The 144,179-nt window shown below is 43.9% G+C and overlaps 1 protein-coding gene across 4 annotated transcripts; it reads right to left on the minus strand.

Moving 5' to 3' along the window:
- Positions 1-23,798: 23,798 nt before the first annotated feature.
- CJD1 (Chloroplast J-like domain 1) lies at positions 23,799-93,641 on the minus strand. Of its 4 annotated transcripts, none has more exons than XM_087664909.1 (10): positions 93,406-93,638; positions 92,294-92,390; positions 91,819-91,923; positions 62,779-62,856; positions 57,558-57,613; positions 56,842-56,908; positions 55,003-55,128; positions 24,783-24,875; positions 24,630-24,701; positions 23,809-24,408 (listed from the first exon to the last, which is right to left on the minus strand). In XM_087664909.1, the coding sequence occupies exons 1-10, from the start codon at positions 93,507-93,509 to the stop codon at positions 24,346-24,348; spliced, it is 861 nt and encodes a 286-aa protein (XP_087521035.1). In that variant the 5' UTR covers positions 93,510-93,638; the 3' UTR covers positions 23,809-24,345. The 4 variants fall into 4 exon arrangements, with proteins under 4 accessions (XP_087521037.1, XP_087521038.1, XP_087521035.1 ...); XM_087664910.1 differs by having other exon boundaries at positions 23,817-24,408; positions 56,842-56,899; positions 93,406-93,634; XM_087664911.1 differs by lacking the exon at positions 55,003-55,128 and having other exon boundaries at positions 23,799-24,408; positions 93,406-93,641.
- Between the last annotated feature and the right edge of the window lie 50,538 nt (positions 93,642-144,179).

A 144,179-nucleotide genomic window follows, 5' to 3' on the forward strand; every position in this document is an offset into this window, starting at 1 on the left:
GGAAACTTTAGAGGCAGGGGGAGAGCTGGATGGTAGAACAGAGGCTCTAGAAATTCTGCTATTGTTTGCAATTATTGTGGCAAAACAGGACATATTGCAGCCAATTGTTATGCTAAGAAGGATGATATTCGCAGTGGTAAATTGCAGCAAGGAAACTATGCATTGTCTTCACGACAGAATGAAGACAAAAATGAGCATATGTTTGTTATGTAGCATATGATGAATGCAGTTACAGGAAAGGCGACACATGATGATGTATGGTATGTCGATTCAGGTGCATCTAATCATATGACCAGTCATATTGAATGGTTTGGAGAGATGCAAGACTTACAAAACCTAGGTTATGTGCAAAGGGCGATGATTCATGCCACCCAATTTCACACATTGGAAAGGTTCATGCAAGACTTTAATGATAAGTACAAGTTGGTCACGAAAGGAAGTAGAGTTGGCTGAATGTTCACTTTAGATGCTGGAATTCCTGCAATGGATGCTGCTATGTATGCTAAAGAAAAAGGAGTAGTTGCAGATATTGAAATATGGCATAAACATATTGGACATGCAAATGTGCAAAGGCTGAAATTAATGCAGTCCAGAGGATTGGTTACAAGGTTGCCTTCATTTAGAGTTGCAGAATTGCATAAAGTCTGTGAAGTATGCTAGTTTGGTAAGCAGGTAAGACAACCCTTTTCGCATGACAGAGAAGTGAGTAGAAAAATACTTAATGTAGTGTATATAGATGTTTGGGGGCCTACACAGACTGTATCTCTTGGTGGTAGCAAATACTTTGTCACATTTATTGATGATTGTTCAAGGAAGTTATGGGTATACTTCATGAGGGAAAAGAGTGATGTGTTTGAGCACTTCAAATCTTTTAAGGCAGCTGTTGAAACAGAAACAGACTTAAAAGTGAAGTTCTTGAGATCAGATGGAGGGGGAGAGTACCTCTCTAATGAGTTCAATGGCTTCTTGAGGACTCATGGGATAAAGAGGCAATTTACTTGCAGGTATACCCCACAGCAAAATGGTGTTGCAGAAAGAAAAAATAGGCATATTGCAGAAGTTGCATGGGCATTAATGGTTGAAAAGAATATGCCCAAACATTTTTGGTCTGAGGCTGTCCATACTGTTGTCTACATTATCAACAGAATTCCCACAGCCGGAGTTCATGAGATGACTCTTGAATAGTGTTTTACTAGCAAGAAGCCCAATGTATCGCACTTAAAGGTATTTGGATGTGTTGCATATGTTCATGTGCCAGACGAGCTACGGAAGAAGCCTGATCCAAAGGCTGAAAAATGTATTTTTATTGGGTACTCTTTAGAGCAAAAAGGGTATCATTGTTATAACCCTGTCACAGGTGAGTTCAGAGTGAGCACGGATGTTATCTTCGATGAGATGGGCAGATGGTATGCACCTGCTGGTGATGTATTAGATGATGATAATGATTAGGACAGCTATGTGTAGAAAGATAAACAAGAATCACGGAGTCTTAGTGGACCAGAAACATCATCTGGTACTACACCTACAGTGAGCCCTTGGTCTGGGAGACTAAGGAGTAGCCCCACATCTTCAGGTGGATCTATAAGTGTTGCAGGGAAGGACAAAGGAAAGAAGAAAGTGATGGATGGTAATGATGCATCTACCAGCCATTTGGGATTTGATGGAGATTCTAGTGGTTTGGAGAGTTTGGATGATGAGCTTGGCATTCCTTCAATCAGGACACCAGGTGCACAAAGAGCTCATAGTAATGTAAAGGCTCCATTGAGTGATCCGGTGGTACGCAGATCTAGCAGAGTTAGATACCCTATTAAAAGATTTGGTTTTGAAGGTTATGCAGCTCATCATTATGCTTATATGGTGAAACTAGTTGAGGATGTTGAGCCCACTTATTTTGAGGATGCTGTTGGTCATGCTCATTGGGATGCAGCGATGGATGAGGAGATGGCTGCATTAGAAGCCAATAAGACTTGGGATTTGGTATCCTTACCTAAGATAGCTGACATTTTCACAAAGGCATTGGGTGCAGAGAAGCTTCGAAAGTTTCGAAGCTTACTTGGAGTTGCAGAGATAGAATTGAGCTTGAGGGGGAGTGTTGAGATGGCAAGCTCAACACATGCGGACATTGATGATGAACCGCCTTGCTAGATGAGTCCACACGTCTACACTTAGCACATTGGTGGTCATTATGATACTCACATGGCCACTGAATTATCACATATTATATTTATTTTGTTACACCTACCTATAGCTAGCAAAGATATAACGCTAGTCAATTAGTGTAATCGGTTATGCACTGTTTGACTTAGAATGCCACTTTCCTTTATGTTGTATCTTATCTATACTTTGTGTATATTGTATAGTGTGTGGAAGAAGAAGAAGAAACTAGCAAGAAAACGTTTTGGCCTCCATCTCTCTTCTTGTATTCTTGAGTGAGATTTCTATTGTGTATACAATGTGTGTTTGCCGCAGCAACTCAAGCACATCCCCCCATCATGCGATTCTTGACATACCATACACATTGTCAAGTGTATGCAAAATGTGAACATTATCTATAAGCTTCACACTATCTACAATTGGATTGGATCGTAATGGCTGTAATCTTCCATTTGCATGACATGATGGCACATCAAGAATACCAGTCTCAACTGCTGTATCAAATGTGCCAAGACAAATGCGTGCACCTTGCCTTGGGAAGTCTCTTGAATCTCTGCTACAAATTTTCCCCATGGTAATTCAAACAAGATGCCATCCAAGCTAATTAGAAGAGAATTGCAGACTTTCATTTCTCAAGCCAAATGCATGCTCCTTGGCTTGGGGAGTCTCTCGAATCTCTGTTGCACATTTGCCCCATGGTCAGATCCCCCTGCACCAAATACTCAGCTCCCCCCTACATAATACTCAGATCCCCCCTATACTAGCTATAGAAGAGTACTCAGCTCCTCTAAATGGGTCTGCTATACCAGCCATATTGCTATTACTTGACTTCTCCCCAATCAGTTTGACTGCCATACGCATTGTCAAGTGTATGCAGAATGTGAACATTATTTGTAAGCTTCACACTATCTACAACTAGATTGGATTATAATTGCTGCAATCTGCCATCTGCATGATATGATAGCACAAGAAGAATACCAATCTCAATTGATGTATCAAATGTGCCAAGCCAAATGCGTGCACGTTGCCTCAGGGAGTATCTTGAATCTCTGTTGCAAATTTTCCCCATGGTCTTTCACCCCTCTGTAGTGCTCGGTGACCTTGGGAGTGGTGTTAGAACTTGAAAGATATTCACGCAAGCAAACAAGTTGTAAGGGAACTTGATCCATGCAGGAGCTGATGCATATCTGAATGCCATATTGATGGCAACCTCGATTGTCTAGATGTGGGGCCAAACCAAAGTCTATTAGAACCACCTACTCCTCCTAATCCTGATCCCGACTAATTTGATGACAATCACTGATGCAGATTAATAATAGTTGGTGGACATAGAAGTAGTACAATCATTGATCCTTGCTCCATCTTCATGCATAGGTAGCGTAGTACATGCAGATGATGCCACTAATCTTGGTAAGTACATCATCCTCAAATAGATGATCTTTTCAACTTATGTCGGCCCGATCATTTTCTCCCATTAATATGTACTCATAGTTTGGCAGCTTAGCTACTTCGACTTCTTCTATGTACTCATCTTCTTCTTCATGTTTAGAAGGAAAAAAAGTGGGTATGCCCACTATGGCCACCACAAAGAAGGATGGCAATTGGTTAGAAGTAGAGTTTTCATAAGGCCTCTTGCCTTTCATGATTTGGGGAACCTTAATGTAGATTTCTCCAGGTTTGTTGTGAAGGAGTGACACCGGTCTATTTTCACAACTACATTCCGCATAACTATTCCACATGACCCTACTTTAATAGGAAATGGATGCTTTGCAAATGCTAAGGACATGGCTAGCATAGGCCCTGCATCCCATAGACCTGCACCGTGTAATAACAGTAAGCAAATTCAGGCATTGATCATATTAAGTCAAGCAAGAAGGGTTGTAAACTCTATTGTTGTGTCATCACACCTCTAACTTGACCTAAGATCACAAAAAAATGAAGCACTTGACCTCAATTTCACATAGCCTCTACATGTGTTTTGGGATTCTATCCATGACATGAAAAATCACATTGTGATCCATTCTATATCATGAGTGCAACTGATCAAAAGACTGAAATTCAGTCTCCTTTCTGTGAGCACACATTTGACATTGTCACTTCGACTCGGATACATGCCATTTCTTATGCCACGTTATCGAAGTGAGGTAGATTAGTGCATCTCTTGCCTCGGAATCATATTTTGTTCTCTCAAGCTATATCTTTGAGCAAACTTGCTTAGAACATCTTATCAATGTATGAATGATATATATAGATAAGCTGCAAGGCAAGCTCCAACTATGTCTACCAACAATATCTTCACTCAATCTAGGCTTTTGAACATTCAAGAGAAAGATCAGCTCTGACAAGCAAGGTAGCTAGTAGAGTCTTATATAGATACCCCTCTTTTGCACATCATTATGATTACCTCAGCCCCATTCACACCTTGCAAGCTGGGCAAGGCATGCATGAAGAATATGTTTCTTCACACACAGTAGGGAAAGGCATCAAAATTGTTCATGTCAAGTACAGACCTTCCCAATGATTGCATGGGGGCCTCTGGCCTTGAATGCATCTTGAAGATCTTTGCCAAGGGGGGCAGCCCATGACATGAGCATTCTGATGATGGAAATGTCATATTTTTCCACCAAGGGGTGCTTGGACAGTGCCAGCACTATGGGAAGAACCAAGGGGACCACTGTCACCTTATGCCTCTGGATGACCTCTAGCAAGGCGCCTATCTCAAACTTGGGCATGATGGCAATGGAGGCCCCCACCCTCAGAGAGCACAACAACACAGAATTGAGGGAGAAATGTGAAACATGGGCAACACACAGAGGATGACATCATCAAACTTGAAGATGTAGAGCTGGTTGGGATTCTCTCCAAATCCACCTAACTGGGCCACACTGGAAACCAGCCCCTTGTGGGTGAGCATGACACACTTGGGGAGGCTTATAGCACTACCTGCTCCTTGATTTGTGATTGGAGCCTGCTAAACATGTCACTCCCATCACAAAACTCCATCAAGAGATCAAGCACAATTAGTTGCTTTTCAAGTCGAAGCTACTAGTAGATGGACATCGCTCCTGGTAAACCCCATCACATGTTTAGCAAAAGAGATCCTTGTAACATAATGAGTGCATGGGGGACTCTGGCCTTGAATGCATCTTCAAGATCTTTGCCAAGGGGGGCAGCCAGTGACATGAGCATTCTGATGCTAAAGAGGTCATATTTTTCCACCAAGGGGTGCTTGGACAGTGCCATCACTATGGGAGGAACCAAGGGGGCCACTATCACCTTATGCTTCTAGATTACCTCTAGCAAGGCGCCTATCTCAAACTTGGGCATGATGGCAATGGACGCCCCACCCTCAGAGAGCACAACAGCACAGAATTGAGGGAGTAAATGTGAAACATGGGCAACACACAGAGGATGACATCATCATACTTGAAGACGTAGAGTTGGTTAGGATTCTCTTCTAGGATTCTCTCCATCCACCTACTAGGCCACACTGGAAACCAGCACCTTATGGGTGAGCATGATGCACTTGGGGAGGCCTATAGCAGTACCTACTCCATTTGTGATTGGATACTCCTGAACAGGTCACCCCATCACAAAACTCCATCAAGAGATCATGCAAATTAGTTGCTTTTCAAGTCAAAGCTACTGGTAGATGGTGATCGTTGCTAGTAAACCCCATCACATGTCTCACAGAAGAGATCCTTGTAACATAATGATTGCATGGGGGACTCTGGCCTTGAATGCATCTTTAAGATCTTTGCCAAGGGGGGCAACCCCTAACATGAGCATTCTGATGCTGGAGAGCTCATATTTTTCCACCAAGGGGTGCTTGGACAGTGCCAACACTATGGGAGGAACCAAGGGGGCACAGTCACTTTATGCTTCTGGATGACCTCCAGCAAGGTGCCTATCTCAAAATTATAGTACCTGCTTGTTCATTTGCGATTGGAGCCTATTGAATAGGTCGCCCCCATCACGAAACTCCATCAAGAGATCATGAAAATTAACTGATTTTCAAGTCAAATATGCTGGTAGATGGGGATCGCTACTGGTAAACCCCATCACATGCCTTGTAGAGAGGAGGAGGAGGATAGTCTATCAGAGCTGCATGCAGCTAGTGATCTCAGTTTCCTTCCACTTAAATCGTACGCATGGGGCCCGCCTTTAATCTTGCTAGATAATTGTACCTAGTTGTCTTATTAGCATATTAGTTATTATGCTCTATAAGAGAAATATTACATATAAGAAAGAAAGAAGATGATTGAAGGTTGCCAATATATCAATGGGAGACTAACTTTACAACATTCATGATGTGAAGATGTTATTAGTCCAATGGAGATTGGCTTACACATATGCAAGTATGCACTACAAAAGGCTTTTTATTAACATATCAATCTTCACATGAGAGCTTGATGTAGTGGCACCAACTCTCTCATTTGATATTCTTGACAAACATTACATACTAGTGGAAGACCCTTTTAATATCGGTAAATATCCACATGAATTTTCGATCTCATGATCACCAGAATCCAAGCTTGGTCTAGTATATTAGATTGTACGCATAAAGATGAAACTTGATGTTTTTAAATCTTAAGTACAAAGATAGTGTATCAGCAATGCAACTACAATAGTTTTAAAAAACCTTATAATATTGTGGAGATAAGAGAAATAATGTATAAATTACTCAAATTTGATGGAATGCATCAAGAAAAATATAAAGATATTAGCAAAGGTAGTTGTCTCATTCTATGCATCAAGAAAATTTTGGTTAGATAACTAGTAGTAGTTAATTGCTAATATTTATTACCTTATGTGATGGGAATGTTTGGCATCTAGAGATGTGCCTAGAACAAAAAATAATTGAGCTTCAAGCTCTTTGGGATGAGAACCAAATATCAATTAGTGCACAAGAGAAGATGCTCCAATTATTGTTTGGAGACATGGGCAATCTAGGGGCTAGGACTCAAAGAGTTGAAGACTGCAAGCCAAGTTTAAGTAAGCTATTAGTACAACTACCTATACATGGGATGGAAAACTTGATGGAGTGAGAGTCTTGACATCTTGGGAGCAACTTGACTCTATGTATCATGGTCTTGGCATGGTCCAACCTGAGCGCTATAGGTTTTGCATTGGAAGTAAAAACAATGATCATGAAATTGAACTTCTTACACCTAGTAAAGAATATTCTTATGCTAAAGATGTAGTCTTGTGTTCTTGCAAACAAAATATGTGAAAAATAATACTAAAGCGTGATTGTATTGATTTTTGTGAAAAGTGTAATAAATGTAATAAACCAAGGAGAGAAATGTTAGCTATTGATTATTTACCTCTAAAGAAACAATTAGAGCTTTTAGTGCGATCCAAGACACTTTGTCATGATTTCCTAAGCATGTGGCATCATAAAACAAGATGGTTAGGGAAAGATATCCATATGCAACCAGAATTCATAAACGAGTTTTGGGATGGAACAAAGTGTCATGACTATCAAGATTTTTGGAATATTGGAATCCTGATGTTGAGTACGAGATGGTTGTGCAACAACCATACATGTGGGAAAGTATATACAACTTTTTCAATTTCTTATTTTTCAATAGTTCTAGAACAAGGTTTTGACCAGGAGATGCAAGAGTATAATTTTGTTTGTAAAAAATATCGACATCTCAACAAATGTAAAAATAAAATGTGTAGAGGTGAACCTCGGAACTTGACACTTCTTTTACATTGGGATGGCTTCCAAGCCTCTCGTACCACTCAAAAGGACTATGGTGTGGTTGAAATTAAGGTCCTTAATGGTGGGAAGGGTTCCATATTAGGCATTATTCCTATTTTATTCATACATTTTTGTTGCTCTAAACTTATTTGTAATACTTCTAATGGTGGTAAGGGTTCTAGAAGGGTTCCATATTAGGCATTATTACTGTTTTATCCATACCTTTTATTCAAAAGGTCTGTGGTATGGTTGAAATTAAGGTCCTTAATGGTGGGAATGGTTCCATATTAGGCATTATTCCTATTTTATTCATACCTCTTTGTTGCTCTAAACTTATTCGCAATACTCCTAATGTATTTCAAACTTTTTTAAGACCACTTATTAGTGAGCTACAAGACCTTTACATAAATGGTATGCAAGTGTCATACAACTACCCTATAGAAAAGATTTTTGAAAATCCAATGGGACAATCAAACTTTTGTATTGTTAAATCGATGCTAGTGATAGTTATAAGGGATCATCCCGCACAATGCAAAATAGGATTCTTCAAAGATGGTGGGCGATTCTTTTGTCATAGAGACAAAGCCCAGGCGACTCTTGATACTAGTAATCCTTCATTCCAAGGATGTTACCTTTACAATGGTAGTCGATATCAAGCGAGATATCGTCCAACCCAACTGTCCACAAGTGAAATGATTGATGCCTTATCAAGTTCAAAGAGGGCATCCACACAAGCCAAAAAGGATGGAAAACTAAAGCTTACAGGATTAGCTGGAGAGTCTATTCTATGGAAACTATATGATTTGTATGGTTTTAACTTGTCAATAGACTTGGTATATGATGCGATGCATGTGTTATCTCTAAATATATTTCAAAAATACATATGAGTACTCATGAGAGCCATGTCCAATGAAAAGAAAAAGATGTTAGATTTTTGTTGTGAAAAGGCTTATAAGCTCTCCTGACCCTCTATTCGTCATGGACAGTGGCCTCATAATCCAAGTAAGTACTATGAAAGCTTTAAGGCCGAAGAGAACCAAAAGTTCATCCAATGGTGCTTACCATATATTTTAGGTATAGTTGATGAGATACCAAAGTCAATTTGTGACCTAGGTTTTTTTATCATAGATATTGCACATGCCTTCTATAGTTATAGTCAATGTATTGGTTGGTCAAAAGAATGTTTAGGTGTTGTGCGTACGTTGTTCTTTGCTTGGAGAGTTTGAAAGGAAGAAGCCTTTGGTGCTACTTATTCTCCCTTAGAACACGTTGCAGGAAATGGAGAACTACGAGATGACATATTGAGACATGGATGACATGACGTCTATCGGTGTTGTGAATGGTAGCATTATATATAGCGGTAAAGACTAATAATCGCTTTAATGAAATATAGTATGTAAATTATTATAAGAGGGCATTCTTCACTTCAATATTTAAGTTATTAGAAATGGAAGTAGATGGGCTTTTGCCACATGAAAGAATGCTTATCCAAGTATATGCATGTCTTGTTTTACTTGATGGTTATGCTTTCACTGATTACCAGACACCGTGCTGTTATTCATTTCATGAGAATGGCATTGTGGCAGTTTCTTCAATTGAGAAGGAAAAGGAGATATGGAAACTTTTTGAAAGAGATGATTCCCAATATTCTTGTAACATAATGATGCGTGAAAAAGGCATTTTAATCACAAAAAAGAGAAGAAATTGTAGGCCGCTTTCATCAAAAGAACAAAAATATGTTTCCCAATGTCTTGGTCTCCAAGAGGATGCACTAGTAGGACATCTAGTTACCACATATATAGAAGAATTCTTTATAATGGAGAAAATACAAGATCACAGATGACGTCATGGAAAAAACTAACACTTTTTATAGAACGTTAGAAAGTATAGGTCATTGGAAAGCAAGACTCACTAATTTTTTTTCCATTCAATGGCATGGAGTTTAGTGGAGAATATTACAAGCAATGCATAACTGTAAAAGAAAATGAAGAATGCTTACTTATAGATCCAATCATGGGAATGAGTATACTACAAACTCAACGACTTTCATTTACATGGGATTGCATAAGACCATTGAGTTCTTTATTGCATAAGTTTGTTCATTTACCTTTACATAATAGACTTGTTGCATATGAGGTAAAATATCTAATTCAAAGAACAAGATTATTATAAATAGGGGTAGTTGGTTGTATACCTCCTTTGTTAGAAAAATATGATATTGTGTTGGCAAGAAAACATGATGATGACATGGATGGGGAGTACATTCATTCAATGATAAGAGAGGTAAATTATAAAGAAAAAATGTGCAAATTTTCATGATTGAAGTGTGATCATATTAGAGGTACATGGAGAATTGATATTGATGAAGATATTTGGAGGGATTGGAACTTGTGTAGCATGGTAATGTCAAACTTTGAAGTTACAAAGATAAGGAGAGTAACATTATCAATTGGAGAGTCTATAGATGTTTCAATAGTGTGGAGATCACGTGATGTAACTTGACTGCTTGAGAGAGAGAGAGAGAGAGAGAGAGAGAGAGAGAGTGTGTGTGTGTGTGTGTGTGTGTGTGTGTGTTTTGCATTCTTAGAGATCCAAATGGGTGCTAGTAGCATTGGTCATAATGGACTCATTATATAATCACCACCCCATTGTGTATATCATAATGTTTTATCTATGGGTGTTTGTATCTTAGGACAATACCTCATGGATATAGCTCATGTTGTGTCTCATGTATAGGTAGTTGGACCTTTGTGTGTGTGTGTGTGTGTGTGTGTGTGTGTGTGTGTGTGTGTGTGTGTGTGTGTGTGTGTGTGTGTGTGTGTGTGTGTGTGTGTGTGTGTGTGTGTGTGTGATTATTGTTATTTCTTTTTATAAAGAATGAGAAAATTTATTGCTTGAAGATATTAACATATGGATATAATCTCTTGTTTGAGGAATACTAGCATAGAAAGTTTTAAATTTGATTTTAGCGTGTATCTTGTTTGATTTTCGCTTGTCTCATGGTTTGTATAGTTGTATATTGTAATGTTGTATGGTGTTTTTCTTTAAAACTTGAAAGCCCATTGAATTTTTAAAAAAAATTGTTGTATCCTTTTTATATGATTGAATGATTTTTTATTGGTTGAATATTAACATAAATTTTTTATTTGATTTTAGCTTGTCTCATGGCCTCCCCAAGTCAACAAACTCTAGATTCAATGGTGCAAACTATCATCACTCTGCAAAAAAAAAAATGAGGAACTAAAATCAAAGAATGATAGTTCTAAACAAACAGTGAGCATAAGCAAAGCAATTTTAATACAAAGTAAAAGAGTCCAGTTGCCACCTCAAAAGCAAATCAAGAGTATACAAATAGGGGATGTATCTCTCATGAAGACTCCTACATATGACCAGATTTTCAAACCACCTAAAAGGATTAGTTGACAAGACCAAGATGAGTTTGGAAAACCAGTTTTACTAAAATACTATTGAGATACACAAAATGTTAGGTATTGTGCTAATCACAGAAAAGTGTATGATTGGATCAAGAGCCATGAGATTGGCAAGGATTTGCGATTTCATAATAATAAAGATGATAAACATTGAATTTTAGAGATCATAGATCAAAACTATGATCAAATTTTACCCCTTGAGTTTCCTGGTGCTACTTACCTTTGGAAAAAGGAGGATGTATATCTGTACTATCTTTCTATTGCTCAAAATATCAGAAAGAAACTCAAGAGGAAAAGATCATCTTTGGTGGATATATCTTTGGTAAGTATATTTATTTATCAAAATTTTCTCAGCATAGATTATATGCATATGAAATTGGTACTGGCACAACTATGTTTTTTTAATCGTAGCTTCGAGCAAGTAGATATGCAACAAAAACTGGTAAGATTTGCAATTTTCATCTTGACAAGTGTTATTTTTTCTATTTTATAATTGTTGTTATCTTTATTTTTATTATAATCATTTCACGTTAAGTTTCTTAAATATATTAAATTACCTTCATTATATTTTCTCTGAAATTTTAGGATACAAGTGACAAGGTGTATTATCCACAACTTATGGTGGAAGATCAATGTATCTTTTCCGAGAGCAGTACAACACATGTATGTACACCGGTCACTCATTATTTGAAATTTTTAGTTTTTGATGTTATGTATCTTTTCCGAAGATGGCATGTAGCAGCAGGAGGCCTGCAACAGGCATGTCAGCAAGGGAGAAGGAGACGAGGGCGAGAGAGATGCTGGGGCGGATCTGGAATTATAGGTAGCTTTGGAGGCCGCCCATGATTAGGGCCACATCTGCTTTGTAAGCAGGGTAGCAGGATTTCTCCCACTGCATCCACTCCTCATTGGGGATGGCCTCCTGATGTTGGCGTCCACAATGCCGGAGCTGTCGCCGCCCCCTGCATACTAATCATGGTGAGCTAGCCACCTCTAGAACCCTCCTATGGCGCAGCAATGGTGCAAGAAAGATTCCCACAGTAGCTTGGAGTACATGCACTCTCTAGGCTAGAAGTCAAGAGGTTCTTAGCCTTCATGATTTGGATAAGCTTATTGATAACATGGTAGCTAATTGGATTGCACATAGTGTCATCCACCCCAATGAGGATTCGTCAATGCTTCTTCACCAACATGTGGAGAAGTTTTCCTTGCAAAATTGCCCAAAATGGAAACACTTACCATTATTGGTAGTGTCCTTCCCACAATTGAAGGTCAACATAGGCAAAGCTTCCCCCTTCACCAAAAACCTATGGTAGCATGATTTAAAGTACAAGAACAAACTTTAGTTTAAGATAAATGGAACCTTAACCTTCCATGGTGGGCAACTTTTGACCCAGTCTAGTCCAATTTTCCACTGTGGAAACAACCCACCTCGTCTCTATTGGGAGAGGCTTGGAAACCTTACAAGAAAGGGACTCAAGTTTGGGAGTGCCTCTAGGATTTCCAAGCCAAAAAGGTAGCTCATCCTAATCAAATTTGCCATGAATACAAACCCAAAAGAGAAAACTTGCAAATCATCCAAGAACAAGTCGATCTGTGCACAGCCCAAACACTTCTAAAGTCATCCAACTCAAACATGTTTTTAACAATACATTATTCAAGTGGGACAATTGGAAATCCATGCTACCCCTCCCTGATATTCCACCCCCACTCATAAACTAGTAAATAAAATGAACCAATAATGGCACATCAATTGGGAATCGAACCCAATGGGAATTCACATTCACCAACATTTGGTCCCCACATATACGTGTAAAACAATATACCTTATTGTGGCTTATCCTTCACTAAGGGATTTGAACTAGGGATAAGGCTGCTAAAATTGGGAAGGGTGATGGGAAGTGTCCCATGTGTATTCTGAATCACTAACATTTGTCGTTACAATCCAAGTTTAATGAAGAAACATTGAACTTCCTACAAGTAGTTGTAAAACCATATCACCCTCAACCTATATCTTGGAAAGAACTTCTTTTAGGAGAGTCCAATGGACTCCTCACTCTCCTTTGGTCTTTCATAACAGCCCATGTCCTTTGGGCCATTTGGTGCTAATGAAACAATGTTACTTTTAATGTAATGTTTCACTCGATATTTAAAGTACAAAATCAAATTTTATAATGCAGCTACATGCCAAACACCAAGGGCTAGTTATCCAATTCAAGAACTAGGTCAAGAGAAGAAAGATGTTGCAAAACACACTTGATACAGAGGCGAAGGCTAGACAAGATGCTCTTAATGAAGAACTTGAACTTGGTACCATCTTGGACAAGATTAGAGATGTGGCCTGATGCTACTAAGGTTGTGTGATGCATCTTCCATACCAATTATCTAGGCCCTATCTGCATACAACTCTTTTTGGATAACTTGGGTCTTTCTAGACAAACACTTTTCGAAAATGTACTTGTCTCTTAACTGGCCAGTGTATACATGTATTATGGCCATATGTTTTACCTATCATTATATATGTAAGAAGTACCTCTCTGCTTCAAGGGTCCCATGTTAACCTCTAGAACTTCAACCCATGCAATCTCTACTACTCCTTTCTCGACTTACCTTAAAGCCACCTTTTGGGTATTCAATGTGTTGTAAATTTTTGCTTTGACTTTAATACAACTTTCAAGCCTTTCTCAAAAAACGATTTGAGGGTTAGAGTTGGACCACACTTGGAAGTAGATTTTTCTTGCTGATGTCCACATAATCAAGTATCATCCACATAGATCAATGATTTTGACCATGTCGACTTGATTCTGAAAACTTGTAGGAGTTAATGAAGTACCTTCAAAAATAGAGGTACTCCCATTAAACTAGCTGAAGTTTTGTCCACATGGCATCATATGAATGGACAATAAATTCTCTTTCATATCTTGCTATAGTCTCTCCCTCCCCCTTCGAGTCATCATCTCTCCTACTCAATGCATTCTCTCTCCTTACTCAGAAGTGACGTCCACAAGTCATTGACTTGTGCATGGAAGCTGAACTAACTTTAGCTAGAACCCTCACATAGAAGTTGATGACTTAGGTGGGTCCTAACTCTTACAATGCTCTAAAGTGAATTAAGTCTAGCAAAACCAGAATCAAATGACCCTAGCTCCACAATGCATTTTACCTTGAAAAAAAGATAGAGGTGAATTTAGATACCTCAAATCTTGGTGTTATTAACGAGTGGATGGATGATTTCAATTGAAATCCAAGATGCACATTAATAGAAAATTTAAAATCCACATGTGGACAAGAGTTATAGCTTATGGCATACATACTCAATAGGCCAAAAAGTGACATAGAACTAGATTGGCATGGGGAGGATTTTCATATATTTGGGATATCCTCTGCACACATGTACACTGTAAGTGGCGACAACCCACCATCACTATCATTTTATTCTTTATTCTTACTACGACAATAGAATAAGGAAAGCCAAATCACGCATTGTGATTATTGAAGTTCCCACATATGGCCTTAGTCTCTCTTCTTGCTACAACCTCCATAGATCTTGCTTTTTACTTACACTTGTCCTCTCACTCCTACTCATTCTTTCCACCTCTCTACTCATCCTTTTCACTGCTCAACTGGTATCATAGCTAGAATTTAGTTCATCAACATTCATTTCAACACGAGAAGAGAGCTTCACTTGCAACTTCCATGGAAGCTCCACTTCAATCCACTTCCATCTTGGCCTATTTGGGCTCCATAGCAACTAGCCTATCCCTTCGGATAGCTCATGCTATTGGCGCCTATTTGGGAAGCATCTGTCCCCTGACATCACACCTTACCTTCAGCCATTGCTTGGCTCATGGCACTTGGAAAAATCTTTGGTACTTGTTCTAGATAACTTGGCTTGGTTTTGAGCATCATTTGAAGTGATCAAGGTCATTGATTCATAGTTCAAGGATACTATTGTTTAATGTTTGGGATAGTATACATGTAATTTTTTTAATGCTCCAATGATACGTATGTAAAGAGATTTTGATGGCTAGATGATGTATTAAATCTCAAATAAAATGCCAAAGTACTCCCACCACTAGAAGTAAAGCAGAATAGCCAGTGAGCAAGCCAAGCTCAATGCATAAGGCTCAAAGCATATGGTAACCCAAGATTCATCAAGTGTACATGTAGAAGCATATAAATCCAACAGGTTACCAAGCTCGTAAGTGGAAAATCACTGAAGCAACCGTTGAAGCAAATAACCACTACAAAGTGTATATAACTAAGCTCAAGATCAAAGCTCAAGGAGAGCATGACCCATATATGTAATCAGTGGTGGCAAGCATCCACATAACTAATAGACATCCCTATGCATTGATTACATAGACGTTCATTGTGTATGCTTGTTGCCTATAGGATATAATAGTAAGAATTTCCAAATGTTGAGCTAAACAAGCTGTAATTGATCCAAGAAGCTCTCTTACCTTGTAGACCTTGATAATTGTACATTAATTCTACTTTGATTTTATACCTAGTACTTACTCCTATTAGGTGGGTTATCAATGGTGGATACATGCTATATTTATGTAAGCTTCACTATTCATATACAGTGAGTTTGGTTGTAGTTTGTTTGATCTCGCTATTAGTTGAGAGGCACAGTCATTTTACGCACATGGCTACCCTGTTGATTGGAATGCATCTATGTACGTGACATACTTCGATTCTTTCTCAGTGCTTGCTACCTAGAGGTTTATACTCATTCTTCTACATTGCTAGTTGCATTTTTAGCCCAATTGCTAGTCCCGACTTCCTTGGAAGTGGGAGCTTTGTATTTGAGTCTTTTTCCTACAGTTGCATACTCTTTTACTACAATATTATGAACCTCAATTTTGACTCATTTCGATGAGAGCTAACACTTGGTTTGAGCACATTACTGCATTGAGTGTATTCGAGAAGTGAGATTCTTGAGCGAGATTTTTTTAGCAACTTCCATTTCTATTCCACATAGTTCACTTGTTTCTCCTTTTCTTCTCAGCATCATATATCACACACACACCAATGATGCTCCATTGACACTACCATGTATACTACCACTTCCTCCACTGCTTGTTCTCCACTACAACTAACATCTACACCACCATCACCACCACTATTGCCACTACCACCACATCTTACTCACCCCCTCCTCATATCAACACCACAATCAACAATGCTACCAGCAGTTAGTCTCTTTTTCCCCCCTATTAACTACCTCAAGAATCAATTTACCTCTCTCTCTCTCTCTCTCTCTCTCTCTCTCTCTCTCTCTCTCTCTCTCTCTCTCTCTCTCTCTCTCTCTCTCTCTCTCTCTCTCTCTCTCTCTCTCTCTCTCTCTCTCTCTCTCTCTCTCTCTCTCTCTCTCTCTCTCTCTCTCTCTCTCTCTCATATATTGGGAATACATACACATATAATTATGCATTCATCTCTCTCTTTCTCTTACTCTCTCTCATCCTCATTTGATTACGCTTATGTATGGATTGAAGTTATGCATCGATTTACCCTAACCCTTACAATTGTTTCATTTTCTCTATAAATGCAACTTCTTATTGCCTCATTATATATATTAATTATTTCTTCCAAGAATGTACCATTTAACACTTGAAACTTTTAATAATAAAATACTTTGATATACTAATATACTTTGTGTTATACTGTATGAACTTATTATAAAAATATATACCAAGTCTACAACTACATTTACAAGATGGTGAACCGTTGTGCACAAAACAAATATACATATCCATTTTAAACATCAAATATCAATTCAGGTCAATCGTTGGAGGGTGCAATAGGTAATCACTAACAAACTTCCAAACTCCCCCGTGAAATTTTGCTAGCTTTGTCACATAGAGAAGCATATGTTCCAAGAGGATGGTATCCATGGGATTTCTAACAAACTTCCAAACTCCCCCATGAAATTTTGCTAGCTTTGTCACATAGAGAAGCATATGTTCCAAGAGGATGGTATCCATGGGATTTCTCTAAAATGTAAGTGGGTATATAAAGAAGATAGATAGATTCATTTGCATCTTCTCTATGCTATCATCCACAAACAATGTTAATCCTACGGCTAAAACGTGGTCGATCAATATCATCAAAACATTTTAGAAAATGTGGCTTCGTTTGACTCCTTCCGAAAGAAGTAGTTACGAGAACTATTTTGTACCTGCATTGACTATACTAGAATACAAATTATGGTACTTGCTTTATTTGCTTTATACAATGACTTCTAATCAGTTGGAGTAACTCGCTCAAGTTCCCCTTATTCATCAAACTCCAAATGGCAATATCAAGCAATACAGATGTCCCCTTTAAAAACTTAGTGAGGCCTGGCCACAAAATCACCCAATATTTGCTACTTCGAAGGACTTGACTGTTGATTATCCCTTTTTGGTGCGCAGATCGAATGCTGGACGAGTGAGTAGTGAATGCCAGAAGGTCCCCAAGAATTAAAAAAACTCTACAAACCTTGTGCCTTTGCACTGATATCAGAGCAGAGTTGAGATCAAGAGCTTCCAATCGCTTGCCATCTCATGCGAAGACAAAGCTTTTGGAACGAATGGGCTCTACAAGTTGTCTGCGACGAACTGACAACACAGGTGTATTCCTGGAGGTGAAGAACCCCCTACTGTACCTTCTGATCGCAAAAGACCACGGGCAGGAGGCGAAGGACCGGCAGACATACTCCCACACAAAGCGTAAGTTTACATAGAGAAGAAAAAAGGAGTTTATAAAGTTTGAGTTTTATATAAGCTTGAGAAGCTTAAAAGAGGCACAAGCTCCTCAAACTTTACAATTCGTGGGTGGGAGTGTATTTTCAATGACGACGTCAATGGTGACATACTTTGACAATAGACGGATCAAAAACGATTACTTAAGCTTTAAAGCTTAAGTCAATTAAGCTATCCAATAAGGCTTAATCATCCAAGTCACAAATCTATAAGTCGCAAATCTACTTCCTCAAGTGGCTGTTCACATTATCTTTTACACCGAATTGGTTTTGAAGCTTCTTCAAATTCTATTCACACTCACAGTGTTGCTGAACCAAATCCAGCAAGAGCATTGTCATGCGCAGGCCTAAGAATATCATGTTTGTGCTTGAACAAGGCTGTCCCAATTGTCAAGATTGCAAAAGAAATTTCATGACGATAGCATAACGCCAGTCGCCTATGAAATTTTGAAGCGCCTAATCATATGCTGCTTCTTTCTATTTAAAAAAAGCCATAAAAAGCAAGCATTATAAACCCAAATTTGAGCTACACTCATCCTTCTAGCAAGATTTTGAGTGTGTGAGGTTATTTGAGATTTTTGTAGGATTTCGAATCATAACACAGATGATTTTATGGGCGAATGCAATTTTCCAGAGTCGACTATGAAACAAAAACTAGATCTAATCATGATGCGACTCCAAGAAAAGCGAAGAAAATGTCAATACTTGCAAGCACAATTGGTTGCACTTCAACAATCCGCTATATCAAGCAAGACAAAGCACAATCTAAAGATGCAATTCGACGTACTATTGATGCAACACTCAATGCACATGCTCTTAGGAAGGAGGCCGAGATAAGTAAAAGAAATTTTAAATTTTGCACTTTTAATGGGCAACGTGATGGCAAAATTGTTCATACTTTCATTAGTCCATTTGACAACTATTTTCATAAAGAGAGATATGCTGAAAAATATAAACTTAAATGTGTCACTAATCATTTAGTAAACAAAGTATCATTGTGGTGGGTTGTTGTCCGCAAGAGTGTTGATTGTTCCTCTACTTGGGAAGCCTTTCAAAAAGAAAAATTGCAAAATTTTCTTCCGCTTCAATTCCATGAGAAAGTCAAACAATGGAATCTCTTGCAACAAAGAGATCGTGAATCCATCCCGCAATACACTAAGTATTTCTGGAGTGCCTTGCTTTAACTTTGAATGCTTGAAGATATTCTTGAGACGACCCACAAGTGCAAGTACATGTCCGGTTTGCTTGGTCACTTCTATGCGAAAGTGAATATGTTCAAGCCAGACTTTGGAGGATGCAATTTCTTTAACGCATGATGTGGAGGATAAAATTCGTGCACGAGAAAAGAGACCGCAACAATTTTCGATTAATGGTAATTTTGGTACAAAGAAATTCAAGTCTAATTGCTGAAAGTTCAATCAAAATCGCTTTGTTCTTTCTTCTTTCCGTAAATCTTGGACTCAATCTCCTTCCTTACCATCAATTGCTAATTCAAACCCTAAGCCTTTCCTCCAGCCAAATCCCAATATATCCAAACTTCCTACCCTTACCAACAATGTCTCCAAAGCAAAGCTTATGATTTGCTATAAGTGTCATCAACCTGAAAGCAAACTATCAATCCAAAAAGCAAGTTGTTCAAATCAACTACTTGGGAGCAATTGATGATGAGGACCATGAAGATATATCAGACTTCACTGAAGATAATGATATCGGCGATGCTTCAATTACTTTACCATGTATGCCAAATCCTCATTCATTATTAACAATGAAATGTTTTATGTATGGTCACAAGAAAAGATTGTTTTGCATGATGATGGAAGCATGCATGATTTTATTTCCACAAAGTTGGTAAAAGAATTGAATTTATCTACTATTCCAACTCATTATCGCATAAAGGTTGCATTCTTAGGCATTAGATACAATGGTACATAAGAAGTGCATGATTTAGAGATTAAAATCGGTGATTATGTTGAGAGCAAAAATTTCTTGATTGTGCCTTTGCAAGCTAGTGATATTATTTTAGGAATACCTTGGCGTCACAAATATAACCCTGACATAGATTATTCCACATATTCCATGAAAATTCATTTTAACGAAAACCAAATCACATCGCATGGATTGCACACCCTTGATAATTTTCCACTGCTTAGTCACACACATGTTAAAAATGCATTGAGAAAATATAGTAAATCATATTTACTATGGATGAATAAAATTGAAGCTAAGAAAAATCATATGCATCCTAGGTATACACAATTTTTTTTATAGTTTAAATATTATTTTGTTCCTGCTTTACCACTTGGTTTACCACACTACATATTCTAAAGATCATAAAATAGAGTTAATTACTGGTTCTCAACCACCATGCAAAGCACCTTATAGACACAATTAGATTGAACAAAAAGAAATCCAAACGCAAGTTGAGGAACTATTGAATCAAGAATTCATTAAGTCCAATAGTTCTCATTTTGGTGCACGTTTCCTATTAGTTAAGAAAAAAAATAATACATATAAGATGAACATTGACTATCGTGCCCTAAACAAAATCACTATTAAGAATAGATATCTGATCCCTAGGGTAGACGACCTCATGGATAAACTACAAGGGATCACTGTTTTTAACAAGATAGATATCAAGTCTAGATATCATCAAGTACGCATGGATATATCTGACATTTTAAAAACTGCATTTCGAACTCAGTTTGATCATTATGAATTTCTTGTTATACCTTTTGGTTTGATCAATACACCAGCTACATTCAGTCGTATGATAAATCGTATATTTTTTAAGTATCAAAATTGTGTGATTATTTTCTTTGATGATATTTTGATTTTCAGTAAGGATGAAAATGAGCATTGTAAATATCTATCTTTAGTTTTCAAATTGTTGAAAGAGAATCAATTGTATACTAACCCAGACAAGAGTGAATTTTTTCAAACCCAGATTGAATACTTAAGTCACATTGTTTCTTCTTATGGTATTCACGTTAATCCTAAAAAGATAGAGGCAATTTTGAATTGGTGAATCTCTAAAAATGTGCACGAGTTATGTTCTTTCTTAGGCCTTGCCACCTTTTATAGAAAATTTATAAAAAATTATCATTGCTTACATTGTCTTTGACAAAATTGTTAAAGAAATGTATTGTGTATCATTGATCTGACAATCAACAAGTCTTTTGATTTGTTGAAACATACTTTAACGCATACACCTATTTTGCAATTACTTAATTTTAGTCGATCATTCTTTCTAGTAGTCACTGATGCTAGTGGATCAAGAATAAGAGTTGCCCTCATTCAAGATTCACATCACATAGTCTATTCTAGTTGCAAACTTAAACCTTCTGAGTTGAAGTATTCCACTTATGATAAAGAATTGTTAGCTGTAGTTCAAGCCTTACGTCAATAAAAACACTATCTAATGGAATCCGAATTTATGATTAAAATTGATTTCTTTTTCACCACTAGAACTAGCAGTAGATATTCTATGTATTGAATTAAGTTTAAAAATCATTCTGTTGAAGAGACCCAATGGATGCATACATGCAGCCTAAGTGTTTACCCCTCACTGTTGGCTCCACATTGAGCTAATGGAAGGCAATTGCTATCCCACCCCAAGGATATGATACCATGAGGTATATTTTACGATGAATTCCGTGAGGTTTTTTTTGTGAATTTCGTAAAACTATTTATTTGTCGCTACTCGTACACAAGGTGGATTCCTTGTGTGAAAAGTTGATGGGAACACATATCCTTTTCGATCGTCAGATTAATTTAATGTGCATGTGGATGATTCCACAACGGATGATTCCATATACATATTAAATTAATGGATGTTTACGAGTTTAATGTGCACACTCGAATTATTAAGATTAGAATAGAGTTCCAATCTATCTAATTATTTTGTAGCTGAAGACTGCTAAGTATTCACTTTTATTGGATTTTACTTAATTATTTTCTAACAATTATGAATACTCCAATTGATATATAAAGTAAGCGACAGTGGCATTGAGGCACCGGACGATAGCATGAATCTAAATGCCTAGAATTTCTATTTTTAATGGATGCACACCTTATCACTAAATAAGTAGCGCTAATATTTATTTAAGCACGCTTATTTATTAAAGCGTTTGACAAAATATTTATTCTCTTATTTGCACATAAACGCTCAGTTAAATATTTTATTATTTGATATTTCTATTTAGACACAGTCCGACTTTTAGACATCCAAACGCATTACTTTATATTTGAATAAACACAAACACAAAAGCAAAAGCATGCTATTTGTAAAGTGGGCTATTTTTTAGCTTGAAGATAAATAAATCTATAAATACATACATTGTGAAGCGTTCACAAAAAGGCATGGAAAAAGATTGCACCCTATTTGTCTCGTTTGGCTCACGTCGTGCAACTTTTGCTTTTTATTTGAAATTATGAAGGTTTGTAGAGTTCTTTGTTCTTGGAGACCCGACGTTCACTACGCACTCGTCCAGCATTCCATTTGTGCACCACTTTTACCTTGGATATCTATGTAAAAGCACCCTATTCACATCAAACACAATAAGCTTTCTCATTGTGGGAACCAGTTGTACATGAATAGTGAGAAAGATGAGCACGCATATGTATTGGTATGACAAAAAGAGATCATTGTTACAATTAAATATTATTGGAATTTATATAAACATATTACCTTAACTCTTAAAAATCTCCCCTCATTAACGGAGCGATACAAGCATATTAGCTATCTTTGAGAATCAAGTGCCATTGATACAAGGTCACCACGCCCCACATTGTAATTTAATATGGTGTCCCCTTCGTTTGTGTCCGTTTGCAAAACTCAACTTCACAAATCCCTACCATGTTGCATACCATTTACAACATGTGCTTTTCATACCAAGAGATTAGGAATTTACTAAAAGCCCAAAGAACAACTCGTCATTAGTTTAATAACAATGGATCTCATATCGACCTCTCATCGAGGCTCCTGTTCTACCTCACACCCACTAATCCATAGTGATGTCATCAGTCGTGAATTCCGAAGAAATACTTACCCCATAAGTGGCATATGAGTGCATGTGAGCTCAATCATGCTCTCTATCTTCCATTCATTATTCCATTCTACTCTCCACTTACTAAAGAGTAAGTTATACACTAGGTTTAGCTAACCAAGACTAACTTTGGTTAGGTCACACAGACCAACCCGACTTATTGAATGTCCAACACATGTACAGCTGGACACCGCTAAGACTGTCAAACCGTTAAGAGAAGCCATTTGGCTTCTCATAACACACGTGGGTACACCCTAAATCATCTAGTGCAATTTGTCAGGACAATGGAAGGGTTTGGTTGTTATATGGATGATTATTACCCGAAGACATGACCTACTACCACAATGTAGCCTATATGCACAAAAAAACCCTAGATTTGGGATTGCTGGACACTTCTGGACTGGAAAGTCTGCAAACAGGAGTATATTTACTAGAGCAAAATAAGTGTGGCCCCAATTCCAAGTAAGACCATAGCTACAATGCTCACACACTTAAAATAATCATATGGCCATACGAAGGGAAGAAAAGAACTATATCCATCTCGGTAAGGTTAAGGCCACACTATATAATGGAAGAACTATATTGATCTCAAAGCAATGTAAGTTGTAAGGAAACATGAATGTAACAAAGGCAAGAGAGTACAGTAATCTGCAGTTCATATTTTTAACAAAGCATATGAGAACACACACTGCTAAGCCAAGAAACAACAGCTCCACATCTAGAACATGTATATCATCATCATAATGACATCCTTAAACATGTCATCTACCCTTGCACACGATCACAGATGTCAACACACCTCTCTAGTTGTCAAAAGATTAAGATAGGTTGTGGGGGAATCCATATCATGTTATTGATATCTGCTGTTACAAAAACTTGAAATTGCTTCCGAGAATATTGTCACGTATTGCTGAACAAACAGGCAACATAAGAAATTCTTTTTCTTGTGACAATAGACATATAAGGTGAATGGGCCACCAGGTCATCTTGAGACTTACAAGAATAGTGTGTTTTTTTACTTACTAATGAACATGAACCCCAGACGTTTTGGGTTTCCAGCTTACCAGGATGAGCATAGCGTGCTCATTAACTAGCCTTAAATAGATAGATTCTACTCGTAAGCCTGAAAATTTGACTCTACATCATCTACAAAATTGTGTATGTCAAGAGCAATGGCCCACAGTACACAGATGATTCAACAAGCAACATCCTAATGAAGGCCTTCATTCACTGGCTTCCACAACTACATATTGAGCTCTACCGGTAGTATGATCCCATAAAAAATAGCAAGACTGCAGTCGCAACGGTAATCAGCAATTCCTGGACACACACAAAGAGAGGCTTTCTAAAACTCTTCCAAAACCTAGAAATAGGAAAATGTGCATCAATGTGATTGCAAGAATTGCATGGTAGAATTGACAATCTATCACAAGCTCAAGCACCTCACTGCAGAACTGCCTGAGCACAATACCATGCAACAAAAAAGATGACTTTCAACAAAAGCACCATGATCCATCACTCAGAGAATGAAGTTTGCTTACTTGACTGCTTATTAGCACACGGGGAATAAAAAAACCTGCGAGTTCTATTCCATTCAGAACTCCAGTGTAAACCTGCATTATTGCATGTTATCTCAGAGCATGAAGGGAAGTTAAAATTAGTAATCACTGAAAGATTCTTCGAAATCAACATACCAATGATGAAACCCCAACACAGCTGAACACCAAGGCAAGTGTTCGTAAGAGACGTTGCCCACTTTTTGTCCTTTTGCCTTGATCTTCTTCATCCTGTTAGCTGAAATCAGTTAATTGCAAATGCGATAGTTGTAAATTTGTAGGGCAGAGTGTTGAATACTATATTCCATTCTGTTTCTATATAATTCACCAAGTCATAGATAAATGGGAGGATAGTGTTAATTCATACTCATAGGTCTGCACTAGCACACTGATATTGACGCAAAACTATTACAAACTTGCTTCTTCCACCCCCACCCCCTGCCCCCGCACGGGCCCAAAACCCACCCCAAAAAAAATCGCAGGTGATTATCACATCAATGTTGGGTATTGAAGCGTGCAAGAGGGGAGCAACAGCTATGGAGGATGGAACTGCATGGAATTCAAATGTCACTGAAAGAATAAAAAATGAAGTGATAGTGATGGATGCCCACCACATGCAATGTACCAGTGTGCAGGTACTATCAGTGTAGTAGTACACGGGCAGCTAGGCACAAATGCCTTTACCCCCAACCACCCGCCACTTTAAGGCAAATGTGACCCTAGAGAGGAAAAAACGAGAAAAAAGCAACAAAGTACAAATATACATACGTACAACAGGATGAGGACAAACATCATCTCATCCAACGCCCATCAATTTCCTAAAGAAAAAAAAATGCTCCACGGAGAGACTTTCATGAGCAGATCTACAGGATTTTGGTCAGTTGAGATCTTGACAAGGTCAACAAACCTGTCCTCAACGACCTCTTGAATAAAATGGTAACACACCTCAATGTGTGTCAACTTCGTATGGAAGACCGGATTCTTAGCTAACTGGGTAGCACTCATAGAGAATATGCAACAAACGCAAACTATAGAGAGAGAAAACTTAGCAATAGCCATAAAAGATAAAATGCAAACAGTTTGACATGGGCAATAGGGTGCAGAGTATAGGCAACAGTGAGGATAACCCCGCAAAGGAGAGAGAAGACCAAATGCAAGCAGGCTGATGTGGGCAACAGCACTTAGAGGATGGCGACAACTCCAAAAGGCCCTGATGACAATAAACGTAGTTTGAATGATGACGCCAGTAGCTAATGGCACTCTAGTTGTCGCAGTAGACAACTTGTGGGAGCTTTCCCTCGACCGCCAAGACCCTCGGACCGCTTATTCTTTCAAGCGTTTCAAGCGAGCTCTAATGGCTATCTCTCACCTAGCCGACGCGCCGTCGATCCTACGAGTGTAGTGAGCTTACCTTGATACTCGATCGAGTACCCTCCTCTCTCTTGCACTCCGGTAGCTCCACGATCCTAGATGCTAGCGCAAGCATCCTCAAGCCTCCTCCATCTCCAAGCTCCATCCTCCATAGCCGCGCGCGCAAGAGAAGAGAAGGGAAGAGAAGAGAAGAAGAGGAGAGAAGATGGTGAAGAGCTTCACCCTCTTGATCCCTCACCCTCACACACACTCACTCCCTCACACTCTCACACTCCCTCTCTCAAGAGCACACACAAGCAAGAAGGAGAAAAGAAGAGAAGAAGAAGAGGACTCCTTTTGCCACACACCAAAGAATGAGCTTCTCATTCATTTTTCAACTTTATATACAAAACCCTAAATCCCTTACGGGCGGTCATCCTCTTTTCCTCTTTTACATGGCCGGCCGTAGCCTAGGCCCTCTTTCCCATTTCCCACCATTCTATTTTACCCTATTCCCACTAATGCATACACTTTGCACAGGAGCGAGCCTGGCACTCTTTTACACAGATTTGGGGGCGCTCCCATATTTTAATGGTGCGCCTTTTCCTCTTTTATTGCCGTGGCCCAATACCGAAGCCTCTTGAGGGTCGTGTCCGAATATTTCAATTTTTCAGGGATTGGTTGCCAGTCAAGGCGGCTTTTTTGCTCTTGCGCCTTTTTTGCTCTTTTTCCTTCTTCCCAGTTTCCGCTCCTCTGTGCTGCGGTAACGTGGTCGGAAACACGGTAACATTAGCCCCCTCCTAGCCAAGTGCCAGTCCCATGGCACTGCGGTGGGACAAGGGGGCACGTTAGCTCGGCTGGTAGGCGGAACCGGTAGGTGGGTGATTGGGGATGGTGACCCGGAGCGAGTCCGGCGTATGGTAAGCTCCATGGAGACACTTGGCATCTGTCACACGGCTGTAGTCGGTCGTCTTGTGAGTAGGAGAAGCGCTTGAAGCAATGCAATGATGGTGTTGGGGGAATTTATTCTGGTAAAAAACCCTTGAGCTCGGTTTGGCTTGAACCCCGTGGCTTTGATTGAAGATTTGTGCCCTGGATTTGAAGGTTCTCGGGCCGGTGGAATCAATAAGCTATCCATGGATCTTGAGGCGTACGGCATGGATCGTTGGACGATACAGTTCCAAGATCTATGCCAATGGCAGTCTCACCTTGAGCTGGTTCGATCATGGTGGCCATCAGCACCAGGCGGGTGGCTAGAGGCCAGCACGCTTTGGGTCCTTAAGGGGTGCCAGGGGTGACGGTCTTCCGCGGGTAGCCAACCCCTGAGAGTCGATATAACCTGCAAGAAAAGTTGTGCCCTCCCTAAGGGGTGTGCTGCTTGTCGTGTAGTGTGTTGTGCTCGTGGCGATGGAACTGGGAGATGGGTCTAACCTTGGGAAAGTCCTTGGTAACGTCCCACACTTGAGGACCCAGCTTGTGCTTCGTTGGTGGTGCGGTGCGAGCCTTAGGATGACAGGTCTGAAAGTCCTGCCCTTGATGTGCCCTAGGCGTGAAGTGGGGGAGGGGGCTAGGGAGATCCCTAGGTGCTCTTTTTTTTTTTTTTTTTTTAAGATGAGCCATAGGCCCAAGTATCTTAGTCGGAATGAGGAGGAGAAGGTGGGCGGAGAGACTTGCTCAAAAATTGGCGACTCTGCATGTAATTCTTTAGATTCATGCGGACATGTAGAGAGGTAGTGGAGAGGAAGGGGTGGTTGCATCTAGTGAACTGGCTGTCGTTCATGTCCTCTAGGAGGGCTAGGCAAAAAGAAGGGAGGAGGGTAGCCCTCATCATGAGACGAGCCATGGCACAATTATCTATAGCATTAAGGTCGAAGAATAGGGGAGGCAGGCCACGCTCTTGTGGAGTCGAGTCCTGCTTAAGGAGTAGCCTAAGTAGCCTAAGATAGTTACAGGTGGTTATGAAGGCGGGGTCAGGACATGAGGAAAAGTCCGCAAGGAAGCGCATCATAGATTCGTCTAGGCTTTCTGCAGTAAAAAGAAAGGCGTTGTCGAAGGATGCTACAGTGGAGTTATAAATGACGGGGAAGTCATAGCGCCCGTGGGGGGTGGCATCAAAATCTACGTCTACCCTTCGAGGGTACGCCATATAAGTAGGATCGTTCTGCTCGAACGGCAGGGTATTACAAAAAGCCATCCAGGCGAGCATGCTTATGTCGCATACTCGTCTCCTCCACGGGGGTTGGTCCCTATAGTTTTGTACAGTGTAGGGGATTTCAAAAACTTTATCGTGCCAGTAGTCGGCCGCTTCGGTGCCCCAAGAGGTTGGGGTCTTTTCCCGCTCTTCCAGCCATCTTTTCCCCAGCCGGCCACCGACCGCGATCACCTCGTCCATCACTTTGAGGAGCAGGACCCTCCGCAGACTGTTGGGTAGGAGGAAACTGAAGGAGAATGGCTCCTTTGCTAGTTCCTGCACCTCCCACACCACCAGTTCTGCATGGAATCCCGCCGGGAGTTCATCTGGGCACGGAGGGAGAGGCGCGGACGGTAGCACGGCTGGTTTGGCTCTCAACTTCTGTCTGGCCTCCTCCACCAGCTTTTTTCGCCTTTCTTTAGAGATGGCTTTTCTTTCTGCAGCTGGGTCTGCTTGTGGTGGATCTTGGACCTGTGGCGAGGGGGGTTGCGGGACCACATCTTCCCTGAAGCGATTCACATTGATTTCCAGCTCGGCTTCTTCCCCCTGCCATTCTGCGTGTACTGCTTCTTCCTCGAACCCGAGGGCATCTATTTCCTGGGGGGTTAGGCCGGCTCTCGTCAGGTATTTCCGTTGTTCCTCCAGACTCAGCCTCACCTCCGCCGGCAATGGTGGCATCTGTAGTCCAGCGTGTAGAGCTCTTCTCGCCATGCCAAGCTTCCTCTGTACTCCTTCCAGCGACTCTCCTTGTGCTGTGTGGGTGGCGTCCAAGATGGTGTCGAGGAAGATCTTCTGTTGAGCACTGAAGGCCACTTGGGTTGCCTCTGCCTTGCTCTCCGCAATGATTTTCTCTTTTTCTGTTAAAGCAAGGCGGCGCGCCAGTGTCTTCACCCTCCTCTCGTTATGCGCGACCCACTCCTCTGCCCTCTTGTTCATCACTTCCAGGCCTTCCCCTTGTCTCAAGGTCAACATCATGATTTTCTGTCCATAATCCTCTAGTTCCCTGACCAGCCTCTCTTGTTCTTGTCGTTCAGAGGTCAGCTGATCTGTTAGGCGCTTGAGCTCCTCCTCCTGCTCCTCCATGCCTCGTTGCCTTTCTTCGTCCCTAGCACTCGGCTCCTCCCTGAGTGCATCCACCTTAGCAGCTTTTGCAGCAAGCTCCTGGTACTGCCCTATGAGAAGCTTGTGCCCTCTTTGCATGTTTACTAACTCTTGCGTCTCATTCTCGAGTAGCTGCCTCCAATGTTTCTCCCTCTCATCCCTAGCCTTCAGCTCCTGTTTCAGCTTTGCGATTTCACGCTGCTGCAAGGCTACCATTCTTGTCTTGTACAACTGGAAGGCGGCCATGGTTTCCTTCTCGGCTGCCAACTCAGCCACGGCTGTTTTGCGTTCCTCCTTCGCTCTCTCCAACTGGGAGAGCAGCTCGGCGACGTATTCGTCGTAATTAGCCGGTGGCATCATCGTTGCGTGAATAGGCGAGGTGGAGACTTCGACTTTTTGCTTTTTGGGTTCCTGCCTGGACTCTGCATCTGCGGCTGGCCTTTTCTGTCCTCTGGCCGTAGTTTCCGTGCTCCGCCCTTGGCCCATTTCTTTGTTGATAAAATACTGCATCCACGCCACGAAATTCGACACATCTGCGCTAGTGGGGATGCTGGGGGTGACGGTGGTGAGTTCCGTGGGAGGTACCAAGAGGGTAGGGATCGGATGAAGCGGGGCCTTGCCTTTGCCTTCGGAGACTGGGGGTGGCACGAATTCTGGCACCTGTGTGCTGGATCCAGGCCCCTCCTCTCTGCATGGACTTAGGTTCCTTAGTTCGCCCGCTCGGCACTGTTGTTCGATGGACTGTCGTGTGGCCTCCGCCAGGTCCTCCTCCTCTTTCCTTCGCAGCTCCTCCTCTGCTTCCTCCGCTTTCCTCTTCCTTTCCTCCTGCCTTTTCTTTTGCTCCTCCTGCTTTTTCCCTTTTTGTTCTTTTTCCCTCATTTTCTCTGCTTCAGCTTCTTGTTTGGATGCCTCCTTGGCTTTCTGCAACTCCTCTCTTTCCCTCTGCTCCTCCTGCTTTTTCATCCTCTCTCTCTCTTTTGCTTCTTTCAGGGATTCCTTCTTTGCCCTTTCTAAGTCTTCCCTTTCTTTCTTCCTGCCTTCATCACCCTTTTTCTTCCCCTGCGCCGCCTTTTTCTTCGTTGCCCTGATTGCCCTCTTACTAGTTGGTCCTTCCCCTTCTTCTTCCGTTTCTGTTCTGTCGGTGGACCTATCTTTGTCCTGTCGAGGGGGCGACTTCTCCGGCGTTTCTCCTTCTCCCTCCTCCGGCTCTTGTGCTGCCTTTACTGCCTCCTGAATTAGTGCAATTAAGACTCCTCCGTAGCCGATCAAAGAGGCCTTGGAGGAGGCTTTCTTCCTTTCCGTCACCTTAGAAGCAGGAGAATCTCCTCCTGTTGGTGCACTTCCCAGGGCTAGTGCTTTGGCCGCTTGATCGATAGTCTTCCGCACGTAGCTATTCCAATCCACCTCATCTAGAGTGTGGGCTGCTACATTCTCCAGCATGGGCACGCTAATCCGATGCATTAAGGAGTTGTATCGTTGGCTGGAGAAGAGCATGTGCACCAACTTGGCCTGCAGCCTGGCGTCAATGTCGGGGATGTCCTGGATACTTATACCGTCGTTCGTAAGTACCTCTTCCTTCTTCATTTTTAGCAAGGCGTAAACATCCCTTTTTTGCCGCCTTTCTGTCCTAGGTGCCAATCCCAGAGCTTTTTCCACCAAGACTGGGTCCAATCGGACCGGTACCTTCTTTGCGCCCTCTCCTCGGCCTACTGTTACAATGCCCGCTTCCTAGTCCGAATTGTATGTCCTGAGGAATTCCACGCATTTGAAGTGATCAGGCTCCTGCGAGAATTTTTCAATATATTTTGTCAGGTTGCACTGTTCCACCACCCTTCTAGCTGCCTCCTCCTTCACCACCACGACTCCGATGTTGTGGATGGTTCGGAACTTCAGCTGGCCGAAGGCGCGGTTTTCCAATTGGATGCAATATAGCTCCCTTGGGCCTTTCCTCGTCAGTGAATGGGAGTCGATGGGCGCGGTCTTACTGCGACATTTTCTGCTCTTGCCATAATTCATAACTTCCGTTAGTGTTTTCCACATAGCACTTTGCTGTTTTTAAACTCTTAACTGAATTTTTGGAAGCCATTTTTCTCATACTAATGCTTATGTCTTTTACTACTTTTACTTTACCATACCCCCTTTTTATTCATTTCCTATCTAATTCCTTCCACCGTATTTTCCACTTTTCTTTTTACCGGGTTTCCCACGTACATACCCCCTTTTTATTCATTTCCTATCTAATTCCTTCCACCGTATTTCCCACTTTTCTTTTTACCGGGTTTCCCACGTACATACCACCTTTCTTCCGGCTGAGAGGAGAATCCTTCCTAGGATTGGGAGTTAAAGGGTGGCGTTGGTGCTGTTGGGGTAGGAATTTACGTGTGAAGAAGCCACGTGTAGAATCGTGGGTTGTATTCCAGTTGCGCATAACAATCGAGAGCAACCGGTTGGATAGAGACCTGGGAGATGTAGGTCAAGACATCATGAAAGAGATCCCCAGTATTAAGGCGGCTGGCGACATGTAATTTCTCTTTGGTGAGGAGTTGGTCAATATAGGGGTGGGCGAGCACATGGTCGTCCAATTGCTGATTGCGGGTGATGGCCAAAACCCTAAACGAGATGGGTGCCACATAAGTGGGGTCGTATTCAATGGTTTTAATTGCCCTGCGTTGCTCAGCATTGGTCATTATTCGGCAACCTTTTTTCTCCCATTGGATTCGCAGAGCAAACCACTGCTATAAGAACGTGGAGGGCGAGCTTGCCATCTGCATGAGCTCGTGCATCTCGTGTTCAGGAACAGAGCGGGGAGGCTTTCGATATGAAGTGACTAGGCGTCTAAGCTCCGCTTGCCCCTTTGAGATTTCACCGTTTGCTATGAGTTCTGCAGCGATCTTGGGGGATTTAGTAGTTATAAGTTCGTATTCCTCCCATGTGCATGGTAATGCATGAACCTCCGAAGCAAGGGTTCTGTCAAGGAGGCCTAGGTCTAGCCTCTCATAGCTTCTAGCGAATGTGGTGAAAGTGTCGTCCAACATCCTGATGCAGGTTATTAAGTCATCCCCAGAGGTCGCGGCAAGGTCGTTAGCCAAGGAGAGGAAAGATCGGACCGCGTATGAGGGTCTAAGACCTGCTGGTGGGGATGGTGCAACTGGACTGGACAGTGGTGACTCCTTCCTCGGTGTCACATGTTGGGCTTTGTACGCAGAAGCACATTGAGGTGCTGCAGGAAGCTCTGGGGGCCTGGGGGTTGGGCTGGGTTCTGAGTGAGCAGTCATAGGGCTTTTTAAGCCCTCTGGATTAAGCAGGTTTAAGGCTTGTGGCGTTTGCTTTGGTCGATAGATGAGTTGAGGCTTACTAGCCGTTGCTGGCAATGGCGTGCTGATTATGTGCTGGTTACCCCGTGTGCAAGCCTTCCTTTCTAGGGCGATATCACTTGTAGATGAGCTTTTTAGCCGGCCATTTTTAGCCACCCAAATCCAGGGGTTGCCCTCATAGTATCCCTGTGTCCGCAAGAGATCCTTACGAATCCATCGCAGCATGGTTGTTTGTCTATGGCAATAGCGTCTATACTGCCTCCTAGGCCGGAACGGCTGACGTTTCTGGCAGTTAGGGTTCCGTTTGGGTGGTGTACCCGAATGCGGTTCCTGCTGTTTTGGCACCCACATAAGTCTGGGCTCCTTGGCCTTGTGAGCATTCTTGGTGGATTTGGGCCTTGGGTCGAGTGCGTGGCACGAAGCCACAGGTTTCTCCCGTTTAGACTGGATCTGGGGCGTGGTCCTAGGGGTTTCTACCGGTGGCGTCGTGATGGTGGAGAAATCATGACAGCCCTTGCTGAAGGTCGTTACTATACGGGTGCTGCCGATGGCAAGATGAATGCAGTTTAGGTTGTAATCCACATTACAGTGCGTTAGCTTCTTGAAGGTGCGACCCAATAGTGACACATTACCGGCTTCTTTAGTGTTAGGCAACACATGGAAGAAGGCTGGTAAACTTTCAGTCTCGATGGAAACAAGTGCCTTGCACTTCCCCAGGAGTGAATAGGCAGCACCCCCAAACGGGGTGAGGTTGGCATTAGTGGGCTGTAACGTCAGTTGACCAATGCGTGTCCAATGGTCATGCGTCAAGATGTTGTAGTCGGCCCCTTCATCAATCAAGGCGTCGAAAGAATACACGGCACCTGCTGTGACTGTGATTCGTAGATACGCCGGTGCTACTGCTTCCTCATCCTGATCTGTAAGATCGGTTACAGTTGCCATTCGGACGTTCAACGAGGCTTCTAGCATGGGTGGCTCATGTAATGGATGGGAAGGAGGATAGTACTTCTTTACGCGGCTGCCATTAAAAAAGCCTACTCCTTCACCGTCAAGTGTCTCCAACTCAACATTCCCGGTTCTACTAATCATGCATACTCTAAAAGGGCCTAGTCCTCAGAACTTCATCTTCTGTTTGTGTCCTTTCACTGAGTATAGCAGAACAAGATCTCCTTGTTCGAAGTCTCGTTCTTGACATGCTTGTCAAACCACATCTTTCGTCGAGCCTTCTCGCAGATGAGCGCGTGGGTGGCTAGAAGACGAGTCTCTGACAGGCGTTCCAGCTCGGTCAGGCGTTGCTCCATGCTTCCTTCCCTTCCCATCGTTCTTGGAGTGCTATTCTCAGGCTAGGGACAAAGAATTCTACCGGTAGAATTGCTTCAGTCCCATAGGTCAGCCTAAAGGGGGTTTGACCGACGGCTGTTTTATAAGCTGTGCGGTAGGCCCACAAGGCTGCCATCAACTTATTGTCCCAGTCGCTTCTCGAGGCTGAGACCACCTTAGTCAGGATGTTAATAAGAATTTTGTTAGTCGATTCTGCCTGGCCATTAGCCTAAGGGTAGTATGGCGAGGATTTGCGATGGATGATAAGAAAGGTGGATAGGAGATGTGCTATCACTTCGTTGATGAAGTGTGTGCCTTGGTCGCTAACCAGTTCGATGGGGCAACCGAAGCGCGAGATCACTTGCTCCCATAAGAACTTGGCAGTCGTTCTAGCGTCGTTTTTTCGTGTTGCTCTTGCCTCTGCCCATTTCGTGAGGTAATCCGTGGCCACTACGATGTACTTGGCTTGCGAGTACTGCGTTGCGGGGCTTATTGGTCCTATGAAGTCAATTCCCCATTTTTCGAAGGGTTGGTGAGCTGGGGTTAACTCCATTTGATCCTTACGAATCGGAACTTTTGCCCGCTGGCACTCGTCACAATGCTTGACAAATCGCTTGGCGTCGCGGAAAAGTGTGGGCCACCATAGTTAGGACTGCAACACCTTCCGTGCTGTCGTGTCTCCGCTAAAGTGTCCACCTGCAATGCCGTTGTGCGCTTCTGAGAGCACATCATGCATCTCATGTTCACACACACACCTTCCCAGCAATCCGTCTTGCCCCAACCTATAGAGTTGGCCTGCAATCAGCTGGTAGGGCTGGAGCTTCAATATCAAGCGCCTAAGTCGTGCCTTTTCTATTGGTCGCTCAGGTAGTCCGTGCTCGAGCACTTGGACTATGTCATCTGCCCAGTACGGCGTCAGATCAGCCTTAAATAGGTCTCTCTCTCTGGACAAGTGGAATAAGTGGGCGTCAGGTAACTCGTCAATGATGCCTTGTCCAACTGCTTCTCCTGTGGGTATACGGGACATGTGATCAGCCATGTAATGCTGTTTTTCCTTTCGTACCACCACGGAGAAATCGAACTCTAGGAGCAGGAGGAGCCATCAAGCTATGCGTCCTGTAGCACAAGGTTTGTTTACCAAGTAGAGCAGGGCTTGATGGTCCACGAAGAAAATGAAAGGTGTGGCCAGTAGATAGTGCCGAAATCTCTTCATGGCAAACACCATGGCTAGTCCCTCCCTTTCTGTTGTTGAATAATTCATCTCCGTCTCAATGAGTTGCCTACTAGCGAAGCTCACCGGGTAGTCCAAGTTATGCTTACCCGGTTGGCACAACACTGCTCCTACGGCAAACTTAGAGGCGTCAATGTGTACGTGGAAGGTAGTAGTCCAGTCCGGGGCACGTAGAATCGGTGCAGTCGTTAGAGCCTTTTTCAATTGTTCGTACGCCCGTTGGCATGCTTCGGTCCACTCGAAGACGATTAGTAGCTTGTACAATGGCCTAGCGATCAGCGCGTAGTTCAGTACAAACCGCCGATAGTATCCTGTGTGACCTAAGAAGCATTGAACTCCCTTGTAATTACTTGGGGGTGGAAGGTCAACGATAACCCTGACCTTCGAGAAGTCCGTGGCAATGCCGTTCTTCGACACCACGTGTCCTAAGATGCATCTGTACTTCACCCAAAACTGACATTTCAAGGGTTTCAGGGAGAGGCGATATAAGCGACACCGTTCAAAGACCGTGCGGAGTTTGTCTAGATGTTCAATCCAGGTCGAATGGACACACAGGTCATCAACAAAGACCTCCAACTCCTTGCGAAGCATGTCCTTAAATATGGTGCACATAAGGCGTTGAAAGGTGGCGGGGGCATTGGTTAACCCAAAGGGCATGACTACGTACGCAAAGACGCCCCACTCAGTGGCAAAGGCGGTCTTGTGCCTGTCTGCAGGATGCACTTGCACCTGGTTGTACCCCGAGAAGCCATCCAGGAAACTGTAGGCTTCCTTACCTGCCACTCTCTCAAGCATGTGCTCGGTGTACGGCAAGGGGTAGTTGTCTCTCTTTGTAGAAGCGTTCACCTTCTTGTAATTGACGCACACTCGAATCTTGCCGTTTTTCTTCATCACAATGACTATGGGTGACACCCAGTCTGTGTGCTCAATTTTGTAAATGAATCCAGCTCTCATCAGCTTGTCGATTTCCTCCTTGACAGCATGAGCGTGCTTTGGATTCATGGGATACAGTCGCTGCTTGACCGGCGTTGCATCCGACGTCATGGGTATGTTGTGAGTCACAACACTCGGATCTACCCCTCGTAGCTCATCTAAGGACCAAGCAAATACGTCTATGTATTCCCGCAAAAGAGCGACAAGACTGAACTCTCCTTCAGTAGTCAAGTCCTCGGCAATGAACACCGGTTGGGGTACTTCCCCTTCCAGGGCTAGGTTTACCTCCTCGACCTTGGGTGGCCCTTCGATTGGTTCGCTTGTTTGCCCTTGGCGCTTGGCACCTAGCAGAACCACTACCCTATCCCCTTTTTTGAATTTAGTGAAGCGTTTAGGGAGGTCTTGCGGCTTTCTCTGTTCCTCTGATCGTGCATCCTTGGGACGCTTTGCCTCATCCTGCCGCAACTGTCTGCGCCTCAGGTGGACGGGTAAGTCCCCCTTGGTGCGTCTGGTCATGGGTGGCCTAGGGATTTCTGGGTCGCTATCAGAAGTAACTTCCGATTCAGAGTCAAACCCTCCATTTTCACTAGAAGAGGTAGTCTCCCCTGGTGGCCGCAATTCAGATGGCGATTCGGTTCTAAGCATTGATGTCGTTCCTGGTTGGGCTAGGCCGGCTTGCTCAAGGTCTACGGCTCCTATGCATTCCAACCAAGCACGATCACATTTCATACACATGACTCCTTGGTCCATTCTAAGGGCCTGTTTTTTCTGCAGCTTGGCGTCTGCCCGTATCTGCTCAATTTCTCGTCCTTCAATGTCGTACTCTATGGTATCCACTTCACCCTCGCTTTCATCACCGAAGGATTGGCAGTCTTTGTATTCATCATAGGAATTTTTATTGCTCGACTGCTCATCGTCTCCCAAGGCTTGCTCTGCCTCATCTCGCTGGTCGGGGACCAAGGCCCAGTTATACATGAGGTTCAGCTCGTGCACCCTAGTCCACTTCCACTCGGACTCCTCCAAGAGGTCCTGGAGCGGCTTGAAGTTGGCGGTTGAGTTGCCCGCTAGCCGGTCCGTTAAGTACACCAGTATTCCCTGGAGTTCCCTTTTGTTGGAAGGCACTTGGAAGGTAACAGGCTCAGGCCCTCCATGGGGGCTTGCTGCCATCATGTAGAGTGGCGTAGGAAGTGTTCCGTTTGTCCTGCCGACCGTTTTGATGGCTTGCTCGTATGCCTCCTAGTCAGAGAACGGCAGGTCAATCGTAGCGAGGACGTGCATCCAATCCCGCTCATCCTCTGGGTATGGAATATACTTGGTCAAGGACTCATAGGGCTGCCTGACCTGAGTGTTCCCTTTGAGCATAGCAGAGATGGCGTCCAGGTCGACCGGTGAGGTCCAAGTGTCCATTTCTATTCGTACGGCGTTAGTTCTATTGCCAAGGAAGATCAAGCCGTTACCCCAATCTTCGATGACCCTAGCGTTGCGCATCCAGGGTCGGCCTAATAGGACATCGTAGTCCACTCCCTTCATGACTATAAAGTCAACGGAGAACTGGACTCCTGCGATCTTCACTGGCCAATTTTTCAGAACCCCGAATGGTTTCACTCTCATACCGTTTGCTAGCGTGACGTTAAACCTAGCAGCTTCAACAGGCGGGTTTCCCGAAGTCTCCAGCACCGCGTGGCTAAGCACACTAACCCCGGCTCCCGTGTCTACGATTCCCTTCCTTGTTGCGTCACCCAAGGCTAGGACCGGCAGGACTGCGTGCATCTCAGAGCCTTACCAAAAGGCGTTGACGTGCAAAGATTTAGGTACAGAGTGCAGCGTGAGGCTGGGCAATTGTGTTTCTGCATCCTGGTCTTGAGGGTCTACCGTGACCTGCTCTTGTGAGCCCTCAACCCACTGCCTAAGGTCTTGCCATAGGGCAGGGTGTTGCTTAAGCAGATCTCCCAGGCCAAATGTTACAGGGGTGGTCACTAGTGTGGTCAGGAGATTGCTAAATACTCGTCCCTCCTTTAACCTAGACTGTCCAGGCCAATGGCCGCGGCTGATTTGTGGCTCTGTTGCGTCTAGGCTTGGTCTCAGTGGCACTGCTTGTGGCATAGTAGCCTCAGCCGACTTAGGTTGAGGCGGTGACATTGGCGTGCTTATACTGGAGAGATCATCGATCTCGTCTTCCGTGATGGGTTCAGCATCTTTGAGGTGTTGTTGAGCCTCCCTCACCCATTCCTTCACCTTTTCTATGGCCTCCAATTGGGGTGCGGGTATTCCCCTATCTTAGCGCTTCCCTTTTCGGCTGTCTTAGGGGCTGAAGTCTCTGCCTCCGCGTCTGAGACTTTCTTCCCAGTAGTTAAAGTCGTAGCACTCTCGGTCTTCAATGCGACCTTAGCGTCCGACCTCTTCTTTTTCCGCCTGCGGCTTTTCTTCCCTATTGAGGCTACGTCCAGGTTGCTAGGTCCTGGCAAAGAGATGCCGGCCTGCTTGGTTTGGGCTCGGGTCATAACTCGTAAGGGAATAGGTGTGGCCTCCCCATCGGGGTTTTCGACACCAAACAGCCCTAATGGGACGGATGGCAAATTAGCTACGCTAGAGGACGGCTTCCGCTTTGGGCAATCAACGAAAAGATGGGTGATTCCGCACTCTGCGCACCTTTGATCAGCCTTGTCCCTGTTTTGCTGCTCTCTTTCAGGGCAGCGTGATGAGACATGACCGGGGTGTCCGCAAGTCCAACAAGTGATTGGATCCTGTGGCTGCCCTCCTAGGCCTCTACCCCGTCCTCTTCCCAACGCCATCACCGGCACGGGTCGATAATCCATGAGGACCGCATTACCCTCGTCGTCATGCGAGACGTAAGGGTATATGTAGGTCTCTTCATCATTTGGCTCCTCCACGTAATGAACTGGAGCGTCACTTGGTGGGTGGGTCACATAAGGACTAGGCGGTCTAGGAATGCCAGTGGGATTTATGTCCATTCTAGGGACGGTGGGTTTCATATCGTTAGGCGCGGGTAGAGCCAATGGGGCTCCCCTTCCGAAGAATGGCTGCGGCCTGTTAGCTAGATAAGGCTGGCCGGAAACCTTCTTGGTAGTCTGCATTGTGCGGCATCGTGGCCGAACCTCCCACAGTTGGCGCAAGGTCTTGACCTTGGGTCTTGACACTCGGCCGGCAAGTGGTTTCCTCCACAGTACACGCACTGGATGTGCGGGCGCGTTGGTCGTCTCAGCATGTCCTGTATCTTGGCTAATTCCATCTTGACCTCCGCCAGGCCTTCGTCTGTCTCGGTGGCTTTCCCCTTATCTTGGGGTGATGGGTTCGACCGCTCACTAGAGGCTGGCGTTCTCTCTAAACTCCGCCGGTTGGTTTCTTCTAGATTTGAGCTCCTAGAGCTCCGCTCTTTCAGCTGGTCATCAACTCTGATGGCTTCCTCAAAAACCCTAGCCACCACGTCTCGCTGCAAGCTTGAGTTGCCTGCCAGTGTCTTATATAGCTCCTCATCTCGAATTCCGCTGATGAATACAGTCGATACTGCCCTGTCAGTCGATCGCTCGCCTAAGGGGATTCTTTTAAAGAGGCTTCTCACGTGGATCACATAGTCGCGGATGCCCTCCTTCTCCTTCTGTTTGACGTTCATCAAGCGTACTAGCAGGTTGTCGGAGTATCCGGGCTCGGCAAACCTCTTGACAAAGAGATCCTTGAGGTTGTTGAAGTTGGCTCGTTCTATGGCATCCAGGCTTGTATACCACGTCCTACCCTTATCGCTTAAGCAAAGTCCGAATGCTTGCGAACGTTGAGTCTGGTCGTTGAGGCCATTGGCTTCACAGACTTGCTCAAACTGCTCGACAAAGCTGTACGGATCGTCATGTGGCTGGTACTTGTCGAGTTGCTTGGCGACAATCGGTATTTTGGCCTGGCTCTTTGAGCCTTGGTTTGCCCCTAACCCTGCAAACAACGACGTCGCTAGTGCAGTGACACTCTGCTCTACTGCGGTGTTATCGAGCAGCCGTTTCATGAGAAGCTCGCTCAGCGTCAGGTCTCCCTCTAGTGCTCTTTCCTGGTCCGTTCGGTTCCGGCCAGCCAAGTTTAGCACTCATTGCACCTCATGCAGCTCCATGCTTTGCCTTAGGCTCCTGGCTTGTTGATCCCTATTATACCCGGCTATGCCTTGCGGGCTAGCCTTCTCTCCTCCTCTAGGTCTGCAATGATTGCATCTGCCGTTCTGCCACGGTGCTCGTACCGGGCATGCGCATCGTAACTGCTCACCATCTGCTGTATAGCATCTGGGAATGCGCTCACATCAAGCTCCTCGGTAAACCGATGGTCTGAACCTTCCTCCATCATGGTCGAATTCTTGCGCCTCGTTGCGCTGTCGATCAGGTTAACTAGTCGTGATAGGTCCTCGTTGTTGGCGCTCCTTGCTTGGTTCTCTTCTACGCTTTGCGTGTCTGTCTACGTCCTGGGTCCTCTCCTATTGGTGGATTCCTTGAGCAATTTATCTGAGTGAGTTCCCTTAATTACTGAATACAATTCTTAATTTACCGCCACTCGGTGAGTGTGTTGTTCCTCATGCACTTGTGCCCAATCAGGCTTTCAGTTTCCTTAAGTGTACTTCAAGTGCAAAATTCAATGTAAGTGTAGCAAGCAATTCCTCGGTGCCCCACTCACTCTCGCTCGTTTCTGGCCTGATAGGCTTGTAGGTCCATTTTCCGGCCGTTTAGTCAGAGTTTAGGGTTCCTTGTTTGTTTCCTTGTTCACTTCTGATCGATCAGGTCTTCGTGGTTCAGCGTCTTGCGTTCTAGTCCGTGGATCCCTCAATTGTCTACCGCCCACCGCTAAGCGGTTGTGTACTGCAATTTCTCTTATCTCGGGTGCCAGAATCAAGTTCTGAACGCCCGAAGGATTTCGACAAGTTGCGCTAATGCGCGTTTGCCGGTCGGGTCAAATTTCTGACAACTTTGACAAAAAGCTGCATTCGGACCAAGTGGTCCGAATTGCAGGGTCCGAGTGGGTCACTCGGACGGGCCGAATGGCATGGGGTCAAGGGCCGAATCTCCAATTCTGGCTCGGACGATTTTTACTCAGACGGGCCGAATGGCCGGTTTGACAGATTCAGACAGGCTAATTCGGACAGGTCGAACCACAGTTGGCCGAGGGTCGAATCCCAGGTATGGCCGAGTTCTGATTTTGGAATTTGGACGGGTCGCTCGAACGGGCCGAATGGCATAAGGCCGAATGTGCCACGTGGTCACAAAGTTCTGGCTCGGAAGGTCCGAGGAGGGTCTCTCGGACGGGTTGACTCGGACGGTCCGAGTGCCGACTAGGATTCCGGCCGAGTGGCCGAATGGCAAGGGACCGAAGGCCGATTCTGGGCCTTCGGTGCAGATATTATGTGAGTGCTCGTGCATACTTAGATATTACATAGTTAGAAGATCGCGGGCTAGTTTCTCATAACAATGCGTGGATGAAGCAAAGTTGTCAATGTGGAGAAGAAGTACATGTGAAGGTATATGAGACATCCTTTGCATTGTGACTGCATGACGTAGCGTAATTGAATACAGGGACACCGCACTTTTGGTAGCTGGAAGCTATTGGACTCGCTTGATGAGGACCCAGAAGCAATAGCTCGGACGGGCCGAAAACGGCGCGACGGAAACAACGCGATGCCTATCTTGCCCGATTCTTATGATTTACTCAACCATTACAAGCACAAACCTCCAGATACCATCTAGGGGGTTTGAGGGAGGGATTCATATACCTGAATGGATCGGTGAGTGCGTCAGTGCTGCGATCGAATCACACGGCCTGGGGCTTTCTAGCTCTCTCTATCTCTTTCTCTCACACTGAAATGACACAAATGAGTTCTCTTTTGGTCTCCCAGTTCTTATATGCCCCCCCAACTGTGGCGTTGACATCCCTGATCCCTCTCTTGTCGATCTTAGTCCTCACTAGTGAGCATTTTGCGCATTTGCATGACTTTTTCCCTGTTTTTACCCTATTTTGAAACAATGAACCCTACCCTTTTCCGATTCGATCTCCTAGCTCTAACCTACACTAAATGCAATAAAAATCGAAGGCAAAAAACTGGAATAGATTCTCTATGCTTTCCAATCATCAAACAACCAAAATATCCAAAATACTTACTTGTTCCGAAGATTAAAAGCACCCAACTTCCTACCTATCTCAAGCTCCGTTTCGGGGATGAATATCCTACTTCGATGCTCGATGTGAGGCGCGCAAGTGCTCAAGCTTGAATCCGTTGTCCCGGCAACGGAACCAAAATGTGGGAGCTTTCGCTCGACCGCCAAGACCCTCGGACCGCTTATTCTTTCAAGCGTTTCAAGCGAGCTCTAATGGCTATCTCTCACCTAGCCGACGCGCCGTCGATCCTACGAGTGTAGTGAGCTTACCTTGATGCTCGATCGAGTACCCTCCTCTCTCTTGCACTCCGGTAGCTCCACGATCCTAGATGCTAGCGCAAGCATCCTCAAGCCTCCTCCATCTCCAAGCTCCATCCTCCATAGCCGCGCGCGCAAGAGAAGAGAAGGGAAGAGAAGAGAAGAATAGGAGAGAAGATGGTGAAGAGCTTCACCCTCTTGATCCCTCACCCTCACACACACTCACTCCCTCACACTCTCACACTCCCTCTCTCAAGAGCACACACAAGCAAGAAGGAGAGAAGAAGAGAAGAAGAAGAGGACTCCTTTTGCCACACACCAAAGAATGAGCTTCTCATTTATTTTTCAACTTTATATACAAAACCCTAAATCCCTTACGGGCGGTCATCCTCTTTTCCTCTTTTACATGGCCGACCGTAGCCTAGGCCCTCTTTCCCATTTCCCACCATTCTATTTTACCCTATTCCCACTAATGCATACACTTTGCACAAGAGCGAGCCTGGCACTCTTTTACACAGATTTGGGGGCACTCCCATATTTTAATGGTGCGCCTTTTCCTCTTTTATTGCCGTGGCCCAACACCGAAGCCTCTTGAGGGTCGTGTCCGAATGTTTGAATTTTTCAAGGATTGGTTGCCAATCAAGGTGCCTTTTTTGCTCTTGCATCTTTTTTGCTCTTTTTCCTTCTTCCCAGTTTCCGCTCCTCTGTGCTGCGGTAACGTGGTCCGAAACACGGTAACACAACTATAGGTGCCTCACAAGAAAATTAAAGAATGGGCAACAAGTTCCTCAAAAAGATGGGTTCAATGGTACCATCAAAGAGAGCCCCATGCTCTACCTTGGTTGTGGAAGCCGCCACCGTCTCCTACTTATAGCAAGCCCAAGAGATGGGTCCCATGCCAAAGGTAAAGAGATAGCTACTATGGGAACGCTAGGTGCTAGGATCTCCCACCCAATCAAAATCAATGTATCCCTACAAGCATAAACCATGACCATAAGTGAGTCCATAATTATAAGTACACCTTAAATATTCTTAATATGCGAAGACAAGCAATCCAATGAGATACTAACTGCATTAAAATACTAACTAAGCAAACTAACTCAGTATGCAAGATGTAGCCTAGTATATATCAACCAAAGTAGTTTCCCTACAACAGAGCAATAGGTGTAAGCATCAAAAGGCTGACCCAAGGTATCCTTATGCAAATGGACAATGGGATCTAGAGGCATGGCCACTGGTCGTGTCTAATCGGTGCAATAATGTTTCACCACCTATAGGGCATACTTCTACTGTGATAGAAAGATGCTTTCCTCGGATCAAAAAATCTCCATCCCCAAGAAATAAGACAACAAGCCTAAGTCACTCATCTCAAATGTAGCGCGAAGCTTTGCCTTGATTTTTGCTATGGCCACAAAATCTAAGCCAGTGAGAAGTATGTCATCAATGTACAACAGGATAAAATTCACCCCCACGCTTATTGTATGCACATATAGATTTGGATCATAAGGGATAGAATAGTATCCATACGTTTGTAAGAACTTATCCATCCTGTGGTACCAAGACCTCTGCACTTGCTTCAGCCAATAAAGACCTTCCACAAGTGAAATACCTTATCAATCTTGTCAGCAAAAGAAAAGTCAAGAGACGACTCCACACAAACTTTCTCCTCCAAATAACCATTCAAAAATACACTTTTGATATCCATCTGAATTGGCCAATCATGGTAAGCGGCCAACATGACTAACATACGAAATGAAATCAATTGAGCAGTAGCTGCAACGTTTTTTCATAGTCAATGCTTTACTTTTGCCTAAAACCTTGCACTACAAGGCAAGCCTTGTATTTATCTAAAGTACCATTAGCCTTTAGCTTAGTCTTATCAATCCACCTCGTCCCGATCCATACTATCCAATTTCTTTTTCATGGCCTCATGCCATATGAAGCCTAAGCAACGAGCCAAGCAGACCTTTAGGGCCCTCCGAAGTGGAATTCAATGGAAGGATCTTCAAACCCGTATGATCTGATGGTACTAAGCAAGATTACAAGTCTCGCGAAGGGGGCCTAAGAGCTTAAGTGTCTGCAAGAAGGTCAGGAGTGGGTATTAGACTCGACTCAGAAGGCACGATCTCATGCAATGTGACCAAAGGTGAGGACACAGAGTCTAGTGCAAAAGGCTGCATGATGTCCCTCTCATCAAAGATGACATCCCTCCTAAAACAATTACCTTGTCTGGCCGAGGATCGAGCAAATGATAGACTTTCACTTCAGAAAAATAGCCCACAAAGATCAAGAGTTCAACTCGAGAAGTAAGCTTTTCTATCTTGTCATCAAGGATGTGCGTATATAGATGGAGTCTTTTTAGAAACTGTTGCAGTCAGACATCGGTTAAAGATATACACGAAGTATTAACAACCTCAACCCAAAGATACTCATGAAGCTCTGTTGCAAACAGCATAGAGCATGTCATATTCCTGACTGTCCAATTTCTACGCTCTGCCACTCCATTTTGTGTAGGGAAGTTGGTAGAGATGAGCTGATACGCAATGCCCTGCTCTTGTAGAAACTCAGAGAACTCACAGGAGGTAAACTTGCCACCAGAATCACTCCTCGTAGTACCCATATGACGACCAGTCTGGTTATGAACCAACAACACCCAAGCCCTAAAATAAGTGAAGGCATCTGACTTGTGCTTGAGAAAGTATATCCATATGTACCTACAAAAATCATCCACCATGAAAATAAGTACACTACGCCATTCAAAACAACAATGAATGTAAAACTACAAAGATCTGCATAAATGAGTCTAAGGGGCTTCGCAGCATGGGTGGTAGACTGCTGAGAGAAGGATATATGATGTTGCTTGCTTAGCTGACATGCTTTACAAATCTGTCGAGATAGTTTTCGGTGTGGAAGACCCTCAACCATACCTTGACACAATAGCTCATAAAGAGAGTCATACTCAAGATGTCCTAAGCGAAAATGCTAAAGATGCTCCGAGTCCGTGGGCTTCCATCTGGTGGCTAAGGCTTGTCTGAATCATCAGCAGCCGGCTCATCACCCCAAGAGACAGTTGCTGAACGGACAACAAGTTCACCCCAAGCTGGGAGCCATTATACACATCATCCAGCGAAGCCAAATCTGGACCTTGGTCAATGGCAAAACTGATATGACCCTAGGCCTAAATCTTAACCGAGAAGTTATTTTCTGTGCGAACTCTCTCAGCTGCAAGGGCTTGGAAAATAAATATCTACAAGCCAATAGTTGATGATATGCTCGACTCCGATGAGTGGATCTCTGCAATCACCTCGTCAAGAGGCAACTCACAAATGTAAAAGAGACTTGCATCCAATGTCTCTAAGGAGACAATGTGGGCTTCTGCAGACCAATCACACAAAACCTCTAGAGTTAAGAAGTTCGCCGACTATGATGGCTAACGGGTGGCAGTGTAGGTTTAGCCTCGCCACTGCCCCTGCTGGGGATTGCCACCACCCCTGCTTCCCTTGTTGGGGATTACCCGACTGGGATGCGAAGGTCTGATTCTTGAATTTTAGTTGTGTGCCTCTTGCCTAAAATCAACACTCATCATCATAATAACTAGCCTTTTGACAATGGTGATAATACCTATTTTTCTTAGGTACATTCTATCATCTAAGTTTGAGAGTTGATTATGCGGTTCCTTGGGATTCACTAGCCTTCTTTTGATTTTGATTTTGATTTAAATTTAAATTTTATTTGCCCTTGTCCTACTGCCCCTTCCAAGAAGATGCAACCAGAGGCCTCTCTATTGAGGATATTTTATCAAATTGATCAAACAACTGCGCATAATGCAACATCAGACACTCAAACTCATAAAATGTGCACATCTATGTAGAAATCGATTAGGCATGAAGATCGAAGCAGACTGTCATATGCGCAATGAGAGACAGAGAGAGAGAGAGAGCGAGAGCAAGCAATGTAGAGTGTGAATACCTTTTTGGTACAATGACGAGTGTACCACTTCAGGTTTATATCTATATGAAACTACAATGTGCTAAGGGTCTGTTCACACCCATGCACATATAAAAGGCACGATGGCCCTTATTCCCAACAACCTCCCACCTAAAGGCAATGTGCCTTAAAAGGAGAAAAGAATTAGCTAAGTCTAGGTATGTACAAAGCTGAAACACATATATCTATCCAACTCCCATCATCTATCCGCAATGAGCAAACCGCTCTGCTGGAAGACCCTTTGTGAGAAGGTCTGCAGGATTATCATCTGTATACACTTTGACAAGCTCAATGCTCTTGCTGTCAAGAGCATCTCTAATGAAGTGGTACTTCACCTGTATGTGATTTGTCTTTGCATGAAAGACAGGATTCCGTGCTACCATGATAGCACTCTGACTATCACAATGGAGAACAGGTAACTCTCTGATGCCAAGCTCTCCCAACAGGCGTGAAAACCATAAAGCCTCTTTGCATGCCTCAGTGGCAGCCACATACTCTGCCTCTACAGTAGACAATGCAACACACTTTTGTAGCCTGGAGATCCAAGAGACTACTCCTCCTGTAAAAAGTAAACACATACCCAAAAGTGGACTTCCTACAGTCCACATGACCAGCATAGTCTGCATCCGTAAAGCCAATAACAGATGCCTTCTGCTTTCCAGCAGAAGGCATCCCAATGCTTCTTGCCAGGGGTTGCCATATATCTGCTAATCACTCCCACTCCTTTGTGCATTTGAGGTATCTCATAATACCTTTCACTGCATCCCAATGCTTCTTGCCAGGGATTGCCATGTATCTGCTAACCACTCCCACTGCAAAGGCAATGTCAAGACGTGTAGCAACCATAGCATACATCAAACTGCCAACAGCTGAAGCATATGGTATCTTGGCCATTTCAGCCTTCTCATCATCAGATGTAGGATTGTCCTCTGCACTAAGTTTCACATATGGAGGCAATGGAACCCCAATTGTTTTCCCCTCCTCCATATTGAAATGCTACAAAACTTTGGAGATATACTCCTGCTGAGATAGATAGAGTAAGCCTTTCGATCTTTCTCTGAGTATTCGCATGCCAAGAATGTGATTTGCATCACCAAGATCCTTCATGTCAAAGCTGCCATGAAGACTTTGCTTCAATGAGTCCAAGGCATGCGTATCCCTGCCAGTAATCAGCATGTCATCAACATACAAAACCAAGATAATCAGGCTGCCATCTGCTACCTTCTTGGTGTACAAGCAATAATCCACTTGACTTCTATGAAAGCCTTGGGACTGCATGAATGTATCAAATTTATGATACCATTCTCTTGGTGCTTATTTCAGCCCATACAAACTCCTTTTGAGTTTACATACCATTTTTTCCTTCCCTTGTTCAACAAACCCTTCAGGCTTCTGCATATATATGTCTTCATGCAGATCACTATGTAAAAACGCGGTCTTTACATCCATCTGTATGAGCTCCATATCCTCAACTGCAACCAAGCCCAAAATGGTTCTCAATGTAGTCATCTTGACTACACAAGAGAAAATCTCATCAAAGTAAATTCCATGTTCCTGCTTGTACCCCTTTGCAACCAATCTTGCTTTGTGCTTGGGTGAAGAACCAGAAGTGACCTTCATCTTGTAAACCCATTTGGATGGAAGGGTTTTCTGCCCTTTCGGCAACTGCACCAAGTCCCAAGTGTCATTTTTTTCAAGAGATTCCATCTCTGACAGCATGGCTTTATACCATTTCTTGCTGTCCTGACTGCCCATTGCTTCCTTGAAGCAAGACAGTTTACCATAGTCTGTCAACATGACATAATCAGCCACATTATTTGCACCAGGAACAAACCTGTCAGGTTGTCTAGTAGCCCTAGATGATCTCCTAACCCAATGGTCATTGTTTACTGGCTGTTCTTGCAAATTTCCATTTTCAGCATGCTGTCCTGGCATTTCAGCCTGCAAATCAGTATTAACAGCTTGCTGACCTGGCTGTTCCTGCACAGGTAATGGCTCATTTTCATGGGCAATAGCTGGCTGATCATTTCCAGCATCATTTCCTGCATTTACAGGTTCATTTACAGCAGGTATTTGCTGCTGTACAGCGGGCACATTTTGCTGTCCAAAAAGTATTTCTTCCCGGAATACAACCCTACGGACCTTCTCAGTCTTTTCGGGTTGTTTGTGCATGTGATCTTCCCGGAAGATAATGTCATTGCTGCGTACTACTTTCCTTTTCTCGGGATCCCACAATTTATACCCCATTTCACCCTCGTCACCATATCCCAGGAAAATGCATTTACAGGACTTTGGCTCAAGTTTGTTGCATTTTTCTTTAGGAATGTGCACAAAAGCCTCGCAGCCAAACACTTTCAGATGAGCATATGAAGGTGGCTTGCCCGACCACGCTTCTTGGGGAACTCCCCCCCCAAAGACCTATTTGGTGACCGATTAATTAAGTGAGCATATGAAGGTGGCTTGCCCGACCACGCTTCTTGGGGAACTCCCCCCTCCCAAAAACCTATTTGGTGACTGATTAATTAAGTGAACGGCTATCATAACAGCCTCTACCCAAAAACCGTGGGATAATGCAGCATGAGACAGCATCGTACGGACTTTATCCTGTATGGTCCGATTCATACGCTCTGCAACTCCATTTTGGGGGGGATTATGAGGGGTAGTGAGCTCCCTCTTTATCCCTTTGCTGTCACAAAATGCCTGAAAGGCCTTGGACACATATTCCCCACCATTGTCAGAGCGAAGACACTGAAGTGTCTTATCTATCTGATTTTCAGCCAATACCAAGAATTGTTTAAACTTATCAAGCACTTCATCCTTGCTACGAATAGGGTAAACCCATACTTTCCGTGTAGCATCATCGACAAAGGTGACAAAATATTTCTTTCCCCCTAAAGATAATCCTGGAATTTGACATGCATCGGAATGTACTAACTCTAGAAGAAAAGATTTCAACGAAAGAGACTTTTTATGTGACGTCTGTGCATGTTTGCCATAAATGCAATGATCACAATGCTCAAAATCAGCATAACGAAGACAAGGCAAGTAACCCAAACGAGAAAGCACTTTCATTCCTGTTTGACTCATGTGTCCCAACCAGACATGCCACAAAGAAACGCTTAGCTGCTCGGTCACGGCAACAACATCGTCACGCACACTAGATACATGAAGTGGATACAAGGTATCACTCTTACAACCTCTGGCAATAACCCTAGATCCCTTACAGATCTTCCATTTTCCATCACCAAAGGTGGTATGAAAACCATCATCATCTAGCTGCCCTGTGCTAATCAAGCTCTTCTTGAGCTGAGTTTCATGCCATACATACTGAAGTGTAAAGATAGAGCCATGCTGAAACTGTAACTCCACACTGCCAATACCTACAATGTCACATAAATAGTTGTCCCCAAGATGGACAACACCATGTCGACCCCCTGTATAGACGGAGAACCACTCACGATGAGGGGTGACATGAAAGGAAGCACTTGAATCGAGAATCCAGGTATGCATGTCATCATCTCTATCTGCAAGTAAAGCATGTGCACCAAAATGTGAAGAGACAAAGAGTACGTCACTTCCACTGTCACTGTCATGAGTGACTACATTCACCTCTTCAATTTTTACACTGCTCTTCTTAGGCTGACTGTCCTTCTTTCTCTTCCTTGCTATCATTTGTCTTCTTGCCTTTTTCTTTCTCTTTCTTCCATTTGTAGCAGTCACGTTTAAAGTGACCCTTCTTGCCACAATGATGGCATTCAACATCTTTGCCACGTGATTTATTGCGTCCCTTGCCATCATTTTTGCCCTTTTGTTGTGATCTACCCCTAGTATGCAAAGCACTGGAAGACTTACTGGATGCATTGTTCTTCCGATTCATCTCTTCCATAAGTAGAGCACTCTCTATATCAGCATACAAAAAGATCACATTAGAATTACTCATAGCAGTCTTAAATGTATCCCAACTCTCTGGTAGAGTGCAAAGCAAGAAAGTAGCCTTAAATTCCTCATCAATCATGAACTTTAAGGCAACCAGCTCGCTGAAAATGAAGTTAAACTCACTCAAGTGAGTAGACATTGCTGTACCTTCTTTCATACGCAAATCCATAAGCTTTTTCAGCCAATACACTTTGCTTGCAGCACTCTTCTGTGCATACAATTCTTCCAGTCTAGTCCATATAGCATATGCAGAATCCAAACCTTCAATGTTGAAGACCAAGGCATCAAAAATCGATAGCTCTATGGTTGAGCGTGCAAGCTTATTCAACTCATCCCAATCGTCTTGATCCATGTCCGTAGGCTTTGCCCCTTTGGTTTTGATCGGCTTTGCCTGCTTCTTTTGTAACAGGATATTGTAGCACTGTTTTTGCCACACTGCAAAATTATGCGCCTTCAAGCTTCTTTATGTGCATCAAATTACTGCTGTCATTGCTGCCAGCCATGATTTTCAGCCCAAATGTGACCAAAAAACCAGCAAATGCAGGCCCAAACTGTCACCCAAGTGACCAAGGTACAAACAAGTACCAATCAGCAATAAATGACCACGCAGAAGTACAGATTTCAGATCTGTAATTAAGTTTTCAGAAGCACCAAACCAAGTGCTACAACATTATCCAACTGATTACAGCTGTTCCAAGGGCATGTGCATCACATTACATGAGAAATCTTAAAATTTCAGCTGCAATATCTGTTGTACATGTACCCACATGCATAAAATTTGACACGAACGGTCAAAAACCCCAAAATTTTGTGTGCTCAAAGCATCAAACACACATCTGCATTTCCTCTGTCATGCATAGGACTGTCCAATTTTGCCAAAATAAAACAATTTCAGCAAAACCCCCAAATTTTACCTAGTGTTGATGTCCAAATTGCACAGAATTCAACCTGCATGTACATAAAATGACCAAATGCAGCACTAATTTTGCCCAAATTGCAAAAGCCCCAAATTGCATGAGGTCCAATGTGCCTCAATGTCAAGAAATTGGGTAAATTTCAGCCCAGTTTGTGCATGTACATGAAAAGCCCCAAATCTCGGGGACAAAATGTTCACAAATTCCTGCAATTTCTGAAACAAATTTGCTTGTCCTGCATCAAATTTCCCGAATCTGGGAAAAGCCCCAAATTTCTGGACCTAAACCTGCCCAAAATTATGGCTGTGCCTACACGCACGAATGTCCGTCAGTGGGCAAAGGCTTGTTTGCAAGAAACCTTTTTTAAAAAAATTTAAAAAATTGCAAAGGAAATGACGATACTCAACCATCTTGACTTTCAAGTCATCCTTATCTGTGTTCCTACTTCTGCAGATGAGCTTTCTGATCAAAGGCCAAGGTTTCTCAAAGAGAACCTAGCTCGGATGCCATGCAAAGAAATGCTCTAAACACAAAAAACATAAAACCAATCATACAATAAAGCACAAATGGATAACACAGAACACAATTAGGGTTAGGGTAACTCAAAGACAGTGAACACAATGAATAATGAAGTAAATGACTACAGAAAACACACTATACAGTGAATACTGAACCTCAAACTCTCGTATCTCTAGGATCAAGGCAAAGATTATGAGCTAAAGAGTATACCATGCTCCGAAATGGATCCCCAAATGCAACAAGGTAGCCTCTGTGTGTCAAACACCAGCAAACACAATCACAAAAGACTAGTTGATGCAGACAAGCAGTAGAAGAGAGAATATATAGCAAACGCAAACTGTAGAGGAGAGAGAAAATCTGGCGATAGCTGTAGGAGGCAAACACAAACAGTTTGATATGGGCGACGAGGTGCAGAGTGTAGGCAACAATGAAGATGATCCCGCAGAGGAGAGAGAAGACTAAATGCATGCAGTTTGAGCTAGGTAATAGCACTTGGATGATGGCGACAACTCTAGAAGGCCTTGATGATAGTGGACGCAGCATAAATGATGATGCGAGCAATTGAAAATGGACAACTTGCAGCAAACGTAAGTCTAGCAATTACAAATCAGCAGGTAACAACTGGATGTGGATAATGGAGGCTAGAATCAAGCGCCAAATGATAGTAGTCAACGATGGGAAGCTCTGACTACGATGTCCTCCGTGAACAAGGTGTGGGCAGTAGAGATACAGAGCCTAAAACCTACAAAAACGAGATTGAGGAGGAGTGGTGGGCAGCATGTCTATTTATAGAAAGTTTAGGGGCACCCAAATTAGGGTTTGGCACGTGGGACACAGTTACTCCCTAGGATCACGTTTCTTTTTAAACTAATAAGGTTTCTTCATTAATTAAGCGTGTTTTGGGATTGTTTAAGCGAAGCTAATGCATTTTTAGCTCAATAAGCAGGTGGTGGGGCAGACCTAGACAAGGGTAGTAGGTGGTGGAGTTGAGGCCGGGTAGGGGCACAGGTAGGGACAAGAGCAAGGGTAGATCTAGGCAGGGCAGCATTTGAGGCAAGGCACAGGTGGGTTAGCTATAACACACAAACAGAGAGAGAGAGAGAGAGAGAGAGAGAGAGAGAGAGAGACACACACACACACACCCAAAAAGCCAATGTTGTATGGCTCCTACTAAATCTAAGGCTTGCTGGAAAATGACTATCATGGAAGGCTGGCTAAACAAAACTCCATTTAAATGTGAGGTCCTTCTTTGGAGAGTGTTGATTGGCAGACTTCCCCTTGCCTTGGCCCTTTCAAAGTGCTGAAGCTCGAACAACAATAGTTTTTTTTGCATTACCAGTGTGAAATCTTCTCATTACAGATTTATTCTTGCCTTTTAGCCAAGAAAATATGAACCCACCTATCTGATATTTGGAGAGTTGTGGTTGGCCCGTCGTTGTGCCCCTTTGATTTGGTCCTTGCTAAGACAAAATATCCTGCTTTGGCACAACCACATATAAAGTTTTTATTCCACTTTCTTTGATTTGGGGTTGTTAGCATAATTGGATCACCCGGAATACATTTGTCTTTGACTCCACCGCTAGTGTCTAGGGTGGGGTGTACGGTGTGTGGTGGGATGTTTAGTGTGTGGTGGGGCACCAGGGGCAGGTCTTGGACCAGGCCCAAACAAACAGAGGCAGCTGCAGCACAGAGAGAGAGAGAGAGAGAGAGAGAGAGAGAGAGAGAGTCCCCAAATCCAATGCTGTTTGGGGCCTGCTAAATCTAAGGATTGGTGGAAAATGACCGTCACAGAAGGCTGGCTAAAGAAGACTCCATTCAAAAGTAAGGTTCTTTGGAGAGTGTTGATTGGCGAACTTCCCCTTGCCTTGACCCTTTCAAAGAGCCGAGCTCGAACAGCAATTGGTTTTTTTTGCATTACCAGTGTGAAATTCTCTGATCACAGATTTATTCCCTGCCCTTTAGCCACAAAAATCTGAACCCTCCTGTCTGATATTTGGAGAGTTGTGGTTGGCCTGTCGTAGTGCCCCTCTGATTGGGTCTTTGCTAAGACAAAATATCATTGCTAGGCTCAAGGGTCTTCCACATTGGCAGTTAGATCTCATTCAGCATGCTGGTCTTCTTCCTAGGGAGGATTTGATTCCTTGGCGTAAGGGAATTTCTTCTGTTTCTTTGCCACAACTTTTGTACTCCTTTTGTGATTTGATTATCAGAAATTATAAAAAGCAATCCTACATTATAATTGCACAACTACTTTTTCCATTCCATCAGTGACGGCTATTTCAGAACAAGTTTGACATCAAGGACAAGAGCCAAAGGGAAGAGCAACTAGAAATGAGTATTTAATGAAGAAAGAAGTTCCAGGATGCATCATCCTGCACAACTCCAGTAGCTACCATCCTATGCATGAAGACAAACTTTTAAAGATGCATAATTAAAACACACACAAATACCGTCCAACAACACATCCAAGTTATTTCTATGCAGGTAGAGGATCTTCTGTGAGATCTTGTTTTAACCTCCTTTTCCATAGCTTTCCTTTGAAATCCAAGACTACCCAAAAGGATTAACAGTAAGCTATACTCAACAGTTAGACCCGAATAACCTTCCTTGTTATGCTTGCACACCTATTCTCAGTTCTTCACTGCCAGAAAATACAAATAGGTAATGCCTGTTTCCATGTGCTATTGGCAAACACCAAAACATATGCCTGCAAACAAATTCAAAGCCCACACTTTTGGTAGAGGATCTTCTGTGAGATCCTGTTTTAACCTCCTTTTCCATAGCTTTCCTTTGAAATCCACACAACTACCCAAAAGGATTGACAGTAAGCTATACTCAACAGTTAGACCCGAGTAACCTTCCTTGTTATGCTTGCACACCTATTCTCAGTTCTTCACTGCCAGAAAATACAAATAGGTAATGTCTGTTTCCATGTGCTATTGGCAAACACCAAAACCTATGCCTGCAAACAAATTCAAAGCCCACACCTTTGGCTTTTCTTTTTTTTTTTGTTTGGGCGGGAGAGAAATAGAAAGGGTAAATAAAAGTGGGTTGTGTAGGGTGGTGTGGTGGATGTGGGTGGGGTGGGGTGTGATGTGATGTGGGGTGTGTGTGTGTGTGTTTTGGGGGGGGGGGGGGGGGGGGGGATGAAAGGGTAAATAAAAGCATACATTGAGAACTGGAGTGTCAGCTGGTTCAAAGTCCTTCAGTTTCATAAAGATACGCCAAATGTATCCAAATATGACAAATTGTAATGGCTTCCATTCAGCTGACTGTGTGCATATGATCCAAAGTCCCTATGCAAAAGAAGGAACAGAACAAGTATGCACATTCCATTAATGCTATTGATCAAGAGCCCATGTTAAACCCTTCAGACACAACAACAGACCTTGTGGACAAGTGCTAGGAGTTGATGTTAAATAAAAGTGCAACTCCACAAGAGCACAGTGGTGAGCTTCTTCCTTTTCCCAAGAAAATAGATTATTGTAAATGCACCTTAGGAGTTGGTGATTATCACCACTAAGGTAAAATACAGAATACAAAATTTCTCTGCATAAAATATGGGAAAACTGAATATAAAGGGATGTCATTTCTCTAGCTCTATGATCAGCTCATGATCTGAATTACCCTGCAATCTCTCTCCTCTGCTTCTAAATATCATGCAATGCAGGAAGTCCATAGAGCAGTAACCTCTCCCATCTGCCTCTCAGTGTAGCAGGATGAGACCATCTTAGTTAGATTTGAGCATACGATACAGAATCTAATCAGAAAGATCCTTTCAACTGAAAGTCTAACTACAACAATTTGAATATTCTGAAATGCTGCAAGATGGATCCGTTTTAAGAGGGTCAAGCCCTATCTACCTCATAAGGAGTAAAAGCACTCAAGAGGTCACTATTTTGATTCTGAGGACTTTGTGTGCCTTGCTAGTCTCTCCAATTCCAAATTTTGAGAGGCCACTGATGTGACCATGAGGGCTCTGTGTGTCTTGCTAGTCCTTATACTATCACATACATCCCCTTAGCTAAATAATGCCTAATGACAGCTGGAGTGCCAAACAAATACTGATTGCACCATGCAAGTTGCAAATCCTAAAGGTGTTGGAAAATGTCTAACATATCCTGTAACCTCAAACTAGCCTAGATACTCCAGCAGTTTGGCAAATAGGGTGATTTATGAGCTTGGAAATTTAGCATCTGCATAAGCACAAAGTCTGATACTCTCACATACATTCTGAACATAAAAATAGGAAAGGTACTGAGAAAAAAGTGTCAAAAGGAACTTTAAATTGTCAACAAGAGATCCAAAGAGTAAAGAGCATGAGTACTACAGCCTGCCTGAAGACTATTTGCCACAAGATCCCTCCACTTCAAGCTCAAAAAATGCAGGACCTCATAGCTCATTCTACAATGCCAATTACTATCTCTATTGCATCCAGATCCTGTTTCTTGACGACCGGTGCATTGAAGCCTAGAACTTTTCAAGATTTCTAAGTGTAGAAAATCACAACTAAAAATTACTGCAGAGAATTTTCACTCTTACTATTTACCTGAACTTCAATCTAGCCAATACATGGGATATGCATGCTTGAGCTTTACACATGATTGTATTCCAATGACATCTTTTCAAATGCATTTACTACCACCATAATGGGATTCTCACTTTTCAGCATTGAAAGTGGATGTTAAGGTTTAGAGCTAATGCAGGGCCCTAGCTTAATGACAAAATTCAGTGCCGGGGCAAAGTCTTTAATAGTCTATAACAAGCATTTGTGCCAACACAAACTATTAATGAATGAGGATGATCTTCATAATTTTGAGAAAAAAAATCAAAAGGAAAAACATCTGCTTTTGTGTGAAGGCTCTACCCTATTTTGACAGTGCAGATAACGAGGACCTAGCTGTACTGCATATGTTAATGTACTAATGCACCTGGTTGATTATTATGCCTTAATTTCAGCATATACAGCAGTCCTTGGCCTTGGAGAAAGTTGTTGTAGTGCAACTCACAAAGACAGCTGATATACCGAGGTTGATCAGGATGTCCTTTTTACTTGAGGGTGCATACCTGCACAAGCTTTCTCATGATAAGTTACACAAAACATCAAGAAGTTCATGAATCTAGTAAAAAAACATGGACCTTGCAATACGAGATCAGAAATTGTGGGGCACCCCATGTCAATCTTATATCATTTACAACAACTTCACCTAGCTAAGATGTGCAGTTACATAAATACACCATTTACTGCGGCAACCTTGCCTAGCTAAGAGTCTGCAACAACATAAATCCACAATTTACTGCATAACAATGCCTATAATCTAAACCAGCCTTGTGTCAACTTTGCATCACTCACAGCAGCTTCACATAGAATAGTGCGCAGCTAATCATTCTCAGCAACTTCACCTAGCTAGGATTCTGCAGCAACTAAATCTATCATTTACTGCATAACTATGCCCACAATATGCAATCGAAACTGGAGCTTGCATAATGAAATGATAAATCTGAACCAAAGTGCAAAAAAGCTTCAATGAATCTGGGTTTTGGGGCGCTCGATCAGGAGCCTCGTGTTAAATCGAGGCTAAAGCTTTCTCTACAGGATCTGAATATAATTATGCAGTGACTATCTTTACATCTTTTGCTTGTAGAAAGGCTGCTCATGTGATTATGGTCACTTAACAATCAGGACAATTTGCAGTAAAGACTTCATAATGAATCCCTGACTCACCTTGGTGCCCAGGGGAAAAGTGGTCGCTTGTCAGCATAGCGAATGTCCTTTGACACCTAGAAAAAATGTGACACCTTAAAAATGTTACTTACGCAGTAGCAACTGACCTGAAGGACTGACAAATATTGTCTCATAATGAGCAAAGTAGACATTAATCACACATGGTAACTAAATACAGCATGGCCCAAAAAACATCTGCATATTCTACTGGCTACTGCATTGAAAAGAAAATATGCTCAAGAATCAAAAGGATGTTCGACTACAATGTTTGGCTTCATTTATGATAGCAACTTCATTATCTTCTCTAGAACTGTTAGAAGGGGCTGTGAATAAAAGAACTAATCTCTAAGCATTGTCCATCAACAGCTATCCATCATCAACACTGTTAATGGTCTTCTCTGGGCTGCAAGAAGCTCATAGCCATTAAGGTATCCCAGATTTAGTCTCCAGTTAATCTCAAATTTGGGGGTAATTTATTTTGGCTCTCATACAGCCCCAAAACAAATTCTAGATAGAACATATTCCAAAGACAAGACTAGAAAGAATTTGGTAGGACAGCTAGCTCAAAAGTTCTATAGAAGAGATCATGAGCAGACTAGTCTTTCATCCCCCTTTTTCCACATCTTCACCAGTTGCCATCAGCCCCTACCATTCTTCCAATCATCATCAACAGCCTGCTGGCGACCTGTTGTGCTGCTGACAGCATCATGTCCCGCTGATGGCAGCCCACTCTGTTTTGTTTTCAGCTACGATCTGCCTTCCAGCCTTCCCACCTCCAGGAAAGTCACTCGACAGCTCTGTTTTGTTGTCCCTGCCCTCCACCTTCTGGTCACCTACATCCTGCTGGCTGCTATGCCAATTTTGGCCTGCTCCATTGCCAAAAGACTGCTGTATTGTGCACCTACTGCTCTTTCAAGGTCCCCATAAACATTTTGACACCAATAATACCATAAAACTCCAAAATTCAATTTCGTTAACAAGTCCCTACATAGGTCTTAACACCAACAATTTTTTTATCATAGAATTCCATAAGGAGCAGTTTGAGCAATCTAGCAAATCCTCTTTCTTGAGGAATCCAAGCACTTCTACAATTCAAATTTTAAGCCATAACAAAATACAAGAGAAGTGTATCTTACGTGGAATTTAAGCTGTTGCTGAAGATACTTTGAATCTCTCTTTTGGTGAACGCTCCACTTAAGATGGGAAATCCAGATGAAAGATTTTTGCTTGCCTCAATCTCAGTCTAGAACTCTATAAGTTAGCTGATATTTCTAAGGTAGCGAGCTTAGGATGATGAAAACATCAACAGCTTATGAGTGAGTAGGCATGTGGTTTAGTGGGCCAAATAGTTATTTTAGATATTTTTTATGTCTCATTATTATGGTGATTTTGGCATTTATTGCTGGCTGACCAGTATTTAATGCTGGCCAACCTGATCATATTTATGGCATATTTTTGTGCTATACATTCAGGTTCCCTCCTCCACAATCATTCATCACTTGCAGATTCCAATGCAGGCCTTGTTGGAGAGAGGGAGCCACTGCCAATGCCCACGTAGCCAATGACTCATTGTTGTACGTGACTTTCTCGTGTTTGGTATATGAATTCCATTTCTTGAGTATATCTCTGAGTTCTCCCTTTGCAATGTTCTTTTGTTTTCCTTTGTTTTGTCTTTTCTCTCATGTTGTGCAGTCTATTACGGCAGTCTCCTACACTTCCATTGCTGCACCCACTTCTAACATGGTATCAGACGTCCGTGTTCAAGTTTTCGGTGTTGTTTTATGCTGTGGACAGTCTGCCCTCACAGTTTTCTTGTGCTCACCTGCCTTCATCTGTCTGCTGCAGTTTGGGTGACCAGTTTCTAGGTATTTTCAGCCTTCACTCTTCTGTGTTTTCATGCTATAGTCTGCCTTTTTAATTTTCAGCAATATTTAAATGCCGCACGACTGCATTCAATGCTCTTGCTGCATGTGTTTTTGTCATCTACATTTGCATTTTCAGCATTTTGTGCTCCTGCAGACTAGGCAACCATATTTTCAACCTCTACTACTATTTGTTGGCTGTTGTCACTCTGATTCTCCTAGATTTTGCAAACGTTTTGTGATCGGCTCCCCTTGACACTACATGTTAACTCATACTTCAAGCAATCTGTGTTGTGTTTGGCCGTACTCTCTCTATATATATTCTTTATCTTGTCTCTCTATCCTCTCCAAATGGCTCCTCCTCGTTGTGCTACTAATGACAAACTTCATGACCTTGATTACTTAAACTTAAGAGTGCTGTTATGAAAGCATGGTTTTTGCAAAAGCAATTGTGGTACCTAGTTTTTGGAGCTATTGAGAATCCTCAACCTAATGAATGGGACCAAGACAACCACAAGGAGGTTGTGTTTAAATGGGATAACAATGATGCCTATGCATATCCTGCTCTTCTTTGATGTAACCCTAAAGAGGTTCTGCCGGCAATCACCTCCCGTAGGATAGCTTCAGCAATATGGGCAAAGCTTCAGATGTTGTACGAGGCTCCCTTGACCATGCGTGCAACTACCCTCTGTGGGCATCTCCACCAGATGAAGTTCAAGCTGAAGGATACTTTCAAGGCATTCTTACTTCGGGTGACACAAGTATAGAATCAGCTTCGGCACATGCAATCCGCCCTTCCAAAGATGCATCTTGTGGGGACTGTGCTATACAAGCTCCCTCTCGAGTTGTTTGATGGAGTAGCCTATGCTTTGTGGGCCCAGACATCATCGACACCAGTGAGCTTTACACATATGTCCTTGATGCTCCTTGAGCATGAGGCATCTTTGCAGTTATAGGGGAGGCTTCCATCTCAGTACGGTAACTCTACCAAGGCATTTACAACTTCAAAGAGGGGTGACAAGAAGGAGTCAAAGGCCTAGTGCTATCATTGTGGTAAGAAGGGACATTTGCGCAAGGATTGCAAAGAGTTGGCGGCTTCAAGGAAGGAGGAGAAGAAGCAGGATATTGACTCACAGAGTCATCGTCCTACTTCAACCCCAAGTCGAATCCTTGGCGAAGGTGAAGGCCAAGGCGCAAAAGGGACCCTCTTCTTCAGATCATGTGAAGGGCTTGGCAACCTCTTCTTCTATTGTTTTCTAGTACAAGTAATGCACTCATCCCTCACGACTTTCCAATGCTAGAAAGGGAGTGTGAGAGGGTGGTGAGATGGGCAAGTGAGCCTCATTTATATAAGTATACACGTACAAAGGATCCAAAGAGGGGCTTCCCTTCTACGTCAATTGAAGTCTAGCAAATCTTGAAATCCTAGAGCTCGGATTGATATCCAAGTTCATAATGGGTTGTTACTTGACAAAGAGCATGATTGGCTCCTAGTTTGACCTCACTTAAGGGGACACTTTGGTGGTCTAGCCAAAGGTGGGGATCCATGGTCATGCACACTTAGAGGTATTTTTGACACAATGGTCATGTATACTACTGTGAGGTATTGTTGACGGACACAGAGGGTTGTTATTATTCTTCTCTATTTTCAAGAGCTAGTACTATTGACATCGACATTAGGTTCTCTCCGAAGCATCTTGGTGGTGGCTTGATCACCCACTGCTTAGGTATTCATGTTCCTATTCTAATGTTCTTTATACATGGACTACGATGAATCATTATCATTGTATCATTGTATTATATCACATCACCCATGATCTGAGAGAGGATGTTAGCAATATAGTCAGTTCATGAGTGAGGTTGGGCCTCTGTTTCAGTGGGTTGAGTATTGTAGTGTTTTTTGGGTATCTTTTATTCGTTATTTTTATGGTGATTTAGGCATTTATTGCTGGCCGACCTAATCATATTTATGGCATATTTTTATGCTATATATTCAAGCTCCCTTCTCCACAATCATTCATCACTTGCAAATTCTAGGGCAGGCCTTGTTGGAGAGAGGGAGCCATTGCTAGTGTTCACACAGCCAGTGACTCATTGTTGTATGTGACTCTCTCATGTTTGGTATATGGATTCCATTTCTTAATTATATCTCTAAGTTCTCCATTTGCATTGTTCTTTTGTTTTCTTCTCTTTTCTCTTTTCTCTCATGTTGTGCAGTCTATTACAACAATCTTTTACGCTTCCATCATTGCACCCACTTTTGACACTGACAAACTCAAAGATCGAGAGGGCATAGTAGGAAATTGAGAGGACTAAAATCATGACACACTCTTGAGTGTGTGCACACATGCACTTACTTTTGTCACAATGCTTTACAATTGTGAGTCTTACTTTTGACCACATTAAATTTACAATATTTTGAAATGCGTTTGCATGAAGCACTTTTAAAATTAAGTGTCTTCACATGGAACACTACACTCAACACGTGGAGTGGCAAATGATTATCTTGTCTCCCCCAATGTCTTTGTTGTCCACTTGTCTGCAATCTAGATCTAATATCCAATTTATAACAAAGGGGTTCGTGTGTCCATTTAACTCTAGACAAGATTTGACAAGGTGGCTTTTCCATGAGGGTACTACATCTCTAACAAACTAGGGAGATGAATGGAAAAAATAAAGAGGACACAAGAGTAGAGCAGGGGGAAGTTTGGTGACCTTTGGTTGGATTCTCCTCTCTTAGCTTACACCCGCCCATTTAACATTTTATTCTACCTAGTGCATTTTCCAACATGTTGAAAAGCCAAAACATAATGTCCATTATGATATCAAATAGACCAAGATTGCCTTTAAGCTTCTGCATTTAATAGCTTGTTGTCCATTATAATAAAGAGCAACCATATTTAGCACATAAGAATTCCCCTTTTGTTTGCGATGGGTAAGTTAAGAGGTGTTTCCATGTATGTTTCTTCATAACGTAAGAAATAAATACACACTAAAGCATCCAAATGGGAGTAAGCTGAGGTAAATCCTCGTGTCTTACCTCCATTATACTTGCACAAACAAAGTCCTAATTTTTCATAGTTTTCCATGCGTGGTCTCTAATTTTTTCTCAATTAAAACTCTTTTTTTTTCTATTTTTCACAATTATTTCTAACTAAAATTTTGGTTTTTCTGCATTTTCTGATATGAAACACTTAAGAATCCTAAGATTCATTATTACTCTCCATTTTCCTCCATGGGAACACAATTTACCATGATGGAACTCATAAAATTGACGATTTAGCACAAAATCGAACTTTTGTTTACAAACAATTAAACAACTGAAAAATATTAAACATTGATTGTATCTTATGCCATACCTCAATGGAGCCAAATATGAGACCTTGCTTTCGATTTGCAAGTTGTGCCATCATGATTTTGTCATATGCTTTCTCAAGCTGGAAATTAGAAGTGTTAAGCCTCGCTCACTCCCTTCCTCCCTCACACCCTCACTCGTTTTTCATCAAGTATTTAGATGTACAAGTGACCATATAATCAGCACATAAAAGCCATATAACAACTTAAAAAACCAGCCAAACAAGCAACATCTACTAGCTAAACTCACACACACACACACTCTCCAGCTCCCCCCCCCAGCCCCCCCGCGTGAAGGGTAATTGTATTAGTTATTAGAAAAGCACAAGACCTCTACATCTCTAAGGGAGGAAATAGAGGAGCTCCCTAGCTGGCACTTGAATACCTCTCTTACTATAAGCAGAATCCAAATGACATTGTGTTGATAGCTGACACTAAACCAAGGTTATGGTATTTAATAACACATCACAGTGGGTCACAAGCTCAGCACCTATGGACAAGAGGAGATGGAATATGTGGACTCCCATACATATCTAGGATTCCTATTCAAAAGCCCCTCTCTCTCTATCAAAGAGGCAACATATACTAGATTGACACAAGGGTACATAGCACTAGGTGGTTTAGAGTCCACGAACCTTGCACTCGTTAGCTTGCCTGTGTTGGTCATGTCAGTCTGTCATCTCTTGGTTGTGAGCTCCTATCAGAGTTTGACAGAGACATAGGAGCTCTGCTAGTTTAGCTGCATTTTCTTTATTTGTTAGCTTCCTATGTGCACTGTTTTGGCCTTTTAGTATACCATAACGATTAAGACACAATGTTCTACCTGAGAAAAAACACCACAATACTGCAGAGAACTTCCTGAATAGATTTACAGCCATCAGCACTACATAACGTTCAAGAAATACATTCAACACAAAGCACACATCATACTCAGCAACATAGAATTGCTGATCACCATAGCCATCAATGATTGAACAACTTGAAAGAGAATAACACTAATATTCAAGAGACAATCAAAAGATAACGGGATCAAACATCAGCCGCCATTTTTGGGCGCTGTACTCAGTCGTATTCCATTCATGATCAAAAAGCAACTACTCGAATACAACTGCCTGACATTTCTTACTTGCACCCTGACTTTCAGGTAAAACATCATATGAAGTATAAGGACTGCTTTACATATGCTGATCCAAAAGACTACATGCATACTAATACTAAGGTGTAAAATAGTACTAAATATACAGTGAATTTCAAGTCCTAACACCTGGCACCCCCAGTGGATGACTAGGCCAATCATGACTTGAACCCACAAGCATGTAGATGGCTAACTGAACATATGAAAACTAAATATGATAAAGAACTACTCAGAGAACACAATTATGCCTTGCCAAAGGCCTTGCACCCCTTGACAATCCACACTGAGCTATCATGAGTAGAGCCCCTCTAGGATACTCATAATCCTCTTATGCAGTTGCATAATTGGTTCTAAGAGTCAGTGGGATGATCAAAAGATGTCATGAACAAAACAAAACTACATCCAAAGTAACAGCTAGAAAGATCTAGAAGTATAAAGAACGATGTCTGTGCATGAAGATATCTTACATGCCACAGCACCAACATCATGATTCTGAACTATCCCATGATCCATGACAAAAAAATCCTGATGAAGTTTGTAAACCACCTCCTGAATGACAGAATCATACTCATCAGACCGAAAATCTCTATGCTGCAACAAAGAAGCCACATGCTCTTCACTTGCTCTTTTTGCATCCAAAGCCTTCTCCAATCTTGCATTTACATCCATGCATTTCGTCTCCAATTCTTCCACTTTCAATCTCAAATCATCTCTCTCATGCATGAGATCCTCATAATCTGCTGACACAAAGACATTTTTAAGCATATGATAAAGCCGAGAAATCATGCCATCAAACCTATCTGCAACCATTTGCCATGCAACTTTGACATCATCCACCAATGCATTTCTAATATCCTCAAAGTCAGACTTCAATATCACTGAACCATCCACTTCAACTTCAACATTGCTCAAAATTTGATTTTCCACTCCCTGCAATGGCTGAAATCTCTCCAATAGCATTTGATAATCAACCTGAAGTTGAACATGTTTCCCCATAAAAGACTGCATCTCCTTCAAACATTGAGTCCGAAGTTCACTAGTCCATTTTTCAAAAAGTACAATAGACATTTTGTTTCTATCCAACATTTACTGCATATCTGCAATTTTAACCCCAAGATCCAATTCTAATGCATCATACTTTGACTGCTTTTGCTGCAGCTTCTGAATCAAGTCATCAATTGCCTTCTACCTGGCAGCCAACTGATCCTGCAATTCAGTAACCCGAACAACAGTCTGAGCATTCCGCTTATCATAATTTTGGAAGTATGCCATGAGTTTCTGCATAACTCCAACAACATCCGAAAGACTATCAACCTAACCATCATGCATCCGAAAACCGGTTGAAGCGGAAGGTATTTTTGCTGGACCTTCAGCCACATGCTGATCACCAAAGTCATTGCCAAGATGATTTTGAGCATCACGATTAGCATCTTGCTTTTTCTCCTCTGATGCAGACTTACTCCTCAACCATATCTTCCCAATTTTCTATTTTTTCTTTGCATAAAAATTACCATCCATTTTAGAAGTATCCCTATCATACTGGTTACCAACATGAAGTACATCTTTAATACCTGCATCTCTATGGTCTCCCTTAACAAATTCGGAAGCCAGCTGCTTGGCATATGCCTCATCATATCCAACCTATTTCAAGTCACAATAAATAGCATGTTTTTCATCATCACCATCAAACATATCATGAGCATCATTAGCATTTTTAAGCTCATGAGAAACATCAACTTTATAATCGGCTTCCATTGCATCTTCGGCCAAAGAAGTAACATCCATTTTCAGCAAATACTCAGCCATAAGCTTTGGATACAAGACCCGTGCATGTGTATACAATCTTGCTAGAAAACAACCCATCCGAGATTTCTGAATAACCTTCTAGGTTTTTGAAATTTTAATGTCAGCCATAAGCCTCTCAAACATAAGGCCTGCCCAATTTGGCATCCCTAAATTCTCTGCATAGTAAAGAATCCCATAAGTATCTCTAGCAATGCTATCTGTCTTGATGAGCATCATAAAGCGTTCCATAAACCAACGCAACTACAATTTCTTGACACCATCAATGCATTTTAACACAAATATTCATGGGCCCTCCTAGGTCACCGAAAACATAATGTATTTGGTCTTCCGACCTACAATTTTGCAATTTGAGTGCCTCAAAATATCCATCTGTATGGAGGCATGCACATTCGATGCCCAACGATCCCATGGCAAACGAGCATAATCATACAATCCGATCTTTTGCAACCATGATCGATGAGCCTCTGCCACAACATTCAAATACAAGGTGGAGTCCATAAGGGAGTACCAACCGCACTAGGACTAGAAAAAGATGGAGCCTTCAGTGGTGTTACCTCTTTGTCCCCCTACCGCACCGACCTGTCGTCATCGCTGGCCACATAGAGCTCATCATCATCATCCTCCTGGCGGCCACGCTTGGTCATGGACAGCTTCCGAGCTGAAGAGCGGCAAGTATGCGTCATGGCGGTGAGAGATGCAGACCGAGAATGAGTCGAGAGTGGAGAAGGAGAGAAACTCCCAAAAGAACACGTCCTTTTCCATTTGCATGCCAAAGTCCAAGTCTTCTCTCAGTCCACCCTGTTTTGTGCTAGGTGTCACCTCAACATCATAGGATTTAGACCATTCACACATGTGACTACCAATAACCGATTCCTTTGTCCCATTTTGAATGATAACATGAACATTTGAATAATAGGGTTGTACTAACCTCTTAAGCCTAAACCCATTCACTACAAGGTGTAAAACCTTTCCTTGCAAGTCCTGCAACAAAAAAGCACCCTAACCCATATCCTTGAAAATGAGAAAGGGACCTGCATACCTGAGTTTCAGCTTACCGGGAAATTTGCCAAGGTGAGAGTTATATACTACAACCCAGTCTCCCTCCTAAAAAAATTTCTTCTTAACATGTCTATTAACCCATGCATGTCTCCTCTGTTGTGTGGCACCCATAATATAAGCTGCTAATATCTGGTCCTCTTTCAATTTCAAAAGTTGTTTTAGTCTATGCTACACTCATTCTTCAGGATCCATCTTGTACATAACAGCAACTCTCAGACTTGGAACTACAAATTCCATAGGAACCACCGCTTCCAAACCATAAACCAGCCTAAAATGTGTAAGCCCTGCTGTAACTTTATATGCTGTCCTAAAGGCCTATAATGCTGAATCAAGTTTAATATCCCAATCCTCCCTCTTATCCTCGACAATTTTCTTCAAGATGCGGAGTAAAATCTTGTTGGAACTTTCAGCTTGACCATTAGCTTGAGGGTGATATGGAGTAGATTTCTTGTGCAAAATCATATGCCTGATAGTCAGTTCTTTGATCACTTGATTCAAGAAATGCTTTCCCCGATCACTAAGTAGCTCAATATGACAACCAAATCTGGTCATAATGTTAAGAGTATAAAAACTTGGCCACACTTGCTACTTTATTATTCTTTAATACCTGAGCTTCTATCCACTTTGTAGCATAGTCAATACAAACCAAAGTGTATCTATTACCTATCTGCTTAGCTGCTAGTTTGATGGGCCCGACAAAGTCAAATCCCCATTTCTGAAATGGTTCAAGTGGTAATACAGGATGATCTTGCATCCTATCCCTATCAAGTGGTTGACCTTCCTTCAGACACTGCAAACACTCTTTGGCATATTGATGAGTATCTTTCAACACAGTAGGCCACCAAAGACCTGCCTGCAAAATTTTCCTGCCTATTATCTCTCCTGAAAAATGACCTCCTAATAATCCGGAATGAGCTTCATGCAATACTGTTGGTTGCTCAAACTCACGAACACATCTTCTCAATACATTATCAACTCCCCTTCTATAGAGTGTGTTCAAAATGACCTAAAATAATCTACTCTTTAATGCCAACCTTCTTCTCTGATCTGTTAAAAGGCGTGCAAGCATAATTCCTGACTTCGAGAAATGCAACATTTGGTCATAATATGAATCAGGGTCAAGCACCTGAACCTCAAAAAGTTCAACATCAAGTAACTAATCATGAATCCTTGCTTCAGGCTCATCAGTTTGCAATCTATTTAGATAATCAGCAATGGCATGCTCTTTTCCAGGGGTATGAATAACCTTAAAGTCAAACTCTTGCAATTATATTGACGGGTCAGGCACTAAGATCGAGACAGCAGGTGTTGTTCAGTCACGAAGAGACAGAGAGTGTGAGAGATAGCAATAGCAAAGAGCAAGCACGTTTGTAGGTACAATGACGAGTGTGTACCTTTAGGTTTTTAGATAGATATATATGTGTAAGTACAAGTGCTAACGGTGTATTCACTCCCAAGTACATTTAAAGGCACGAGGCCTTTATTTCCAACAACCTCCCACCTAAAGGCAATGTGCCTTAAGAGGAGAAAAGAATCAGCTAAGTCTAGGTATGTACAAAGCCGAAATACATATATCTATCCAACTCCCATGATTTGTCGGCAATGAGCAAACCGCTCTGCTAGAAGACCCTTCGTGAGAAGATCTGCAGGCTTATCATCTGTATGCACTTTGACAAGCTCAATACTCTTGTTGTCAAGTACATCTCTAATGAAGTGATACTTCACCTGCATGTGCTTTGTCTTTGCATGAAAGAAAGGATTCCGTGCTAGCATGATAGCACTCTGACTATCACAATGGAGAACAGGTAACTCTGTGATGCCAAGCTCTCCCACCAGATGTGAAAGCCATAAAGCCTCCTTGCATGCCTCAGTGGCAGCCACATACTCTGCCTCTAAAGTAGACAATGCAACACACTTTTGTAGCCTAGAGATCCAAGAGACTACTCCTCATATGAAAGTAAACTTCCTACACTCCCCATGACCAGCATTGTCTGCATCTGTAAAGCCAACAACAGATGCCTTTTACTTTCCAAAGCAGATGCACAACTCCTTTGTGCCTTTGACGAATCTCATAACACCTTTCACTGCATCCCAATGCTTCTTGCCAGGGGTTGCCATGTATCTGCTAACCACTTCCACTGCAAAGGCAATGTCAAGACATGTAACAACCATAGCATACATCAAACCGCCAACAGCTAAAGCATATGGTATCTTGGCCATTTCAACCTTCTCATCATCAGATGTAGGGCTATTCTCTGCACTAAGTTTCACATATAGAGGCAATGAAACCCCAATTGTTTTCCCCCCCTCCATATTGAAACGCTGCAAAAATTTGGAGATATACTCCTGCTGAGATAGATAGAGTAAGCCTTTCGATCTTTCTCTGAGTATTCGCATGCCAAGAATGTGATTTGCATCACCAAGATCCTTCATGTCAAAGCTGCCATGAAGACTTTGCTTCAGTGAGTCCAAGGCATGCGTATCCTTGCCAGTAATCAGCATGTCATCAACATACAAAACCAAGATAATCAGGCTGCCATCTGCTACCTTCTTGGTGTACAAGCAATAATCCACTTGACTTCTATGAAAGCCTTGGGACTGCATGAATGTATCAAATTTATGATACCATTCTCTTGGTGCTTGTTTCAGCCCATACAAACTCCTTTTGAGTTTACATACCATTTTTTCCTTCCCTTGTTCAACAAACCCTTCAGGCTTCTGCATATATATGTCTTCATGCAGATCACTATGTAAAAACGCGGTCTTTACATCCATCTGTATGAGCTCCATATCCTCAACTGCAACCAAGCCCAAAATGGTTCTCAATGTAGTTATCTTGACTACACGAGAGAAAATCTCATCAAAGTCAATTCCATGTTCCTGCTTGTACCCCTTTGCAACCAATCTTGCTTTGTACTTGGGTGAAGAACCAGAAGTGACCTTCATCTTGTAAACCCATTTGGATGGAAGGGTTTTCTGCCCTTTCGGCAACTGCACCAAGTCCCAAGTGTCATTTTTTTCAAGAGATTCCGTCTCTGACAGCATGGCTTTATACCATTTCTTGCTGTCCTGACTGCCCATTGCTTCCTTGAAGCAAGACAGTTTACCATAGTCTGTCAACATGACATAATCAGCCACATTATTTGCACCAGGAACAAACCTGTCAGGTTGTCTAGTAGCCCTAGACGATCTCCTAACCCAATGGTCATTGTTTGCTGGCTGTTCTTGCAAATTTCCATTTTCAGCATGCTGTCCTGGCATTTCAGCCTGCAAATCAGTATTAACAGGTTGCTGACCTGGCTGTTCTTGCACATGTAGTGGCTCATTATCATGGGCAATAGCTGGCTGATCATTTCCTGCATTTACAGGTTCATTTACAGCAGGTATTTGCTATTGTACAACGGGCGCATTTTGCTGTCCAAAAGGTATTCCTTCCCAGAACACAACCCTATGGACCTCCTCAGTTTTTTCAGGTTGTTTATGCATGCGATCTTCCCAGAAGATAACATCATTGCTGTGTACTACTTTCCCTTTCTTGGGATCCCACAATCTATACCCCATTTCACCCTTGTCACCATATCCTAGGAAAATGCATTTACAGGACTTTGGCTCAAGTTTGTTGTGTTTTTCTTTACGAATGTGCACAAAAGCCTCGCAGTCAAACACTTTCAAGTGAGCATATGAAGGTGGCTTGCCCGACCACGCTTCTTGGGGAACTCCCCCCCCCCCCCCCCTGAAAGACCTGTTTGGTGACCGATTAATTAAGTAAACGGCTATTATAACAGCCGCTGCCCAAAAACCATGGGGTAATGCAGTATGAGACAGCATCATACGGACCTTATCCTGTATGGTCCGATTCACACGCTTTGCAACTCTATTTTGGGGTAGATTATGAGGGGCAGTGAGCTCCCTCTTTATCCCTTTGCTGTCACAAAATGTCTGAAAGGCCCTGGACACATATTCCCCACCATTGTCAGAGCGAAGTGTCTTATCTGTCTGATTTTCAGTCAATGCCAAGAATTTTTTAAATTTGTCAAGCACTTCATCCTTGCTACGAATAGGGTAAACCCATACCTTCTGTGTAGCATCATCCACAAAGGTGACAAAATATTTCTTTCCCCTAAAGATAATCCTAGAATCTGACATACATCTGAATGTACTAACTCTAGAAGGAAAGATTTCAACGAAAGAGACTTTTTATGAGACGTCTGTGCATGTTTGCCGTAAATACAATGATCACAATGCTCAAAATCAGCATAACGAAAACAAGACAAGTAACCCAAACAGAAAAGCACTTTCATTCTTATTTGACTCATGTGTCCCAGCCGGCCATGCCACAAAGAAACACTTGGCTGCTTGGTCACGGCAACAACATGGCCACGCACACTAGATACATGAAGTGGATACAAGGTATCACCCTTGCAACCTCTTGCAATAACCCTAGATCCCTTGCAGATCTTCCATTTTCCATCACCAAAGGCGGTATGAAAACCATCATCATCTAGCTGCCCTGTGCTAATCAAGCTCTTCTTGAGCTGAGTTACATGCCATACATGCTGAAGTGTAAAGACAGAGCCATGCTAAAACTGTAACTCCACACTGCCAATACCTGCAATGTCACATGAATAGTTGTTCCCAAGATGGACAACACCATGTCGACCCCCTGTATAGGCGGAGAACCACTCACGATGAGGGGTGACATGAAAGGAAGCACTTGAATCGAGAATCCAGGTATGCATGTCATCATCTCTATCTGCAAGTAAAGCATGTGCACCAAAATGTGAAGAGACAAAGAGTACGTCACTTCCACTGTCACTGTAATGAGTAACTACATTCACCTCTTCAATTTTTACACTGCTCTTCTTAGGCTGACTGTCCTTCTTCTCTTCCTTGCTATCATCTGTCTTCTTGCCTTTTTCTTTCTCTTTCTTCCATTTGTAGCAGTCACGTTTAAAGTGACCCTTCTTGCCACAATGATGGCATTCAATATCTTTGCCACGTGATTTACTACGTCCCTTGCCATCATATTTGCCCTTTTGTTGTGATCTGCCCCTAGTATGCAAAGCACTGGAAGACTTAATGGATGCATTGTTCTCCCGATTCATCTCTTCCATAAGTAGAGCACTCTCTACATCAGCATACAAAAAGATCACATTAGAATTACTCATAACAGTCTTAAATGTATCCCAACTCTCTGGTAGAGTGCAAAGCAAGAAAGTAGCCTTAAATTCCTCATCAATCATGAACTTTAAGGCAACCAGCTCGCTGAAAATGAAGTTAAACTCACTCAAGTGAGTAAACATTGCTATACCTTCTTTCATACGCAAATCCATAAGCTTTTTCAGCCAATACACTTTGCTTGCAGCACTCTTCTGTGCATACAATTCTTCCAGTCTAGTACATATAGCATATGCAGAATCCAAACCTTCAATGTTGAAGAGCAAGGCATTAGAAATCGATAGCTCGATGGTTGAGCGCGCAAGCTCATTTAACTCATCCCAATTGTCCTGCTCCATGTCCATGGGCTTTGCTCCTTTGGGTTTGATTAGCTTTGCCTGCTTCTTTTACAACAAGATATTGTAGCATTGTTTTGGCCAAATTGCAAAGTTATGTGCTCCTTCAAGCTTCTTTAGGTGCATCCGATTGCTGCTGTCATTGCTGCCAGCCATGATTCTCAGCCCAAATGTGACTTTTGAGTCAAATTGTCCAATTCTGCGTTGAGATCCCCAAATACGAGAAAAGCCCCAAATTTCTGGGCTTAAACCTACACAGATTAGCACATTGTGCTTGCGCCCGCGAACGCCCAAAGGAGAGGAGGTAAAAGCAAACTCAAAATTTGAAAAAAAAAAGGATGTGACGAGGGGTCCGTTGACCCACATCTAGGTCTCTGACCTATCAGGCGTCACGTCGCATGCCCAACTGCCGTCCTGCGACGCCACGCGCTGGACCTGTCCCGCCAACTGCTGCCACGTCACGAGTTGTCCACTGCTAGCCGTGACCTATCTCCTCGCTAGAGTCTCACGTGGCGCCTGTTCACGATGCCTACAGCTATCGACTATTCTCACTATCTGCGACTGTTGCCTGCCAGCGCGACTGCCATTCGTACCTGATTGCCTACTGACGTTCATCGAGTCCAATTGGGACTCCTGTAACACCTGAGCTCTCTCTTGCTTGCTCTAATACCAATTTGTAGTGACGGGTCAGGCACAAAGATCGAGACAGCGGGTGTTCGTTAGTCGCGGAGAGACCGAGTGTGAGAGAGAGCAATAGCAAAGAGTAAGCACGTTTGTAGGTACAATGACGAGTGTGTACCTTTAGGTTTTTAGATAGATATATATGTGTAAGTACAAGTGCTAAGGGTGTGTTCACACCCAAGAACATTTAAACTCACGAGGCCTTTATTCCCAATAGCAGCAATAGCATCCATCTAGCCAATCTACATGTCAATTGAGGCTTATTAATCAAAAACAGTAATGCTTAATGATCCACATGGAAAACAACCTAATTTCCCAATAAATAATGTCTGAATATTTGCATCGAGAAGACCATTCCAAGTGCTTCCCTTTTTGTTATCGAATAGTTCTTCTCCGCAGTACTCAATCTCCTACTTGCATAATAAATTGGTATGTACCAACCCAACACTTTATCCCGCATAAGAACAGCTCCCACAGCCAAATCAGATGCATCAATAAAAATATGAAAAGGTAATTCCCATATTGGAGGTTGTAAAATTGGAGCCACCACCAACATCTTTTTCAAAACACTGAAAGCTCTCTCCTAATCTTCCCTCCAAACAAACTGCATCCCTTTCTTTGTGAGAGTTGTAAGAGAAGAACAGATATGTGACAAGTACCTTAAGTATCTGCTATGCCACTTAACCTGCCCCACAAACCTCATGATTTCTTGCACATTACTCGAAGCCTTAGCCGTCTGCATAACTGCAATCTTCCTGGGGTCTATACTCATACCCTCTTTAGACAGGATATGACACAACAATACACCTCTTTCGGCTACAAACACTGACTTGAAAGGATTTAATGACATACCAAACATTCTTCATCTCTGAAAACATAGTCTAAGGTGTTTTAAGTGTTCCTCTTTGCTACCAAAAACAAAAAAATCATCAATGAATACTCTCATAAAAGTTGTTAAATATGCTTCAAATGTTTTGTGAGCAGCTCCTTGAAATTCAAGCGTTCCATTTTTCAGCCCAAAGTTCATAACTGTGCTGACATAAGCTGCCTGCTCTGTAATGAAAGCTATCTTATCCATATCTTCTGGATGCATCCTGATCTGATTATATCTGGAAAAACCATCCAAGAAACTATACATCTCATGACCAAGGAATGGGAAAGGGATCAGTAATGGTAGCTGCATTTAGTTTCCTGTAATCCACACAAACTCTGATCTTCCCATTCTTCTTTGGCACTACAACAATAGGAGATAACCAAGTAACCTCATTAACCGGTTGATAAACCCAACTCTCAAAAGCTTGTCAATTTCTTCCTCTACCTGTTTGGCATAATTAGGATTCATTCTATACCTCTTTTGAACAACAGGCTTAGCATCCTTTTTTTCAAGTTTATCCTATGTTGACACACAGCTAGATCGAATCACTTCATGTCTGTATAATCCCAAGCAAAAATATCTTGAAACTCTCTGCACAATTGAATTAGATCCTGCTTGAAATTATCTTCCACAAAAATACTGACCTTGATGGGTTTAAGCTCGTCTTCTACATTCAAGTTAACCTCCTGAACCTCATCTTCAACCACTCTTTCCGATCTTCTCATTGTATGCTCATATCTTAATTCGACCTAAACAATAACTTTCTGCCCTTCCTCATCCAATGTACTAGAACTGTCCATACCAGTTTGCTGTTTATCAGGTATTTCTTGCTGCAAAACTTCAGGCTGAATAGCACCTCGGTCCTGAATTAATTTATTCCTTTCATGCCCTGACCTGTCCTGAAATTCAGGATGCTCCTGACCTTCAAGAAAACCTTCTAATTGCTGTGCAGGCTGATTTTAACCTGTAGTTTCAACAGGTTGCTGCTCCAGAAATACATCTCCAACCATATTGGGTTGCTCTTGATACCCTTGTATAATACCATCAACATCTATCTCAAAAATTGGAACTACATAAGGATTTGCTTGAAGATATAATTCCTCCTCGTCATCTCCTACTTCATCTGCAAGGTTAATAGTTTGGGCAACGACAGGTTTAGATGAACTCTTCAAAATAACCTTATTCACTATAGATAACCTGATTTCCTTGAGTCCTCTTGGAATACATGCATAATCATTTTCCCAATCCTGCTTGAGTTTAGCCAATCTAAACCACGGCCTCCCCAAAAGCATTGTATAAGAATCCCCAATTTCTGACATTCTCAAGACCACAAAACTGACCTTAAACTTCAGGTCAACTACTCGAATTTGTTGATTTCTAAGAATACCCAAAGGCTATAACCTTCTTTGGTCTACCATCTGAACCTGAAATGGGGTTGGCAATAACTCTTCTTGCTTATTTGACAAATATGTATGTTCAGGAAGTATATTAACTCCTGAACCTCCATCCAACAGAACATCATCATACTTACTACCTCCATACTCAACCTGAATGGTAGGTACTTGATAATCCACCACTTCCTGTTGAGTTGGTATCACTGCTTGAGTCAGGAACTATTTAATCCTGAACCACTATACTTTCAAGGACTTCTTGTTGCTTCTGCTTGATCTTCAGGAGTAACTTCTCCTTAAATCCCGGTATTAGATCCAAGATTTGCTCCAAAGTTAAATGCAGAGAACACTTTGCTAAAGCTTGGAATAGCTCTTCCGAGCCTCCTTGCTGTAATTTTTGAGCAACAATACTATCAAAAAACTGCTCGTGCAATTCAGGTCTCTGTAGACTTGAATTCCCTACATCATCAAGTTGATCAGCTTCACATTTTTCAGCAAGTTTTTACACCTTTCTCACCTGCTTTGTTTTTCCTTATCTTCTCTTGTTCCTGCCTATCAAGCTTCATACCACCTTGACTTCTGGTTACTGCTAAGACCATTGGTTCCTCTTGACATTCCTCTATTTCAATGCAATTAGAACAATCACAATGAACATGCATACTTACAGCATTAGTGTTACATGACACCTCCTTTGCCTCTTCTTGAACCTTCTCTTGCTGAATTTTCTTACAGCTAGTAGTTCCTGTACCATCAGGAGATTGCCTTTTCTCATCCTGATCAGGTAACTCTACAAGGTCTGCTGCAACCGGGGCAAGTGGATGTTGTTGATGAGATGCTCCTATAGGTCTTCTGTCATTGCAGGACCTTGCTACTGACATTCCTCTCTCAGTCCTATGCCTTGCCCAAAGTTCACAGTTTGGTCCAACAAAGTGTCCTTGACCTCCACAATAGTGGCATGCTCCTATTTGTGTAGTTTGCTATTGTGCCTGAAAATTTCCCCGAGGCTGTCTAGCTTGCATTCTTCTAGGTCCTCTGAAGGGTCTCTGTGACATGGTGTCATGAATAATCCAATTTACTACAGCTGGTTGAATAGGTCTTGGCCTAGCTTGCATCAATGGCATCTGTTGTGCCATCCTTACATTAGGATTATACCAACAAGTCCTAGTCTCATGGCCCTTTCTCTGGCATATCTCACAATGCTTTTCCTTCTTACTTTCAGAAATTCCCAAATCTTTTAGCTCCTGCTTTATCATTTTATCTGACTTGCCGTCCTTTGACTTCCTCTTATCTTTGTCCTTTGCTTTCTTCTTTTTAGTCTTGGCTGATCCTGATTTCTTCTTTTTCTTCTTATGCCTCCTCCTGCTAGAGTTATCCTCATCAAAGTCACTTGAATCATCATTTGAATCTGAGTTGTAATCACTATCCTCATCATCATTGTCTGTGTTTGAATTTGATCCTAAATCTACATTAGAATCTGAGTCCGAAGAGTCCTCGTCTTTACTGTTCTTAAATCTAGAGGTACCAAGTCTTTTTTTCACTCTCATAGTTGCCCTTATCAATGTGTCCAATGTATCATTCTGACCCATCTCTACATTGGCAATAGGATTCCGAATCTTACCTCTCAGACCCTTCATAAAATAGGTAATCTGCATTTCCACTGAAGGTGTATCATCAGTATCCAGCCTATTCAACATGTTTCTGAATTTCTAGGCATAGTCCTCCACCAACATAGTCTTTTGTTTGATCTTCTTAATCTTCCTTAGAATATCTCCCGGAGTTTTGTCCTTACGAAACTTGCCTAAAAATGCTATTTTTAAAGCATCATATGAATTGAAGGCTGCCATACCATAACTAGCAAAGCAATCCATAGCTTTTCCCTAAAAGGTGGCAGCAAACTTTTGCTTTTTGACCTGGTCCCCATACATTTTGTTGAAACCACTGGCTATCCATCGTGTCTCAAATTGGGCCATATGACAATCAGGGTCGTTTTTTTTTCTTTCTTAAAAACTTAGAGGCTCTAACTTTTGGATTAACAATCTGATTTGGAATCATTATGTTCAGCTTATGAGGCCTCTGCAATGGCGATAGAGGGTTAAATTTTAAAGACTTCTTAGATTGAAGAGCTGTACCTCTCAGTAAAAATGATCTTCCAAGTACTATATGTTGCAGTCTTTCAAGTGTCTGCTTAGGAGGAGTTTCTTGATCTTTAAGTGGTAATGATAGGTCCTCATCTTCCGAAACATTAGGTGAAACTTTAGGAGTCGGACGAGTTGGAAAAGATTCTTCAGAACCAAAGAAGAATTATAAATGGTTGTTGTACCCCCAGAGAGGCCCACATCCTAATCACCTTGACTATCAAGTACAGCCTATTCTTCATCCAACCTGCCTAATGCTGCAGCAACCTCTGCATCATCAAGAAAAACTTCCTGTTGTTGCTACCTTACCAATGTCTCCCTTAATTCCCGTGATCTGCTCCTGGTAAGAATAGGGTTTGAATGATAAGGGTAATTGCCTGACATAAATGCTGCCCATAAAAGGTGCCTGGTACATGATCAATGCCATCAGCATTCCTGTCGCATAAATCTCTCAGGAATTGGTTCCAGATCTGCTCCTAAATCAAGAAATTATTTTCCTGAAACTGGCAAGGATCGCCAAAGTATTTTAGCCTCTTAGAATACCATAATAATTATGACACATTGTTCTACCTAAGAAAAAACACCACAATACTGCAGAGAACTTCCTGAATAGATTTACAGCCATCAGCACTACATAACGTTCAAGAAATACATTCAAACACAAAGCACACATCATACTCAGCAACATAGAATTGCTAATCATCAAATACTACCTTGTTTCCTATCACCATAGCCATCATTGATTGAACAACTTGAAAGAGAATAACACTAACATTCAAGAGACAATCAAAAGATAATGGGATCATTTCTTACCTACGCCATGACTTTCAGGTGAAACATCATATAAAGCATAAGGACTGCTTTACATATACTAATCCAAAAGACTACATGCATACTAATACTAAGGTGTAAAATAGTACTAAATATACGGTGAAATTCAAGTCCTAACATGCACTCCTAGGCCAGTTATTGCCTTCCACAGTCTGCCTACACAAAACAATTGAGTATCCGTGCCCCAAACGAGAGAGTGATAAGGGATGGTTAGGACCTAAGACCTTCACAAAACAAACATATTATCCCTACCATTATTGGGTGTCGGTGGCGAAAAAAATGGCTAAGGTGTGTGTATACCGACTATGTCAAGCAAGCAAGACAAGCAAAGCAAGCTAGCAAGCTAGGAAAGACTATCATATGCAATGCCACGAATATAATGGATCCCAGAGTCGACCACTCCAAACGACCGAAAAGGGATAAATGCACACAGATGCATGTTTACATGAACAGAATGCCAATGCATGGGATAATGCAAAGGGAGATGCAAGATATCATGCTCATACAATATGCTATGCAACGATGCCACTGGGACAGTGCCCTTGCAGGGAAATTGTTCACTTGTCCAAGTGCCCTTTTACAATCATATCATCCTGACAGTGCGGATGAAGTTACAAATGTCCATAATATAATACAAATGAATAAATAAATGTAATGTCTAAAAATTTTTATAAGCATCATCATCATCACTGTCACTATCAAGAGTAAAAGCCGCCCCCTCTCAAACTGGAAGGAAAAGCAAGAGGGAAGCACCCTCTCCCCGTCAAGCTGAAAAAGTAGGGGAAGGTGTATCCAAGCCGATCCTGGGTAGCAAGTACTAAAGAATTGGCCAGTTGATCACTTTGGTCAAGGTATCTGCAAAATTATCTGATGATGGCACAAACTCTAGGTAAATAGTGCCTAGCTAAACCTGCTCTCTGGAAAAGTGGAAGTGGATTCCCACATGCCGTGGCCGTGGTGTGATGATCGGATTGCCCGCAAGGGCAATGGCACTTTGGTTGTCTCAGTAGACTATTGTGTGGGAGAGTCACATGGAAAGTGAAGCACTGTCAGTAAACTCCTCAGATAGATGGTCTCAATGGTCCCATCGAAGAGAGCCCGGTACTCAGCCTCGGCCATGGAAGCCGCCATTGTCCCCTGCTTACGGCTGGACCAAGAAATGGGAGTTGTGCCCAAGATAAAGAGATAGCCGCCATGGAAACACCAAGTGTCAGGATCTCCTGCCCAATTAGAATCAGTATATCCCTGCAAACATAAACCAGAACCATATATCAGGCCATAAGAATAAGTACACCGCAAATAACGCAAAACACGAAGATATGCAATCCAATGGACATCCTAGGTGCTATGAAATAGTGACTGAGTATGGTAACAGAGTAAGCTAAATTTAGCCTAGTGTGAATTACCAAAGAAGTTTTCCTTCAACGGAACGATAAATATATTCATCGAAGGGTTGTCCTAGGGTATCCTTCGACAAGTGGACAATAGGATCTAGAGGTGTGGCCACTGGCCGTGTCTGATCCGGAGTGTACTATTCCACGAGCTGAAGTGCGTACTTCTGCTGTGACACAAAAATACAACCCTCGGAATCAACTCCATCCCCAAGAAATAGAACAAACCAAGGTCTATCATCTCAAATGTAGCTTTAAGCTTAGTCTTGATTTCTGCTATGGCAGCAAAATCTGAGCCGGTGATAAGTAAGTCATCAAGGTATAGCAGGATATAGCTAACCCCCTCTGCAATAGATCGAACATATAAGTTCAGGTCATAAGGGGTAGAATGGTATCCTGAGTCTACAAGAACTCATCCATCCTATGGAACCAAGACCGCGGCGCTTGCTTCAGCCTATAAAGAGTTTTATGCAAGCGGAATACCTTATCCCTAGGGTTCCCTAAAGGAAAGCCCAATGGCTGCTCCACATAGACTTCCTCCTCCAACAAACCATTCAAGAAGGCACTCTTGACATCCATCTCATATATTGGCAAACCATAGTGAGCGGCTAGCGCGAGTAGCAACCGAAAGGAAGTCAACCGCGCAATAGGGGCAAAGGTCTCTTCATAATCAATGCCATACTTCTGTCGAAACCCTTGCACGACAAGGCGAGCCTTGTACTTGTCTAAAGTCTCATCAACTTTTAGCTTAGTCCTAAAAATCCACTTTGTTCCGATGACTTTCTTGTGGCTCGGACGATCCACCAATGTCCAAGTTTCATTTCGGTTAATATCAAAATGCGCTATATAATCAACTGTAAACAACAACACAAATGATGCCTAAGGAGCAAGCTATCGGGCAGATCTTCCAGGTTCCCCCGAAGTGGAATCCAGTAGTAGGATCCCCGAATCTCGCATGGTCTGCTAGTACCAGCAAGGTAACGGGTCTCGAGGAGGGGGCCTAGGAGTGAAAGAATCTGCGGAAATGTCAAGAGTGGAAAGTAGACCAAGCTCAATAGGCACGATCTCTAATGATGTGGAAGAAGGAATCAGATCAAAGTCCTGTGCAAAGAACTGCACAATATCCCTCTCGTCAAAGACAACATCCCGCCTAACGATCACCTTGTTTGTCCGAGGATCAAACAAACAATAGAATTTCGCTTCAGAGGAATATCCCACAAAAATAAGGAGATCAGCTCGGGGAGTGAGCTTGCCTATCTTGTCATCAGGCAAGTGTGTGTGTGTACGCACGACACCCGAAGACTCTGAAGTGGGAAATGATAGCCTGAGAGCCAAAAAATGTCTCATATGGGGTCTTCTAAGGAAGAGGCGCAGTCGCGCACCGCTTGAGGATGTACACTTTAGTGTTAACAGCCTCAACCCAAAGGCACTCAGGGAGCTCTCCATGACTGTCTGGTTCCTACGCTCTACGACTCCATTTTGAGAAGGGGAGTTGGTAGAGATGAGCTACAGGAGATGCCATGCTTCTATAGAAACTCGAAAAACTCGTGGGAGATGAACTCACCACCGCTATCACTCCTCATGCAACGGACACAACGACCAATTTAGTTAAGAACCAACAGCACCCAAGCAAAAAAATATGTGAAAGCATCTAACTTATGCTTGAGAAAATACACCCACATGTACCTGGAATGATCATCCACTATCAAAAAGAAATACAATGCGCCGTTCAAGGCGACAGTGAATGTCGACCCACAAAGATCAACATGAATCAATCTAAGAGATGCCTCAACACGATGTGAGGTCTGCTGAGGGAATGGGGTACGATGTTGTTTCCCAAGCTGACATGCTTTACAAACATCTCCAGCTAGCTTCAGGCGTGGAAGGCCCTTAGCCAGCTCACGGCGTGACAACTCATAAAGAGAGTCATAACCAAGATGCACTAAGCGAAAATGCCAATAGGGTACGGTGTTGTTTCCCAAACTGACATGCTTTACAAACATCTCGAGCTAGCTTCAGGCGTGGAAGGCCCTTAACCAGCTCACGGCGTGACAACTCATAAAGAGAGTCATAACCAAGATGCCCTAAGCGAAAATGCCAAAGGCGCTCATTGTTCGTAGGCTCCTGAGATGTGGCTAAGGCCTGGAAGCTATGGAACACGGAGCCCTCAGCTGTCGGCTCGATCAGAAAATGTGTCATGTGGTATAGGCCATTAGGCTGTGCCTCACCGCGAACAATCACTAAACCAGTCAGAGAATCAAGGACCTCGACTGTGGTCGCTGTAAAGAAGACTGCTCGCCCCAACCGGCAAAGCTGTTGAATAGATAACAAGTTCACCCCAAGCCGAGAGACATGATCTACATTGTCCAGCAAAGCAAGATCCGGACCCTTGTCAGTAGCAAAACTGACGCAACCTGAGGAGTTGTTTCCTATGCAGACCCGTCCGGCTACAAGGGCTCGAGAACGGAAAATGTCCGCTATAGAAGTCATATGATGTGTAGCTCCACTGTCCACACAATCCAAGCACGACCTAAAGTACTCAGCTATGACAAGTGGGCCTCTGCAATAACCTCCTCAAGAGGCAACTCACAGGAATGGACCAGACTCGCATCTGATGTCTCTATGGAGACGATGTGAACCTCTACAGAGTTGAGAACATTGTCGACTAAGATGGCTGAGCGGTGGCAGTATGAGTCTGACCTTTAAACTGCCCCTTGCTATCACCCTGCCTCCCTTGTTGAGGGTTGCCCAACTGAGAGGCGAGAGTCTGTGACTTAGATTTTGGTATTGTGACTCTTACCTTTGATTGATACTCGTCGTCAAAATGGTCAACCTTTTGACAATGTTGACAATACCTAATCTTTTTAGGTACATTCTGCCACCCAGGTTTGAGAGATTGGGATGTTCCTTGTGATTCCCCGGATTGATTTTGCTTTTGATTTTGAGTCCAGGTTTGGTTTTGTTTTTCCTTCTTTTGTTGCTCTTTTTGAGAATGAGCAACAAGGGTCCCTCTTTGAAGAGGAATTCATATGAAACTGATCGAACAACCGTACGTAACACAACAGCTGACACTCAAATTCATAGAATGTAGGTATGGTAGGCTTTGAAACTAAACCTTACACAAAATTGAAATATTTCCTGGGGAGTTTATTTAGGAACAATGTGACCTGATTGTCAGAGAACTTCGGAGTTCCCGTAGTGGAGAATTCAGCGAGAAGACGCCGACATTCAGCCAACTTGACTTTCAAGTCATCCCGGTCAGTGATTTTGAAAAGTTGAAGCTCATGGTCAAGATTGATACGACGGGTCCTATCCTGAACCGTATAGCGGTCAGTCAAGTGTACCTATCGCTCAGACACTAAGTCAAAATGCTGAAGCTGAGAATGAGACTCAGGCAATAAGCCCTACATCAGCTCGAAGCATTCCTAGCCTTCCATGAGCGAACAACCTCGTATGGGACGGGATCGGGTTGGGATTCCAACCTCTGCACAAGATCCCATAGATTCTGGGAGTGAAGGACATGTCTCATCAAGTTTGATCAAGTGGTAAAGTTTGACCCGTTAAAATGAGTCGTCATTAAATGCATGCTTAGTAGAAGATGAGCTAGAACCATGAGGTGTCGGGTAGGTGGGGTAAGATGGATGTGGGGGATAAGATGGTGGAGGTCGATATGACTAATAGGTAGGAGGGGATAGAGATGGATAGGCAGAAGTAGGCAATGAGTATTTAATGAGTGCTGATTAAGGCAGAGACACTAGAACATGAATGTTTCCATAAGGTGCCGCTGTAGATGGAGGCATTGGGACACGAAATCCCCGTCCAAAGTGAGGCTGAGACACAACAGTATGACCAGAAGATCCACTAGGTAAACCTATGGAGGTAACTATGGAGTCAACTGATCCACACTCGGGAGAGACTGGGAGGGATACCCAGGCTGCAATGATCCCAAAAATGTGTAAAGTAGGTGGAACACCACCTGGCTGAGGAAAGGATGAGGACCTAAAGGATATACCTATGTTTCCATAACCCCCCAATGTAATGTGCGGTGTGACATGAGGTGTTTGAAATGGAAATGAAAATGGTGTGAATGGAAGTGGAGAAGCAGCGGGAAAATATGGTGGCATGGGTGGGTTTTGAAAATGTGGTGTGTAAGACGCAAATGTATTTTGTTCATTTTTATCATTTAATGATTGAAAATGAAAATGTGAAGATGATGATACACCATGCAATGAAGAAAAAGGAATATCAAATCCATTCTGATTTTGTGAGGTAGACTGAAAAGAATGAAGGTTAGAAGAAGAGGTACCTGGCTTTTTCTTATAATCCCCACGACGTGTGTTAACATACAAGAATTGGTCCTCAAGAGAACATTTTCCGCAGTCAATAGACTGGACTCTTTCGTCCACATAATCTCTATCAAAATATTGCAAAGCAGAAGAGGTAAAAGAAGAAGGAACAAAAGACGAATCTAAAGTACCTTGCTCCGGAGTGGACGGAAGAGGATGAAAGAAAGGAACATACTCTGGGTCTTGTTCTCCAAGAGAGGGGCCCATCCCTGATGAAGGCCTCGACGGCCCTGCAACATCATCAGATTTACACGCAACATCTAAAGAGAGAAATTCATACATAGCTTCATTTAGAAGCTTTTCTTGGAGAGCTATGATCAATTTATATTCTTCAAAGGTCAGCTTGCCTAGCTTTTTTTTTCATATAATCAGAAGTGTCTTCCACCATGTCGAAACTTTGTGGAGCAACCTGATCGGCCCACTCTCGCTTGGTTCTCGGCATAGTTGGTTTTGGAGACTGAATCGGTGTTGTTGAATTGAAAGTCATTTGAACCTACTCTTGTTCTTACTTCTTATGTAGAGCTTTCAAATCAAAGGCCTAGGTTTCTCAAAGAGCACCAGGCTCTGATAACATGTAAAGAAATACCCTAACACAAAAACGTAAACAAAAACCGTACGACAAAGCACAGACTGATAAAAGAACACAATTAGAGTTAGGGTAACTCAAAGACAATGAACACAATGAATGAATGAAGTAATATGACTACTGAATATACATTGCTCATGCAACAAATACACTATTCAGTGAATGAATAGTGAACCTCAAACTCCTATATCTCAAGGATCAGGTTAGGGGTAATGAGCTAGAGGGTGTGTCGTACTCAAAATAAATCCTGAATCGCACCAAGGCAGCCTCCGGATGTCAAACACCAGCAAATACAGAACTGAGAAGCTGGATTTGATGCAGACAACAGTGAGGAGAGAGAATGATTAATAACGCAAGCAACAAGTAAGAGAAAGACTAAAAACGCAGACTGTAGGAGAGAAAGACTAAAAACGCAGGTAGGATAGCCTGCAGGAGAAAGACTAAAAACGTAAGCGGCATGTGAGAGAAAGACAAAACGCAAGCATGACAGCCTGTAGGAGAGAGAAATACTAAAAACACAGGCTGTGGGACTATGATGGCATGGCAAGCTATACAGCAGCAAGTCTGCAGAGGAACAGCAATCGCCTGGCTGAAATCAGATCCAAACTGTGTGAAGAGGGCTGGAAATCAGGTGCCAACTAATGGAGACAACAATGGACAGCTTCGGTTGAGATGTCCTCCGCGAACAAGGTGTGGGCAGCAAGCTGAAACACCTGAAATCTACAAAAACGAGATTAAAGGCTGAATGGAGGGTAGCATACGTATTTATAGAAAGTTTGGGCCCTCCCAAGTGTATTTGTGCTTATGGGACACAGAAACTCTCTAGGATCGTGTTTCCTTTAAATAAACAAGGTTTCTTCATTAATTAAGCATGTTTTGGGGCTATTTAAGTAAAGCTAATACATTTTTAGCTCAGCATACTCAACACCTTTGATCTTTGGGCTCTTGTTTCAGATTCCATCCCCCGTCCTAAAGAGGATCCCACGGATGAAACTTCTATGGACCATGTAGCCTTATGGGATCGGCTCAATTCTCGAGCCCAATTCTTCCTCTTTATGAGTTTGCAGGATTCTGTCCTTGTGCATGTTCGCAAGTTGAAGACCACGGCAAAAGTGTGGAAGAAGCTTGCATCTTTGTATCAGCATAAGACTTTTGCCCATAAAATTTCCTTAGAGAAAAAGTTGCGGATGCTCAGTCTTGATGATTTCTCCTCCATGAAGAGGCACATCACGAAGATAGAGAACATGAGAGACGAGCTTGCCTCTCTTGGTCGGATGATATTCTCTGAAGGCATGGCTATGATCCTTTTAACTCAACTGCCATCTCCTCGATTAGATCTCTTCTACACCAGTCTTCTACACAAGCCTTATCACATGAAGGACCTGCGAGACACTCTTATGGGAGGAGCTTTCACCACTTGTCTTGGAGCATTACGAGCGGCTCAGGGAGATTGGAGGCTGTAGTTCTAGCTCCACCAAGGCATTAACTGCAAGTACCGGTGGCAGGAAGAAGAAGAAGGTACAAGCCAAGGACAAGAAGGATGAGAAAAAGCAGCAGCCCAAGTGCCCACGCTGTGGGAAGGGCACGCATCCCAAGGAGAAGTGTTGGCAAAAGGACCTCCATTTGAAGCCAAAGAAGAAGGATTTGAAGGATGCCCCGGCGATAACAAAGTCTATCTTTGTGCATGTGTTTGCAAAGGAAGATACCACTCTTGCTTCTTCCACTTAGGAGAAGCCTTGGCTCATTGACAATGGGGGGGTTTCTTCTCGCATGACCTATAGACAAGATTGGCTTCAAGACCTAAGTGACAGAGGGGGCACAATCACCATTGGTGACAACTCTTATTGTTCCCGTTTGAGGAGTGGGGACTATTTCTTTGTTGCCCGACAAGTAGTCTTCTTCGGCCAAAATTCTCTATGTACCAAATTTAGGTTTTATCCTATTGTCTATTTATGGTCTTATACAGCTTGGTACCCGTGTGTTCTTTACACAGAATGCAGTGACAATGGAGGATGCTTCTACAGGTACTGTTCTTTGGACACGATCCCAAGAGGGTGGGCTTCACACGCTCACAACCTTAGCCGCGAGGTCTTCCCATGAGTTTGGGCTGCTTTGGCATGCTCGTTATGGTCATCTTCACTTTATTGCGATTTGACACAGGCTTCTTGGCAGAAGATGGTGAAGGGACTTCCTGATTTCCCTCCTATTCACACTTTGTGCCTGGCTGTTTGAGGGACAAGCAACATAGGCAGCCACATCCCCAAGTTGCCGCTAGGAGGGCTTCTAACCCACTTGAGTTGGTTCACACCCACCTTTGCAAACCTATGTGCACGGCCTCCCTTGGGAAGACCAAGTATTTGATGCTTATTATAGACGACTTCAATCATTATGTGTGGCCTTATTTTCTGGATTACAAGAGTGAGGCATACTCCCATTCCTGCGAGTGGCAAGCGTTTGTGGAGACGGACTCCTTCCAAAGTTCATGGCATATGAGTAGATCATGGTGGCGAGTTTACTTCTAACCTCTTTTCTCAATTTTGAAAGGCAAACATCAGCAAATGCAAGCCCAAATGTCACACAAATGACCACGGTACGCTGCCAGTACCAACCAGCAATGAAAATCAAGAAATTGCAGAAATTTCAAATCTGCAAATTGATTTCCAGAATTAGAGAATGTCTACTACTGCACTCCACAGTCAATTACAGCCAGATTTATAGGCCAATGCACCAATTGCATGTGAAATCCTCAAAATTCTGCTGCAATTTCTATTCCAAATGCATTCTTGGGCACAAATTTGACGATTGCGGTCAAAAGGCCCAAATTTTCAAAGACATATCCGCCCAAATTGCATCAATACATGTACCCCAAGTGCATATACTAGGCAATAATTGCCTGATGCAGCCTGATGGACTGATGCAATCTAACGGACTGATGCAGTCTGACGCAGTCCTAACGCAGCTCCGACAACTATCTTGACACAGTCTGATGGATCGTTTGACATAGTCCTGACGCGGCTCTGACAACTGTCCTAACGCAGTCGTGACGCAACTCCAACAACCTAAGCTCTCATACCATTCTGTCAACAGAGTGCACGAGGATCGAGACGCGATGCTGTGGTTCGCACAATGAGAGAATGTGAGTGCAAAGTATATATATATATATAGAAAGAGAGAGAGAGAGAGAGAGAGAGAGAGAGAGAGAGAGAGAGAGAGCACAAGACTCAATGTGGGTACAATCTCAAAAGTACCACTTCAGGTTTTGATAATATAATATATATATATAGTACATGTGTTAGGGTGCATGCACACCCAAACACCGTAAAAGACATGGTGACCCTTTATTCCCAACAACACGATGCAAGCTTCAATTACAAGACTTAAAGGTTAAATAATGACTATTATTGAGCAAAGAAGAGCTATATGGAATTCCATGAATGATCTGACCTACATAGCTTCCACTTTGCTATGAGTACTTGCAATCTTATGAGATGTCAAGCTACTTGAAACAGACCCAAGACCTCCTTTTGTTGGACACAATCCTCGTGGATAAAGAGCTATATATTACTACTAGAATAGGCCAAGGGGACATGGTGCTTGATATCATTGCATATGTATTCTTCCTAGCCAAGGCACCTTAGTTTCTTGATCCTTGTGCTTCCTTGCAATAAAATCCTAGCTTCTATGAATAGCTTATTTCAAAGATGAGTAAATTATACCCAATTCTTTCTCTACTGCCTGAACATGCAGGAAATCTGGTCGACCAGCATTCGATGCTGGTCGCCAGTCCAAAAAGTGGCCGACTACTTTAATGGAAGTCCAAAACTGGTCACAGCAGTTTACAATGTGAAGGCAGGTAGTGGGCAGCCTAAAAACTGTAATGCACTGGCTGGAAATAACGAACAGCCAATGTGAACACACTCCTAAACGGTCAAAAACCAAAATGCACTCAAATACAAGGCTAGAAATAGCCGAAGCTCCTCCATCTCCATCAAACTCTGACAATCTCACAACCAAGAGATGTAACATGAAATAAAATATGTTAACACCCCCTCTCAGATCCTAGGGAGTGTTTGAAGACCCAACAACCTCACATGATGAAGCATGGAAACCTAGGACAAAGGATTGGTAAAGAGATCTATTGCATTGTTTCTCCATGGAATAGTAGACCACTACTAGCTTAGAATCCACAATCCACTCTCATACATAATGATACTCAATCTATGTGCTTTGTGCGGGCATGAAATACGGGGCTTTTTACTAGAGCTAAGGCACTTTGGTTATCCACTAAAGCAAAGGACACGATACTTAGCCTTCATAGAAGATAACACCACAGTAAGTTGCTTCTTTGCTCCATAAGATAGCTCCTGATTAGGGAGAAGGCAAAACCTACAATCAAGCATAGAGTGTCAACATCTCCAAACCAATCTTAGTCACCCTATAAATAGCACAAGATATGCAAAGCGGCTCTCCACTCAACCTACAAAGAAGTCTTCATCCTGAAGTTCCAACTCTAATTCTAGCCATGCAATAAAGGGCTTCAATATCATTCTTCTAGCCCTAGTGATACCATCATCCCTCCCCAATGCAAAAGAGGATGTGAGAGCAAGTGGTGGTGCGGGGCATGTGAGCCTCATCCATATGTAGGTGTGGTTATCTTAGAGCCAGTTTGCCTTTAATATTTCTAATGGATGGTGAGACAAAGAGTGCTCTTTGCTCCTTGTCTATTCCCAAACGAGGGGATGGCCAAAAAGTGAAGTGATAACATTTTGAGCATTATTCATATATCTTGTCTATGTTGGACTGATTTCTTCTCTCACACATTTTGTCTATTTTGGGTCACTTTATCCTTACCCACGTTTCGTCTATCTTGGGTGTCTTTCTTTTGGAGTATGCTTTTTGAACTAAACGTCTTTTATATGCCTCATGCACAATATGCGCTACAACATACAAGTTACAAGTACATAGATTGGATTGGATACATCATACATAAATAATCATAGAAATAAGAGAAGTGTAGGCTTGAGAGAGAGAGAGAGAGAGAGAGAGAGAGAGAGAGAGAGTGTGTGTGTGTGTGTGTGTGTGTGGAGGTTTGATGCTTTTAAAAAAGGAGGTTGGGTGGATTTGGCCAAAAATACCCAATTTTTTCATACGATATTGTACTAATACATACCATACGGATCAAACTGTACTACGTACAAAGACAACCTTGGCAGTCTTCTACAATTTCGTTACTGCACCCACTTTTAACATGGTATCAAATGTCTATGTTCAAGCTCTAGGTGTTGTTTTCTACTATGGACAATTTGCCCTCACCGTTTTTTGGTGTTGATCCGCTTTCTGTTGTCTACTGCAGCTTGGGCGACTAATTTCTAGGGATCTTTTGCCTGTTTTCACCCTTACATTTCTTGTGTTTTTCATGTTATTGCCTCCGTTTTTTCATTTTTTGCATTATTTTAATATAGACGACGGCATTTAATGCTAGTTTATCTGCCTTAAGATCCACGGCATTTGCGCTTGCAGTATTTTGTCCTCTTGGTAGTTTAGATCAAGGCTTAGATTTCTTGAAAGAGTACCTAGCTCTAATACCATGTAAAGAAATACTTGAGCACACAAGATAAACACAAAGTATAGGGCAAAACACACTGATGGGATAGTAGAACTGAAAAGTGAAGAGTAACTCAAAGTAAGAGAAGAATGAATGCACTAAATACACTATACAAGAGTGAATACAAAACCCCAAACATCCGTGTCTCAAAATGAGCCGGAGCAATGAGTGTGTCGTACTTTGAACAAATCCCGAAACGGAGCAGCCAATCTCCAACAAAGTGACCAATTAAACACAAAGTATACAACAAAACACAATTGTAGGATAGTAGAACTGAAAAGTGAAGAGCAAGTAAGAGAAGAATGAATGCACTAAACACACTATACAAGAGTGAATACAAAACCTCAAACATCCGTGTCTCAAAATGGACTGGAGCAAAGAGTGTGTTGTACTTTGAACAAATCCTGAAATGCAGTAGCCAACTTGGAGATGTTTTAAAGAGCTAACTAAGGTTTAAATGCTAGCTGACCTGATCATCATTTTCTTTTATTTCAGCCTATTTCAATGCCACCTCTCGTCCACTCATAATTGATTCACATACATGCACACTGCAATCTACATCCTATTGGAGAGAGGGAGACTAGGAGCACTCGCTGATTGCCCACTGCCCATGCCTTACTCTTGGATTTTGGCATATGGATACCATTTCCCGAGTTCATTAGTTCTAAGTTCTTGTTCCTTTGTCAGTTCTTTGTGTTTACTGCAACTTCAATTCTTTGCTTCCATTGCTCCACATTCATGTGACAATTGCTTCATTGGATTTCAGCTCACAGTGCGGACAAATTTGTTCAATGAAAATCACAGGCATGGCCTCTTCATGTGCACCTCAAGGTTTTGCTTGAACATTTATCTTGACCATGATCTCATATTACTTGCCATTGCTGCCCTAGTCAAAGACTGCCTTGCAGAGGAAACCACACAGTCTATCCACTTCATATTGTGAAAAAAAGACTCTAGACTTCTACCCCCACAGACACATACGATAAGGTCTTCCATTTTCTATGTTTTTGGGATTGTTTGCATAATTGGACTATCCAGAGTACTTTTCATTTTCTATTGTCTTTTTGAAATGCACACACCTACCAGCCATTTGCGTGATCTTCTTTAGTGGCAATTGAGCACCCTCAAGTAATTAGGTTTTCTAAGCAAAGATGATTTGGCTCCCTAGTGTGCCACCATCTCTTCAATCACCCCGCCTGACATTCAATAGTCATGTGACTCTTGTATTGTCACTTTGTAATTAATACCATTATCCCTTTTTTTTGGGGGGGTGGGGGGAGAGAGAGAGAGAGTTGATTATAACGGATCTTGAAGAGAGAGAAAGGGGGGTCCCTACCATTGACATTGTTTAATTAATAAATGAACAAGATTGAGAAGATAGACCAATCAAAATTTCTCAATTTTCTTTAAATGAAATTTTCATTTTTTGGAGATCAAGAGAATATGTCAACCAAACTCACTTTGGAAGGGAAGCAAAAAACACCCCACAATGCATGATCGTGCAGGGTATACATACAACTATATTCATCACAACCATTTTTAAAAAGCTTGTCCAGTTAACATATAAATTCTCTATTCCTTTTCTTCATAAACTCTTTTGTACCTTTGCCAAAAAGGAAAAAGGCAACATGTGCTACAAAATTGGAATATCATTAGCCTTTTTAAAAAAAGAAGGGTATACCATATACTCACTCGAGACAAAGTAGCCTCATCACCCTTTTTTTCGGCATCTTTATGACGTTTGGTATATGCAGCCTTTATTTTGTCAAAACTTTCAAAAGGATTAACACCAAGTACCTGCCAAATAAATTTCCATAGGATTATTCATGCCTCGTATCAAAAGAGGAAAGGTCGCAAGAAAACCTAATAACAACATAACACAGCTCTTGATTCTCAACAACAGCATTTCCATACACATGGTGAACAAGCTTAAAGTGTCTATTGTCTGTTGTTGGCAAAGACTTTCAAAACTAAACAAATGAAAAGCTGAGACCTTGAAACTGCCAACTTGAGTGCAATATGTAACTCTACTCTCATCACTGCAAGGTCCAAATGAGAAAACAGAGATATTGAAACTGCCAATTTTATGTGCATTAGCAAACTCTGCTCTCATCAATTCAAAGTCCCAACTAGTAAAGATACACACTGCATTCTTTGAATGTTTCACCTGATATGGATTATCTTCAGGCTCAGCAGTATATCCTCCGACAGCACTAGTTGCACAGTATGTCACTCCTCGGAATTTGCCTGGAGATCTGGTTGATCTGTGTAAAAAGCACATTGCTTTCAAAGAACCGATCAATGAGCATATTTATAATTGAAGCATGCATAGCAATAAAACTAGACCCACGTGTAGCTACTGTATGCTCTCGAGGGATCCATTAAGATTTTGGTCTATACCCCAAATTATAAGAACCATGCATCACATTCAGTTAAAACATCATACTGCGATCTGTGTTTTCCTCTCATAAGTGCCTGCTTGTCTAATCAGATCCTCCAAATCCTTTACCACTAATCTAACCATGAAATTGAGGAGGCCAATGTTAAAAAGTTTCTGCCATGAAGAGTAACAGAATGCACAGTTCCTGCTTGATCAGATGGTGTGAAAAGCAAGCTTACAGCTTGCAATGCCATCATTGGCTTTCCGATCAAAAATCAATATCACATCACTACTCTTCCTACTAAACATCCCTAATCCTCGGGTCAACAACTCCCCTAACATTAGATGTGGTGTATGTCTACAGTAAATTTTAATGAGAAAAGCAGTTCCAAGCATCCGGTGTCTCTAGTGCCTTGTAAAAACCTGAATTCTCACGTTCGCAGCCCTTGGGAAGCCAACCTTCCAGTCAACAGTTACCTTGCTTGCTCAAAATGGAACTCACTTCAATAATCTCTCCCGGGATGATAGGCTTAGTAAGAACCTGAATGGTCACGTTCACGGCCCTTGGGAAGCCAAACTTCCAGACAACTGTTACCTGCTTGCTCAAAATGGAACTCGCTTTAATAATCTCTCCAGGATGATAAGCTTAAATCGAACGCAGCAAGATAACTTGATGGGGAATAATGAGAGCTACATGTTGGAATCCTGTAGATTAACTTCCTGGCTTCGTCATGATGCAGACCGTGCAATCAAGGCTAAGTCTGACTGCTCTACGAGACTACTACGTCGCAATGGATATTAATCATTCACGGAACGCTGCTAGTTCATGACACATTTTCTTGTTCAGCCAATCCCTGTACATGCGCACTCGAACTGACAATAGAAATGAACATCGAAACCTCGGGAGCCTCCATGGAGATGCAGTCGAGAAGGCGGCCTTTCGCTGCGCATGCGCGCCACCAGAACCTGTCGGGGCGAAGGAAGCGAGAGAGGAGGCGGCCATTCCCCTGGCTGAGCTCCGGCCGAGGGAGTTGCTCTTTCCGGTGTTCTAAGGCTCTTTCAGTAAAATCTCTTCCGCTAGGCCTAGTTCGGTTCTAAGGATCTTTCAATATCTCTTCCCCTAGGCCTTGTTTTCTGATCCTTAATGGCCACTTCAAGCTTCTTTTTGCCCATGTTTTGCCAAGGCAAATCAAGCTTTCGCGTGCCCACACAACTATGTTAGCAGCACGTCCTTTGGACCATTTTTCTTATCGTAGTAAGGAAATTCCCCATAGCCTCATTTTTTCTAACATGCGAAGAATTTTTTGATTAGATAAGGTCAAACATGTTTAAAAGTTACAATCAAACTCTAGCACGCAAGCATCTCAACCAGCTAGGCTATGGCCCTAACCTCACCTATAGCTTGGTTTTGCATTAACAATCCCAATTTGGATTCATTGGTCTAGTAATATATTACTAATGTCTCTTTTAGATGTTTTGTTTATGAAGCCCACCACCACTAAGTAGAGCCATCTTCATTTCTATTATGAATTTATTAATGTGACTATTTAATGTTGTGGTCAATTTTTAAGATTAGCTTGTGACAAGGCCAAGGAGAGACCATTGTTGAGCTAAGCTCTTCTTAAATCTTGTTTCTTCCTCCATCAAAATTGCACCTACAAAAAACCAAGGTATCATTTAACACAGTGTTGCTTAACAATTAAAAAAACAACAAAACTTTACATGAGATTGTTTACTTTTGGTTGCAAGATCCTCAATCTCCAAAATTCCTCATCAACAAAGCTACTAGCTACCATTATAGGCATCCAACATTTATTTTGATATTAAACATTACACTGATATGTGCATTAACACAAACATAAGCCGATGGAGTGTAGTCCATACATCCTTGTTAACGCATTGAAAGAATTGCATAACAAAGCTAGAGATGTTTCAGAGGGAGGCTCTTGCCACTTACCATAATGCAAGTCCAAAATGTGTTAGAATTATTTTATGTTTCAAACGGAGGTCTCTCTCTCTCTCTCTCTCTCTCTCTCTCTCTCTCTCTCTCTCTCTCTCTCTCTAAGAAAGCTCTCTCTAAGTCTCTTAAAGATCTCTTGCCCCTTTCAAAACGTGTCCTCAGTAGTTCACCTATGGAGGAGGTGTTGCAGCCAACTTCATTGACAACTCCAGCTCTTCCAAAGCACCTAAAGTCTAGGCTAGAGGAGTTAAACAGAAGGGAAGAGCTAGACTCTCCAAAAAGGGAGATAGTTATACCCTCACAACCTAGAGGCTATTCAGTAGGCCACGGTTATGTCCCATAAGGACACACTAGAGAAAGAGAATGCTAAGGCCCAACCAAGCACATCAATGGTTGACCTAGTCGAGGGTCCTGAGTTGTTGAGAGATACACCTTCACTGACCAAGAAAAAGAGGAAAAAACAGCGAAAACAACAGCAGTTACAGGTGGTTGTGGACCCTAAGAACATTGACACCAAGAGCACTGGAGAGCTGAAAAATAAAGCATCGAGTCCCTCCACCAATGATCCCATTGATGCCGCTCCTAATAGCGGTGAAACCTTAGACACATCCGTGTGCTCTAAAAAATCAAAGCAGTTGTTACCATTAACGGTTGCTTGCAACACTCAATCCACCAGCAACAGAACTTGCTTTGACCAATCAAGAGTGGATATAATGCTGTCACAACAGGGTGATAAATTTATACCAGTCACATCCAAGGAGAACCATGATGCAATAACAAAGCCTCAGGAGAAACATGGAAACCCCAAGAGCATAAGAAATCCTAGCATTGACCAATCTTGCTCGTCTAGGCGTGAGCCCCCAGCTATTCTAAAGCCTAGGCAAACTCCTAGAACCTTGCATGAGGTAGCAACCGAGCAAGCCCTCGTTGAACATAGAAGTGTCGCAGAATGCTTAATCGAGTTGGATGCTAAGCTCAAAGTGTTCGCACGTGTCTATGTCTTGGCAGACATGGGCGCATTCCCTAAAGAGCAGCTTGAAGAATACTTGCCATTTCCCTTATCCTGGGAAGAGTAAGAACATCTTGATGAGCACTATAATAGGCTCCTGTATGAATGCATGTGACTCATCTCTGACGAGGAAGCCGACGAACTATGCTTAACTGTAACATTCAATGATGTGCTCTGCCAACCAAACCTCTTAGAGATAGAGCAACTAAAGCGACAATTAGAGGGTCAAAGTCAATCGAGCAATGTTGGTTTGGAAACCGCGTTGCAACGGCCGAACTAGGAGCCCAGATCATGATAGTCTCAGAGGAGCGATTGGCCAAATGGCGGTCTCAAAGAGACCCAACCTATGTGGCACAAACTTCTTTTCGAGTGATGACTGCCATTCGGGGTACAGACTTAGCTGAAACTAGCCAAGAGAACTCTCTGTTTGATAAGGTTCTCACTGAGGAGGAGTTACATGTTGCCAGTAGACTTGGACAAGGTTCCATGCTACTCGATGTTGCAAAATATCTATTGGTATCGAGTAAGTTACCATGAGTACTAGATGTGTGTACCACACTCCACTACAATTCGAAGTTCTACAATTGGCTTTTATCCTCGTGAAGTGACATAGATTCGTAAATATGTACAAAAATAAACAATGAATTTTGTGACCATGTATAGACAATATCAACATACACAAGCAACGATAGTTAAGTGCAGGGAGAAGAGTTGGGTTTGACAGGCTAAGCTCCTCAGGTCCTCCTCTCACCATACATTTAGAAGTTGTGTGACCATTCCCACCTCCAAGGGGAGGGCATGCAACCCTCATTAGCAACATAGGAAGCCTTGATCAACATCTCTTATGGTATAGAAGACAAGGTACCGTCCCTTTCTATACACCTTTTCCCTTTTCCAATCTATCTTTCCAAGCCACTCCATGACAACCAGCCCATGCAACTTAGCATGAGCCAAGATCTGCTAATGGCTGGAGGCCAAATGAACATCATCATGGGGGCCATCCCTCTACAACAAACACTGCATGCCTCACCTCTCCCCTTCTCGTCATGTGCACTTGATAACCCATTGTATAATCCCTTCCATGTGAACAGTTTTATCCTGTCTCACGGCCTAATCCTCGGTTCGCATATTGCAGGTCCCCCTATTGTAGCTGACATGGAGCATCCAATGCACTGGCTTGCAAGGACTCTATTCGCTACCGAAGGGAGCATGCAGCACAAACGCCCCTACCAAAACGCTAGGTGCCTACTCTAAAGAGGTATGCGCCAAAAAGAGGCCCTAAACGACACCGCCTAGGATGCAGGCCAAAACCCCCCCAAGCCAAGAGGACGAGGGCTCAAGGGAGCACACGGGGTGTGGCAACACCAGCCGTGCAGGCTTCCACCAGACGCTCAGGCACCAAGTGCTCGAAAGAGGAGAGGGCAGCTCGGGACAAGTAGGAATTTGACATTGATGCCTCTCCTAATAGCGGTGAAACCTTAGACACATCCGTGTGCTCTAAAAAATCAAAGCAGTTGCTACCATTAACGGTTGCTTGCAACACTCAATCCACCAGCAACAGAACTTGCTTTGACCAATCAAGAGTGGATATAATGCTGTCACAACAGGGTGATAAATTTATACCAGTCACATCCAAGGAGAACCATGATGCAATAACAAAGCCTCAGGAGAAACATGGAAACCCCAAGAGCATAAGAAATCCTAGCACTGACCAATCTTGCTCGTCTAGGCGTGAGCCCCCAGCTATGCTAAAGCCTAGGCAAACTCCTAGAACCTTGCATGAGGTAGCAACCGAGCAAGCCCTCGTTGAACATAGAAGTGTCGCAGAATGCTTAATCGAGTTGGATGCTAAGCTCAAAGTGTTCGCACGTGTCTATGTCTTGGCAGACATGGGCGCATTCCCTAAAGAGCAGCTTGAAGAATACTTGCCATTTCCCTTATCCTGGGAAGAGTAAGAACATCTTGATGAGCACTATAATAGGCTCCTGTATGAATGCATGTGACTCATCTCTGACGAGGAAGCCGACGAACTATGCTTAACTGTAACATTCAATGATGTGCTCTGCCAACCAAACCTCTTAGAGATAGAGCAACTAAAGCGACAATTAGAGGGTCAAAGTCAATCGAGCAATGTTGGTTTGGAAACCGCGTTGCAACGGCCGAACTAGGAGCCCAGATCATGATAGTCTCAGAGGAGCGATTGGCCAAATGGCGGTCTCAAAGAGACCCAACCTATGTGGCACAAACTTCTTTTCGAGTGATGACTGCCATTCGGGGTACAGACTTAGCTGAAACTAGCCAAGAGAACTCTCTGTTTGATAAGGTTCTCACTGAGGAGGAGTTACATGTTGCCAGTAGACTTGGACAAGGTTCCATGCTACTCGATGTTGCAAAATATCTATTGGTATCGAGTAAGTTACCATGAGTACTAGATGTGTGTACCACACTCCACTACAATTCGAAGTTCTACAATTGGCTTTTATCCTCGTGAAGTGACATAGATTCGTAAATATGTACAAAAATAAACAATGAATTTTGTGACCATGTATAGACAATATCAACATACACAAGCAACGATAGTTAAGTGCAGGGAGAAGAGTTGGGTTTGACAGGCTAAGCTCCTCAGGTCCTCCTCTCACCATACATTTAGAAGTTGTGTGACCATTCCCACCTCCAAGGGGAGGGCATGCAACCCTCATTAGCAACATAGGAAGCCTTGATCAACATCTCTTATGGTATAGAAGACAAGGTACCGTCCCTTTCTATACACCTTTTCCCTTTTCCAATCTATCTTTCCAAGCCACTCCATGACAACCAGCCCATGCAACTTAGCATGAGCCAAGATCTGCTAATGGCTGGAGGCCAAATGAACATCATCATGGGGGCCATCCCTCTACAACAAACACTGCATGCCTCACCTCTCCCCTTCTCGTCATGTGCACTTGATAACCCATTGTATAATCCCTTCCATGTGAACAGTTTTATCCTGTCTCACGGCCTAATCCTCGGTTCGCATATTGCAGGTCCCCCTATTGTAGCTGACATGGAGCATCCAATGCACTGGCTTGCAAGGACTCTATTCGCTACCGAAGGGAGCATGCAGCACAAACGCCCCTACCAAAACGCTAGGTGCCTACTCTAAAGAGGTATGCGCCAAAAAGAGGCCCTAAACGACACCGCCTAGGATGCAGGCCAAAACCCCCCCAAGCCAAGAGGACGAGGGCTCAAGGGAGCACACGGGGTGTGGCAACACCAGCCGTGCAGGCTTCCACCAGACGCTCAGGCACCAAGTGCTCGAAAGAGGAGAGGGCAGCTCGGGACAAGTAGGAATTTGACATTGATGCCTCTCCTAATAGCGGTGAAACCTTAGACACATCCGTGTGCTCTAAAAAATCAAAGCAGTTGCTACCATTAACGGTTGCTTGCAACACTCAATCCACCAGCAACAGAACTTGCTTTGACCAATCAAGAGTGGATATAATGCTGTCACAACAGGGTGATAAATTTATACCAGTCACATCCAAGGAGAACCATGATGCAATAACAAAGCCTCAGGAGAAACATGGAAACCCCAAGAGCATAAGAAATCCTAGCATTGACCAATCTTGCTCGTCTAGGCGTGAGCCCCCAGCTATGCTAAAGCCTAGGCAAACTCCTAGAACCTTGCATGAGGTAGCAACCGAGCAAGCCCTCGTTGAACATAGAAGTGTCGCAGAATGCTTAATCGAGTTGGATGCTAAGCTCAAAGTGTTCGCACGTGTCTATGTCTTGGCAGACATGGGCGCATTCCCTAAAGAGCAGCTTGAAGAATACTTGCCATTTCCCTTATCCTGGGAAGAGTAAGAACATCTTGATGAGCACTATAATAGGCTCCTGTATGAATGCATGTGACTCATCTCTGACGAGGAAGCCGACGAACTATGCTTAACTGTAACATTCAATGATGTGCTCTGCCAACCAAACCTCTTAGAGATAGAGCAACTAAAGCGACAATTAGAGGGTCAAAGTCAATCGAGCAATGTTGGTTTGGAAACCGCGTTGCAACGGCCGAACTAGGAGCCCAGATCATGATAGTCTCAGAGGAGCGATTGGCCAAATGGCGGTCTCAAAGAGACCCAACCTATGTGGCACAAACTTCTTTTCGAGTGATGACTGCCATTCGGGGTACAGACTTAGCTGAAACTAGCCAAGAGAACTCTCTGTTTGATAAGGTTCTCACTGAGGAGGAGTTACATGTTGCCAGTAGACTTGGACAAGGTTCCATGCTACTCGATGTTGCAAAATATCTATTGGTATCGAGTAAGTTACCATGAGTACTAGATGTGTGTACCACACTCCACTACAATTCGAAGTTCTACAATTGGCTTTTATCCTCGTGAAGTGACATAGATTCGTAAATATGTACAAAAATAAACAATGAATTTTGTGACCATGTATAGACAATATCAACATACACAAGCAACGATAGTTAAGTGCAGGGAGAAGAGTTGGGTTTGACAGGCTAAGCTCCTCAGGTCCTCCTCTCACCATACATTTAGAAGTTGTGTGACCATTCCCACCTCCAAGGGGAGGGCATGCAACCCTCATTAGCAACATAGGAAGCCTTGATCAACATCTCTTATGGTATAGAAGACAAGGTACCGTCCCTTTCTATACACCTTTTCCCTTTTCCAATCTATCTTTCCAAGCCACTCCATGACAACCAGCCCATGCAACTTAGCATGAGCCAAGATCTGCTAATGGCTGGAGGCCAAATGAACATCATCATGGGGGCCATCCCTCTACAACAAACACTGCATGCCTCACCTCTCCCCTTCTCGTCATGTGCACTTGATAACCCATTGTATAATCCCTTCCATGTGAACAGTTTTATCCTGTCTCACGGCCTAATCCTCGGTTCGCATATTGCAGGTCCCCCTATTGTAGCTGACATGGAGCATCCAATGCACTGGCTTGCAAGGACTCTATTCGCTACCGAAGGGAGCATGCAGCACAAACGCCCCTACCAAAACGCTAGGTGCCTACTCTAAAGAGGTATGCGCCAAAAAGAGGCCCTAAACGACACCGCCTAGGATGCAGGCCAAAACCCCCCCAAGCCAAGAGGACGAGGGCTCAAGGGAGCACACGGGGTGTGGCAACACCAGCCGTGCAGGCTTCCACCAGACGCTCAGGCACCAAGTGCTCGAAAGAGGAGAGGGCAGCTCGGGACAAGTAGGAATTTGACATTGATGCCTCTCCTAATAGCGGTGAAACCTTAGACACATCCGTGTGCTCTAAAAAATCAAAGCAGTTGCTACCATTAACGGTTGCTTGCAACACTCAATCCACCAGCAACAGAACTTGCTTTGACCAATCAAGAGTGGATATAATGCTGTCACAACAGGGTGATAAATTTATACCAGTCACATCCAAGGAGAACCATGATGCAATAACAAAGCCTCAGGAGAAACATGGAAACCCCAAGAGCATAAGAAATCCTAGCATTGACCAATCTTGCTCGTCTAGGCGTGAGCCCCCAGCTATGCTAAAGCCTAGGCAAACTCCTAGAACCTTGCATGAGGTAGCAACCGAGCAAGCCCTCGTTGAACATAGAAGTGTCGCAGAATGCTTAATCGAGTTGGATGCTAAGCTCAAAGTGTTCGCACGTGTCTATGTCTTGGCAGACATGGGCGCATTCCCTAAAGAGCAGCTTGAAGAATACTTGCCATTTCCCTTATCCTGGGAAGAGTAAGAACATCTTGATGAGCACTATAATAGGCTCCTGTATGAATGCATGTGACTCATCTCTGACGAGGAAGCCGACGAACTATGCTTAACTGTAACATTCAATGATGTGCTCTGCCAACCAAACCTCTTAGAGATAGAGCAACTAAAGCGACAATTAGAGGGTCAAAGTCAATCGAGCAATGTTGGTTTGGAAACCGCGTTGCAACGGCCGAACTAGGAGCCCAGATCATGATAGTCTCAGAGGAGCGATTGGCCAAATGGCGGTCTCAAAGAGACCCAACCTATGTGGCACAAACTTCTTTTCGAGTGATGACTGCCATTCGGGGTACAGACTTAGCTGAAACTAGCCAAGAGAACTCTCTGTTTGATAAGGTTCTCACTGAGGAGGAGTTACATGTTGCCAGTAGACTTGGACAAGGTTCCATGCTACTCGATGTTGCAAAATATCTATTGGTATCGAGTAAGTTACCATGAGTACTAGATGTGTGTACCACACTCCACTACAATTCGAAGTTCTACAATTGGCTTTTATCCTCGTGAAGTGACATAGATTCGTAAATATGTACAAAAATAAACAATGAATTTTGTGACCATGTATAGACAATATCAACATACACAAGCAACGATAGTTAAGTGCAGGGAGAAGAGTTGGGTTTGACAGGCTAAGCTCCTCAGGTCCTCCTCTCACCATACATTTAGAAGTTGTGTGACCATTCCCACCTCCAAGGGGAGGGCATGCAACCCTCATTAGCAACATAGGAAGCCTTGATCAACATCTCTTATGGTATAGAAGACAAGGTACCGTCCCTTTCTATACACCTTTTCCCTTTTCCAATCTATCTTTCCAAGCCACTCCATGACAACCAGCCCATGCAACTTAGCATGAGCCAAGATCTGCTAATGGCTGGAGGCCAAATGAACATCATCATGGGGGCCATCCCTCTACAACAAACACTGCATGCCTCACCTCTCCCCTTCTCGTCATGTGCACTTGATAACCCATTGTATAATCCCTTCCATGTGAACAGTTTTATCCTGTCTCACGGCCTAATCCTCGGTTCGCATATTGCAGGTCCCCCTATTGTAGCTGACATGGAGCATCCAATGCACTGGCTTGCAAGGACTCTATTCGCTACCGAAGGGAGCATGCAGCACAAACGCCCCTACCAAAACGCTAGGTGCCTACTCTAAAGAGGTATGCGCCAAAAAGAGGCCCTAAACGACACCGCCTAGGATGCAGGCCAAAACCCCCCCAAGCCAAGAGGACGAGGGCTCAAGGGAGCACACGGGGTGTGGCAACACCAGCCGTGCAGGCTTCCACCAGACGCTCAGGCACCAAGTGCTCGAAAGAGGAGAGGGCAGCTCGGGACAAGTAGGAATTTGACATTGATGCCTCTCCTAATAGCGGTGAAACCTTAGACACATCCGTGTGCTCTAAAAAATCAAAGCAGTTGCTACCATTAACGGTTGCTTGCAACACTCAATCCACCAGCAACAGAACTTGCTTTGACCAATCAAGAGTGGATATAATGCTGTCACAACAGGGTGATAAATTTATACCAGTCACATCCAAGGAGAACCATGATGCAATAACAAAGCCTCAGGAGAAACATGGAAACCCCAAGAGCATAAGAAATCCTAGCATTGACCAATCTTGCTCGTCTAGGCGTGAGCCCCCAGCTATGCTAAAGCCTAGGCAAACTCCTAGAACCTTGCATGAGGTAGCAACCGAGCAAGCCCTCGTTGAACATAGAAGTGTCGCAGAATGCTTAATCGAGTTGGATGCTAAGCTCAAAGTGTTCGCACGTGTCTATGTCTTGGCAGACATGGGCGCATTCCCTAAAGAGCAGCTTGAAGAATACTTGCCATTTCCCTTATCCTGGGAAGAGTAAGAACATCTTGATGAGCACTATAATAGGCTCCTGTATGAATGCATGTGACTCATCTCTGACGAGGAAGCCGACGAACTATGCTTAACTGTAACATTCAATGATGTGCTCTGCCAACCAAACCTCTTAGAGATAGAGCAACTAAAGCGACAATTAGAGGGTCAAAGTCAATCGAGCAATGTTGGTTTGGAAACCGCGTTGCAACGGCCGAACTAGGAGCCCAGATCATGATAGTCTCAGAGGAGCGATTGGCCAAATGGCGGTCTCAAAGAGACCCAACCTATGTGGCACAAACTTCTTTTCGAGTGATGACTGCCATTCGGGGTACAGACTTAGCTGAAACTAGCCAAGAGAACTCTCTGTTTGATAAGGTTCTCACTGAGGAGGAGTTACATGTTGCCAGTAGACTTGGACAAGGTTCCATGCTACTCGATGTTGCAAAATATCTATTGGTATCGAGTAAGTTACCATGAGTACTAGATGTGTGTACCACACTCCACTACAATTCGAAGTTCTACAATTGGCTTTTATCCTCGTGAAGTGACATAGATTCGTAAATATGTACAAAAATAAACAATGAATTTTGTGACCATGTATAGACAATATCAACATACACAAGCAACGATAGTTAAGTGCAGGGAGAAGAGTTGGGTTTGACAGGCTAAGCTCCTCAGGTCCTCCTCTCACCATACATTTAGAAGTTGTGTGACCATTCCCACCTCCAAGGGGAGGGCATGCAACCCTCATTAGCAACATAGGAAGCCTTGATCAACATCTCTTATGGTATAGAAGACAAGGTACCGTCCCTTTCTATACACCTTTTCCCTTTTCCAATCTATCTTTCCAAGCCACTCCATGACAACCAGCCCATGCAACTTAGCATGAGCCAAGATCTGCTAATGGCTGGAGGCCAAATGAACATCATCATGGGGGCCATCCCTCTACAACAAACACTGCATGCCTCACCTCTCCCCTTCTCGTCATGTGCACTTGATAACCCATTGTATAATCCCTTCCATGTGAACAGTTTTATCCTGTCTCACGGCCTAATCCTCGGTTCGCATATTGCAGGTCCCCCTATTGTAGCTGACATGGAGCATCCAATGCACTGGCTTGCAAGGACTCTATTCGCTACCGAAGGGAGCATGCAGCACAAACGCCCCTACCAAAACGCTAGGTGCCTACTCTAAAGAGGTATGCGCCAAAAAGAGGCCCTAAACGACACCGCCTAGGATGCAGGCCAAAACCCCCCCAAGCCAAGAGGACGAGGGCTCAAGGGAGCACACGGGGTGTGGCAACACCAGCCGTGCAGGCTTCCACCAGACGCTCAGGCACCAAGTGCTCGAAAGAGGAGAGGGCAGCTCGGGACAAGTAGGAATTTGACATTGATGCCTCTCCTAATAGCGGTGAAACCTTAGACACATCCGTGTGCTCTAAAAAATCAAAGCAGTTGCTACCATTAACGGTTGCTTGCAACACTCAATCCACCAGCAACAGAACTTGCTTTGACCAATCAAGAGTGGATATAATGCTGTCACAACAGGGTGATAAATTTATACCAGTCACATCCAAGGAGAACCATGATGCAATAACAAAGCCTCAGGAGAAACATGGAAACCCCAAGAGCATAAGAAATCCTAGCATTGACCAATCTTGCTCGTCTAGGCGTGAGCCCCCAGCTATGCTAAAGCCTAGGCAAACTCCTAGAACCTTGCATGAGGTAGCAACCGAGCAAGCCCTCGTTGAACATAGAAGTGTCGCAGAATGCTTAATCGAGTTGGATGCTAAGCTCAAAGTGTTCGCACGTGTCTATGTCTTGGCAGACATGGGCGCATTCCCTAAAGAGCAGCTTGAAGAATACTTGCCATTTCCCTTATCCTGGGAAGAGTAAGAACATCTTGATGAGCACTATAATAGGCTCCTGTATGAATGCATGTGACTCATCTCTGACGAGGAAGCCGACGAACTATGCTTAACTGTAACATTCAATGATGTGCTCTGCCAACCAAACCTCTTAGAGATAGAGCAACTAAAGCGACAATTAGAGGGTCAAAGTCAATCGAGCAATGTTGGTTTGGAAACCGCGTTGCAACGGCCGAACTAGGAGCCCAGATCATGATAGTCTCAGAGGAGCGATTGGCCAAATGGCGGTCTCAAAGAGACCCAACCTATGTGGCACAAACTTCTTTTCGAGTGATGACTGCCATTCGGGGTACAGACTTAGCTGAAACTAGCCAAGAGAACTCTCTGTTTGATAAGGTTCTCACTGAGGAGGAGTTACATGTTGCCAGTAGACTTGGACAAGGTTCCATGCTACTCGATGTTGCAAAATATCTATTGGTATCGAGTAAGTTACCATGAGTACTAGATGTGTGTACCACACTCCACTACAATTCGAAGTTCTACAATTGGCTTTTATCCTCGTGAAGTGACATAGATTCGTAAATATGTACAAAAATAAACAATGAATTTTGTGACCATGTATAGACAATATCAACATACACAAGCAACGATAGTTAAGTGCAGGGAGAAGAGTTGGGTTTGACAGGCTAAGCTCCTCAGGTCCTCCTCTCACCATACATTTAGAAGTTGTGTGACCATTCCCACCTCCAAGGGGAGGGCATGCAACCCTCATTAGCAACATAGGAAGCCTTGATCAACATCTCTTATGGTATAGAAGACAAGGTACCGTCCCTTTCTATACACCTTTTCCCTTTTCCAATCTATCTTTCCAAGCCACTCCATGACAACCAGCCCATGCAACTTAGCATGAGCCAAGATCTGCTAATGGCTGGAGGCCAAATGAACATCATCATGGGGGCCATCCCTCTACAACAAACACTGCATGCCTCACCTCTCCCCTTCTCGTCATGTGCACTTGATAACCCATTGTATAATCCCTTCCATGTGAACAGTTTTATCCTGTCTCACGGCCTAATCCTCGGTTCGCATATTGCAGGTCCCCCTATTGTAGCTGACATGGAGCATCCAATGCACTGGCTTGCAAGGACTCTATTCGCTACCGAAGGGAGCATGCAGCACAAACGCCCCTACCAAAACGCTAGGTGCCTACTCTAAAGAGGTATGCGCCAAAAAGAGGCCCTAAACGACACCGCCTAGGATGCAGGCCAAAACCCCCCCAAGCCAAGAGGACGAGGGCTCAAGGGAGCACACGGGGTGTGGCAACACCAGCCGTGCAGGCTTCCACCAGACGCTCAGGCACCAAGTGCTCGAAAGAGGAGAGGGCAGCTCGGGACAAGTAGGAATTTGACATTGATGCCTCTCCTAATAGCGGTGAAACCTTAGACACATCCGTGTGCTCTAAAAAATCAAAGCAGTTGCTACCATTAACGGTTGCTTGCAACACTCAATCCACCAGCAACAGAACTTGCTTTGACCAATCAAGAGTGGATATAATGCTGTCACAACAGGGTGATAAATTTATACCAGTCACATCCAAGGAGAACCATGATGCAATAACAAAGCCTCAGGAGAAACATGGAAACCCCAAGAGCATAAGAAATCCTAGCATTGACCAATCTTGCTCGTCTAGGCGTGAGCCCCCAGCTATGCTAAAGCCTAGGCAAACTCCTAGAACCTTGCATGAGGTAGCAACCGAGCAAGCCCTCGTTGAACATAGAAGTGTCGCAGAATGCTTAATCGAGTTGGATGCTAAGCTCAAAGTGTTCGCACGTGTCTATGTCTTGGCAGACATGGGCGCATTCCCTAAAGAGCAGCTTGAAGAATACTTGCCATTTCCCTTATCCTGGGAAGAGTAAGAACATCTTGATGAGCACTATAATAGGCTCCTGTATGAATGCATGTGACTCATCTCTGACGAGGAAGCCGACGAACTATGCTTAACTGTAACATTCAATGATGTGCTCTGCCAACCAAACCTCTTAGAGATAGAGCAACTAAAGCGACAATTAGAGGGTCAAAGTCAATCGAGCAATGTTGGTTTGGAAACCGCGTTGCAACGGCCGAACTAGGAGCCCAGATCATGATAGTCTCAGAGGAGCGATTGGCCAAATGGCGGTCTCAAAGAGACCCAACCTATGTGGCACAAACTTCTTTTCGAGTGATGACTGCCATTCGGGGTACAGACTTAGCTGAAACTAGCCAAGAGAACTCTCTGTTTGATAAGGTTCTCACTGAGGAGGAGTTACATGTTGCCAGTAGACTTGGACAAGGTTCCATGCTACTCGATGTTGCAAAATATCTATTGGTATCGAGTAAGTTACCATGAGTACTAGATGTGTGTACCACACTCCACTACAATTCGAAGTTCTACAATTGGCTTTTATCCTCGTGAAGTGACATAGATTCGTAAATATGTACAAAAATAAACAATGAATTTTGTGACCATGTATAGACAATATCAACATACACAAGCAACGATAGTTAAGTGCAGGGAGAAGAGTTGGGTTTGACAGGCTAAGCTCCTCAGGTCCTCCTCTCACCATACATTTAGAAGTTGTGTGACCATTCCCACCTCCAAGGGGAGGGCATGCAACCCTCATTAGCAACATAGGAAGCCTTGATCAACATCTCTTATGGTATAGAAGACAAGGTACCGTCCCTTTCTATACACCTTTTCCCTTTTCCAATCTATCTTTCCAAGCCACTCCATGACAACCAGCCCATGCAACTTAGCATGAGCCAAGATCTGCTAATGGCTGGAGGCCAAATGAACATCATCATGGGGGCCATCCCTCTACAACAAACACTGCATGCCTCACCTCTCCCCTTCTCGTCATGTGCACTTGATAACCCATTGTATAATCCCTTCCATGTGAACAGTTTTATCCTGTCTCACGGCCTAATCCTCGGTTCGCATATTGCAGGTCCCCCTATTGTAGCTGACATGGAGCATCCAATGCACTGGCTTGCAAGGACTCTATTCGCTACCGAAGGGAGCATGCAGCACAAACGCCCCTACCAAAACGCTAGGTGCCTACTCTAAAGAGGTATGCGCCAAAAAGAGGCCCTAAACGACACCGCCTAGGATGCAGGCCAAAACCCCCCCAAGCCAAGAGGACGAGGGCTCAAGGGAGCACACGGGGTGTGGCAACACCAGCCGTGCAGGCTTCCACCAGACGCTCAGGCACCAAGTGCTCGAAAGAGGAGAGGGCAGCTCGGGACAAGTAGGAATTTGACATTGATGCCTCTCCTAATAGCGGTGAAACCTTAGACACATCCGTGTGCTCTAAAAAATCAAAGCAGTTGCTACCATTAACGGTTGCTTGCAACACTCAATCCACCAGCAACAGAACTTGCTTTGACCAATCAAGAGTGGATATAATGCTGTCACAACAGGGTGATAAATTTATACCAGTCACATCCAAGGAGAACCATGATGCAATAACAAAGCCTCAGGAGAAACATGGAAACCCCAAGAGCATAAGAAATCCTAGCATTGACCAATCTTGCTCGTCTAGGCGTGAGCCCCCAGCTATGCTAAAGCCTAGGCAAACTCCTAGAACCTTGCATGAGGTAGCAACCGAGCAAGCCCTCGTTGAACATAGAAGTGTCGCAGAATGCTTAATCGAGTTGGATGCTAAGCTCAAAGTGTTCGCACGTGTCTATGTCTTGGCAGACATGGGCGCATTCCCTAAAGAGCAGCTTGAAGAATACTTGCCATTTCCCTTATCCTGGGAAGAGTAAGAACATCTTGATGAGCACTATAATAGGCTCCTGTATGAATGCATGTGACTCATCTCTGACGAGGAAGCCGACGAACTATGCTTAACTGTAACATTCAATGATGTGCTCTGCCAACCAAACCTCTTAGAGATAGAGCAACTAAAGCGACAATTAGAGGGTCAAAGTCAATCGAGCAATGTTGGTTTGGAAACCGCGTTGCAACGGCCGAACTAGGAGCCCAGATCATGATAGTCTCAGAGGAGCGATTGGCCAAATGGCGGTCTCAAAGAGACCCAACCTATGTGGCACAAACTTCTTTTCGAGTGATGACTGCCATTCGGGGTACAGACTTAGCTGAAACTAGCCAAGAGAACTCTCTGTTTGATAAGGTTCTCACTGAGGAGGAGTTACATGTTGCCAGTAGACTTGGACAAGGTTCCATGCTACTCGATGTTGCAAAATATCTATTGGTATCGAGTAAGTTACCATGAGTACTAGATGTGTGTACCACACTCCACTACAATTCGAAGTTCTACAATTGGCTTTTATCCTCGTGAAGTGACATAGATTCGTAAATATGTACAAAAATAAACAATGAATTTTGTGACCATGTATAGACAATATCAACATACACAAGCAACGATAGTTAAGTGCAGGGAGAAGAGTTGGGTTTGACAGGCTAAGCTCCTCAGGTCCTCCTCTCACCATACATTTAGAAGTTGTGTGACCATTCCCACCTCCAAGGGGAGGGCATGCAACCCTCATTAGCAACATAGGAAGCCTTGATCAACATCTCTTATGGTATAGAAGACAAGGTACCGTCCCTTTCTATACACCTTTTCCCTTTTCCAATCTATCTTTCCAAGCCACTCCATGACAACCAGCCCATGCAACTTAGCATGAGCCAAGATCTGCTAATGGCTGGAGGCCAAATGAACATCATCATGGGGGCCATCCCTCTACAACAAACACTGCATGCCTCACCTCTCCCCTTCTCGTCATGTGCACTTGATAACCCATTGTATAATCCCTTCCATGTGAACAGTTTTATCCTGTCTCACGGCCTAATCCTCGGTTCGCATATTGCAGGTCCCCCTATTGTAGCTGACATGGAGCATCCAATGCACTGGCTTGCAAGGACTCTATTCGCTACCGAAGGGAGCATGCAGCACAAACGCCCCTACCAAAACGCTAGGTGCCTACTCTAAAGAGGTATGCGCCAAAAAGAGGCCCTAAACGACACCGCCTAGGATGCAGGCCAAAACCCCCCCAAGCCAAGAGGACGAGGGCTCAAGGGAGCACACGGGGTGTGGCAACACCAGCCGTGCAGGCTTCCACCAGACGCTCAGGCACCAAGTGCTCGAAAGAGGAGAGGGCAGCTCGGGACAAGTAGGAATTTGACATTGATGCCTCTCCTAATAGCGGTGAAACCTTAGACACATCCGTGTGCTCTAAAAAATCAAAGCAGTTGCTACCATTAACGGTTGCTTGCAACACTCAATCCACCAGCAACAGAACTTGCTTTGACCAATCAAGAGTGGATATAATGCTGTCACAACAGGGTGATAAATTTATACCAGTCACATCCAAGGAGAACCATGATGCAATAACAAAGCCTCAGGAGAAACATGGAAACCCCAAGAGCATAAGAAATCCTAGCATTGACCAATCTTGCTCGTCTAGGCGTGAGCCCCCAGCTATGCTAAAGCCTAGGCAAACTCCTAGAACCTTGCATGAGGTAGCAACCGAGCAAGCCCTCGTTGAACATAGAAGTGTCGCAGAATGCTTAATCGAGTTGGATGCTAAGCTCAAAGTGTTCGCACGTGTCTATGTCTTGGCAGACATGGGCGCATTCCCTAAAGAGCAGCTTGAAGAATACTTGCCATTTCCCTTATCCTGGGAAGAGTAAGAACATCTTGATGAGCACTATAATAGGCTCCTGTATGAATGCATGTGACTCATCTCTGACGAGGAAGCCGACGAACTATGCTTAACTGTAACATTCAATGATGTGCTCTGCCAACCAAACCTCTTAGAGATAGAGCAACTAAAGCGACAATTAGAGGGTCAAAGTCAATCGAGCAATGTTGGTTTGGAAACCGCGTTGCAACGGCCGAACTAGGAGCCCAGATCATGATAGTCTCAGAGGAGCGATTGGCCAAATGGCGGTCTCAAAGAGACCCAACCTATGTGGCACAAACTTCTTTTCGAGTGATGACTGCCATTCGGGGTACAGACTTAGCTGAAACTAGCCAAGAGAACTCTCTGTTTGATAAGGTTCTCACTGAGGAGGAGTTACATGTTGCCAGTAGACTTGGACAAGGTTCCATGCTACTCGATGTTGCAAAATATCTATTGGTATCGAGTAAGTTACCATGAGTACTAGATGTGTGTACCACACTCCACTACAATTCGAAGTTCTACAATTGGCTTTTATCCTCGTGAAGTGACATAGATTCGTAAATATGTACAAAAATAAACAATGAATTTTGTGACCATGTATAGACAATATCAACATACACAAGCAACGATAGTTAAGTGCAGGGAGAAGAGTTGGGTTTGACAGGCTAAGCTCCTCAGGTCCTCCTCTCACCATACATTTAGAAGTTGTGTGACCATTCCCACCTCCAAGGGGAGGGCATGCAACCCTCATTAGCAACATAGGAAGCCTTGATCAACATCTCTTATGGTATAGAAGACAAGGTACCGTCCCTTTCTATACACCTTTTCCCTTTTCCAATCTATCTTTCCAAGCCACTCCATGACAACCAGCCCATGCAACTTAGCATGAGCCAAGATCTGCTAATGGCTGGAGGCCAAATGAACATCATCATGGGGGCCATCCCTCTACAACAAACACTGCATGCCTCACCTCTCCCCTTCTCGTCATGTGCACTTGATAACCCATTGTATAATCCCTTCCATGTGAACAGTTTTATCCTGTCTCACGGCCTAATCCTCGGTTCGCATATTGCAGGTCCCCCTATTGTAGCTGACATGGAGCATCCAATGCACTGGCTTGCAAGGACTCTATTCGCTACCGAAGGGAGCATGCAGCACAAACGCCCCTACCAAAACGCTAGGTGCCTACTCTAAAGAGGTATGCGCCAAAAAGAGGCCCTAAACGACACCGCCTAGGATGCAGGCCAAAACCCCCCCAAGCCAAGAGGACGAGGGCTCAAGGGAGCACACGGGGTGTGGCAACACCAGCCGTGCAGGCTTCCACCAGACGCTCAGGCACCAAGTGCTCGAAAGAGGAGAGGGCAGCTCGGGACAAGTAGGAATTTGACATTGATGCCTCTCCTAATAGCGGTGAAACCTTAGACACATCCGTGTGCTCTAAAAAATCAAAGCAGTTGCTACCATTAACGGTTGCTTGCAACACTCAATCCACCAGCAACAGAACTTGCTTTGACCAATCAAGAGTGGATATAATGCTGTCACAACAGGGTGATAAATTTATACCAGTCACATCCAAGGAGAACCATGATGCAATAACAAAGCCTCAGGAGAAACATGGAAACCCCAAGAGCATAAGAAATCCTAGCATTGACCAATCTTGCTCGTCTAGGCGTGAGCCCCCAGCTATGCTAAAGCCTAGGCAAACTCCTAGAACCTTGCATGAGGTAGCAACCGAGCAAGCCCTCGTTGAACATAGAAGTGTCGCAGAATGCTTAATCGAGTTGGATGCTAAGCTCAAAGTGTTCGCACGTGTCTATGTCTTGGCAGACATGGGCGCATTCCCTAAAGAGCAGCTTGAAGAATACTTGCCATTTCCCTTATCCTGGGAAGAGTAAGAACATCTTGATGAGCACTATAATAGGCTCCTGTATGAATGCATGTGACTCATCTCTGACGAGGAAGCCGACGAACTATGCTTAACTGTAACATTCAATGATGTGCTCTGCCAACCAAACCTCTTAGAGATAGAGCAACTAAAGCGACAATTAGAGGGTCAAAGTCAATCGAGCAATGTTGGTTTGGAAACCGCGTTGCAACGGCCGAACTAGGAGCCCAGATCATGATAGTCTCAGAGGAGCGATTGGCCAAATGGCGGTCTCAAAGAGACCCAACCTATGTGGCACAAACTTCTTTTCGAGTGATGACTGCCATTCGGGGTACAGACTTAGCTGAAACTAGCCAAGAGAACTCTCTGTTTGATAAGGTTCTCACTGAGGAGGAGTTACATGTTGCCAGTAGACTTGGACAAGGTTCCATGCTACTCGATGTTGCAAAATATCTATTGGTATCGAGTAAGTTACCATGAGTACTAGATGTGTGTACCACACTCCACTACAATTCGAAGTTCTACAATTGGCTTTTATCCTCGTGAAGTGACATAGATTCGTAAATATGTACAAAAATAAACAATGAATTTTGTGACCATGTATAGACAATATCAACATACACAAGCAACGATAGTTAAGTGCAGGGAGAAGAGTTGGGTTTGACAGGCTAAGCTCCTCAGGTCCTCCTCTCACCATACATTTAGAAGTTGTGTGACCATTCCCACCTCCAAGGGGAGGGCATGCAACCCTCATTAGCAACATAGGAAGCCTTGATCAACATCTCTTATGGTATAGAAGACAAGGTACCGTCCCTTTCTATACACCTTTTCCCTTTTCCAATCTATCTTTCCAAGCCACTCCATGACAACCAGCCCATGCAACTTAGCATGAGCCAAGATCTGCTAATGGCTGGAGGCCAAATGAACATCATCATGGGGGCCATCCCTCTACAACAAACACTGCATGCCTCACCTCTCCCCTTCTCGTCATGTGCACTTGATAACCCATTGTATAATCCCTTCCATGTGAACAGTTTTATCCTGTCTCACGGCCTAATCCTCGGTTCGCATATTGCAGGTCCCCCTATTGTAGCTGACATGGAGCATCCAATGCACTGGCTTGCAAGGACTCTATTCGCTACCGAAGGGAGCATGCAGCACAAACGCCCCTACCAAAACGCTAGGTGCCTACTCTAAAGAGGTATGCGCCAAAAAGAGGCCCTAAACGACACCGCCTAGGATGCAGGCCAAAACCCCCCCAAGCCAAGAGGACGAGGGCTCAAGGGAGCACACGGGGTGTGGCAACACCAGCCGTGCAGGCTTCCACCAGACGCTCAGGCACCAAGTGCTCGAAAGAGGAGAGGGCAGCTCGGGACAAGTAGGAATTTGACATTGATGCCTCTCCTAATAGCGGTGAAACCTTAGACACATCCGTGTGCTCTAAAAAATCAAAGCAGTTGCTACCATTAACGGTTGCTTGCAACACTCAATCCACCAGCAACAGAACTTGCTTTGACCAATCAAGAGTGGATATAATGCTGTCACAACAGGGTGATAAATTTATACCAGTCACATCCAAGGAGAACCATGATGCAATAACAAAGCCTCAGGAGAAACATGGAAACCCCAAGAGCATAAGAAATCCTAGCATTGACCAATCTTGCTCGTCTAGGCGTGAGCCCCCAGCTATGCTAAAGCCTAGGCAAACTCCTAGAACCTTGCATGAGGTAGCAACCGAGCAAGCCCTCGTTGAACATAGAAGTGTCGCAGAATGCTTAATCGAGTTGGATGCTAAGCTCAAAGTGTTCGCACGTGTCTATGTCTTGGCAGACATGGGCGCATTCCCTAAAGAGCAGCTTGAAGAATACTTGCCATTTCCCTTATCCTGGGAAGAGTAAGAACATCTTGATGAGCACTATAATAGGCTCCTGTATGAATGCATGTGACTCATCTCTGACGAGGAAGCCGACGAACTATGCTTAACTGTAACATTCAATGATGTGCTCTGCCAACCAAACCTCTTAGAGATAGAGCAACTAAAGCGACAATTAGAGGGTCAAAGTCAATCGAGCAATGTTGGTTTGGAAACCGCGTTGCAACGGCCGAACTAGGAGCCCAGATCATGATAGTCTCAGAGGAGCGATTGGCCAAATGGCGGTCTCAAAGAGACCCAACCTATGTGGCACAAACTTCTTTTCGAGTGATGACTGCCATTCGGGGTACAGACTTAGCTGAAACTAGCCAAGAGAACTCTCTGTTTGATAAGGTTCTCACTGAGGAGGAGTTACATGTTGCCAGTAGACTTGGACAAGGTTCCATGCTACTCGATGTTGCAAAATATCTATTGGTATCGAGTAAGTTACCATGAGTACTAGATGTGTGTACCACACTCCACTACAATTCGAAGTTCTACAATTGGCTTTTATCCTCGTGAAGTGACATAGATTCGTAAATATGTACAAAAATAAACAATGAATTTTGTGACCATGTATAGACAATATCAACATACACAAGCAACGATAGTTAAGTGCAGGGAGAAGAGTTGGGTTTGACAGGCTAAGCTCCTCAGGTCCTCCTCTCACCATACATTTAGAAGTTGTGTGACCATTCCCACCTCCAAGGGGAGGGCATGCAACCCTCATTAGCAACATAGGAAGCCTTGATCAACATCTCTTATGGTATAGAAGACAAGGTACCGTCCCTTTCTATACACCTTTTCCCTTTTCCAATCTATCTTTCCAAGCCACTCCATGACAACCAGCCCATGCAACTTAGCATGAGCCAAGATCTGCTAATGGCTGGAGGCCAAATGAACATCATCATGGGGGCCATCCCTCTACAACAAACACTGCATGCCTCACCTCTCCCCTTCTCGTCATGTGCACTTGATAACCCATTGTATAATCCCTTCCATGTGAACAGTTTTATCCTGTCTCACGGCCTAATCCTCGGTTCGCATATTGCAGGTCCCCCTATTGTAGCTGACATGGAGCATCCAATGCACTGGCTTGCAAGGACTCTATTCGCTACCGAAGGGAGCATGCAGCACAAACGCCCCTACCAAAACGCTAGGTGCCTACTCTAAAGAGGTATGCGCCAAAAAGAGGCCCTAAACGACACCGCCTAGGATGCAGGCCAAAACCCCCCCAAGCCAAGAGGACGAGGGCTCAAGGGAGCACACGGGGTGTGGCAACACCAGCCGTGCAGGCTTCCACCAGACGCTCAGGCACCAAGTGCTCGAAAGAGGAGAGGGCAGCTCGGGACAAGTAGGAATTTGACATTGATGCCTCTCCTAATAGCGGTGAAACCTTAGACACATCCGTGTGCTCTAAAAAATCAAAGCAGTTGCTACCATTAACGGTTGCTTGCAACACTCAATCCACCAGCAACAGAACTTGCTTTGACCAATCAAGAGTGGATATAATGCTGTCACAACAGGGTGATAAATTTATACCAGTCACATCCAAGGAGAACCATGATGCAATAACAAAGCCTCAGGAGAAACATGGAAACCCCAAGAGCATAAGAAATCCTAGCATTGACCAATCTTGCTCGTCTAGGCGTGAGCCCCCAGCTATGCTAAAGCCTAGGCAAACTCCTAGAACCTTGCATGAGGTAGCAACCGAGCAAGCCCTCGTTGAACATAGAAGTGTCGCAGAATGCTTAATCGAGTTGGATGCTAAGCTCAAAGTGTTCGCACGTGTCTATGTCTTGGCAGACATGGGCGCATTCCCTAAAGAGCAGCTTGAAGAATACTTGCCATTTCCCTTATCCTGGGAAGAGTAAGAACATCTTGATGAGCACTATAATAGGCTCCTGTATGAATGCATGTGACTCATCTCTGACGAGGAAGCCGACGAACTATGCTTAACTGTAACATTCAATGATGTGCTCTGCCAACCAAACCTCTTAGAGATAGAGCAACTAAAGCGACAATTAGAGGGTCAAAGTCAATCGAGCAATGTTGGTTTGGAAACCGCGTTGCAACGGCCGAACTAGGAGCCCAGATCATGATAGTCTCAGAGGAGCGATTGGCCAAATGGCGGTCTCAAAGAGACCCAACCTATGTGGCACAAACTTCTTTTCGAGTGATGACTGCCATTCGGGGTACAGACTTAGCTGAAACTAGCCAAGAGAACTCTCTGTTTGATAAGGTTCTCACTGAGGAGGAGTTACATGTTGCCAGTAGACTTGGACAAGGTTCCATGCTACTCGATGTTGCAAAATATCTATTGGTATCGAGTAAGTTACCATGAGTACTAGATGTGTGTACCACACTCCACTACAATTCGAAGTTCTACAATTGGCTTTTATCCTCGTGAAGTGACATAGATTCGTAAATATGTACAAAAATAAACAATGAATTTTGTGACCATGTATAGACAATATCAACATACACAAGCAACGATAGTTAAGTGCAGGGAGAAGAGTTGGGTTTGACAGGCTAAGCTCCTCAGGTCCTCCTCTCACCATACATTTAGAAGTTGTGTGACCATTCCCACCTCCAAGGGGAGGGCATGCAACCCTCATTAGCAACATAGGAAGCCTTGATCAACATCTCTTATGGTATAGAAGACAAGGTACCGTCCCTTTCTATACACCTTTTCCCTTTTCCAATCTATCTTTCCAAGCCACTCCATGACAACCAGCCCATGCAACTTAGCATGAGCCAAGATCTGCTAATGGCTGGAGGCCAAATGAACATCATCATGGGGGCCATCCCTCTACAACAAACACTGCATGCCTCACCTCTCCCCTTCTCGTCATGTGCACTTGATAACCCATTGTATAATCCCTTCCATGTGAACAGTTTTATCCTGTCTCACGGCCTAATCCTCGGTTCGCATATTGCAGGTCCCCCTATTGTAGCTGACATGGAGCATCCAATGCACTGGCTTGCAAGGACTCTATTCGCTACCGAAGGGAGCATGCAGCACAAACGCCCCTACCAAAACGCTAGGTGCCTACTCTAAAGAGGTATGCGCCAAAAAGAGGCCCTAAACGACACCGCCTAGGATGCAGGCCAAAACCCCCCCAAGCCAAGAGGACGAGGGCTCAAGGGAGCACACGGGGTGTGGCAACACCAGCCGTGCAGGCTTCCACCAGACGCTCAGGCACCAAGTGCTCGAAAGAGGAGAGGGCAGCTCGGGACAAGTAGGAATTTGACATTGATGCCTCTCCTAATAGCGGTGAAACCTTAGACACATCCGTGTGCTCTAAAAAATCAAAGCAGTTGCTACCATTAACGGTTGCTTGCAACACTCAATCCACCAGCAACAGAACTTGCTTTGACCAATCAAGAGTGGATATAATGCTGTCACAACAGGGTGATAAATTTATACCAGTCACATCCAAGGAGAACCATGATGCAATAACAAAGCCTCAGGAGAAACATGGAAACCCCAAGAGCATAAGAAATCCTAGCATTGACCAATCTTGCTCGTCTAGGCGTGAGCCCCCAGCTATGCTAAAGCCTAGGCAAACTCCTAGAACCTTGCATGAGGTAGCAACCGAGCAAGCCCTCGTTGAACATAGAAGTGTCGCAGAATGCTTAATCGAGTTGGATGCTAAGCTCAAAGTGTTCGCACGTGTCTATGTCTTGGCAGACATGGGCGCATTCCCTAAAGAGCAGCTTGAAGAATACTTGCCATTTCCCTTATCCTGGGAAGAGTAAGAACATCTTGATGAGCACTATAATAGGCTCCTGTATGAATGCATGTGACTCATCTCTGACGAGGAAGCCGACGAACTATGCTTAACTGTAACATTCAATGATGTGCTCTGCCAACCAAACCTCTTAGAGATAGAGCAACTAAAGCGACAATTAGAGGGTCAAAGTCAATCGAGCAATGTTGGTTTGGAAACCGCGTTGCAACGGCCGAACTAGGAGCCCAGATCATGATAGTCTCAGAGGAGCGATTGGCCAAATGGCGGTCTCAAAGAGACCCAACCTATGTGGCACAAACTTCTTTTCGAGTGATGACTGCCATTCGGGGTACAGACTTAGCTGAAACTAGCCAAGAGAACTCTCTGTTTGATAAGGTTCTCACTGAGGAGGAGTTACATGTTGCCAGTAGACTTGGACAAGGTTCCATGCTACTCGATGTTGCAAAATATCTATTGGTATCGAGTAAGTTACCATGAGTACTAGATGTGTGTACCACACTCCACTACAATTCGAAGTTCTACAATTGGCTTTTATCCTCGTGAAGTGACATAGATTCGTAAATATGTACAAAAATAAACAATGAATTTTGTGACCATGTATAGACAATATCAACATACACAAGCAACGATAGTTAAGTGCAGGGAGAAGAGTTGGGTTTGACAGGCTAAGCTCCTCAGGTCCTCCTCTCACCATACATTTAGAAGTTGTGTGACCATTCCCACCTCCAAGGGGAGGGCATGCAACCCTCATTAGCAACATAGGAAGCCTTGATCAACATCTCTTATGGTATAGAAGACAAGGTACCGTCCCTTTCTATACACCTTTTCCCTTTTCCAATCTATCTTTCCAAGCCACTCCATGACAACCAGCCCATGCAACTTAGCATGAGCCAAGATCTGCTAATGGCTGGAGGCCAAATGAACATCATCATGGGGGCCATCCCTCTACAACAAACACTGCATGCCTCACCTCTCCCCTTCTCGTCATGTGCACTTGATAACCCATTGTATAATCCCTTCCATGTGAACAGTTTTATCCTGTCTCACGGCCTAATCCTCGGTTCGCATATTGCAGGTCCCCCTATTGTAGCTGACATGGAGCATCCAATGCACTGGCTTGCAAGGACTCTATTCGCTACCGAAGGGAGCATGCAGCACAAACGCCCCTACCAAAACGCTAGGTGCCTACTCTAAAGAGGTATGCGCCAAAAAGAGGCCCTAAACGACACCGCCTAGGATGCAGGCCAAAACCCCCCCAAGCCAAGAGGACGAGGGCTCAAGGGAGCACACGGGGTGTGGCAACACCAGCCGTGCAGGCTTCCACCAGACGCTCAGGCACCAAGTGCTCGAAAGAGGAGAGGGCAGCTCGGGACAAGTAGGAATTTGACATTGATGCCTCTCCTAATAGCGGTGAAACCTTAGACACATCCGTGTGCTCTAAAAAATCAAAGCAGTTGCTACCATTAACGGTTGCTTGCAACACTCAATCCACCAGCAACAGAACTTGCTTTGACCAATCAAGAGTGGATATAATGCTGTCACAACAGGGTGATAAATTTATACCAGTCACATCCAAGGAGAACCATGATGCAATAACAAAGCCTCAGGAGAAACATGGAAACCCCAAGAGCATAAGAAATCCTAGCATTGACCAATCTTGCTCGTCTAGGCGTGAGCCCCCAGCTATGCTAAAGCCTAGGCAAACTCCTAGAACCTTGCATGAGGTAGCAACCGAGCAAGCCCTCGTTGAACATAGAAGTGTCGCAGAATGCTTAATCGAGTTGGATGCTAAGCTCAAAGTGTTCGCACGTGTCTATGTCTTGGCAGACATGGGCGCATTCCCTAAAGAGCAGCTTGAAGAATACTTGCCATTTCCCTTATCCTGGGAAGAGTAAGAACATCTTGATGAGCACTATAATAGGCTCCTGTATGAATGCATGTGACTCATCTCTGACGAGGAAGCCGACGAACTATGCTTAACTGTAACATTCAATGATGTGCTCTGCCAACCAAACCTCTTAGAGATAGAGCAACTAAAGCGACAATTAGAGGGTCAAAGTCAATCGAGCAATGTTGGTTTGGAAACCGCGTTGCAACGGCCGAACTAGGAGCCCAGATCATGATAGTCTCAGAGGAGCGATTGGCCAAATGGCGGTCTCAAAGAGACCCAACCTATGTGGCACAAACTTCTTTTCGAGTGATGACTGCCATTCGGGGTACAGACTTAGCTGAAACTAGCCAAGAGAACTCTCTGTTTGATAAGGTTCTCACTGAGGAGGAGTTACATGTTGCCAGTAGACTTGGACAAGGTTCCATGCTACTCGATGTTGCAAAATATCTATTGGTATCGAGTAAGTTACCATGAGTACTAGATGTGTGTACCACACTCCACTACAATTCGAAGTTCTACAATTGGCTTTTATCCTCGTGAAGTGACATAGATTCGTAAATATGTACAAAAATAAACAATGAATTTTGTGACCATGTATAGACAATATCAACATACACAAGCAACGATAGTTAAGTGCAGGGAGAAGAGTTGGGTTTGACAGGCTAAGCTCCTCAGGTCCTCCTCTCACCATACATTTAGAAGTTGTGTGACCATTCCCACCTCCAAGGGGAGGGCATGCAACCCTCATTAGCAACATAGGAAGCCTTGATCAACATCTCTTATGGTATAGAAGACAAGGTACCGTCCCTTTCTATACACCTTTTCCCTTTTCCAATCTATCTTTCCAAGCCACTCCATGACAACCAGCCCATGCAACTTAGCATGAGCCAAGATCTGCTAATGGCTGGAGGCCAAATGAACATCATCATGGGGGCCATCCCTCTACAACAAACACTGCATGCCTCACCTCTCCCCTTCTCGTCATGTGCACTTGATAACCCATTGTATAATCCCTTCCATGTGAACAGTTTTATCCTGTCTCACGGCCTAATCCTCGGTTCGCATATTGCAGGTCCCCCTATTGTAGCTGACATGGAGCATCCAATGCACTGGCTTGCAAGGACTCTATTCGCTACCGAAGGGAGCATGCAGCACAAACGCCCCTACCAAAACGCTAGGTGCCTACTCTAAAGAGGTATGCGCCAAAAAGAGGCCCTAAACGACACCGCCTAGGATGCAGGCCAAAACCCCCCCAAGCCAAGAGGACGAGGGCTCAAGGGAGCACACGGGGTGTGGCAACACCAGCCGTGCAGGCTTCCACCAGACGCTCAGGCACCAAGTGCTCGAAAGAGGAGAGGGCAGCTCGGGACAAGTAGGAATTTGACATTGATGCCTCTCCTAATAGCGGTGAAACCTTAGACACATCCGTGTGCTCTAAAAAATCAAAGCAGTTGCTACCATTAACGGTTGCTTGCAACACTCAATCCACCAGCAACAGAACTTGCTTTGACCAATCAAGAGTGGATATAATGCTGTCACAACAGGGTGATAAATTTATACCAGTCACATCCAAGGAGAACCATGATGCAATAACAAAGCCTCAGGAGAAACATGGAAACCCCAAGAGCATAAGAAATCCTAGCATTGACCAATCTTGCTCGTCTAGGCGTGAGCCCCCAGCTATGCTAAAGCCTAGGCAAACTCCTAGAACCTTGCATGAGGTAGCAACCGAGCAAGCCCTCGTTGAACATAGAAGTGTCGCAGAATGCTTAATCGAGTTGGATGCTAAGCTCAAAGTGTTCGCACGTGTCTATGTCTTGGCAGACATGGGCGCATTCCCTAAAGAGCAGCTTGAAGAATACTTGCCATTTCCCTTATCCTGGGAAGAGTAAGAACATCTTGATGAGCACTATAATAGGCTCCTGTATGAATGCATGTGACTCATCTCTGACGAGGAAGCCGACGAACTATGCTTAACTGTAACATTCAATGATGTGCTCTGCCAACCAAACCTCTTAGAGATAGAGCAACTAAAGCGACAATTAGAGGGTCAAAGTCAATCGAGCAATGTTGGTTTGGAAACCGCGTTGCAACGGCCGAACTAGGAGCCCAGATCATGATAGTCTCAGAGGAGCGATTGGCCAAATGGCGGTCTCAAAGAGACCCAACCTATGTGGCACAAACTTCTTTTCGAGTGATGACTGCCATTCGGGGTACAGACTTAGCTGAAACTAGCCAAGAGAACTCTCTGTTTGATAAGGTTCTCACTGAGGAGGAGTTACATGTTGCCAGTAGACTTGGACAAGGTTCCATGCTACTCGATGTTGCAAAATATCTATTGGTATCGAGTAAGTTACCATGAGTACTAGATGTGTGTACCACACTCCACTACAATTCGAAGTTCTACAATTGGCTTTTATCCTCGTGAAGTGACATAGATTCGTAAATATGTACAAAAATAAACAATGAATTTTGTGACCATGTATAGACAATATCAACATACACAAGCAACGATAGTTAAGTGCAGGGAGAAGAGTTGGGTTTGACAGGCTAAGCTCCTCAGGTCCTCCTCTCACCATACATTTAGAAGTTGTGTGACCATTCCCACCTCCAAGGGGAGGGCATGCAACCCTCATTAGCAACATAGGAAGCCTTGATCAACATCTCTTATGGTATAGAAGACAAGGTACCGTCCCTTTCTATACACCTTTTCCCTTTTCCAATCTATCTTTCCAAGCCACTCCATGACAACCAGCCCATGCAACTTAGCATGAGCCAAGATCTGCTAATGGCTGGAGGCCAAATGAACATCATCATGGGGGCCATCCCTCTACAACAAACACTGCATGCCTCACCTCTCCCCTTCTCGTCATGTGCACTTGATAACCCATTGTATAATCCCTTCCATGTGAACAGTTTTATCCTGTCTCACGGCCTAATCCTCGGTTCGCATATTGCAGGTCCCCCTATTGTAGCTGACATGGAGCATCCAATGCACTGGCTTGCAAGGACTCTATTCGCTACCGAAGGGAGCATGCAGCACAAACGCCCCTACCAAAACGCTAGGTGCCTACTCTAAAGAGGTATGCGCCAAAAAGAGGCCCTAAACGACACCGCCTAGGATGCAGGCCAAAACCCCCCCAAGCCAAGAGGACGAGGGCTCAAGGGAGCACACGGGGTGTGGCAACACCAGCCGTGCAGGCTTCCACCAGACGCTCAGGCACCAAGTGCTCGAAAGAGGAGAGGGCAGCTCGGGACAAGTAGGAATTTGACATTGATGCCTCTCCTAATAGCGGTGAAACCTTAGACACATCCGTGTGCTCTAAAAAATCAAAGCAGTTGCTACCATTAACGGTTGCTTGCAACACTCAATCCACCAGCAACAGAACTTGCTTTGACCAATCAAGAGTGGATATAATGCTGTCACAACAGGGTGATAAATTTATACCAGTCACATCCAAGGAGAACCATGATGCAATAACAAAGCCTCAGGAGAAACATGGAAACCCCAAGAGCATAAGAAATCCTAGCATTGACCAATCTTGCTCGTCTAGGCGTGAGCCCCCAGCTATGCTAAAGCCTAGGCAAACTCCTAGAACCTTGCATGAGGTAGCAACCGAGCAAGCCCTCGTTGAACATAGAAGTGTCGCAGAATGCTTAATCGAGTTGGATGCTAAGCTCAAAGTGTTCGCACGTGTCTATGTCTTGGCAGACATGGGCGCATTCCCTAAAGAGCAGCTTGAAGAATACTTGCCATTTCCCTTATCCTGGGAAGAGTAAGAACATCTTGATGAGCACTATAATAGGCTCCTGTATGAATGCATGTGACTCATCTCTGACGAGGAAGCCGACGAACTATGCTTAACTGTAACATTCAATGATGTGCTCTGCCAACCAAACCTCTTAGAGATAGAGCAACTAAAGCGACAATTAGAGGGTCAAAGTCAATCGAGCAATGTTGGTTTGGAAACCGCGTTGCAACGGCCGAACTAGGAGCCCAGATCATGATAGTCTCAGAGGAGCGATTGGCCAAATGGCGGTCTCAAAGAGACCCAACCTATGTGGCACAAACTTCTTTTCGAGTGATGACTGCCATTCGGGGTACAGACTTAGCTGAAACTAGCCAAGAGAACTCTCTGTTTGATAAGGTTCTCACTGAGGAGGAGTTACATGTTGCCAGTAGACTTGGACAAGGTTCCATGCTACTCGATGTTGCAAAATATCTATTGGTATCGAGTAAGTTACCATGAGTACTAGATGTGTGTACCACACTCCACTACAATTCGAAGTTCTACAATTGGCTTTTATCCTCGTGAAGTGACATAGATTCGTAAATATGTACAAAAATAAACAATGAATTTTGTGACCATGTATAGACAATATCAACATACACAAGCAACGATAGTTAAGTGCAGGGAGAAGAGTTGGGTTTGACAGGCTAAGCTCCTCAGGTCCTCCTCTCACCATACATTTAGAAGTTGTGTGACCATTCCCACCTCCAAGGGGAGGGCATGCAACCCTCATTAGCAACATAGGAAGCCTTGATCAACATCTCTTATGGTATAGAAGACAAGGTACCGTCCCTTTCTATACACCTTTTCCCTTTTCCAATCTATCTTTCCAAGCCACTCCATGACAACCAGCCCATGCAACTTAGCATGAGCCAAGATCTGCTAATGGCTGGAGGCCAAATGAACATCATCATGGGGGCCATCCCTCTACAACAAACACTGCATGCCTCACCTCTCCCCTTCTCGTCATGTGCACTTGATAACCCATTGTATAATCCCTTCCATGTGAACAGTTTTATCCTGTCTCACGGCCTAATCCTCGGTTCGCATATTGCAGGTCCCCCTATTGTAGCTGACATGGAGCATCCAATGCACTGGCTTGCAAGGACTCTATTCGCTACCGAAGGGAGCATGCAGCACAAACGCCCCTACCAAAACGCTAGGTGCCTACTCTAAAGAGGTATGCGCCAAAAAGAGGCCCTAAACGACACCGCCTAGGATGCAGGCCAAAACCCCCCCAAGCCAAGAGGACGAGGGCTCAAGGGAGCACACGGGGTGTGGCAACACCAGCCGTGCAGGCTTCCACCAGACGCTCAGGCACCAAGTGCTCGAAAGAGGAGAGGGCAGCTCGGGACAAGTAGGAATTTGACATTGATGCCTCTCCTAATAGCGGTGAAACCTTAGACACATCCGTGTGCTCTAAAAAATCAAAGCAGTTGCTACCATTAACGGTTGCTTGCAACACTCAATCCACCAGCAACAGAACTTGCTTTGACCAATCAAGAGTGGATATAATGCTGTCACAACAGGGTGATAAATTTATACCAGTCACATCCAAGGAGAACCATGATGCAATAACAAAGCCTCAGGAGAAACATGGAAACCCCAAGAGCATAAGAAATCCTAGCATTGACCAATCTTGCTCGTCTAGGCGTGAGCCCCCAGCTATGCTAAAGCCTAGGCAAACTCCTAGAACCTTGCATGAGGTAGCAACCGAGCAAGCCCTCGTTGAACATAGAAGTGTCGCAGAATGCTTAATCGAGTTGGATGCTAAGCTCAAAGTGTTCGCACGTGTCTATGTCTTGGCAGACATGGGCGCATTCCCTAAAGAGCAGCTTGAAGAATACTTGCCATTTCCCTTATCCTGGGAAGAGTAAGAACATCTTGATGAGCACTATAATAGGCTCCTGTATGAATGCATGTGACTCATCTCTGACGAGGAAGCCGACGAACTATGCTTAACTGTAACATTCAATGATGTGCTCTGCCAACCAAACCTCTTAGAGATAGAGCAACTAAAGCGACAATTAGAGGGTCAAAGTCAATCGAGCAATGTTGGTTTGGAAACCGCGTTGCAACGGCCGAACTAGGAGCCCAGATCATGATAGTCTCAGAGGAGCGATTGGCCAAATGGCGGTCTCAAAGAGACCCAACCTATGTGGCACAAACTTCTTTTCGAGTGATGACTGCCATTCGGGGTACAGACTTAGCTGAAACTAGCCAAGAGAACTCTCTGTTTGATAAGGTTCTCACTGAGGAGGAGTTACATGTTGCCAGTAGACTTGGACAAGGTTCCATGCTACTCGATGTTGCAAAATATCTATTGGTATCGAGTAAGTTACCATGAGTACTAGATGTGTGTACCACACTCCACTACAATTCGAAGTTCTACAATTGGCTTTTATCCTCGTGAAGTGACATAGATTCGTAAATATGTACAAAAATAAACAATGAATTTTGTGACCATGTATAGACAATATCAACATACACAAGCAACGATAGTTAAGTGCAGGGAGAAGAGTTGGGTTTGACAGGCTAAGCTCCTCAGGTCCTCCTCTCACCATACATTTAGAAGTTGTGTGACCATTCCCACCTCCAAGGGGAGGGCATGCAACCCTCATTAGCAACATAGGAAGCCTTGATCAACATCTCTTATGGTATAGAAGACAAGGTACCGTCCCTTTCTATACACCTTTTCCCTTTTCCAATCTATCTTTCCAAGCCACTCCATGACAACCAGCCCATGCAACTTAGCATGAGCCAAGATCTGCTAATGGCTGGAGGCCAAATGAACATCATCATGGGGGCCATCCCTCTACAACAAACACTGCATGCCTCACCTCTCCCCTTCTCGTCATGTGCACTTGATAACCCATTGTATAATCCCTTCCATGTGAACAGTTTTATCCTGTCTCACGGCCTAATCCTCGGTTCGCATATTGCAGGTCCCCCTATTGTAGCTGACATGGAGCATCCAATGCACTGGCTTGCAAGGACTCTATTCGCTACCGAAGGGAGCATGCAGCACAAACGCCCCTACCAAAACGCTAGGTGCCTACTCTAAAGAGGTATGCGCCAAAAAGAGGCCCTAAACGACACCGCCTAGGATGCAGGCCAAAACCCCCCCAAGCCAAGAGGACGAGGGCTCAAGGGAGCACACGGGGTGTGGCAACACCAGCCGTGCAGGCTTCCACCAGACGCTCAGGCACCAAGTGCTCGAAAGAGGAGAGGGCAGCTCGGGACAAGTAGGAATTTGACATTGATGCCTCTCCTAATAGCGGTGAAACCTTAGACACATCCGTGTGCTCTAAAAAATCAAAGCAGTTGCTACCATTAACGGTTGCTTGCAACACTCAATCCACCAGCAACAGAACTTGCTTTGACCAATCAAGAGTGGATATAATGCTGTCACAACAGGGTGATAAATTTATACCAGTCACATCCAAGGAGAACCATGATGCAATAACAAAGCCTCAGGAGAAACATGGAAACCCCAAGAGCATAAGAAATCCTAGCATTGACCAATCTTGCTCGTCTAGGCGTGAGCCCCCAGCTATGCTAAAGCCTAGGCAAACTCCTAGAACCTTGCATGAGGTAGCAACCGAGCAAGCCCTCGTTGAACATAGAAGTGTCGCAGAATGCTTAATCGAGTTGGATGCTAAGCTCAAAGTGTTCGCACGTGTCTATGTCTTGGCAGACATGGGCGCATTCCCTAAAGAGCAGCTTGAAGAATACTTGCCATTTCCCTTATCCTGGGAAGAGTAAGAACATCTTGATGAGCACTATAATAGGCTCCTGTATGAATGCATGTGACTCATCTCTGACGAGGAAGCCGACGAACTATGCTTAACTGTAACATTCAATGATGTGCTCTGCCAACCAAACCTCTTAGAGATAGAGCAACTAAAGCGACAATTAGAGGGTCAAAGTCAATCGAGCAATGTTGGTTTGGAAACCGCGTTGCAACGGCCGAACTAGGAGCCCAGATCATGATAGTCTCAGAGGAGCGATTGGCCAAATGGCGGTCTCAAAGAGACCCAACCTATGTGGCACAAACTTCTTTTCGAGTGATGACTGCCATTCGGGGTACAGACTTAGCTGAAACTAGCCAAGAGAACTCTCTGTTTGATAAGGTTCTCACTGAGGAGGAGTTACATGTTGCCAGTAGACTTGGACAAGGTTCCATGCTACTCGATGTTGCAAAATATCTATTGGTATCGAGTAAGTTACCATGAGTACTAGATGTGTGTACCACACTCCACTACAATTCGAAGTTCTACAATTGGCTTTTATCCTCGTGAAGTGACATAGATTCGTAAATATGTACAAAAATAAACAATGAATTTTGTGACCATGTATAGACAATATCAACATACACAAGCAACGATAGTTAAGTGCAGGGAGAAGAGTTGGGTTTGACAGGCTAAGCTCCTCAGGTCCTCCTCTCACCATACATTTAGAAGTTGTGTGACCATTCCCACCTCCAAGGGGAGGGCATGCAACCCTCATTAGCAACATAGGAAGCCTTGATCAACATCTCTTATGGTATAGAAGACAAGGTACCGTCCCTTTCTATACACCTTTTCCCTTTTCCAATCTATCTTTCCAAGCCACTCCATGACAACCAGCCCATGCAACTTAGCATGAGCCAAGATCTGCTAATGGCTGGAGGCCAAATGAACATCATCATGGGGGCCATCCCTCTACAACAAACACTGCATGCCTCACCTCTCCCCTTCTCGTCATGTGCACTTGATAACCCATTGTATAATCCCTTCCATGTGAACAGTTTTATCCTGTCTCACGGCCTAATCCTCGGTTCGCATATTGCAGGTCCCCCTATTGTAGCTGACATGGAGCATCCAATGCACTGGCTTGCAAGGACTCTATTCGCTACCGAAGGGAGCATGCAGCACAAACGCCCCTACCAAAACGCTAGGTGCCTACTCTAAAGAGGTATGCGCCAAAAAGAGGCCCTAAACGACACCGCCTAGGATGCAGGCCAAAACCCCCCCAAGCCAAGAGGACGAGGGCTCAAGGGAGCACACGGGGTGTGGCAACACCAGCCGTGCAGGCTTCCACCAGACGCTCAGGCACCAAGTGCTCGAAAGAGGAGAGGGCAGCTCGGGACAAGTAGGAATTTGACATTGATGCCTCTCCTAATAGCGGTGAAACCTTAGACACATCCGTGTGCTCTAAAAAATCAAAGCAGTTGCTACCATTAACGGTTGCTTGCAACACTCAATCCACCAGCAACAGAACTTGCTTTGACCAATCAAGAGTGGATATAATGCTGTCACAACAGGGTGATAAATTTATACCAGTCACATCCAAGGAGAACCATGATGCAATAACAAAGCCTCAGGAGAAACATGGAAACCCCAAGAGCATAAGAAATCCTAGCATTGACCAATCTTGCTCGTCTAGGCGTGAGCCCCCAGCTATGCTAAAGCCTAGGCAAACTCCTAGAACCTTGCATGAGGTAGCAACCGAGCAAGCCCTCGTTGAACATAGAAGTGTCGCAGAATGCTTAATCGAGTTGGATGCTAAGCTCAAAGTGTTCGCACGTGTCTATGTCTTGGCAGACATGGGCGCATTCCCTAAAGAGCAGCTTGAAGAATACTTGCCATTTCCCTTATCCTGGGAAGAGTAAGAACATCTTGATGAGCACTATAATAGGCTCCTGTATGAATGCATGTGACTCATCTCTGACGAGGAAGCCGACGAACTATGCTTAACTGTAACATTCAATGATGTGCTCTGCCAACCAAACCTCTTAGAGATAGAGCAACTAAAGCGACAATTAGAGGGTCAAAGTCAATCGAGCAATGTTGGTTTGGAAACCGCGTTGCAACGGCCGAACTAGGAGCCCAGATCATGATAGTCTCAGAGGAGCGATTGGCCAAATGGCGGTCTCAAAGAGACCCAACCTATGTGGCACAAACTTCTTTTCGAGTGATGACTGCCATTCGGGGTACAGACTTAGCTGAAACTAGCCAAGAGAACTCTCTGTTTGATAAGGTTCTCACTGAGGAGGAGTTACATGTTGCCAGTAGACTTGGACAAGGTTCCATGCTACTCGATGTTGCAAAATATCTATTGGTATCGAGTAAGTTACCATGAGTACTAGATGTGTGTACCACACTCCACTACAATTCGAAGTTCTACAATTGGCTTTTATCCTCGTGAAGTGACATAGATTCGTAAATATGTACAAAAATAAACAATGAATTTTGTGACCATGTATAGACAATATCAACATACACAAGCAACGATAGTTAAGTGCAGGGAGAAGAGTTGGGTTTGACAGGCTAAGCTCCTCAGGTCCTCCTCTCACCATACATTTAGAAGTTGTGTGACCATTCCCACCTCCAAGGGGAGGGCATGCAACCCTCATTAGCAACATAGGAAGCCTTGATCAACATCTCTTATGGTATAGAAGACAAGGTACCGTCCCTTTCTATACACCTTTTCCCTTTTCCAATCTATCTTTCCAAGCCACTCCATGACAACCAGCCCATGCAACTTAGCATGAGCCAAGATCTGCTAATGGCTGGAGGCCAAATGAACATCATCATGGGGGCCATCCCTCTACAACAAACACTGCATGCCTCACCTCTCCCCTTCTCGTCATGTGCACTTGATAACCCATTGTATAATCCCTTCCATGTGAACAGTTTTATCCTGTCTCACGGCCTAATCCTCGGTTCGCATATTGCAGGTCCCCCTATTGTAGCTGACATGGAGCATCCAATGCACTGGCTTGCAAGGACTCTATTCGCTACCGAAGGGAGCATGCAGCACAAACGCCCCTACCAAAACGCTAGGTGCCTACTCTAAAGAGGTATGCGCCAAAAAGAGGCCCTAAACGACACCGCCTAGGATGCAGGCCAAAACCCCCCCAAGCCAAGAGGACGAGGGCTCAAGGGAGCACACGGGGTGTGGCAACACCAGCCGTGCAGGCTTCCACCAGACGCTCAGGCACCAAGTGCTCGAAAGAGGAGAGGGCAGCTCGGGACAAGTAGGAATTTGACATTGATGCCTCTCCTAATAGCGGTGAAACCTTAGACACATCCGTGTGCTCTAAAAAATCAAAGCAGTTGCTACCATTAACGGTTGCTTGCAACACTCAATCCACCAGCAACAGAACTTGCTTTGACCAATCAAGAGTGGATATAATGCTGTCACAACAGGGTGATAAATTTATACCAGTCACATCCAAGGAGAACCATGATGCAATAACAAAGCCTCAGGAGAAACATGGAAACCCCAAGAGCATAAGAAATCCTAGCATTGACCAATCTTGCTCGTCTAGGCGTGAGCCCCCAGCTATGCTAAAGCCTAGGCAAACTCCTAGAACCTTGCATGAGGTAGCAACCGAGCAAGCCCTCGTTGAACATAGAAGTGTCGCAGAATGCTTAATCGAGTTGGATGCTAAGCTCAAAGTGTTCGCACGTGTCTATGTCTTGGCAGACATGGGCGCATTCCCTAAAGAGCAGCTTGAAGAATACTTGCCATTTCCCTTATCCTGGGAAGAGTAAGAACATCTTGATGAGCACTATAATAGGCTCCTGTATGAATGCATGTGACTCATCTCTGACGAGGAAGCCGACGAACTATGCTTAACTGTAACATTCAATGATGTGCTCTGCCAACCAAACCTCTTAGAGATAGAGCAACTAAAGCGACAATTAGAGGGTCAAAGTCAATCGAGCAATGTTGGTTTGGAAACCGCGTTGCAACGGCCGAACTAGGAGCCCAGATCATGATAGTCTCAGAGGAGCGATTGGCCAAATGGCGGTCTCAAAGAGACCCAACCTATGTGGCACAAACTTCTTTTCGAGTGATGACTGCCATTCGGGGTACAGACTTAGCTGAAACTAGCCAAGAGAACTCTCTGTTTGATAAGGTTCTCACTGAGGAGGAGTTACATGTTGCCAGTAGACTTGGACAAGGTTCCATGCTACTCGATGTTGCAAAATATCTATTGGTATCGAGTAAGTTACCATGAGTACTAGATGTGTGTACCACACTCCACTACAATTCGAAGTTCTACAATTGGCTTTTATCCTCGTGAAGTGACATAGATTCGTAAATATGTACAAAAATAAACAATGAATTTTGTGACCATGTATAGACAATATCAACATACACAAGCAACGATAGTTAAGTGCAGGGAGAAGAGTTGGGTTTGACAGGCTAAGCTCCTCAGGTCCTCCTCTCACCATACATTTAGAAGTTGTGTGACCATTCCCACCTCCAAGGGGAGGGCATGCAACCCTCATTAGCAACATAGGAAGCCTTGATCAACATCTCTTATGGTATAGAAGACAAGGTACCGTCCCTTTCTATACACCTTTTCCCTTTTCCAATCTATCTTTCCAAGCCACTCCATGACAACCAGCCCATGCAACTTAGCATGAGCCAAGATCTGCTAATGGCTGGAGGCCAAATGAACATCATCATGGGGGCCATCCCTCTACAACAAACACTGCATGCCTCACCTCTCCCCTTCTCGTCATGTGCACTTGATAACCCATTGTATAATCCCTTCCATGTGAACAGTTTTATCCTGTCTCACGGCCTAATCCTCGGTTCGCATATTGCAGGTCCCCCTATTGTAGCTGACATGGAGCATCCAATGCACTGGCTTGCAAGGACTCTATTCGCTACCGAAGGGAGCATGCAGCACAAACGCCCCTACCAAAACGCTAGGTGCCTACTCTAAAGAGGTATGCGCCAAAAAGAGGCCCTAAACGACACCGCCTAGGATGCAGGCCAAAACCCCCCCAAGCCAAGAGGACGAGGGCTCAAGGGAGCACACGGGGTGTGGCAACACCAGCCGTGCAGGCTTCCACCAGACGCTCAGGCACCAAGTGCTCGAAAGAGGAGAGGGCAGCTCGGGACAAGTAGGAATTTGACATTGATGCCTCTCCTAATAGCGGTGAAACCTTAGACACATCCGTGTGCTCTAAAAAATCAAAGCAGTTGCTACCATTAACGGTTGCTTGCAACACTCAATCCACCAGCAACAGAACTTGCTTTGACCAATCAAGAGTGGATATAATGCTGTCACAACAGGGTGATAAATTTATACCAGTCACATCCAAGGAGAACCATGATGCAATAACAAAGCCTCAGGAGAAACATGGAAACCCCAAGAGCATAAGAAATCCTAGCATTGACCAATCTTGCTCGTCTAGGCGTGAGCCCCCAGCTATGCTAAAGCCTAGGCAAACTCCTAGAACCTTGCATGAGGTAGCAACCGAGCAAGCCCTCGTTGAACATAGAAGTGTCGCAGAATGCTTAATCGAGTTGGATGCTAAGCTCAAAGTGTTCGCACGTGTCTATGTCTTGGCAGACATGGGCGCATTCCCTAAAGAGCAGCTTGAAGAATACTTGCCATTTCCCTTATCCTGGGAAGAGTAAGAACATCTTGATGAGCACTATAATAGGCTCCTGTATGAATGCATGTGACTCATCTCTGACGAGGAAGCCGACGAACTATGCTTAACTGTAACATTCAATGATGTGCTCTGCCAACCAAACCTCTTAGAGATAGAGCAACTAAAGCGACAATTAGAGGGTCAAAGTCAATCGAGCAATGTTGGTTTGGAAACCGCGTTGCAACGGCCGAACTAGGAGCCCAGATCATGATAGTCTCAGAGGAGCGATTGGCCAAATGGCGGTCTCAAAGAGACCCAACCTATGTGGCACAAACTTCTTTTCGAGTGATGACTGCCATTCGGGGTACAGACTTAGCTGAAACTAGCCAAGAGAACTCTCTGTTTGATAAGGTTCTCACTGAGGAGGAGTTACATGTTGCCAGTAGACTTGGACAAGGTTCCATGCTACTCGATGTTGCAAAATATCTATTGGTATCGAGTAAGTTACCATGAGTACTAGATGTGTGTACCACACTCCACTACAATTCGAAGTTCTACAATTGGCTTTTATCCTCGTGAAGTGACATAGATTCGTAAATATGTACAAAAATAAACAATGAATTTTGTGACCATGTATAGACAATATCAACATACACAAGCAACGATAGTTAAGTGCAGGGAGAAGAGTTGGGTTTGACAGGCTAAGCTCCTCAGGTCCTCCTCTCACCATACATTTAGAAGTTGTGTGACCATTCCCACCTCCAAGGGGAGGGCATGCAACCCTCATTAGCAACATAGGAAGCCTTGATCAACATCTCTTATGGTATAGAAGACAAGGTACCGTCCCTTTCTATACACCTTTTCCCTTTTCCAATCTATCTTTCCAAGCCACTCCATGACAACCAGCCCATGCAACTTAGCATGAGCCAAGATCTGCTAATGGCTGGAGGCCAAATGAACATCATCATGGGGGCCATCCCTCTACAACAAACACTGCATGCCTCACCTCTCCCCTTCTCGTCATGTGCACTTGATAACCCATTGTATAATCCCTTCCATGTGAACAGTTTTATCCTGTCTCACGGCCTAATCCTCGGTTCGCATATTGCAGGTCCCCCTATTGTAGCTGACATGGAGCATCCAATGCACTGGCTTGCAAGGACTCTATTCGCTACCGAAGGGAGCATGCAGCACAAACGCCCCTACCAAAACGCTAGGTGCCTACTCTAAAGAGGTATGCGCCAAAAAGAGGCCCTAAACGACACCGCCTAGGATGCAGGCCAAAACCCCCCCAAGCCAAGAGGACGAGGGCTCAAGGGAGCACACGGGGTGTGGCAACACCAGCCGTGCAGGCTTCCACCAGACGCTCAGGCACCAAGTGCTCGAAAGAGGAGAGGGCAGCTCGGGACAAGTAGGAATTTGACATTGATGCCTCTCCTAATAGCGGTGAAACCTTAGACACATCCGTGTGCTCTAAAAAATCAAAGCAGTTGCTACCATTAACGGTTGCTTGCAACACTCAATCCACCAGCAACAGAACTTGCTTTGACCAATCAAGAGTGGATATAATGCTGTCACAACAGGGTGATAAATTTATACCAGTCACATCCAAGGAGAACCATGATGCAATAACAAAGCCTCAGGAGAAACATGGAAACCCCAAGAGCATAAGAAATCCTAGCATTGACCAATCTTGCTCGTCTAGGCGTGAGCCCCCAGCTATGCTAAAGCCTAGGCAAACTCCTAGAACCTTGCATGAGGTAGCAACCGAGCAAGCCCTCGTTGAACATAGAAGTGTCGCAGAATGCTTAATCGAGTTGGATGCTAAGCTCAAAGTGTTCGCACGTGTCTATGTCTTGGCAGACATGGGCGCATTCCCTAAAGAGCAGCTTGAAGAATACTTGCCATTTCCCTTATCCTGGGAAGAGTAAGAACATCTTGATGAGCACTATAATAGGCTCCTGTATGAATGCATGTGACTCATCTCTGACGAGGAAGCCGACGAACTATGCTTAACTGTAACATTCAATGATGTGCTCTGCCAACCAAACCTCTTAGAGATAGAGCAACTAAAGCGACAATTAGAGGGTCAAAGTCAATCGAGCAATGTTGGTTTGGAAACCGCGTTGCAACGGCCGAACTAGGAGCCCAGATCATGATAGTCTCAGAGGAGCGATTGGCCAAATGGCGGTCTCAAAGAGACCCAACCTATGTGGCACAAACTTCTTTTCGAGTGATGACTGCCATTCGGGGTACAGACTTAGCTGAAACTAGCCAAGAGAACTCTCTGTTTGATAAGGTTCTCACTGAGGAGGAGTTACATGTTGCCAGTAGACTTGGACAAGGTTCCATGCTACTCGATGTTGCAAAATATCTATTGGTATCGAGTAAGTTACCATGAGTACTAGATGTGTGTACCACACTCCACTACAATTCGAAGTTCTACAATTGGCTTTTATCCTCGTGAAGTGACATAGATTCGTAAATATGTACAAAAATAAACAATGAATTTTGTGACCATGTATAGACAATATCAACATACACAAGCAACGATAGTTAAGTGCAGGGAGAAGAGTTGGGTTTGACAGGCTAAGCTCCTCAGGTCCTCCTCTCACCATACATTTAGAAGTTGTGTGACCATTCCCACCTCCAAGGGGAGGGCATGCAACCCTCATTAGCAACATAGGAAGCCTTGATCAACATCTCTTATGGTATAGAAGACAAGGTACCGTCCCTTTCTATACACCTTTTCCCTTTTCCAATCTATCTTTCCAAGCCACTCCATGACAACCAGCCCATGCAACTTAGCATGAGCCAAGATCTGCTAATGGCTGGAGGCCAAATGAACATCATCATGGGGGCCATCCCTCTACAACAAACACTGCATGCCTCACCTCTCCCCTTCTCGTCATGTGCACTTGATAACCCATTGTATAATCCCTTCCATGTGAACAGTTTTATCCTGTCTCACGGCCTAATCCTCGGTTCGCATATTGCAGGTCCCCCTATTGTAGCTGACATGGAGCATCCAATGCACTGGCTTGCAAGGACTCTATTCGCTACCGAAGGGAGCATGCAGCACAAACGCCCCTACCAAAACGCTAGGTGCCTACTCTAAAGAGGTATGCGCCAAAAAGAGGCCCTAAACGACACCGCCTAGGATGCAGGCCAAAACCCCCCCAAGCCAAGAGGACGAGGGCTCAAGGGAGCACACGGGGTGTGGCAACACCAGCCGTGCAGGCTTCCACCAGACGCTCAGGCACCAAGTGCTCGAAAGAGGAGAGGGCAGCTCGGGACAAGTAGGAATTTGACATTGATGCCTCTCCTAATAGCGGTGAAACCTTAGACACATCCGTGTGCTCTAAAAAATCAAAGCAGTTGCTACCATTAACGGTTGCTTGCAACACTCAATCCACCAGCAACAGAACTTGCTTTGACCAATCAAGAGTGGATATAATGCTGTCACAACAGGGTGATAAATTTATACCAGTCACATCCAAGGAGAACCATGATGCAATAACAAAGCCTCAGGAGAAACATGGAAACCCCAAGAGCATAAGAAATCCTAGCATTGACCAATCTTGCTCGTCTAGGCGTGAGCCCCCAGCTATGCTAAAGCCTAGGCAAACTCCTAGAACCTTGCATGAGGTAGCAACCGAGCAAGCCCTCGTTGAACATAGAAGTGTCGCAGAATGCTTAATCGAGTTGGATGCTAAGCTCAAAGTGTTCGCACGTGTCTATGTCTTGGCAGACATGGGCGCATTCCCTAAAGAGCAGCTTGAAGAATACTTGCCATTTCCCTTATCCTGGGAAGAGTAAGAACATCTTGATGAGCACTATAATAGGCTCCTGTATGAATGCATGTGACTCATCTCTGACGAGGAAGCCGACGAACTATGCTTAACTGTAACATTCAATGATGTGCTCTGCCAACCAAACCTCTTAGAGATAGAGCAACTAAAGCGACAATTAGAGGGTCAAAGTCAATCGAGCAATGTTGGTTTGGAAACCGCGTTGCAACGGCCGAACTAGGAGCCCAGATCATGATAGTCTCAGAGGAGCGATTGGCCAAATGGCGGTCTCAAAGAGACCCAACCTATGTGGCACAAACTTCTTTTCGAGTGATGACTGCCATTCGGGGTACAGACTTAGCTGAAACTAGCCAAGAGAACTCTCTGTTTGATAAGGTTCTCACTGAGGAGGAGTTACATGTTGCCAGTAGACTTGGACAAGGTTCCATGCTACTCGATGTTGCAAAATATCTATTGGTATCGAGTAAGTTACCATGAGTACTAGATGTGTGTACCACACTCCACTACAATTCGAAGTTCTACAATTGGCTTTTATCCTCGTGAAGTGACATAGATTCGTAAATATGTACAAAAATAAACAATGAATTTTGTGACCATGTATAGACAATATCAACATACACAAGCAACGATAGTTAAGTGCAGGGAGAAGAGTTGGGTTTGACAGGCTAAGCTCCTCAGGTCCTCCTCTCACCATACATTTAGAAGTTGTGTGACCATTCCCACCTCCAAGGGGAGGGCATGCAACCCTCATTAGCAACATAGGAAGCCTTGATCAACATCTCTTATGGTATAGAAGACAAGGTACCGTCCCTTTCTATACACCTTTTCCCTTTTCCAATCTATCTTTCCAAGCCACTCCATGACAACCAGCCCATGCAACTTAGCATGAGCCAAGATCTGCTAATGGCTGGAGGCCAAATGAACATCATCATGGGGGCCATCCCTCTACAACAAACACTGCATGCCTCACCTCTCCCCTTCTCGTCATGTGCACTTGATAACCCATTGTATAATCCCTTCCATGTGAACAGTTTTATCCTGTCTCACGGCCTAATCCTCGGTTCGCATATTGCAGGTCCCCCTATTGTAGCTGACATGGAGCATCCAATGCACTGGCTTGCAAGGACTCTATTCGCTACCGAAGGGAGCATGCAGCACAAACGCCCCTACCAAAACGCTAGGTGCCTACTCTAAAGAGGTATGCGCCAAAAAGAGGCCCTAAACGACACCGCCTAGGATGCAGGCCAAAACCCCCCCAAGCCAAGAGGACGAGGGCTCAAGGGAGCACACGGGGTGTGGCAACACCAGCCGTGCAGGCTTCCACCAGACGCTCAGGCACCAAGTGCTCGAAAGAGGAGAGGGCAGCTCGGGACAAGTAGGAATTTGATGCATTGTTTAAAAGCATCTTGAAAACAGTTGCGGCCAGGGACTATACCATCCGAGTCCCAGTCGACATCTTCCCCGACCAGTCTCACAGGAGCCCCTCACCAGCGGAGCCTCAATCGCTCGACCACCTGGACTCGCCCCGCCTCGTACAAATAGAGTAGCCCCACGTTATGTAAAAGGCTTATCAAATGCTGCATGGCCATGACTTTCTATCTCTAAAGGGTAAGGTCTAACATGTTTCCCGATTGTACAAACTTTTCATATTTACGTTTACTATGTTTCACGTCTTTAGCAAAAGAAAAAGATAATCAAGCGATTGTGATAAGTATCTAAGTCCACCATGGAATTCAGATAAGTGATGTCTCCTTGTATTGCATTGGTTTATTATAGTTGTGGCATGAGCCATACATGTACTCGCATGAAGTGATAAGTGGATGCAGGATGACGCAGGTCTTTGTGCGAAAGTATTCAATACCCAAGACACCACAAGACTGCCAACCCTACTAAGAGCCGCAACAAAGCCACGCTGCCGAAAGTAAAAATCACCCTTGCTGTTGAGTGTTGAAATGACTTGTTTTTTGGCTGATTTTTGTTGTTTTTGAGAGCTGAATGGTTGATTTTATGAGATGATTGATTGGTTTGGAAGTGGTTTGAGAGTGTTTTGGATGATAATGATTGTGTTTTGGAAGTTCATGATGTTTTTTGGTGGTTCTGTGATGTTCTGATAGGTTCTGTATACCTTCTATTTTGTTCTGTTTTGCTCTGTTTTGGTCTGTTTTGTTCTGATTGTCTTCTGTAAGGAGGATGGAGTATTGATTGATGAAGATTGAGATCTTATGAAAGCTTATTGAATGGTTTGTGAGAGTTTGGAATGGTTTGAGAGTAAGTTATGTGGTTTTGATGACCTTCTGTAACCTTCTGTAGGTCTTCTGTAGAGCTTCAGCTTCTGTTCAGTCTCTGTTCTGTTCTGTACTGTAGCTATTCTGGTACTGTTCTGTAGACTGTTCTGTATGCTTCTGTATGTATTCTGTGGAATGTATGTGTGACTTTGGGAAAGTTTTCTAGCCTTGGAAAGAGGTGAATACAAGTGCAAAAGAGCTGGAAGAAGTGGAAGAAGTAGCTACTGAAGACTCAAGTGAAGACTAGAGTGAAGTGACAGTAGTGAGCTATGAAAGGACACTGTAGTGGCTCTGGTGACCCTTCATATCAGATATTCCTCTTGGGAGGGGTATCCACGATCTAAGAGTGATTATTGAGGATGATTTTGAGAGATTGTAGTGAGGATATGATGTATTATTGATAGAGAGAGAGAGAGAGAGTCAGAGATAGCCAATTCTACTGAAACAGAGTGATTGTATATGAGAGATTGAGAGAGAAGACTATGAAGATATTGAAGATGAATACTATGTGATGTATTTCCATTCCAAGATGGTGTATTTCTTTGCTTTCTTTGTTCTATTGATGGATTTTGTGAAGATATTGAAGAATATGATTGATTCTATTAAAATCCATGGGAGATTTACATGATGTTGTATGAAGATTTGTTGTGCCTGGTGTTCTTTTCTTCATTGTGATCATATGAAACATAATAAACAAGCTTGTTGATGTTACAAGATAGATTTTCTTGCAAGAGAATTCCCTTTTCCTTGGTGTTCCTCTTGGGGCTCCATGTTTTTGGTGCGCAGCCGGGGAAACTTGCCATCAACAAGCACCAGAAGAGGCTGAAAATGAAGGAAATGGCATTGCCAAGAAGAGAAGAATTCAATGGATGTTTGTAAAGTTCCTTCTTCCACTGAAGAGTTGGAATTTCTCATAATCAAAGCCACTTTCCACAAGAAGTTCATCCCACAATGGCGGAAACACATCACCATCATGATGCATGCTCTATGTAGTGGACAGATTCCTCTTCCTGTTGAAGCAGCAGAAACTTGCATCTTGGTGGCAAATTGTTTGGGAATAAACTGAAGAGCAGAAACAGAGAGAATGACCATCCATGGAAGATTTGGCATTCATTGAGAAGTTTCCAGATAACATCAAGTGGGAGATTGTGAAGAAGCTTCAGGAGTCTTGGTCTGTAGAGGTTCACAGGGACAAGAAGGAAAAGAGTTGGAATTTGTTCGTGGACGCTCAACAGCAAGATACATGGGATGCTTGGTGTACTGATAATCTTCTGTTTGTTCAATTAGCAACCCACTGGAAGTTGGTAGACAGAGTGTTTTTCACAACATACACTGTTGAAACCATCAGAAGCTGGCATTACTATGATGATGGCACCACTACAATGCTCAGACGTATGCATTTTGACACCTTCAGAAGCGAATACTTTCCTCTGTGCAGTGGCATGAAAGCAGAATTCAGGGACATTGAAAAGAAAGAAGTAGAAGAAATGTTGGCAAGAGAGTCCTCCAGAGACTGAAGCCTTCTGTTAACCCTCTGTGGAGCACTAACAACATAGTGGAGCCAACCCCCTGATGAATGACGCAATAAAATGGCAAGCGTTAGAACGAGTCCAGAGGTACGTGAGAAGAGAGAAAGCAAGAATCAGAGCCGAGAGCAAGCTCGCAGCAGAAGCCGCCTTTGACGCCCTTGCGGAACTCTTTACAGAAGTCCCAATGGCACATCAAGCCCTTCCTCCTCCTGTTGGAGGTCCACTTCCAAGCCAGATCCATCCTAGAAATATTGATGACAGGCCAGCGAATGTAGTCCCATTGCCAGTTTTTAAGGGAGAGTACAATGAAGACCCCGATCTTCATGTAGCAGAGTTTATGGTAGCATGTGTGGCTAACAATGCCAGAACCCCTGAGCATTGGTTAGCAATATTCCCCGCCACTTTCAAGGGCGCGGCGTTTCAGTGGTATGAGAGACAAGCAGCAGGAACTTTTGGCACATGGGACGACCTGAAGTTGGCCTTCCTCACTAAATTCAGGCGTGAAGGTTTTGAAGAGCGGATGCGAGAGGAATTTATGAACCTAAGTCAGTCTTCTGGAGAAAGAGTGGAAGCTTATGTCTCACGAATGGAATCCATCCTGAAGAGATGGACTAATCATAATCTAGATGATGGCATTCAAAAGGGGGTGTTTCTCAGAGGATTACAACCAGAAGTCCGTAAGTTTGTGGAGCTGCAAAGACCAGCCACCCTGCAAGCTGCAACAGAAGGAGCAAGACTGTACGATGAAGTGGAAGCTAGATTGGCAATGAATACATGAAGAGGAGTCCTGCCTCCCCTGATGCCAGGAATGATGTACCCACCAAATGCAGTTCCAGGGACTGTTCCCTATCCCTACCAACAGATGTCCCCGATATCACAGTACAGTGCACCAAATCCACAGTGGCCACAATCCATGCCTCAAATGGTGGTTCAACCTCAACAGCAATGGTCCCAACCAATTTCCTCAATGCCAAATCAGCAGCAACAGTGGAATCCTACCAACTGGAGCCAACAGCCAACAGCCAACAGTTCAAACAGGAGCCCTGAATCAGAACCAGAACAGAGACCCCTCTGTACCAGCCCAACCCGTTTATGCAGTGATTACAGAGACTCCTCAAAACCCTCCTGCCAGTACGTCCGGAGGAGAAAGCTTGAAGGATTATTTATCCAACTCAGTTGCAAACATAAAAAAGGAGTTGATGGATGTGATTACAGAACAACTACAGACGTTGAAAGTGAATACCGCTAGCATATCCAACGTTGCAGGAGCAGGAAGAGATGTGATGCGGTCAAACACTTGGTGTGGTAAGTGTCATCAAGCATGCCATTTAGCCACTGAATGTACACGAAAACCAACTATCCCTGGAGCCTTCTGTTCCTACTGTTTGCGGAAGAATCATACAGAGGACATTTGCTCTCTGAAGGAGATGCATGATAGGAGAAGAAAGGAAGAAGACGCAAGATTTAACTTGCTGGAATCCAAAATGACAACACAAGATATTGGACCCAAGCCTAGAGAGTTTGGTCCTAATTTCGGACCCAGAAGATTTCCCTCTCAAAGTTACAGAGGAAGACAGTCTGGCGGTGGTCAGAGATCAGAAGTGGAATGTTATAGATGTGGAGAAAAGGGACACATTTCACCAAATTGTCCAAATCCTCGAAGGTCAGTGGATTACAAGCCCTTATGCAGTCGATGCAAAGGAGAAGGCCACACTGCAAAAGACTGTCCAAGCCCAGCCCCAGTGAAAAACAGTGCTACTGATAGTCCGTCCAAGGCCCAAGAGCCTACCTCCAATTTAGTGGAATTGGAAGTTGCTGCCATCACTCGTGCAAAGCAAAAGGAACCACCTATTCAGAAAGAAAATAACCCTCCTGCCAGAACAGTTAAGTTCAATCTTCCACCAGAAGAATAGAACAGAACATAGCCTAACAATGCCGTACAGAGCCCTACAGTGCCACAGAGAGTTACAGAGACAGTTACAGAGACAGGACTAGAAGTCCAGGATACAGAAGAGGAGGAAGTGCCACAGGTGGCTGAAGAAGTTCCCATGATGCCTCTGTTGGAAGAAAGAGGGAAAATGAAAATGGGTGTTGCCCCATTCCCTAACCGGTTAGAGAAGCCAGTGGATCCTATTAAGGAATACGATCTGGTCAGAGATCTAGATACCTTTAAACCAACCTTACATTCCGACAATTATTGATGTTGTCTCCCAGTTGCTGGAAAAGGTTCAAAAGTATACTAACAAGAAGACGTGGTTTAAGGATTGCTCCCTCAACAACAACAAAGTCCAACAAGGTTCCAGAGCCTATAAAAGAAGTGGATGTGGCTAATGCTTTCCTAGATCCGGGTACTCCAGAGACCGGCGTATGGATAGAAGGCTGCTTCATCGCAAATGCACTGATTGATGGTGGTTCATTAGTGAACATTATGACGGATGTTACAATGAAGGATCTAGGCTTACAAGGTGTGCAACCAACCCAATGGCTCATCAGACTGGCGAATCAGAGTAGAATCAAGCCTTTGGGCATTCTCCCATATGTGAAGACTACAGTGGCTGGAAAAGATTATTGGCTAACCTATTTGGTGGTGAAGCCAAACTCTTATGGTACATCCTATCCTCTGTTACTGGGCAGACCATGGCTTTTTGAAGCTCGAGCAAGGACGGATTGGTTCAAAGGAACCTTGACCTTGGGTAGAGGACCCAACAAAGTGGTGCTGAAACTGTATGGTTCTCAAAAAGGACATGGATCCACCTCCTTGGAATTATCTTCTGACTCCCCTAATGAGGTTACGGATGGAACATCAGCAGACGAAGATGCTGTCAAACAGATCCTTCCCAAGAAAACAATGGCACATTCCTTAACAGTGGATATTGTAAGCCGACTTCCAAAAGATGCAAAGCCATTATCAATGGGTGAATACTTCCTGCTTGAACCAGGAATGACTTCTGAAATCACTTCTGACAGTGAGATAGAAGCATGGATGTACTGCTCTCCCTGTTATATGGCCATAGCAGAGACAGAGACAGGAGAGGAAACAGAGAATCTGTTCTTCTGTTACAGAGCTCCTACAGAAGCAGAAGCAGAAGCAGAAACAGAAGCAGAAGCAGAAACAGAGACAGAGACAGAAGAGGTTGAATATGATATGGACGAAGAAGATTATGAAAGTGAAACAGAAGAATCTATCCCACCTGAAGAGGATATATTTGAGGGAGAAGTTTCAGAAGCATCAGAAGCCGACGAGCTCATGCTATGGGACAGCATGGTGATGGTACCATTTGGTCTGGTAAATGG

The sequence above is a fragment of the Lygodium microphyllum genome, chromosome 24, assembly GCF_053477565.2.
Source record: "Lygodium microphyllum isolate KBCC chromosome 24, Lygodium_microphyllum_v1.1.10, whole genome shotgun sequence".
NCBI classification, from domain to species: domain Eukaryota; kingdom Viridiplantae; phylum Streptophyta; class Polypodiopsida; order Schizaeales; family Lygodiaceae; genus Lygodium; species Lygodium microphyllum.

What these genes read in the sequence shown, in the direction of transcription:
- CJD1 (XM_087664909.1), bottom strand. Translation starts at nt 93,509, where the DNA reads ATGGCCGCCTCCTCTCTCGCTTCCTTCGCCCCGACAGGTTCTGGTGGC. An exon ending in ATGAGGCTACTTTGTCTCGA is followed by an intron (nt 62,857 to 91,818) that starts GTGAGTATATGG and finishes TCTAATTTCCAG; the next exon opens with CTTGAGAAAGCATATGACAA. An exon ending in CTTTTCCCCTGGGCACCAAG is followed by an intron (nt 56,909 to 57,557) that starts GTGAGTCAGGGA and finishes ATCATGAGAAAG; the next exon opens with CTTGTGCAGGTATGCACCCT.